General features: G+C 46.3%; 1 protein-coding gene across 1 annotated transcript; it reads right to left on the bottom strand.

The window, feature by feature from the left end:
• Nucleotides 1–27,526: 27,526 nt before the first annotated feature.
• On the bottom strand, nt 27,527–92,715 carry LOC139259506 (uncharacterized). The gene is made up of 2 exons (XM_070874983.1): nt 92,680–92,715; nt 27,527–30,815 (listed from the first exon to the last, which is right to left on the bottom strand). Exon 2 carries the CDS (start codon nt 29,254–29,256, stop codon nt 28,183–28,185), a length of 1,074 nt encoding a protein of 357 aa, XP_070731084.1. The 5' UTR covers nt 29,257–30,815; nt 92,680–92,715; the 3' UTR covers nt 27,527–28,182.
• Nucleotides 92,716–144,179: the final 51,464 nt, after the last annotated feature.

Below are 144,179 nucleotides of genomic sequence, written 5' to 3'. Positions count from 1 at the left end.
CAAAGACTATGCATGCAAAGAGAAAAGGCATCTTCAAAGGATGTGCAAAAAAAGCTGTACTCACTGCGTCTCTGATGAGTTGGCTGATCACCGGGGCTCCGACACAGATGAAGGTGAAGTTGCTCAACCCCTGGAAGAAGAGTATGGAACTCATACTTGCTCCACCGAAAGTTCTCCGTGGACGATGAAAGTAGACGTCGATGGGGTCCCAGTTTCTATGGAGAACGACACAGGGACGAGCCAGTCTGCAATGAGCCAAGAGACCTTTGAAGAGCTTTGGATGAATCATCCAATCGACCACAACAGCATCCTGTCCAAGCGAAGCTGCTCCCAGGCCTCCGGGCTCCAGCAATCGACCTCGAACATGGATCCTTCACTGCATCCGGAGGTTCCACTATCCAACTCGGCTGCGCGGCAGCAACTCCACAGCACTATGGTGAAATCTCCAGGACCGAGGATCCAAGCTTCACTTTCCGGGCTGAGGCAGGACTCCAAGAGGTGAACACTGATGAAAGAAATGGATTCCCAACATCCAGGATCGAACTTGTGGAAGAAAAATACCACCACAGCCTACATGCAGCAGGGCCAGAAAATGGCTGCCGCACCACAAGCAGCAGAACCTAAAATCAAAATGGCCTTGGCCATACCACGAGGAGCAGTGGAGGAGTATCATGTGACACCAAGCAGCCAATCGGGTTTGAAGGCTCCCTTAAAGGAGATTGGTAACCAAAAAAATGTTAAGTTTCAACGATTTGAGTACACGGACTTTATAGTTAAATATACAATTAAAGGGTGCAAGTCTGAAAATGTATGTAATGCAACCATGAATTGTGATGCTGGTTTAACTAATATGACTAATGAGATGAATGCAGGTGTCAGTAAGGTCAAGATCAAGTTTATTATGCTTAACAATAATGATAGAGAATGTGAACTGTCTAATGTAACCATGTCTGCTGAAACCAGGACACCCAAAGTGATGCAAATGCTAGAATGTATAATGCAGGCTCGACTATGTGTGATCAGAGCCAAGGTGTCAAGTATACCGGTAAGACACTGCCAAAAGACATTGGATCCTACAGTGACCATGCCAATGGAATCCCCCTGTGGGAGACCCCCCCCCAGGTCCAGCAGGCTACCTGACCATGTAACCTGGACCTTTGGACACACACACAGCCAGTGGGTGCACACCCACTAAAGGGACAGTGGTCAATGGGCAGCCCAGCCACCACCAATGGCAACCTGCACCAGACCAGCCTTACAACCCCTGGCCACCAGGGCCATCACCAGGAGCATGAGGCCAATACCCTCCAGCTTCCCTGGCAAACCCTGGGATGACCTGACCCTCATCCCAATTGGTGGACAAGGAGCCGACCCAGTCTTGTGGCCCTGCCCACAACTACCCACATCACAATATATACACACCACCCACTGCTGCCGTGGCTACCCCCCCCCGAGGGATCCTACAACAGTGATACCCACTTGGTCTGTGTGTGAGGGAAGGGAAACATACAAGGCCAGCCTCAAGCACAGGGGTCACACCTGGCAACCACACAACCCTCACCACAACCTCCCATAGCCCACCACTGATCACCTCCCCTGGTCATGACAACTAGGATATGAAAAATGCTTAGCGGGGAGTGTTGTTGTGTATGCACACCTGTTTACTGTGTGGTGTCTGTAACACTGTTATGCAACACTGAATGTACCCTTACACTGTACACACCTTACCTGTACACCAGAGGGTGCTGCTGCTGGCGATCTAAGCATTACCTGCACACCGCAGGTAACCCAGTATAAAAAGGAACTCACAGCTTGTTGTCCTCACTCGAGGAGCTGCAAATAAAGGACTACAGGTCTACACAGTTTAAGTGTCATACCCTGCCTCGTGGAGTCATTACTAAAGGTGCCTACATACACTACAGCTTTGATGAGGTGTTCGCTGAAATCACACGGTGCCGCCAGCCTCCTGAGGTCTGCAGCATATTTCGTGATTTCCTGGCCTTCGGCCATCGGTGGGTATAAAACCGGTGTCTGGATGTGAGGATGCTCTATTTGGGCTTGAGTTTTTCTTGGATCAGCGTTACAAGCTCCTCGTACGTCTTCGTTGTTGTCTTCGCTGGTGGCAGCAAGTTCCTGACGAGGCCATAGACGGTGGGCCCACAACTGGTTAGCAGGATAGTTCTGCGCTTATCAGCCAGTGTGGCCAGATTATCGCCTGCCAGGTCGTTTGCTGTGAAAAAATGGTCGAGCCTCTCCACAAAGGCGTCCCAATCATTACCATCGGCGAACTGCTGCAATGTACCAAGGTTAGCCATTTTCGCGTGAAAGTTCATAACCTCGTCGCCAATTGTTATGTCTTTAGATGCTCTGATAATGACTCCATGAGGCAATGTATTGCACTTGAACTGTAGTGACCTTAGTCCATTTAATATAACTCCAGAGTGATGATCACACATGGTGGCCTGCCTTTTATACTAGGCCTGGCACACCTGTACAGGTAACCTACAAGTCTCCCACTGCAGTGCCCTCTGGTGGCACAGCTTAGTGACCATACAGCTGGCGTACAAGTTTCCCATCGTAGTGCCCTCTGATGGCACATCGTATGTAATAGTACAAGCAGTAAACATGTCTGGATACATGAGACTATTCTTCCTACCAAAATGTAATACCTATCTGTGTTGAACTTCATTTGCCAATTATTTATCGATTCTGCAAGTTTATTAATGTCCTCCTGTAATTTGTTGCATTCCTCCTCAGTATTGACTATCGCCCCGACTCTCCCAGTTTCCACTTGCGGGGAAAGACCAGAATTAGGGGTTCTCAATATAAATAGTCACTAATAGGGAATTCAGGAGAAACATCTTTACCCAGAGAGTGGTTAGAATGTAGAACTCTTTAACACAAGGAGCAGTTGAAGTGAATAGCATAGATGCATTTAAGGGGAAGCTAGATAAAAGCATGAGGGAGAAAGGAATAGAAGGAAATGTTGATGGGGTTAGATGAAGTACAGTAGGAGGAGGCTCATATGGAGCACAGACCTGTTGGGCTGAATGGCCTGTTTTTGTACTGTAAATACTATGTAATACCTGATATATGCTCCTGTCTCTATAATTTCTGAACCAAATCTTCAGAAGTTGTGAGTATACCTGATGACCTCACAATTCATAATTCTTGGGACATAGCTCTGAATGTGTTCAAAGAAAGTCACATTTTAATGTTTATTTATTACATAGAATTACATAGAATGTTACAGCACAGAAACAGACCATTCGGCCCAACAGATCTATGCCGATGTTTATACTCCACTCAAGTCTCCTTCCATCTTACATCATCTCATCTTATCAACATATCCTTCTATTCCTTTCTCCCTCATGTACTTATCAAACTTCCCTTTAATGTTTATGTTAATGAGACAGTGTAATGCTAGGCTTGTGACAAATTGTCCATTGAAACCACAGTTAATGAAAATTGCTTTTTGCCTAAAGATATCTACTAATGACCTCCACAGCACTCCATGCTTTTTTCTTATTAATTCATGGGATGTGGGCGTTGCTGACAAAGCCAGTTTTGATTGCTCATCTCTAATTGCCCTTGAGAAGATGGTGATGAGCTGCTTCCGTGATTCACTTCAGTCCGTGAGGTGGAGGTACTCCCACAGTGCTGCTAGGGAGGGAGTTCAAGGATTTTGGACTGAGTGACGCTGAAGGAATGGTGATATATTTCCAAGTCAGGGTGGTGTGTGAAAGGGAGAAGAAAATGTGCATTATATTTTACCTGATACCTTCACTTATAAAAGTGAAGCATTGGACAACTGACAATATATTATAAAAGTTCCAAAACTAGGTAAGTTTACTAAAGTAAGGAAAATGTATTATGTAAGGGTATTGTAGTATAGTGATTGTGTTACTGGATAATAATATCAAGGCTTTAATTAATAAATCTAGTGTATATGAGTTCAAATCCAACAATGGCAGTTTGGGAATTTAAATTCAGTTTAATAATCCGGTATCAGTAAAAGCTATTGGATTTTTGCAAAAACACAACTGGTTCACTAAGGTCTTTTCGGGACGGAAACTAGCTATCTTTACCTCGATTGACCTATATATGATTACACTCCCATACCAATGTGATGGACTTTTAACTGTCCTCTTAATTTGTCTAGCAAGTCACTCAGTTAGAAGGTCCACCCCACTTGCTACTACGGATGGGCGATAAATGCTGGCCTCAATCCTGAGAATTAATTTTTTTAAAGTTCAAATTTCCAGGTGTTCCTTAACATAATCATACTCAAAAAATCCAAGAAAACAATAAAAATGTATGTATAGACACTGTACAATTTTGTCACATGGGCCCATAATTTGCTGGCCTCAAAGAAAACAGCCCACAGAGATCTCACAATCTCACGATCTCTGTGGCGAGAAGTTTGCTTTTTTTGACGTGCAATTGATTATAGCGCTCTGTGATGGGAATTCGCAGCAAAGAGCTGCAGTGACATCAACAAGCTTTCTAAGCAGCTAATCACATTGAAGAATTCTCACAGAGAGCAAACCTATAAATGAAAAGCAGTTTTTATCCGGACTTTTTAAAAAATGTTACAGAGGGCAAAATAAAGATTGGGATTTTCACATATGGATAATGTAGAAGCTGAAATATCATGAACAAACTTAAATTTTTTGTGAAAAAAATGTTGAAGTTTAAATCGTAATGGAGAAATTTGACACCCCACAGATATAAAAAATTGTTTTTCAGGGCCAGAACCTTTGTTTGGCAGTCAGTATGCTGTTAAAACTTCAGTTACACCTATTCCAATGAGGCTTAATATTTAATGGGGTATTAAACAGCGATATTAGTGCAGAAAAGCCCAAGTTGTCATCAGTTTCACTGATGTCACGGATGTCACTGAATGCCGGCTACGGGGAAGTGTCCAAAGCGCAGCCTTTGTCAGCTCAGTGAATGACTGACTGCAACTTCAGGATTTCCGTGTTTAGATGTGCCTGCACTAAATCCTGAAGTTGTGATCACTTTCAGAGGGGTAATGGTGGTGAACACTGACAGTTTGCCGTCATTACCCACCAGTGACACAGTGCTGGGAACAGTGTGCATCTTGGTGTTCAAGATAATTAGGCAAATGACTCCAGAGTTATCATTGGTCCTGTCTATGTATAAAGGGATCTTGCTGGGTTGGGTGATTGCCATATGTGAGCATTTAAAAGAGTTGTTCTTAATTCAGGGATCTGTTCTGAGTTAGTTCACTCTTATGTCATTGGGCAATGATCAAGCAATATCCAAGGGGATTGGATTGTATAAGCTATCAGGAATGGTCTTCAAACTCTGGATTGAGTCTACACATTATCCATTCTGCCTACCATTTGTTCCTTAGCAGTCTCACTGCAGGGTGTTCATTTTCCATTCTACTTTGATTCATAGACCCCGGGAATCATAGGAAGGATTCCACGTTTCACAAAGTTTAGGCTTAAACCCAATTGTTAGCTTATTACACAAAAAACAGCTAAAAATTACAAACAAGACTTCTTAGAGATTGATCGAAGACATACAATTACCCATCCAGCTAGTTGCTGCTGTTGTCGATTGTAGGCCAGTGGAGCTAGGAAAAATGGTGGGTTCTGACTCCTCTTCGAGCTTGCCTCTTGTTAGCTCCGTGCCTTCTGTGCTTGCCTGCCTTCTTGCTTCTGTTAGCTTCTTAATGTATATTCATTTGATTGTACAAGTCTCATGCTGGGCTGCTTCCAGTTAATGCATTTGGATGAATTTGATGACTATAATGATGGGTTTGAATGGCCACAATTCGCATCTCATTATCTGTTGCTTTCACCACTAATCTGTGCACCGAATCGGCAGGGCAAAAGATAACTCCTTATCTTTTGGTGCCTCGCTATCCAAAAATTCACATCTTATGGGATCCTTTGCGGTCCTGGGTTTTCACAGACTTGTAGTCTCCATGGGGAACTGGTTTTCCCCTCCAGCCAATTAGTCCATGGGCTTCCCTGCCTTATTGTATCAAAACCCTTTGTCTCGATGTTAATCGGGTCTCGCTCCCGACCCCAGAAATTGCATTAATCAGTTATAAGTCACCACCTGCCTCGGGCTGGCATCCTTTTTTCATCCACACAGTCCCAAAGGTTTTCTTTTAAAACATTTCAGTCTGTGGCATCTTACTGTGCCCTGATCACGAAACGTGTAAGCCCTTACATCACCCACATTTTTCTTGTTTGGTAGGTGGAAATATATCTATTTGCAGCAAGCAGTGGTGGTTGTGCCAGCCTGTGTTTTACAAGGGATTCACTCGCCAATTGATAAGGCAAGCAGGCCTAAGCCAGAATTCTGAGTCCCATTATGTTCTCTGTGGCCTCCTAAACTGCTACCCAAAATGGTTGCTATCTCAGATATTAGATAATTGGATAATGGAATATGCTGGTTATTTATGCGTCAGTGTGGCGAGGGGCAAAAATCAAGATGCTAGATCTGCAATGTAAATAGTCCAGCAGTCCAGTGTAAATAGTCCAGCAGTACATGGCCTTCTTCAACCTCAAAAAAGTCACTGTCAATCATGAGGGATTATGGAGCGTCCTCCTCAGATTCGGCTGCCCTCAAAAGTTTGGCACCATTCTCCGCCTGCTCCACGATGACATGCAAGCCATGATCCTGACCAACGGATCCACCACACAATCATTCCACATTCGAACCGGGGTCAAGCAAGGCTGTGTCATCGCACCAACGCTCTTCTCAATCTTCCTTGCTGCAATGCTCCATCTCACCCTCGGCAAGCTCCCTGCTGGAGTGGAATTAAATTACAGGACAAACGAGAATCTGTTCAACCTCCGTCACCTCCAGGCCAGATCCAAGGTTGTCCCATCGTCTGTCATTGAATTACAGTACGCATACTCGGAGGTCGAAGTCCAAGCCATTGTCAACACTTTCACCGAGGTGTGCGAGAGCACGGGCCTTACACTAAACATCTGTAAGAGAAAGGTCCTCTACCAACCTGCCCTTACCACACAGCACTGCCCCCCAGTTATCAAAATCCACGACGGGGCCTTGGACAATGTGGACCATTTTCCATACCTCAGGAGTCTACTGTCAACAAGGACAGACATCAATGATGAGGTCCAACACAGCCTTCAGTGTGCCAGTGCAACCTTTGGACACCTGAGGAAGAGAGTATTTGAAGACCGGGACCTCAAACCGGGCACCAAGCTCATGGTCTACAGGGCTATAGTGATACCCGCCCTCCTATATGGCTCAGAGACATGTACTATGTACAGCAGGCACCTCAAAACACTGGAGAAGTACCACCAATGCTGCCTTCGCAAGATCCTGCAAATCCGCTGGGAGGATAGACGCACCAACGTCAGTGTTCTCGCTCAGGCCAATATCCCCAGCATCAAAGCACTGACCAAGCTCGATCAGCTCCGCTGGGCAGGCCACATCACCCACATGCCCAATACAAGACTCCCAAAACAAGCGCTCTACTCGGAGCTTCGACGCGGCAAGCGAGCCCCAGGTAGGCAGAGGAAACGCTTCAAGGACACCCTCAAAGCCTCCTTGAAAAAATGTAACATCCCCACCTACACCAGGGAATCCCAGACCCAAGACCGCTCAAAGTGGAGGAAAAGCATCCGGGAAGCCGCTGAACACCTCAATTCTCTTCGCCGAGAGCAAGTTGAAGGCAAGCATCGAAGGAGCGCGTGGCAACAAAGGCACCCCACACACCTGTTCCTCCAAACAATGTTTGCCCCACCTGTGACAGAGACTGTACGTCCCGCAGTGGAATCTTCAGTCACCTGAGAACTTATTTCTAGAATGGAAGCAAGTCATCCTCAACTCTGAGGGACTGCCTATGATGATGATGAGTCTGGTAGGAAGAGGTGGTATGCTTTGATGCATTGAGCATTGGCTGGGAGACAACTGGGGGGCATGGGAGTTATTTTGCATTCCGTTTCCTTTCTGTCTCTGAGGATAGAAAGTGCTGTGTCTAGGGCATCATTTTAGCTCTTTTGCTCCTTGAGTCCAGGAGGGTGAAAGACATGGTCAGATTCCAGATGCTTCTATATAGTACCTGGTCAGCAGTTCAGTTTGGTGAAGAGTTGGTTGTAATATATTCCTTATGACATTAAAAACACATAAACTATAAGATGGCTCCAATACACAGGAACTTGTCAGGTGAACTTGTAATCTGATGTATTTATTGTATTTACATGAGCAGTTGCATTACCACAATAGTTCACTAGGTGGAGCAGTAGTCCACTAGGTAGAGCTCTATACATAGAAACATAGAAAATAAGTGCAGGAGTAGGCCATTCGGCCCTTTGAGCCTGCACCACCATTTAATAAGATCATGGCTGATCATTCACCTCAGTACCCCTTTCCTGCTTTCTCTCTATACCCCTTGATCTCTTTAGCCATAAGGGCCGTATCTAACTCCCTCTTGAATATATCCAATGAACTGGCATCAACAACTCTCTACGATAGAGAATTCCACAGGTTAACAACTCTCTGAATGAAGAAGTTTCTCCTCATCTCAGTCCTAAATGGCTTACCCCTTATCCTTAGACTGTGTCCCCTGGTTCTGGACTTCCTTAACATCGGGAACATTCTTCCTGCATCAAACCTGTCCAGTCCCGTCAGAATTTTATATGTTTCTATGAGATCCCATCTCATCCTTCTAAACTCCAGTGAATACAGGCCCAGTTTATCCATTCTCTCCTCATATGTCAGTCCTGCCATCCCAGGAAACAGCCTGGTGAACCTTTGATGCACTCCCTCAATAGCAAGAATTTCCTTCCTCGGATTGGGAGATCAAAACTGTACACAATATTCAAGGTGAGGCCTCACCAAGGCCCTGTACAACTGCAGTAAGATCTCTCTGCTCCTATTCTCAAATCCCCTAGCTATGAAGGCCAACATACCATTTGTCTTCTTCACCGCCTGCTATAACTGCACGCCAACTTTCAATGACTGATGGACCATAACACCCAGGTCTCGTTGCATCTCCCCTTTTCCTAATCTGCCGCCATTCAGATAATATTCTGCCTTCGTGTATTTGCCACCAAAGTGGATAACCTCACAGTTATCCACATTATACTGCATTTGCCATGCATTTGCCCATTCACCTAAGCTGTTCAAGGCACCCTGCAGCCTCTTAGCATCCTCCTCACAGCTCACACCACCACCCAGCTTAGTGTCATCTGCAAATTTAGAGATATTACACTCAATTCCTTCATCTAAATCATTAATGTATATTGTAAATAGCTGGGGTCCCAGCACTGAGCCCTGCGGCACCCCACTAGTCACTGCCTGTCATTCTGAAAAGGACCCGTTTATCCAGACTCTCTGCTTCCTGTCTGCCAACCAGTTCTCTATCAACGTCAGTACATTATCCCCAATACCATGTGCTTTGATTTTGCCTACCAATCTCTTGTGTGGGACCTTGTCAAAGCCTGTTGAAAGTCCAAATACACCACATCCACTGGTTCTCCCTTGTCCACTCTACTAGTTACATCTTCAAAAAATTCTAGAAGATTTGTCAAGCATGATTTCCCTTTCATAAATCCATGCTGACTCGGACCGATCCTGTCACTGCTTTGCAAATGCACTGCTATTTCATCTTTAATAATTGATTCCGACATTTTCCCCACAACTGATGTCAGGCTAAGCGGTCTATAATTACCTGTTTTCTCTCCCTCCTTTTTTAAAAAGTGGTGTTATATTAGCTATCCTCCAGTCCATAGGAACTGATCAAGAGTCGATAGACTGTTCGAAAACGATCACCAATGCATCCACTATTTCTAGGGCCACTTCCTTTAGTACTCTGGGATGCAGACTATCAGGCCCCGGGGATTTATCGGCTTTTAATCCCATCAATTTCCCTAACACAATTTCCCGCCTAATAAGGATTTCCTTCAATTCCTCTTTCTTGCTGTACCTTCGGTCCCCTAGTATTTCCGGAAGATTATTTGTGTCTTCCTTCGTGAAGACAGAACCAAAGTATTTGTTCAACTGGTCTGCCATTTCTTTGTTCCCCATTATAAATTCACCTGAATCTGACTATAAGGGACCTACGTTTTTCTTCACTAATCTTTTTCTCTTCAGAAATCTATAGAAGCTTTTGCAATCAATTTTTATGTTCCCAGCAAGTTTCCTCTCATACTCTATTTTCCTGCTGCTAATTAAACCCTATGTCCTCCTCTGCTTGATGGGACTGTTTGCAGCATCCGGCAATATGAATACATTTTAGAACAGACCATTTGAGCTGTAGAACTCATAAAGACTTGGAATAATATAGTCCTTTCTCAACCACTGGATGTCTCAAATCGCTTTACAGCCAATGGAGTACTTTTGCAGTGTAGTCACTGTCGTAATATAGGAAACGCGGTAGCCAATTTGTTACAGCAAACTTCCACAACAGCAATTTGATAATGACCAGATAATCTGTTTTTGTTATGTTGATTGAGGGATAAATATTGGCCAGGACACCGGGGATAACACCCCTGCTCTTCTTCGAAATAGTGCCTTGGGAATTTTTACATCCACTTGAGAGAGTTGGTTTAACATCTCATCCTAAAGACAATACCTCTGATGGTGTAGCACTCCCTCAGTACTGCACTGGAGTGTCAACCTAGATTTTTGTGCTCAAGTCCCTAGAGTGGGACTTGGACCCACAACCTTCTGACCTAGAGACAAGAGTGCTATCCACAGCTCACACAGCATAGGCTAGGCTAGCATAAAAAGGCATTATGGTGAGTGAGCAATAGGCAGTGTGGTCTCTTCAACAAGTGCTCCGATGTTTTGGATGGAAATCGCAGGACTGATTCAAGCACTTGAGTGGAATTCAGCAGGGATTTCACATTCAGCACTTCTCTTTGGCAATGCTGTTCAAGAAGGCTATAGCATGTTTCTTTATGTGGGCAGCTTGAGACCTTGTGATCTGTTATGTATGAATAAAGAGTCTGACTAGATACTGTGAGCTCAAAGTAAAGTGTGACTTTGTCTTTTATTGCACATCTCCAGAGTCCCTTTCCAGCATGTGAGGCCTCCTTATGTACCAGTGCTCCCAAGGGATTGTGGGATCCTTTGGGACTCCAGGGGATGAGCCCTCTGGTGGCTACACAAGGCATATACAAGTTTACACATATATAACATGATCAGCTTGTCCAGGAGTAGGCCTTTCATGCCGAGACATGGTGGTGGGGATACAATGGAACTAAAATTCCAGCCTCACCGGGTCTGGACGAAATGTGCACGGACCTGGCAAAGCCTCGCAAAAGCGGTTTTCAGGGCGCGATGCACATGTGTCGAAAACAAGCTTTCCCGATCTGTCAAGATTTCTCTTGACAGATCTTCCGAATTCCCGGGAGAAGGACATTCACGTGGGTGAGATTGGTCTATTTGCCCATCTCTTGCCCAGCAAATGTCCTTCAAACTCTAACGCCTGGTGAAAACAGGCGCAAAATCTACTTTTATCAACATAAGAGTTTTAAAACATATAAAAATTAAATTTAGAAACAAATTGCTATGTTAAAAACCCTGTTTATTAAGGTAAATTTATTTGAAACTATATTAAAACACATTAAAAAAAAATTAAAAATTATTTTTTTTCTCCAAACATTTAATTAACTTTAATTTACAAATGGAGTTCCCATTATTATCAATGAGAATATTGCATCGTGATTGGGGGTCCAGGCCCACGTGACTCCAGCTTTTTTGCACATACGGGGAGGCGCTACGCATCAAATGCAGGCCTCCGACCGGAATCGAAATCGCCTCTGGGACCACCAGGTACTTTCTCAAAAAAAGTTTTGGGTCGGAGGCGTTCGTCCAAAGGAAGCCTCCGACCGGAATTTTAGCCCCAGGCCCGGATTTTCCGGGGTCTATGAATATGTACGTGTGTACGCGGCCATAAGTACCCCGCACATTCCAGGCTTCTGCATGCACTGCACATGTGTGAAAACTTGCAATCTGTAAAGATTCAGCTTGATAGATCCACCATATACCTGAAAATGGAATGTTCACTGACAGAGATTTAGGCTATTTGCCTAACTACTGCCCAACGAATGCCCATGAAGCTCATACGCCTGTTAAAAGCAGGTGTAAGGCCTTCTTTTACCAGTGTAAGAGTTTAAATAAGAATTAAAATAATGTAGAATATGTGAGGTGTTTTATTTATTTATTGTTGCGTTTCTTGTCTTAGGGGTTTATTCTCATTGATAGTAATGGGAACTCATAGGACTCTGCAGGCTACAAAAAGCAGACGGGCCCAGAGAGTCAGCAGGCCCCGAAGATTCGGCGGGCCCTGAAGAGTCGGCGGGACCAGAAGAATCAGCAGGCCCTGGCGGGCCTTGAAGAGTTGGCAGGCCCCGGCATGCCCTGATGAGATGGCGGGCCTGAGGACAGTTGCTGCATGAGTTCCAGCAGGGCAACGAGGAGGAGACAGCCGATCGAGGAGAAAGATTATATTGGTGAGTCAGAGTTTGATGGTCGCGTTCTGCGCATGCATCACTCGCTGGCCGGGATTGGTCCCAGACGAGGAGTATTGCCGGATAAGGGAATCCCGGATAAGAGAGGTTCAACCTGTATGAACTTTTGAGATTACAGTTAAATATAAACATATTTCATTCTGGAAAAATAATTTAACTGCAAAAACCAGAACTTTTCAATATGCATTGCTTGGCAAGCGTAGTGAAGATTTATAGCACTAGGACTTCGTTTGTATGCATGTGAGCATAGGAACTTACACTGATGATAAATGACAGTGAGAGGAAAGGACTATTTTTCTTACTTTATTTGTGACATCATCAAGCGTTTCTAGATGTTATGGTGAATTGTAATACAGTGCTGTCAAACATTGTCTGCCAACCATGTTCTACTCTAGCCTCACAATAGGAGTCATCGGCATCAGTGTGGTATTTTCATTGATGATTTAGTGACAATAAATAATATATTTTACGGCAGTTTTGTGCGATTAAATTATGGTAAAATTGCCCCTTTTATCGATGGCAGCACCTCCGGCAGCCGCTAACAGGGCACAAGATAGAATTCGCCCGGGCAGGCGCAAAGATTGTCCCCACTGAATTACATGGAAACATAGAAAATAGGTGCAGGAGTAGGCCATTTGGCCCTTCGAGCCTGCACCGTCATTCAATGAGTTCATGGCTGAACATGCAACTTCAGTACCCCATTCCTGCTTTCTCACCATACCCCTTGATCCCCCTAGTAGTAAGGACTACATCTAACTCCTTTTTGAATATATTTAGTGAATTGGCCTCAATAACTTTCTGTGGTAGAGAATTCCACAGGTTCACCAATCTCTGGGTGAAGAAGTTTCTCTTCATCTCGGTCCGAAATAGCTTACCCCTTATCCTTAGACTGTGACCCCTGGTTCTGGACTTCCCCAACATTGGAACATTCTTCCTACATCTAACCTGTCTAAACCCATCAGAATTTTAAATATTTCTATGAGATCCCCTCTCAATCTTCTGAACTCCAGTGAATACAAGCAGCACTTGTGTGCTGAGAGATTTGCTTCGTATTGTCACTGGTGGCAATGAATGCCTGGGCTATCGCTAAGGCCTCATTCAAGGTTGGGGTCTCTACAGTCAAAAGTTTGCGAAGTATGGTTTCGGGGCCAATGCCAAGTACGAAAAAGTCTCTGAGCATTTGCTCCAAATGTCCTTCAAATTCGCAATGTCCTGCAAGGCGTCTTAGTTCAGCGACATAACTCGCCACTTTCTGGCTTTCAGACATTTTGTCGGTGTAGAACCGGTACCTCGCCATCAGAATGCTTTCCTTTGGGTTCAAATGCTCTCGGCCCAGTGTGCACAAATCGTCGTATGATTTCTCCGTGGGTTTCGCTGGAGTGAGCAGATTCTTCATGAGGCCATACGTTGGTGCCCCACAGACGGTGAGGAGGATCGCTCTACATTTTGCAGCGCTCTCTTCCCCATCCAGTACATGACAGCAAGCCAACTCCTCCCCAGTAGTGTGGGACCATCCCCTGGGACAATCCAGAGTGGCAACCTGTTCTCCAAATCTTTGTGGGTCACGACTACCGTGGCGCTGCCTAGCACCGGAATGATCTGCTTTGTGTAAGTCCGTAGCTGTGCGTCAATCGGCGATAATTTTGGCCTCCTGGCCTTGGATGCCCACAACTTTTCAAACTGTTTGATACCCATCAGGGACTGGCTGGCCCCCGTATCCAGCTCCATTGATACTGGGATGCCATTGAGGAGCACTTTCATCGTTATCGGTGGCGTCCTGGTGTATGAACTGTATATGTGCTCCACATGAACTCGCTGAACTTCAGCTTCCAGCGATTTCCCCCAGCGTTCATTTCTGCAATTTCTGCAGGTATTTTGCTCATCTCTGCAACCTGCGGCTGAGTGTGTTCCTCCATGCCTCCAACATGAGCTACTGTTGGTAACAAATGGTCCCTTGCCAGTCGATCGTCCCTGACTGTCCCTGTTACTGTCCTTGAGTGCGCCATTAACAGGTGTTGATGGCCCCATTACTGGCCGCATTGTCTCTTGCAATGGCGTGAATCACCGTTCAGCTTGCCATTGTCTCTGTCGAACTCCCCCTCTGGGTTCAACTACATGTTGGTGCATGCTCGACTGCCCTTGTCTGCCTGGAGAACTGTGTGCTGCTTTAACAATGTTGAATCTCTGTCCCAACCATTCCTTAACACAGTACCTCTCATCTGTTCTGCTAGTGGCCATGCTCGCATGGTTTAAATCCCAGTTTCTCGTCGCCATTGATACGTCCTTACTATACAGTATAAATGCACACGAGGCCCATGCTTGAGGGAAGGTCAGCCTGTGACCTGTCCTTTATTCCTTAGCACGCAAGTGATGAAGGTGGGTGGAGCTTCCCCTTTTATACCTGAAGGTCCAGGTTACGAGTGTCTCCCACCTAGTGGTCATTGTTCTCACAGTGTACAACTTATGTCAGATTATACATGGGTTACAATACTGGTTGAATAGATGACAGGTGCATTGCTCAACTGTGAGCAAGTGTTACATTGGTGTACGCATGACTCCAATTCCGAGTCAATGCCGAGCCACCAAATGTGAGATCTGGCGATAGCCTTCATCATGACTATGCCTGGGCGGGTACTGTGTAGGTTGCGTATTAACGTTTCCTTGCCTTTTTTTGGCAAAACTACATGATTCCGCCATAGGAGACAATCCGAATGGATGGACCTTTCATCCTTGCGTTGGTAAAATGGCTTAATTTCATCTTGCATTTCCCCGGGAACCGCCGACCAGCTACAATTAAGGACGGAGCTTTTTACTCGTGATAACACAGGGTTCTGGCTAGTCCAGGTCCTGATCTGGCGAGCCATGACGGGTGACCCCTCGCTCTCAAAAGCATCCTTTACAAGAAGCAAGTCTGCGGGTTGTGCCATTTCCACCCCGGTGGTGGGCAATGGCAGCCGACTGAAGGCATCAGCACAGTTCTCAGTGCCTGGTCTGTGGCGGATTACATAGTCATACGCAGATAACGTTAGTGTCCATCTTTGGATGCGGGACAAAGCATTGGTGTTAATACCTTTGCTTTCTGAGAACAGCGAAATGAGCGGCTTCTGGTCGGTTTCGAGTTCGAACCGGAGTCCAAATAGGTATTTGGTGCATTTTCTTAACCCCGTATACGCATACTAATGCTTCTTTCTCAGCCACACTGTAGGCTCTTTCGGCCTTAGATAAACTTTTGAACGCATATGCAACCGGTTGCAGTTTGCCTGACACATTGGCTTGCTGTAACAAATAACCAACCCCTGTGAAGATGCATCACAAGCTAGTACAAACCGTTTACACGGGTCATACAATACAAGTAACTTGTTAGAACATAGCAGGTTTTTGGCTCTTGAGATTTACCCCAAACCCAGTTGTCACCCTTGCGTAGCAATAAATGCAAAGTTTCCAGCAAAGTGCTCAACCCCGGTGGAAAATTACCAAAATAGTTGAGGAGTCCCAGAAACGACCGCAGCTCCATCACATTCTGTGGTCTGGGTGCATTCTTGATAGCCTCCATCTTGGAGTCCGTGGGTCTGATGCCGTCCGCTGCAATCTCTCTCCTCAGAAATGCGACCTCTGGTGCCAGGAAACCACACTTGGAGCGTTTCAGCCTGAGTCCCACTCTGTCCAGTCACTTTAGAACCTCTTCCAGGTTGTGCAAGTGTTCGGTGTTGTGACCAGTGATCAGGATGTCATCTTGAACCACCACGGTGCGAGGAACCGATTTCAGCAGACTCTCCATGTTTCTCTGGAAGATGGCCGCAGCCGAGCGAATCCCAAAAGGGCATCTGTGGTATATGAACAGTCCTTTGTGCGTGTTGATGCACGTCAATTTTTTCGAAGGTTCAACCAGCTCCTGTGTCATATAAGCAGAGGTTAGATCCAGCTTGGTGAACGACTTCCCCCCTGCCAACGTTGTGAACAGGTCATCCGATTTGGTTAGCGGGTACTGGTCCTGTTACAAGACTCAGTTGATCGTTACCTTGTAGTCCCCGCAGATTCTGACCATTCCATCGCTTTTCAACACCGGAACAATGGGACTGGCCAGCTTATTGAACTTGACTGGCGATATGATCCCCTCTCGTTGAAGTCTGTCCAGCTCAATATCGACCTTCTCTCGCATCATGTATGGAACTGCTCAGGCCTTGTGATGAACAGGTCATGCATCAGGGACTAGATGGCTCTGCACTTTGGCGCCTGTAAAGTTGCCGATGCCTGGCTCGAATAATGACGGGAATTTCGTTAGCACTTGGGCGCACGAGGCGTCATCCACCGAAGACAGTGCTTTAATGTCGTCCCAGTTCCATCGGATGTTTCCTAGCCAGCTTCTGCTGAACAGCTTTGGGCCATTGCCTGGTACAATCCATAGTGATAAATCATGCACAGTTCCATCGTGCGATACCTTCACTGCCACACTGCCAATGACTGGAATGAGCTCTTTGGTGTAAGTGCGCAGCTTGGTGTGATTCGGGCTTAGTTTTGGCCTTTGTGCCTTGTTGCCCCACAGTTTCTCAAAAGCCTTCTGACTCGTAATTGACTGACTCGTCCCATGTCCATTTCCATGGAAACTGGAATGCCGTTTAATTTGACATTTAACATTATCAGAGGGCTTTTGATGGTGAAGGTGTGTACCCCATACACTTCCTCTTCAGCCTCGGATTGAGTTGCCTCTCTTACTCGTTCAGCATGATCCGTGCCGGTTCCGTCATCTTCTGCCAACTCTGCCATGTGGTGAGTCGCAGCACGTCTGCACATTCGCTGGAGGTGCCCCATTGTTCCGTAGTGTTTGAATCAACATTGATGGGCCCGATGATTACCCCCGCAGCACCAACATGGTGTTAATCGATTCGCATTCACGCCCTACAACGGACTCTGAGCCATCCTAGGTCTGGCCTCTGCAGGCGTGTAGGCCCTGCCATGTACAGTTCTACCTGCTGAAGGAGTTATTTTATGCACAGTACTTGCTGGTGAGCTTCGATGCTGAGAAGATATCTGTGAACATGAAAGCCTGGGTTATTGTGATGGCCTTGCTCAGATCTAGGGATTTGGCAGACAGCAGTTTGCGAAGAATGACCTCGTTGCTGATTACAAGCACGAAAAATTCCCGCAATATTTCCTCCAAACATCCAGCAAATACGCACGGTCCCCAAGGCGACATAGCTCGCCACGTCCTGGCCCTCGGACGATGGTGCGTTAAAAAACGATACCTGGCCATTAAGATGCTCTCTTTCGGCTTGAGGTGTTCCTGAACCAGCGTGCACAACTCTGCATATGTCTTCTCCGTTGGTTTCGTCGGTGCTAGCAGATTTTTGATGAGGTCATATATCATGGACCCACAAACGGTGAGGAGAATCGCCCTGCGCTTGACCGCGGTCTCTTCCGTATCCAGCTTGTTGGCCACGAAGTACTGGTCAAGACGCTCAACGAAGGCTTCCCAATCATCACCCTCAACAAATCTTTCAAGAATACCAACGGCAGCCATAACCGCATGAAAGTTCGTGATCTGATACTTGCTGCCAATTGTTGTGTTCAGAATAACTCTACAAGACTGTATGTTGTAAGCTGAAACTGTTGTGACCTTGGTCTCTTTAATGTAACTCCAGAGTGAGGAAGCAGCATGGTCGACTGCCTTTTATACCTGCTTGCCCGAGGTGTGCAGGTGACCTTTGGGTGTCCCAAGGTTCACCCCCTGGTGGCAAGTCTTACATACTAATAAAGTTTACATACATAACACTTCCCAATATTCAATTGGAGAAAATTTGTGCTCATCCAAAAATGGATGTTGGGCAAGCAGTCTGACAATATAGATACCGTGGAGAGGTTGCGAGAAGCGGTAGTGAGGTAGAGCTGGATGTCATCAGCACATATGTGTTTTCGGATGATGTCGCCAAGATGCAACATGTAGACGATAAATAGGAGGGGCCATGGTTAGATCCTTGGGGGACACCAGAGGTAACAATGTCGGGGTGGGAATAGAAGCCGTTACAGGTGAGAGGTGTTGGAGGTGGATAGCGTGGTCAAATGTGCCAAAGGCTGCAAACAGGCCAAAAAGGATGAGGAGGGACAGTTTGCCTTTGTCACAGTCACAAAGGATGCCATTTGTGACTTTGATGAGAGCAGGTTTGGGACTGTGGCAGGCACGGAAACCAGATTGGAGGGATTCAAACATGGAATTATGGGGGACATGCGCACGGATTTGGGAGGCGACACCATGTTCAAGGACTTTGGAGAGGAAAGGGAGGTTGGAGATGGGGCGGTAGTTTGCAAGGACAGAGGGGTTGAGGATTGTTTTTTTGAGGAGAGGGATGATGACAGCAGATTTGACGGAGCTGGGGACAGTACCTGAGGAAAGAGAACCGTTAACAACGTCAGTGAACATGGGTGCCAGAAAAGGAAGTTAAGTGGTCAGCAGTTTGGTGGAAATATGATCAAGGGATTAGGAAGTGGGTCTCATGGACAGGATGAGCTCGAACATGTCATGAGGGGAGATCGGAGAGAAACTGGAGAAAGATGAGGTCAGGGCTAAGGCAGGAGGGATCCTTCGAAGAAATTTGGCCCGGTGGGCAAGTGGAAGGAAGGGAAGAGTCTCAATCTTAGAAACAAGTCCATGAGCTCCTCACACATATTGTCGGAGCTGAGGGCAGAGACTGGAGAGAGGGGTTTAAAAAGACGGTTAGCATTGGGGTAAAGAAGCCCGGGTTTATCTATACATTCCAGAATGATTCTGGAATAGTGAGTGATTTTGGCAGATGAGAGTATGACCCGATAGTGCTATATGTGGTTCAGCCAGATCTGGCAGTGAATAAGCTAACCCACATAATAATTGTCCTATTATCTCATATAATCTAATTTTTTTCTAATTACCACTAATTCCCCAGAATTCTCCTTTGACTCTAAGCAAACTAATGATAGAGGGGAGGATCTGCCACATTGTACTGTTTTAACAACCTTATGAAAGAGCATCACCTGAGACTGTTTTATTTATTTTCTAACTTGTTAGCCAGCTGCATATTTTGTAGGTCATGGCGTAGAATTTCCAGAGTTTCCCCAATCTCCAGTTGTAAGCTTGAAGATCGATCAGGGGAAGCCCTGGAGATACATGCATATACAGCTAGGAGTAGCCCGACAGACATTCTCGGCACATGCATTGAGTCCATCCGATCTCACTGATTTACCTATTGCTACTTATTTGCAGGCTATCTGAGATCAGCTGCAAGCACCAGTCTATCAAATGCCAACACATGTGTCACAAGGATTGAGAGAACAGGACTCAGTTCAAATGTTTGGTTGGATTCAGCAAGAAGCTTATATTTTCCTGTAGTGAGATAGACATAAATGAAAAAAGTAAAATTTAAACAAACTTCAACCACTCTTGCATTGGAATTTTTGCAGGCGCCATAGGAAAACAATAAAACTAACGCATATATTCCTTCCACAGATCATTCTGAATTTTTTGCACCATGAGCTCTACTAATAGAAGCTAGACTGTCAAAGCAAGTTGGAAATATTAGGTTCTGTCAGGTCTCGATGCCAAACTCTAACCTATTTAAGCAATTAAAATATAGCTCTGATTAGGAGGATAACCACAAGAAAGAATACTAATTAATTTTTAAAGTATGGTGGCGATTTGATGATACTTTTGAAGTAGTTTTTGATTTTCAGAAGTAAACTCCAGGACAAGGCCATGGGGAGAGCCTAATCATGGACTAATCCTTTAACCAAATCTGGTGCGGTTATTAATTTGGTGCAGTTGAATTGTACCACGCAAATTCAGATATGTTTGGATTTTTGGATCGGTTTAATGCTTGGTTATACCCCACTTTCCCATCTTTAATAGAGGTTATATGTGACATCTTTAAGTGTTCCAATCCTGTTAATATTTGGATGACTGAAAGGACTAAAGATTTAAAGCTGAAATATATTTAAACCAGTGTACATAAAGATTTTTTTTTTAGTTTGTTCATCACCTTTCATAAAAGAACATTCAAAAAACAATATAACAATGAATGGTAATTCTTAAGTTATCAATTATGTTTTCTAATTCATTAAAATAGTTGAGTTTAGCACAAAATGCTCCATTTCACCAATCACAACACTTTGGCAGCTTGTTAAAGACAAAATATATAGATGTCCTATGCTTCAGTTCAGGCACTAAATGCCAGTGTAGGTATTGTTAAAGTAAATGCCCAGCAATGTTTGTTTCCTCAAGTATTGTTCTTGTGGAAAATATTTGCAGCAAGTGTCTCAAATGGTAACGTAAATATATATTAAAACACATTTCCACTGAGTGTAATATGTCAAAGCTTTGAATTGAATTTAATAATTATTGTATATGCAAGCACTCTCTTAATGATTCCACAAGGCAGGGGTTTGGCACTTGAACTGTATTGACTGTAGTCCTTTATTGCAGCTCCTAAAGTGAGGACACCAAGAGGTGCACTCCCTTTTATACTTGGTTACCTGCAGTGTACAGGTGACCCTTAGGGATCCAGCAGCAGCACCCTCTGGTGTACAGGTATGGCATATACAGCGTGAGGGTACATTCAGGTCTAGCGTTACAGTACAACATTAACATGCATACATAACAACACTCCCCCCTAAGCCTTTCCCAAGTTCTAATTGCCATGACATGGGGAGGTGATCAATAGTGGGCTGTAGGAGGTTGTGGTGAGGGTTGTGTGGGTGCCAGGTGTGATCCCTGTGCTCGTGGCAGCACTCATCCATTTCCCCACCTCATACAAAGGCCATGTGGGTGTCACTGTTGGAGGATTCCGCAGTGGTGGAGCCAGTGCTATGGGTAAGGTACATACATTGTAGAAAGGATAGGTGGTGGTGTTTGGTGGTGGGCAGGGCCACAGGGCGGTGTGGGCTCCCTGTTCTCCAGTGGTGGTGGAAGTCTGGTCATTCCAGGTTCCACTGGGACAGCTGGAGGGTACTGGCCTCTCTCTCCCAGTGCTGGCCCTGGTGGCCAGGAGGGATAGGGACAATCTGGGGCAGGTTGCCATTGGTGGTGGTTGTGCTGCCCATTGACCGCTGTCCCTGCAATGGGTCTGCTCCCACTGAGTGTGTGTGAGCCCTTCCTGGGGCATCACATTGGTTCCGAAAGCACAGGCTACATGATCAGGTAGCCCGCTGGATCTGGGTGTCTCCCACGGGGGGGTTTCTTCTGGCATTGACATTATAGCTGTAGAACCCGGTATAATTCATCATTCTACCTTTAGCATACATGACACATTGGCTCCAATCGCAACTAGTCGACTCGACATTGTTATCTCTCTTTACACTTTCACATCTTGCACTTACAACGCTTTCTTGTGTTTCGGTATCTCTGTACAGGGTTTCATTTATCACATTAGCATTACGGGCTTCACTGTTCAACGGTACAAACTTGTTATTTACATCACTTTTTGAAGCATTCGTTACATTTATCCCATTAGCATTGCCGGCATCACCATTTAACATAACATTTGTATAGCTGCATTCATTTACTACACTTTTATCTTTAATATCTGGCATCGCTGTGCCTAGAGTGGAACTGTCCCTTTAATTGTTTTGGGTTGCTGGTCTCCTTTAAGAGAGCATTGCAATCTTTACCCCAATTCGGTTTGCTGCTCGGTAACATGTGTTGCTCCCTCAATGCTGCCCCTCGTGGTCTGGTCGCGGCCATCTTGATTCCAGGTTCTTCGCCTCATGGTGCGGGTGCCAACTTCTCTCTCTCTGCGAGGTAGGCTGTGGTGATCCTTTACTCCCCAGGTTCTGCCACGGATGCCGGGAATCTACCTTCTGCGCTGATCTTCTTCCCTCGGAGTCCTGCCACGGCCCGGAAGATGAGGTCTGGTCGTTCAGGTAGGATCATCTCGCTGCAGTGCTGTGCAGTCTGTGTCGTCGCCACACAATCGAGCTGGATGGTGAGATTTCCAGGTGCTGCGATGGATCCACTTAGGGTGTCGATCGCCGGGGCCCGGAGACCTTCGTCACTCCGACCAATTTGGACTTGCTTCATCCATCTTCTGCCCAGCAGCGTTGGACCATCACCGGCAAGGATCCACAGGGGAAGCTTGTGCATCGCGCCGCCATGGGACACCTGGATGTCCACGCTGCCAACGATTGAGATGGTGCCTTTTATGTAGGTGAGCAGCTTTTGCCTGGATTGGGGACATTTTTGGTCGGTCGGCGGGATTGTCCCAGAGTTTCTCAAAGGCCGTCTGATTCATCAACGACTGGCTTGCCCCTGTGTTGATCTCCATCGAGACTGGAACCCCAATGATTTCCACTTCCATTTTCCATGCGGAACTCTCAGTGGAGCAGGTAAATATTCCGTACTCTTCTTCCAGGGGCTGAGCAGCTTCACCTTCATCAGTGTCGGAGCCCAGGTAATCGGCTAAATCTTTGGCGACTCAGTGAGTAAAATTTTTTCTACACATTTGCTGAAGGTGAACTTTATTGTTGCAGCTTTGCAGGTATAGTCTTTATATCGGCACTGGTGGGCCCTGTGGTTTCCTCCACAGCGCCAGTCCCATGTAGCGGACTCAGGGTTGCGGGACTCGGGGCAGCATTCTTGCCTCTGAAAGTCGCCATTCTGTTCACTGTGCTCGTTGGCTTCGAGTCCTGGGTGTGGGTCATCATCCGTTTGGAGTCCCAGACCAAAATCATGAGGGCCTGGTTCACTTTGATTGCCTTCTGCAGGGTGACCATAGTGTCCGCAGAGAGCAGTTTATGGAGAAGGCCCTCGTGGCCGATTCCAATAACAAAGTTGTCCCTTAGTGCTTCGGTCAGGTGGTCGCCAAAGTCACATAGTACAGCCAACCTTCTTACAGCTGCAGCATATTTAGCAATTTCTTGGCCATCGGGCCGACGTTGACTGCAAAACCAGTGCCTGGCTGTGAGGATGCTCTCTTTGGGTTTAAGTTGATCTTGTATTAAAGTTACGAGCTCCGCATAGGTCTTGGTAGTCATCTTTGCTGGGGCTAGCAGATCCCTGATGAGACCATGGATAGTGGGCCCACAACTGCTGAGCAGGATGGCCCCGCGCTTGTACGCCAGCGAGATCGGTGACTCTCCAGCCAGGTCGTTCGCGATGAAAAAGTGTTCTAGCCTTTCCAGAAAAGCATCCCAATCTTCCCAATCAGCGAATTGTTGGAAGTTGCTTAGATTAGACATGTTGTGCGTGGAAATTCGTAACATCGTCGCCAGTTATTGTATATGCAAGCACTTTTTTAATGATTCCACGAGGCAGGGGTATGGCACTTGAATTGTACAGACTGTAGTCCTTTATTGGAGCTCCTAGAGTGAGGACACCAAGTGGTGAGCTCCCTTTTATACTGGGTTATCTGCAGTGTACAGGTGACCCTTAGGTCTCCAGCAGCAGCACCCTCTGGTGTACAGGTATGGCATATACATGGTGAAGGTACATTCAGCTCCAGTGTTACAATACAACATTAACATGCAAACGGCTAAAGGCTAAGGTCCAACAAAAAACCCAGGACCTAAAGAACAGGTGGTGGATGGAGAAAGCACAGGAGATACAGCAGCTCGCCGACAGCCATGACGTGTGAGAATTCTTCACCGCCCTGGAAGAATAAAGCCATCAGCGAACAATTGAGAGTAAGGAAAAAGGCATACATTAATGATATAGACAGCAGGGGAGTGCATGATAAGGAAGAATACAACGAGATGAGAGAGAAGTCAAAAAAACAATTCGGAAGGCAAATACGAACTATCAAATTAAATTATTAAGGAACATAAAGCAAAATAGTAAATATTTTACAGGCACATCAATAAAAAAAGGAAGCTTGAGATGGGAATAGGACCATTAAAGGATAGACAGGATAATACCACAGGCAGCAATACAGAGATGGCAGAAATAAAAAATAATTATTTTGCTTCAGTATTTAAAAGGGAGCTCGAACAGGAGAACATGACATTGGATGATGAGATTTGTAATGTGCATTTAAAATAAAAAGAGGGGATGTATTAAATAAACTAATCAAATTCAAAGAGGATACAATCCTTGGTCTGGAAGGATTGCATCCAAAGAGGGCATCATAGGCAGACCTGATTGCATTTATATCGCACCCCTATCCCAAACTCAGGATGTCCCAAAGTGTTTCACAGCTAATTAAACACTTTTGAAGTGTAGTCACTGTTATAATGTAGGAAATGCCACAATTAATTTGCACACAACAAGGTCCCACAAACAGCAGTGATAATGACCAGATAATCTGTTTTAGTGATGTTGGTGCCAGGATGGTTCCTTCGAGATGCTTGTGACTCCATTCTGACTGCCAAACATACCAACAGAACATCATCAGAATAAGGTCCATACATCCACCAGAGTGGTCATTGAGAGGACTATAGAAGTTCTGAAGACAAGTTTTCACTGCCTTGATAGATCAGATGGGGCACAGCTGTTTGTTGCTGAAAAGCCGCTCGCACTGTGGTTGCTTGCTGTGCTTTTCATAAGGACAGGAGATACAATGGCAGGAAGAGATGAGATCAGATGCTAAGGAACCAGGAGGCTAACTTCGGGAGGATGAGTACTCACATGATTTTTCCATGCAATTGCCAGGGGTTTTCATAGGGATATCATCAGTAGAAAATTCTCTTTGGAGTTAAGTGATACTCTCAAGAACATTACTTAACAACATCTCTCCAGTATTCTTGCTAACTCCAACTATTTCATTAATTTTAATAGAATTCAGTGGAAATCATGGGCTAGGACCTCCACTTTTTTTCATGCTTAACGCCCACTTAATGCCCATTTTACCGCTGAAATGACGTATAATGCCCATATATCGCCCATTTTGGCACAAAATGGAAACTGACGGGTATTATTAGGAAACTTATGAACGAGCGTTACTTTCCCCGTGTGCTTAACGCCGGGAAAAAAAATTACCCCCCCGCCCACTTTTTTTGGGCGGAATCATCGGTAAATGGGCGAAATCAATGCCCATAATATCGCCCAGCGTTATTTTCCGCACGGAATTAATGCCGAGATTCAATAATACCGCCCGCCCACGTTTGTTTGTCGTAAAGAGCACATTTGGCGAAACTAACACCCAGGAGATCGCCCACCATCACTTTCACCACCTCACACAAATATCGCTCACGCAAGAAACTGCCCGGAAAAAGTGGAACTGTTCTGAATGAACGCCAGCAGTGTGGCTGGCATTTTTAAAATCGCAGGTCGCTTCATTCAAAAGGCTGCCTCAACTTCGGCGGCGTTAGCATTGACTCTGGAGTTCTTCTCAGGTGAAGTGACCCTCTCAACAGACATATTTTCAGATTCTGGACGATTGGGGCTTTACTCCAGGTGTATTTTAGTGAGGAAATCATTGCTTTTGATCAATCGCTACTATACTTTCAATGCAATGGGACCACCAAACAATAACTGTGCTTAAGCAGTGCTTCGGATGTCTTGACCATCATCATCATAGGCAATCCCTCGGAATCGAGGAGGACTTGCTTCCACTCCCAAAGTGAGTTCTTTGATGGCTGAACAGTTCAATATGAGAGCCACAGGGCCTGGTCTTCAAACACTCTTTTCCGTAGGTGGCCAAAGTCTGCGCTGGCGCACTGGAGGCAATGCTGAATCTCCTCATCAATGTCTGCCTTTGTTGATAAGAGGCTCCCGAGATATGGGAAATGGTCCACATTGTCCAGGGCTGTGCCATGGATCTTAATGATTGGAGGGCAGTGCTGTGCGGCGATGACAGGCTGGAGAAGGACCTTTGTCTTACGGATGTTAAGCGTAAGGCCCATACTTTCATATGCCTCAGTGAATACATTGACTATATCCTGGAGTTCAGCCTCTGAATGTGCACAGACACAGGCATCGTCCGCATACTGCAGCTCAATGGCAGAGGTTGGGGTGATCTTGGATCTGGCCTGGAGGTGGCGTAGGTTAAGCAGCTTCCCACTGGTTCTGTAGTTTAATTCCATTCCACTCAGGAGGGGAGCTACAATACAACCCTGAGCAAGTAGGTAAATTCATGGTCGTGTGCTCGATGCTGCACAACCTGGCTATCAGGAGGGGCCAAGAATTGCCAGAAGGCAGAGGAGGACGAGGGGCTGGACGCTGACCTAGGGCCAGACAATCAGGCTGGCTATGCAACCATGTCCACGACCCCCTCCAGACCACAGGAAAGGGCCCGTGGTGGCTACATAGCTGCAAGACTCTTACGTGAAGAGCTGATATCTGAACGATTTGCCTGAAAGAGCGTTGATGTGAGTGACATTGCTGACACGCTACTGTGTGTGTGCAGCTCAGACATCAATGGTGCCCATCACCTTGCTGCCAGCTAAAGTTTACGTTGATTGATGTTAAGTTGTATTTAACCCTTTCACGTGTAACGGTGCAGCTATCTGAGACAATGCACAACAAGATTTTGTTCAATAACAAAAATGTTATACCAACATTGGTCTGAAATCATAAGTATCAGAGGCAATAACACCCAACCCCTGCCCACACCCTACTTTTTCCACCATTGACATCAATCAAATGTTCAACATATCCAGCAACACAAAATACAAAGGTAATGCAGGAGGGTGGTCCCCTTCCCCCATACATTAAAACAAATTGCATACACCCAGATGGAGAGATAACACAGCCATCACCTTCGGACATGCACCTCACTTTCCTTCTCCCCTCACCTTCTTCTCCCCACATCTACCCCTTCCCTTCCTCAGGCATTGCCTCTTTGCGGGGGATGAAGGCAGATGTGGTCATTGCACGGGTACAGGAGCAGGGAGTGCCGAGGGACAACATTCTCTGATGCAGAAGCAGGATCTTGGTCCTTGCTCTCATCTGTCTTTCGCAGTGGTGGTGCAGAACCTAGGGGTGAAGTGCCGCGCTCTGGGAGGCCTGTGCCAGCAGTGTTCCTGGCTATCGCATCCAGGGCCTCCTCCATCCGTGGAATATACTCAGTCATGGTGGCCAGGTGTTGGGATATGCCCCCCCCCCCAAAGCTTCGATGAGCTGGTCACCAATGTCTACTTTAGTAATGACTCCACGAGGCAGGGTATGATACTTAAACTGTGCAGACCTGTAGTCCTTTATTTGCAGCTCCTGAGTCACAACAACAAGCTGTGAGTTCCCTTTTATACTGGGTCACCTGCCGTGTGCAGGCAACCCTTAGGTCTCCAGCAGCAGCACCCTCTTGTGTACAGACAAGGTGTGTACAGTGTAAGGGTACATTCAGTATTGCATAACAGTGTTACAGACATCACACAGTAAACAGGCATGCATGCACAGCAACACTTCCCCCCTAAGCATTTTTCATATCCTTATTTTCATGCCCAGGGGAGGTGATCAGCGGTGGGCTATGGGAGGTTGTGGTGAGGGTTGTGTGGTTGCCAGGTGTGACCCCTGTGCTTGAGGCTGGCCTCGTGTGTTTCCCCTCCCTTACACACAGACCATGTGGGTGTTAATGTTGTGGGATCCCTCGGGGAGTGGGGGTTAGCCCCGGCAGCAGTGGGTGATGTGTATACACTGTGATGTGGGTAGTTGTGGGCAGGGCCACAAGACTGGGTGGGCTCCTTGTCCATCAATTGGGATGAGGGTCAGGTCATCCCAGGGCTTGCCAGGGAAGCTGGAGGATATTGGCCTCATGCTTCTGGTGTTAGCCCTGGTGGCCAGCGGTTGTAGGGCTGATCAGGTGCAGGTTGCCATTGGTGGTGGCTGGGCTGCCCGTTGACCACTGTCCCTGTTGTGGGTCTGCTCCCACTGCCTGTGTGTGTGTCCAGCAAGGGGCATCACATTCGTTCCAAAGGTCCAGGCTACATGGTCAGATAGCCTGCTGGACCTGGGGGTCTCCCACAGGGGGATTCCATTGGCATCAGCATGGTCCCTGTATGACCCAATGTCCTTTTGCAGTGTCTTACCGGTATACATGACACCTTGGCTCTGATCACACATAGTCGAGCCTGCATTATACATTCTAGCATTTGCATCACTTTTGGGTGTCCTGGTTTCAATAGACATGGTTACATTAGGCATTTCACATTCTTTATCATTATTGTTAAGCATAATAAACTTGTTCTTAACCTTACTGACACCTGCATTCATCTCATTAGTCACATTAGTTAAACCAGCATCACAATTCATGGTTACATTGCATACATTTTCATACTTGCATCCTTTAATTGCATCTTTAGCTATAAAGTCCATGTACTCAAATAGTTGAAAGTTCCCCTTTAATTTTTTTTGGTTTAAGGCAGCCTTCAAATCCGATTGGCCGCTCGATGTCACATGATGCTCCTCCATGTTCACTCGTGGCATGGCAGAGGCCATTTTGATTACAGGTTCTGCTGCTTGTGGTGTTGCAGCCATTTTCTGGTCTTGCTGCAGGTAGGCTGTGGTGCTCTTTTCTTTCACAGGTTCGATCCTGGATGTTGGGAATCCATTTCTTTCATTGATGTTCACCTCTTGGAGTGCTGCCCCGGCCCGGAAAGTGGAGTTTGGAACCTCGGTCTCGGAGATTTTGCTGGAGTGCTGTGGGCAGTCGAGCTGGACAGTGGAACCTCCGGATGCTGCGATGGATCCATGCTCGAGGTCGATTGCTGGAGCCCGGAGGCCTTGGAGCAGCTTCGCTTGGACAGGCTGCAGTTGTGGTCGATTGGCGGGATTCATCCAAAGTTTGTCAAAGGTCGCTTGGCTCTTCACAGATTGGCTCGCCCCTGTGTCGCTCTCCATAGAAACTGGGACCCCGTCGATGTCTACTTTCATTGCCCACGGAGAACTTTCGTTGGAGTAGGTATGAGTTGCATACTCTTCTTCCAGGGGTTGAGCAACTTCACCTTCCCCCAGTCGGAGCCCCGGTGATCAGCCAACTCATCAGAGAAGCGGTGAGTGAAGCCTTTTCTGCACATTCTCTGAAGGTGCCCTTTCTCTTTGCAGCCTTTGCATGCATAGTCTTTGTCGCAGCACTGGTGGGCCCTGTGGTTTCCTCCACAGCACCAGCACGGGGCCATCCGGTTTGCCCCATGTAGCAGACTCAGGATTGCGGGACTCGGGGCAGCATTTCTGCCTTTAGAAGTATCCATGCGGTGCACTGCGCTCACCAGTTTAGAGTCCTGGGTCAGTATTCGCCTGGAGTCGCTGGCCAAAACCATGTAGGCCTTGCTCACTTGAATTGCTTTCTGCAGGGTGATGTCAGCCGAGAGCAATTTGTGTAGGAGGCCTTCGTGGCCAATTCCGTTGACAAATATGTCCCTTAGTACTTCATAAGTGTGCAGCATACTTGGCAATTTCTTGGCCCTCAGGTCGCCGGTAAGTATAGAACCAGTGCCTGGCTGTGAGGATGCTTTCTTTCGGTTTTAGTTGTTCCTGTATGATTGTTACAAGTTGCTCATAGCTCTTGGTGGTTGTCTTCTCCAGGGCTAGTAAGTCCCTGACAAGACCGTAGATGGTGGGCCCACAACTGCTAAGCAGGATGGCCCTGCGTTTGTTCGGTAGTGTGGCCGGTGTGTCCCCGTCCAGGTCGTTGGCTATAAAGAAGTGTTCCAATCTTTCCACAATAGCGCTCCAATCCTCCCCCTCTGTAAATTACTGAAAGTTGCTGAGGTTAGACATGTTGAGCGTGTAGTTTGTGACCTCGTATTCCCATCACCCGTTATTCTGTATGTAGGCACCTTTAGTAATGACTCCACGAGGCAGTGTATGATACTTAAACTGTGCAGACATGTAGTGCTTTATTTGCAGCTTCTGAGTCATGACAACAAGCTGTGAGTTCCCTTTTATACTGGGTTACCTGCAGTGTGCAGGTAACCCTTAGGTCTCCAGCAGCAGCACCCTCTGGTGTACAGGCAAGGTGTGTACAGTGTAAGGTACATTTAGTGTAGCATAACAGTGTTACAGACATCACACAGTAAACAGTCATGCATACACAACATCTACAGTCCTCCTGGACAACTGTACCATCTCTCCACTGTCATGTGGCGCCCGTGGAACAGACCTGCCGCATCCACGAGACCTCCGCCGGCTCGGCACCGTCCTGGGGACAAATGGGGTGCCCTGTGGCGAGTTGCTTGAGGCCGATACCTCCAGAATGGAGGCGGGAATTACCGGAGAACCACTAGATGGCCTTAGGGAGGAATGGCTTCTGGAGCATGGTGATGCAGGTTCCTCGAAGTCCGCTCTCTCATCCGTGGAGAACAGCCCCAGCAGATTGATGGGCGAGCATCAGATCTCCTCAGCACGAGATGTTGGATCGTCCGGAGAGTCGAGCCCTGCGCCTCTAACTTCTGGCCACTGTGGTCTGGCTTTGGTACGTGCTGCTGGCTAAGCTGCAAAACACAAATGAGGTTATAGAAACATAGAAACATAGAAAGTAGGTGCAGGAGTAGGCCATGTCATTGCATTAGATTATTATCAATCAATTTTCAAACTGTCAAATAAATAACACAAATTAAAAACTTGTAACACTAAATACATTTTAATTTAATTTAATAGGGGAGTCAAGGGTTATGGGGAACAGGCAGGAAAGTGGAGTGGAGGCCAGGATCAGATCAGCCATGATCTTATGAATGGTGAGCAGGCTTGAGGGGCTGTATGGCCTACGACTCCTCATAGAAACATAGATACACGGAAAATAGGTGTAGGAGTAGGCCATTCGGCCCTTCAAGCCTGCACCACCATTCAATATGAAATTGGCTGATCATGCAACTTCAGTATCCCTGCTTTCTCTCCATACCCCTTGATCCTTTTAGCCGTAAGGGCCACATCTGACTCCCTTTTGAATATATCTAACAAACTAGCCTCAACAACTTTCTGTGGTAGAGAATTCCATGGGTTCACAATTCTCTGACTGAAGAGGTTTCTCCTCATCTCGGTCCTAAATGTCTTACCCCTTATCCTTAGTCTGTGACCCCTGGCTCTGGACTTCCCCAACATCGGGAACATTATTCCTGCATCTAACCTGTCCAATCCCGTCAGAATTTTATATGTTTCTATGAGAGCCCCTCTCATTCTTCTAAATTCCTTGAATATAAGCCTAGTCGATCCAGTCTTTCTTCATATATCAGTCCTGCCATCCCAGGAATCAGTCTGGTGAACCTTTACTGCACTCCCTCAATAGCAAGAATGTCCTTCCTCAGATTTGGAGACCAAAACTGTACACAATATTCAAGGTGTGGCCTCACCAAGGCCCTGTACAACTGCAGTAAGACCTCCCTGCTCCTATAATCAAAATCCCCTAGCTATGAAGGCCAACATGCCATTTGCCTTCTTCACCACCTGCTGTACCTGCATGCCAACTTTCAATGACTGATATAGCATGACACCCAGGTCTCGTTGCACCTCCACTTTTCCTCATCTGTCACCATTCAAATAATATTCTGCATTCCTGATTTTGCCACCAAAGTGGATAATCTCACATTTATCCACATTATACTGCATCTGCCATGCATTTGCCTTCTCACCTAACCTGTCCAAGTCACCCTGCAGCCTCTTAGCCTCCTCCTCACAGCTCACACTCCCACCCAGCTTAGTGTCATCTGCAAACTTGGAGACATTACATTCAATTCCTTCGTCTAAATCATTCATGTATATTGTAAGTAGCTGGGTACCCCACCAGTCACTGTCTGCCATTCTGAAAAGGACCCGTTTATTCCTACTCTTTGCTTCCTGTCTGCCAACTAGTTCTCTATCCATGTCAATACATTACCCTCAATAACATGTGCTTTAATTTTGCACAATAACCTCTTGTGTGGGACCTTGTCTAAAGCCTTTTGAAAGTCCAAATACACCACATCCACTGGTTCTCCCTTGTCTACTCTACTAATTACATCCTCAAAAAATTCGAGAAGATTTGCCAAGCATGATTTCCCTTTCATAAATCCATGCTGACTTGGACCGATCCTGTCACTACTTTTCAAATGCGCTGTTATTACATCTTTAATAATTGATTCCAACATTTTCCACACTAACGATGTTAGGCTAACCGATCAAAAATTCCCTGTTGTCTCTCTCCCTCCTTTTTTAAAAAGTGAGGTTACATTAGCTACTCTCCAATCCATAGGAACTGATCCAGAGCCTGTAGATTATTGGAAAATGACCACCAATCCATTCATTATTTCTGTGGCCACTTAGTCTGTATCCCAGAGTATTATCAGGCCCTGGGGATTTATCGGCCTTCAATCCCATCACTTTCCCGAACATAATTTCCTGACTAATAAGGATTTCCTTCAGTTTCTCCTTCTCGCTAGACTCTCAGTCCCCTAGTATTTCCGGAAGGTTATTTATTTCTTCCTTAGTGAAGACAGAACCAAAGTATTTGTTCAATTGGTCTGCCATTTCTTTGTTCCCCATTATAAATTCACTTGATTCTGACTGCAAGGGACCTACATTAATCTTCACTAATCTTTTTCTCTTCACATATTTATATAAGCTTTTGCAGTCAGTTTTTATGTTCCCTACAAACTTACTCTCATACTCTATTTTCTCCCTTCTAATTAAACCCTTTGTCCTCCTCTGCTGAATTCTAAATTTCTCCCAGTCCTCAGGTTTGCTGCTTTTTCTGGCCAATTTATATGCCTCTTTCTTGGATTTAAGACTATCCCTAATTTTCTTTGTTAGCCATGGTTGAGCCACCTTCCCCATTTTATTTTTAAGCCAGACAGGGATGTACAATTGTTGAAATTCATCCATGTGATCTTTAAATGTCTGCCATTGCCTCTCCACTGTCAACCCAAATTAAAAATTACAAATTAAATTATGTAAATACATAAGTACGTGTAAATGAATGTAATATTCTTGCGGATCCCACAAGATCGTTCCATTGTTTGCGGCATTGGTTGCCCTCACGAACCTCGTTGGTCACTGACGAGACCACCTCTGCTATCTCGGTCCATATCCTCTGGTAGGCCTTTGGGGTGGCTTCCCACACCCTCCGTTTGTCAAATCACCCCAGCGTAACTCGACCTCCTGCAGGAGGGAGGCATTTGCCCCGTCTGAGAACCTCCTGGCTCTTTTGCGGCCTCCAATGTGCTCCTCTCGCTCCTCACTGCTCTCTCCAGTGTCAGTCTCCACAGCATGCTGTGATGCCTCTTCCTCTCTCTCCATTATAGGCCAAATTTGGGCAAATATGTGGCTGGTAACAGCTAACTTTTGTTTGCCTACTTGCTGTGAAGCTCTAAAGTCTCCCTCCTTCCTCCCAAAGCAGCCACACCACATCCAGACACGCCTTCAGTCCCTCTGAGCTCCCTCTCTCTCTGTCACCTCTTCTGCGCATGTCATGGTGACCCTTGACCTCCAGAATCGCGGGAATCGAGCATTGTCATGCTGTTGCTAAGGACGGCCACACTTTACGGCAGAACGTCAAAAAAGTTTAACGTTACTGCCCATCTCATATCACTCGCGGTAATGCTCATATTCAAAAATGGAGATTGGTGCTTTGAGAATAGGCGAAAAGCCAGCTATCTGAAAACCCATTTTTATAACCCATGACGGAAAAAACGCTCATATTTAGGTGATAAGCACAAAAGTGGAGGTTCTAGCCCAAGAACTTGAAGGGAAACATCCCAGGTGGCAGCAAACAGATATAACTGTAAGGACAAAGCTATATGGTATAACATGAGAGGTTGGAGTTGTAAGGGATCGAATGCAAAAAGAGCTTATGAGGGGAGTTACAAACAATAATTCTAGCTGGATCAAGGACACCGAGGCATCAGGGCCTGCTGGAAGGAGCACTTCGAAGATCTCGTCAATCAAGCTGGAAGAACCAGAGATCCATTGAACTACAGGGCACTGTGAATGAAGACTTGGCTTTCCATTTAAGAATGAAGAATGATCAGTGGAAAGAAAGAAAGACTTGCATTTATATAGCGCCTTTCATGACCACCATATGTCCCAAAGCACTTTACAGCTAATAAAGTACTTTTTGAAGTGTGGTCACTGTTGTAACGTAGGAAACACAGCAGCCAATTTGCATACAGCAAGCTCTCACAAACAGCAATGTGATTAATGACCAGATAATCTGTTTTATTGATTGAGGGGTAAATATTAACCAGAACACAGGGGATAACTCCTGCTCTTCTTCAACATAGTGCCATTGGATCTTTTACATCCATCTGAGAGAGCAGGCAGGATCTCAGTTTAATGTCTCATCTGAAAGATGGAACCTCCAACAGTGCAGCACTCCCTTAGTATTGCACAGGAATGTCAGCCTTGATTTTTGTGCTCGAGTCTCTGGAGTGAGATTTGAACCCACAACCTTCAGACTCAGAGGTGAGAGTGCTACCAACTGAGCCATGGCTGACACAGTGGAAGGGGCCCCTTGGTGCTAAAATGAAAAGATGAAGGTCGCAGTTCTCCTATCTTAGCTGACCTTGTCACATCATCAAACTTTTGCAGTACTGTTCCTCTACCCTTGAACAGACAAAAGAAAGCAAGAATAAAAGGTCTGAAACAGCCTTAAAATGTTTAGGGAGATGTCTTGAAATCCACTTCTGTTTGTAGATTGTGCCTGGACAACCAGGTCCTATTTTTAAAAGGAGAAAACATGAGTCAGCGCTATGTGGGCAGGAATTATGGAAACACATCTAAAGGACACCACTGAGATTACATCATCATATTAAAACTAATAAAAAAATAAATTGTAAAGGATTTTATAAGCATATTATGTAAAGGAGTAATTAAAGAGAGAGTAGGACCACTCAAGGATGAAGGGGAATTTAATTGTGGCAGATAAAGGTAGAGGTATTAAATTAATATTTTTCATCAGTTACAAATGATGGCAAAATTTAGAATATAGGTGTGCTAGAACAGTGTTTTTTACTTTTGAGGCCCCCCTCCCATAACATAAAAATTCCATGGATCCCCTGTAACACACCTCAAGTACTTTTTTCTATAAAAATTCTCTTAGCACCGCTCCCACTCAACATGTTACTACAGCTGCTGCTATCACGGCACTATAGAGAATACTGGTCCCCTCACCCATCCCAATCCCTCGTTCCCTCCCCCTGGTATCTTCATCCCCTCTCCTTCTCTCATCCCCTTCACACCACAAGCCTTTCTCACTTTCCAGCTCCTGATATTGCCTGAATTCCTTGCTCCATTCGTACTCCCCTACCCTCACCTTTACATGAGCCTTGTGTCATTATGCTTTCAGATAATCAGCAACCAGATGACAAGCCTGTCCCTGAGCCTCCCACTGAAAGTGAGGAAGGTGAAGAGGAGAAGGAGCAAAGTACCTCATTACTGCATCTCTCACCTGCAGGCACCACCATAAATACTGGCACTATGCGATTTTTAGTGGTAAGTTTAGTCAAGCGGTCTGCATTGGGTGATTCACCTTGGACAAGCGGTATGCAGCAAGGCCAGGGGGAAAGGATAGCTTGAGAGCCAGCTCCCCGGAGGGCGAGTTTGCACGTGAGCTCTACTGCACAGGACTCAGATGAGGACCGCGATGAGGAGGCATTCATAAGAAGGGTGATGGGCATGCGCTCCAAGATGATAAATGCAATGGCAAGGGTGCCCGAGAGCCTTTCGGCAATCGTAAGGAACATGGAAGAGTCCGCCTCCAAAATTGCATAGATCTCTGCACACAGCATGGAGCCTATTAGATCCACTTTGCAAAGGATGATGGGCTCCCAGAGAGACTGTGCGGCTGTGCCTGGTGGCAATGGTTGTACCTTCATAATGGCCAAGTTGTGCAGCATGCAGCAGACGATGATGAAAAGCAACACCTGCTCAGCCAAGTACTGGAGGACTACTCCTGAGCAGTCAAGGCAGTGGAATCATTGCTTGAGCACTTCGATGGTCGACTCAATGCTGTTCCTAGTGGCAGCACTGCAGTCACTAAATGAGTGCTGGACAGGAGTGTTGGGGTTGCGAAGGGGAATCATGAGCCAGGTGGAGAGTGGATAGCCTTTGTCTCCCAGCATGTGGTGGCTGGAACAGAGCTGGCACACCAGACTGGCGCAGGATGAAAGCAATGTGGCTGCTGCCAGGATAGCATGCATTGACTGTGAGAATTTGCTGTATGTGGTTGCAGAACAACTGGACATTAAGTGAATGGTAGCCATTGTGGTTACGGAATACCTCAGGATTGTTAAGTGGTGTCCGCAAAGCGACGTGGTGCCCTGCACCATGGGAAGCCTGCTATCCTGGCAAAGTCACATGTGCACTCGTGCTGCTTCTCTCTGATGATGGGAAAGGAACTGTACACCCTTCTCCTTCTGTAGAGAGCATTTGGACCTCACGGATGTAGCAATGCATGGCGAACTGCGATATGTTAGATATGTCTCCTGTTGCATAATGGAAGGATCTGCATGCATAGAAATTGAGGGCGACGGTGTCCTTGGCTGCCACTGAGAGAGCTGTGGTGACACTGGTCTGAGGCTGGAGGTCTGGTTGCAGAAGGTGGCAGAGCTCTGTGATCACGTCCTTGGTGAAGTGGAGCCTTTTAAGACACTGTTCCTCAGTGAAATTGATGTAGGAGAACTGCTGCTGGAATACCTTGGGAGGGTAAGGCCTCGTGTTGAGAGCCCTGTTGGCTCTCCTCCCTCTGGCCACATTTAGCTGTCTTTCTCTCTGCCTCCACTGCCTCCGACATTGATGCTGGAGGGCGAGGTCCACTGCCAGTACAGCCCCCATTAACGTATGGAAATGTTGCACTTTTAAATCTTACAGAAATGAAAGTGAATAATTTTTTTGAGGCAGAAGACTCCCGAAAGAGAAAAATGCTGAAATTGCTCAAAACGCCTGTTTGCCTGTGTCAAACTCACAAGACAGCATTCTTTGCCGACTACAAATAATCCAGATGTTGATGCCTTTAATTACCACTCCTCCAGGGGCCATTCGACCACAAACTCTGCCTCCTCTTCCTGTAGTTGTTGACGACAGGCAGGCAAGAGATGAGAGTGAATTTCTGATCAAAAGCGGTAACGGAAAGCTGCGCATCAGATGACATCACGATCAACAGGTTGCTAGGGATAGAGGCGGTAAGTCTTAGCACCACGCAAAACCGGTAGGGTAGTTCGCGGGCGCTGTTGAATTCACTGTGCCTGGTTGGAAACTCAGTTGCGCCCCATTATCACCCCACCGAAGGCACTAACGGGAGGCGCAAAGGAGGCCAATTTCTCCCCCATAATCTTCACATAATCCACTCTTCTTGCTCCACAGACAGCAACTCACTGCTTGACCCCAGGAGCCCCTTGAAGCTGCCATCTATTTCCTTGCTCATTTTCCATTTAATTGACAATCGCGACAGTGTGAATATCAAAAATAAGACAAATCTAAAACGGAACCAATCATTGGCTGAACTGAATGAGTTACAGTTCCACTGGTGAAGTATGACAGTGAGAGTATTCAGGGAGTGAGGGGTGAAAGTAGAGAAGCTAGTCCAGGGGAGGGGAAACAACAACCCATGCAGTGTGGCGTAAAGACAAGTCTGTGTGTGTGGAGGGGGTGGGGAGGCGGTGAACGTAATGCAGAGTGGGACCTGGCGAGAGGAGAGCAGAGGATGGAGAGCTCGAGCCAGGAATCTGCGCTCAGCGACCAATGACTGCCGTCTCGCTCCCTTCTCAGCAAGCCAGGGCCAGGGCTCAGCAGCAGCTGCCGTCGTCTTTGTACAAATGTTTGGGAGGTGGGAAACAGAGTTCCAAGTCTAGGCCGGAGCCACCAGTTTGCTCAGCTCAATCCCACCCTTACGCAATGGTATATTTTTCTTTTTTTTTCGTGTTTTTTTTTTAAATCCTGGAGTTTATTTATGGTGAACCTTTTGAAACCTTCTCGCAGATCCACAGTTGAGAATCACTTTTCCCGAGGATAATATGCAAGAATTGTTAAAGTTAATTGCAGGAAAGGAATTGGCACTCAAAATTTTGGCAGAATTCAACATGGATAAGTCACTGACCAGATAACTCTAATAGCATGCACTCTGGGCAGTTGAAGGAAATCAGAGAAGAGAAAGCAGAGGTTGTGATCATGATTTTTCAGTCCCTCTTATATATGCAAATTCAGCCAGAGTACTGGGAGTTAATCAATGAAACATCTTTTCAGGAAGTGAAACAAATGGCCAGTCAGCCGGCAGATGTACTTAATGTGGATAAATGTAAGGTATTACACCTGAAAGCTAGGTGAAATTTGCAATTCGCATCCATTTTAATTCACTACTTTAATCACAAGGCTCTTTTTTCAGTAACTTATGTTGGTTCTTGACTTTCAATTGCCTTTTCTTTTTCATGGCTTGTCTTGTAGCTTTCCCACCTGTTGTAGGTTTAAGACCCACTCTAGGTCTTGAGCACGTGGGCATTAAAAGAAAAGCAAAGGGGGTCCCCTCCTTCAGTGAATTTCACGAAACAGATTAACTGGTCATTCACTTTGTTGTTTTTTTTAGGATCTTAAATGCACAAAATGATTGCTGCATTTTCCTGGGTAATGATCTGTTTACTCCAAAAAAAATTCATTTTATTTTGCATTCAGAAATGTGATAAGGCACTGTAAAAATGTGTTTATTCTTTCTTTCGCAGCACTTCTGACACGGAGCATTCTTGAATTGTCAGGTACTCCATGTTGAACACCACTTGGAAGAAGCACTGAGGGGAGCAAAGGCACAGAATGTACTCTGGCTGGGGGATTTCAATGTCTATCACCAAGAGTGGCTCGGTAGTACCAACACTGACTGAGCTGACTGAGTCCTGAAGGAAATAGATGCCAGACTGGAACTGCGACAAGTGGTGAGAGAACCAACACAAGGGAAAAATATACTTATATAGAAACATAGAAAATAGGTGCAGCAGTAGGCCATTCGGCCCTTCGAGCCTGCACCACCATTCAATAAGATCATGGCTGATCATTCACCTCAGTACCCCTTTCCTGCTTTCTCTCCATACCCCTTGATACCTTTAGCCGTAAGGGCCATATCAAACTCCCTCTTGAATATATCCAATGAACTGGCATCAACAACTCTCTGCGGTCGAGAATTCCACAGAAAAACAACTCTCTGAGTGAAGAAGTTCTTCTCATCTCAGTCCTAAATGGCCTATCCCTTATCCTAAGACTGTGTCCCCAGGCTCTGGACTTCCCCAACATCGGGAACATTCTTTCCGCATCTAACCTGTCCAGTCCCGTCAGAACCTTATATGCTTCTATGAGATCCCCTCTCATCCTTCTAAACTCCAGTGTATAAAGGCCCAGTTGATCCAGTCTCTCCTCATATGTCAGTCCAGCCATCCCGGGAATCAGTCTGGTGAACCTTTGCTGCACTCCCTCAATAGCAAGATCGTCCTTCCTCAGATTAGGAGACCAAAACTGAACACAATATTCCAGGTGAGGCCTCACCAAGGCCCTGTACAACTGCAGTAAGACCTCCCTGCTCCTATACTCAAATCCCCTAGCTATGAAGGCCAACATACCATTTGCCTTCTTCACTGCCTGCTGTACCTGCATGCCAACTTTCAAGGACTGATGAACCATGACACCCAGGTCTCGTTGCACCTTCCCTTTTCTTAATCTGCAGCCATTCAGATAATATTCTGCCTTTGTGTTTTTGCCACCAAAGTGGATAGCCTCACATTTATCCACATTATACTGCATCTGCCATGCATTTGCCCACTCACCTAACCTGTCCAAATCACCCTGCAGCCTCTTAGCATCCTCCTCACAGCTCACACCACCACCCAGCTTAGTGTCATCTGCAAACTTAGAGATATTACACTCAATTCCTTCATCTAAATCATTAATGTATATTGTAAAGAGCTGGGGTTCCAGCACTGAGCCCTGCGGCATTCCACGAGTGATTGCCTGCCATTCTGAAAAGGACTCGTTTATCCCGACTGCTTCCTTTCTGCCAACTAGTTCTCTATCCACATCAGTACATTACCCCAATACCATGTGCTTTGATTTTGCACACCAATCTCTTGTGTGGGACCTTGTCAAAAGACTTTTGAACATCGAAATACACCACATCCTTGTCCACTCTACTAGTTACATCCTCAAAAAATTCCAGAAGATTAGTCAAGCATGATTTCCCTTTCACAAATCCATGCTGACTTGGACCGATCCTGTCACTGACTTGTTCTCACCAATCTACCTGTCGCAGATGCATCTGCCCATGACAGTATTGCTAGCAGTGACCACTGCACAGTCCTTGTGGAGACAAAGTCCTGTCTTCACACTGAGGACACCCTCCATCGTGTTGTGTGGCACTATCATTGTGCTAAATGGGGTGGATTCACAACAATTTAAAACTGGGCATCCATAAGGTGCTATGGGTCATAAGCACAATTATATTCCACCACAACATATAACCTCATGGGCCGGCATATCACTCACTCTACCATTATCATCAAGCCAGGGGACCAACTCTGGTTCAATGAGGAGCGCAGAAGAACATGCCAGGATCAGCACCAGGCGTACCTAAAAATGAGATGCCAACCTGGGAAAGCTGCAACACAGAACTACCTGCATGCTAAACAGCGGAAGCAGCATGCTATAGACAGAGCTAAGTGATTCCACAACCAACGGATTAGATCAAAGCTCTGCAGTCCTGCTACATCCAGTCATGAATGGCGATGGACAATTAAACAACTGATAAGAGGAAGAGGCTCCATGAATATCCCATCCTCAGTGATGGTGGAGCCTAGCATGTGAGTGCAAAAGACAAGGCTGAAGCATTTGCAACCATCTTCAGCCAGAAGTGCTGAGTGCATGATCTATATCGGCCTCCTCCCGAGTTTCCCACCATCAAAGAAGCCAGTGTTCAGCCAATTTGATTCACTTCACGTGTTATCAAGAAAGGGCTGAGTGCATTGGATACAGCAAAGGCTATGCGCCCCGGCAACATCCCGGCTATCGTGCTGAACACATGTGCTCCAGAACTAGCTGCGCCTCTAGCCAAGTTGTTCCAGTACAGTTACAACACTGGCATCTACCCAACAATGTGGAAAACTGCACAGGTATGTCCTGTTCACAAAAAGCAGGACAAATCCAATCCAGCCAATTATTGCCTCATCAGTCTAATCTCAATCATCAGCAAAGTGATGGAAGGTGTCATCGACTGTGCTATCAAATGGCGCTTACTCACCAAGAACCTTCTCACTGATGCTCAGTTTGGGTTCTGCCAGGAACACTTGGCTTTAGATCTCATTACAGCCTTGGTCCAAAATTGGAAAAAAAAGCAGAATTCCTGAGGTGAGGTGAAAGTGACTGCCCTTGACATCAATGTAACATTTGACAGTGTATGGCATCAAGAAGTCCTAGTAAAATTGAGATCAATGGCAATCACGGGGAAAACTCTCCACTGGCTGGAGTCATACCTAGCACAAATGAAGATGGTTGCGGTTGTTGGAGGTCAATCATCTCAGCCCCAGGACATCGCTGCAGGAATTCCTCAGGGTAGTGTCTTGAGCCCAACCATCTTCAGTTGCTTCATCGATGACTTTTCCTCCATCATAAGGTTAGAAATGGGAATGTTCGCTAATGATTGCACAGTGTTGTGTTCCATTCGCAACCCCTTAGATAATGAAGCAGTCTACGCTCACATGCAGCAAGACCTGGATGACATTCAGGCTTGGACTGATAAGTGACAAGTAACATTCACATGACAAAAGTGAGAATCTAATCACCACTGCTTGAAATTCAATGGCATTATCGTCATCCAATCCCCCACCATCAACATCCTGGGAATAGAATCTTAACTGGACCAGCCACATAAATACTGTGGCAACAAGAACAGTTCAGTGGCTGGGTATTTTGCTGTGAGTGTCTCACCTCCTTACTCCGCAAAGTCTTTCCACCATCTACAAGGCACAAGTCAGGAGTGTGATGGAATGCTCATCGCTTGCCTGGATGTGAGCAGCTCCAACAACACTCAAGATGCTCGACACCATCTAGCACAAAGCAGCCTGCTTGATTGGCACCTCATCCACCACCTTAAACATTCAATCCCTCCACCACTGGCACCCTGTGGCTGCAGTCTGTACCTTCTACAAGATGAACTGCAGCAACTCACCAAGGCACCTTCGGCAGCACCTCCCAAACCCGCGACCTTTAACCTAGAAGGACAAGGGCAGCAGGTGCATGGCAAGACTATAACCTCTAAGTTCCCATCCACATCAAAATTCTGGAACTCCCTCCCTACCAGCAATGTGTGAATACGTTCACCACATGGATAGCAACGGTTCAAGTACGCGATTCATCACCACCTTCTCGAGGACAATTAGGGATGGGCAATAAATGCTGGCCTTGCCAGCGACATCCACATCCCATGAATGAATAAAAAAAATCTTAAGAATCCAGCATGGAATATCAAAGCAAAATTATGAGATTTAATATGATCACAATCACTAAGGAGGTGGTACTCAGTAAGATAATGGGACTAAAGGCAGATAAATCCCCTGGACCTGATGGTTTGTATCCTTGGGTCTTAAGAGAATTAACAGCAGGGATTGTGGATGCATTGGTTGTAATTTACCAAAATTCCTTGGATTCTGGGGAGGTCCCAGCAGATTGGAAAACTGCAAAATACGTTCCTAATCAAAAAAGGAGGCAGACAAAAATCAGGAAACTAGAGACCAGTTAACCTAACATCTGTGGTTGGGAAAATGTTGGAGTCGATTATTAAAGAAGCTGTAATAGGACATTTGTAAAAGCAAAATTCGGTCAGGCAGAGTGAGCATGGATTTATGAAGGGGAAGTCATGTTTGACAAATTTGCTGGAATTCTTTGAGGATGTAACAAACAGGGTGGATAAAAGGGAACCAGTGGCTGTAGTGTATTTGGACTTCCAGAAGACATTTGACAAGGTGCCACACAAAAGGTTACTGCAGAAAATAAAAGTTCACGGTGTTGGGGGTAATATATCAGCATGGACAGAGGATAGGCTAAGTAACAGAAAACAATGAGTCAGGATAAATGGTTCATTCTCTGGTTGGCAATCAGTAACGAGTGGGGTGCCGCAGGGATCAGTGCTAGGACCCCAACTATTTACAATCTACATTAACAACTTGGAAGAAGGGACTGAGTGCAACATAGCCAAGTTTGCTGATGATACACAGATGGGAGGATAAGCCATGTGCGAGGAGGACATAAAAAATTTGCAAAAGGACATAAAAAGACTAAGTGAGTGGGCAAAAATTTGGCAGATGGAGTATAATGTTGGAAAGTGTGAGGTCATGCACTTTGGCAGAAAAAAAATCAAATAACAAATTATTATTTAAATGGAGAAAGATTGCAAAGTGCTGCAGTACAGCGGGACCTGGGGGTACTTGTGCATGAAACACAGAAAAATAGTATGCAGGTATATCAAGTGATCAGGAAGGCCAATGGAATCATGGTCTTTATTGCAAAGGAGTTGGAGTATAAAAGTAGGGAAGTCTTGTTACAGCTGTACAGAGTATTGCTGAGGCCACGCCTGGAATACTGCGTGAAGTTTTGCTTTCCATATTTACAAAAGGATATACTTGCTTTGGAGGCAGTTTAGAGAAGGTTCACAAGGTTGATTCCGGGGATGAGGGAGTTGACTTATGAGGAAAGGTTGAGTAGGTTGGGCCTCCACTCATTGGAATTCAGAAGAATGAGAAGTGATCTTATCGAAACGTAAAAGATTATGAGGGAACTTGACAAGGTGGTTGCAGAGAGGCTGTCCACTGGTGAGGGAAACTCGAACTAGAAGGCATGATCTTGGTATAAGGGGCCGCCCATATAGAACTGAGATGAGGAGAAATTTCTTCTCTCAGAGGGTTGTGAATCTGGAATTCACTGCCTCAGAGAGCTGTGGAAGCTGGGACATTGATTAAATTTAAGACAGAAATAGACAGTTTCTTAAATGATAAGGGGATAAGGGGGTTATGGGGTGTGGGCAGCGAAGTGGAGTTGAGTCCATGATCAGATCAGCCATGATCTTATTGAATGGCGGAGCAGGCTCAAGGGCCCGTAAGGCCTACTCCTGCTCCTATTTCTTACATTCTTATGTAAGATAATTTTACATTCATCACCAAACTATTAGGTTAAAAACGCTGTCATGCAGATTGGCCCATGTCTCTAATTCTAGCCAGTTACTTGATTGCAGCATTGATACAATGGGAGCGAAAATGCGTATCGCTTGTTTGGGGAGTGGTAACATAAGAACATAAGAATTAGGAACAGGAGTCGGCCATCTAGCCCCTTGAGCCTGCTCCGCCATTCAAAGATCATGGCTGATCTGGCCGTGGACTCAGCTCCACTTACCCGCCCGCTCCCCATAACCCTTAATTCCCTTATTGGTTAAAAATCTATCTATCTGTGATTTGAATACATTCAATGAGCTAGCCTCAACTGCTTCCCTGGGCAGAGAATTCCAGAGATTCACAACCCTCTGGGAGAATAAATTCCTTCTCAACTCGGTTTTAAATTGGCTCCCCTGTATTTTGAGGCTGTGCCCCCTAGTTCTAGTCTCCCCGACCAGTGGAAACAACCTCTCTGCCTCTATCTTGTCTATCCCTTTCATTATTTTAAATGTTTCTATAAGATCACCCCTCATCCTTCTGAACTCCAACGAGTAAAGACCCAGTCTACTCAATCTATCATCATAAGGTAAACCCTTATCTCCGGAATCAGCCGAGTGAATCGTCTCTGTACTCCCTCCAAAGCTAGTATATCCTTCCTCAAGTAAGGTGACCAAAACTGCACGCAGTACTCCAGGTGCGGCCTCACCAATACCCTGTCCAGTTGCAGCAGGACCTCCCTGCTTTTGTACTCCATCCCTCTCGCAACATTCCATTCGCCTTCCTGATTACCTGCTGCACCTGCAAACTAACTTTTTGGGATTCCTGCACAAGGATCCCGAGGTCCCTCTGCACCGCAGCATGTTGTAATATCTCCCAATTCAAATAATATTCCCTTTTACTGTTTTTTTTTCCAAGGTGGATGACCTCACATTTTCCAACATTGTATTCCATCTGCCAAACCTTAGCCTGTTCGCTTAACCTATCTAAATCTCTTTGCAGCCTCTCTGTGTCCTCTACACAACCCTCTTTCCCACTAATCTTTGTGTCATCTGCAAATTTTGTTACACTACACTCTGTCCACTCTTCCAGGTCATCTATGTATATTGTAAACAGTTGTGGTCCCAGCACCGATCCCTGTGGCACACCACTAACCATCGATTTCCAACCCGAAAAGGACCCATTTATCCCGACTCTCTGCTTTCTGTTAGCCAGCCAATTCTCTATCCATGTTAATACATTTCTTCTGACTCCACGTACCTTTATCTTCTGCAGTAACCTTTTGTGTGGCACCTTATCAAATGCCTTTTGGAAATCTAAATACACCACATCCATCGGTACACCTCTATCGACCATGCTCGTTATATCCTCAAAGAATTCCAGTAAATTAGTTAAACATGATTTCCCCTTCATCAATCCATGTTGCGTCTGCTTGATTGCACTATTCCTATCTAGATGTCCTGCTATTTCTTCCTTAATGATAGCTTCAAGCATTTTCCCCACTACAGATGTTAAACTAACCGGCCTATATTTACCTGCCTTTTGTCTGCCCCCTTTTTTAAACAGAGGCGTTACATTAGCTGCTTTCCAATCTGCTGGTACCTCCCCAGAGTCCAGAGAATTTTGGTAGATTATAACGGATGCATCTGCTATAACTTCTGCCATCTCTTTTAATACCCTGGGATGCATTTCATCAGGATCAGAGGACTTGTCTACCTTAAGTCCCATTAGCCTGTCAGCACTACCCCCCTAGTGATAGTGATTAACTCAAAGTCCTCCCTTCCCACATTCCTGTGACCAGCAATTTTTGGCATGGTTTTTGTGTCTTCCACTGTGAAGACCGAAGCAAAATAATTGTTTAAAGTCTCAGCCATTTCCACATTTCCCATTATTAAATCCCCCTTCTCATCTTCTAAGGGACCAACATTTACTTTAGTCACTCTTTTCCGTTTTATATATCGGTAAAAGCTTTTACTATCTGTTTTTATGTTTTGCGCAAGTTTACTTTCGTAATCTATATTTCCTTTCTTTATTGCTTTCTTTGTCATTCTTTGCTGTCGTTTAAAATTTTCCCACTAACCTTGACCACCTTATACGCATTGGTTTTTAATTTGATACTCTCCTTTATTTCCTTGGTTATCCACGGCTGGTTATCCCTTCTCTTTCCGCCCTTCTTTTTCACTGGAATATATTTTTGTTGAGCACTATGAAAGAGCTCCTTAAAAGTCCTCCACTGTTCCTCAATTGTGCCACGGTTTAGTCTGTGTTCCCAGTCTACTTTAGCCAACTCTGCCCTCATCCCACTGTCGTCCCCTTTGTTTAAGCATAGTACACTCGTTTGAGACATTACTTCCTCACCCACAATCTGTATTACAAATTCAACCATACTGTGATCACTCATTCCGAGAGGATCTTTTACTTGGAAATCGTTTATTATTCCTGTCTCATTACACTGGACCAGATCTAAGATAGCTTGCTCCCTTGTAGGTTCTGTAACATACTGTTCTAAGAAACAATCCCGTATGCATTCTATGAATTCCTCCTCAAGGCTACCCCGTGCGATTTGATTTGACCAATCGATATGTAGGTTAAAATCCCCCATGATTGCTGCCGTTCCTTTTTCACATGCCTCCATTATTCCCTTGATTATTGTCTGCCCCACCGTGAAGTTATTATTTGGGAGCCTATAAACTATGCCCACCAGTGACTTTTTCCCCTTACTATCTCTAATCACCACCCACAATGATTAAACATTTTGTACATTAGAGCCAATATCATCTCTCACAACTGCCCTGATATCATCCCTTATTAACAGAGCTACCCCACTTTCTTTCCCTTCTTGTCTACCTTTCCGAATTGTCAGATACCCCTGTATGTTTAATTCCCAGTGTTGGCCACCTTGGCAAGGCAGCGAAATTGGGATTACCGCCCCCTAGATGAAGTGAAGCGCAATGTCGGGCGCTCCATTTCATCTCAGGGGCAGTACTGGGCGTTAAGCACATGAATGTTGCAGCACTGCAGAGCCTCCCCGCTTGGCGCTGACATGAATACAGGGCCCTCCCCTTCCGGTAAATGGAAGGGCATGCTGTGAGCTCTGCAGTGGGGTGTGGGGCCTCCACTCGGCAACCGGGAATGCGAGGTGCAGTGGCTGCAGCCCGGCACAGAAGCGGAGTGCTGGGCTGCACCATTGCATCCAGACTGATAATTTGGCCCAGAGGACAAAATGGCACTGCACACATCCCCTTTAAATTTCGCGGAGTGCGGCCTGGTTCGCGACGCGCGAGGCTGGCGCTGACATCACCCCCGATGGTCTCACGGGACATGTCACCATGTCTCTCCCCTTCTCTTAAAGGGGAGAGCCGCTGCAGAGTGAAAACGTGCCTCGTGGTGTGAAAACGGTGTGCGATTACATCATCGTCAGAGGCATAGCGGCCTGGAGCGCTACCAGTGGGAGCACGGCTCTACTACTTGCTCCCGGTTCAACTCCCCCTTGCACCCCGGCCGGGCGAGAAATCGTTTGTGCTCCATTAGCGCCCCCTTGTGAATTTCCCCAATATTTGCTGGTATTAAAGAAACATCTCTAAATTCTGATATACAACCTAATATATCAGGACACTACGAAGAAGGATCTGATTTGGTCCAATGAGGCAGGAAATCCATTTTAAAGGACAAGCTAACCCAGAACAATCTTGCTTGCCTACATCAGCTAATTATCTGTAGATTAATATTGTCAGAGCTTGACATAGTCTATGACTGTGCATGTGTCGGGATTGGAGTCTAAAAAGGGAGAAGAAAATAACAATACAATGAGGGAAAAATAGATCATTGTATTTTGCTGGCCCTACACCCTTGACAATTTATGTATAATTTCTAATGTAAGGTAATAGCAGCAATATAATGGCCCTGAAATTCTAATGTTCCCGGGCCCGTACGAAGTTTGTATGGACCCGAGAAGGCATCGGAAAAGCCGATTGTTGGCGCACAATGCGCATGCGCTGACAACCGGCTTTTCCGATCTGTCAAGTTTCTGGCTTGACAGATCATCCATAGATCGGGAGCGAGGACATTTGTAAATGCAAATTTCCTATATTTACGCATACAAATGTCCTCAAAAATCTGGCGCCAGAGTTTTACAATTTACTGTATATAAGTATGTGTACAGTTATACCAGCATCAATACAGGAACCAATTTTCAGAAAACAACTTGTATACATTGTGTAAGTTGATTCAACGTGCTGTCATTTTACAATTCAGAATTGGCTTCAGAGAACAAAAAATTCAGACAGTGAAAGCCAAATTTGAGGCCTGAACGAAACCTCAATATTTCTTGTACCGTTCGAATGAAATACTGAATGTGATTGTCTAAACAGTAGTCATATGCAGAAAATAGGCTTCAGAATTGACAATCACGTGATGTCAGCAGGCAATAATCTTTAATGATTCACAACACTAGCCAATTGAACAAACTGCTGACAGCACAAAGCACTGCCTACGGCTCTCCCAAAACAGTTGAAATGTAATTTTTCTTTATAAATGTAGCCCATGGGTATAATACAACAAATAAAGACAGTAGTTTTGGCTATAAACTATTATCTCGTTACAGAAGTAACCTTGAGTGTGCAGTCAAGTCAACCAGAGCTGTAGTGAAAATGGAATAAACTAACAACCGTCCTGTTGTCTTTTAATTAAATGAGAATAAAACTGGAGATGGTCAGCCAAAAGCTTCTCCAAATCAAGTTAGTGGGGAGTTCAGAAAAAACTTTTATGTTTAGCATATTCCTTTTTCATGTAATATATTAAAAGTGTCATAACAAGAGGGTGCATCAGAATACAATTCTTTCAAGCACAAAAGTCCCACAAAATTAACCTGGTGATTGCTGGAATCACGAATAAATTGGGCAAATTGTATTGGGGTTTCAATGGGCAAGTTACCAACATCCTATAGACTAATGCTTGCTCCAGTAACTCTTGCTTAGCACAATGTTCATCCCTTTGGATTATTATTAAAAATAAAAAGTTAGAATGTCACAGAGCTATTTTCAATTGATCTTGCAACATAATTAATCTAACGACTATTTGAAAGCCAGAGTTGGATGGTTGCAAGAAGTTTACAGCATTTATTCATGTAACTGCAGGGATGGCGCTCACCCTGTTCTTTCCATCACCCATGTGACCTATTCCACAAGATAGCACATGGCATGAATCTTACTATGAAATTATTTTTATTTATTGATCTTTTATTTTTGTATTTCCCCCAATTCCCTGGGGCTGGCTCAAAGGTAGTGAATTTCAGCCTTTGTCGAGGTTGCAAAGTTGCGACTTTCTGATGTAGCATAACATTTTCTCATATTCCTGTAGTGGAATTCAGAGCTGATGTGAGGCTGCTTGTTGGTAGATTGACATACTTACATTTGATTTAAATAATAATAACGTTTCAGATTTTCCAATAGAATAAAAATTGTGCTAAGCAGGGTTGCTGGAGCACACATTAAGTCGATGGGAAAACAGTGATTTGCAAAGTACAATTTGTTCAAATTTTTTGTGTGATATGAGAAATATGCTTTAAAAAGGTGCTTTTCTGACTGCAGAAAAATGGTATCAAAACTGTTCTCTTGATCCTGTTTAAGAAGATATCAATAACAGGTATAACAATTATTTTTTGAAAAAATGCCTCATCATTTATACTTGGCCAATTACTACAATTCTACCAATCATTTCAGCCCCAAGACATCGTTGCAGAAGTTCCTCAGGGCAGTGTTCCAGGTTGCTTCGTCAATTAGTATAATTATTAGTCATCATCATCATAGGCAGTCCCTCGAAATGGAGGAAGACTTGCTTCCACTATTAAAGTGAGTTCTCAGGTGACTGTACAGTCCAACACGGGAATTACAGTCTCTGTCACAGATGGGACAGACAGTCATTGAAGGAAAGGGTGGGTCGGGAGTCTGGTTTGCCGCTTGCTCCTTCCGTTGCCTATGCTTGTTTTCTGCGTGCTCATGGTGACGAGACTCGAGGTGTTCAGCACCCTCCTGGATGCTGTTCCTCCACTTAGGGTGGTCTTGTGCCAGGGATTCCCCGGTGCTGGTGGAAATGTTGCACTTTATCAAGGAGGCTTTGAGGGTGTTCCTCTGCCCACCTGGAGCTCGCTTGCCGTATCGGAGTTCCGAATAAAGCGCTTGCTTTGGGAGTCTCGTGTCGGGCATGCGGATGATGTGGCCTGCCCAATGGAGCTGGTCGAGTGTGGTCAGTGCTTTGATGTTGGCGATGTTGGCCTAATCAAAAACATTGACGTTGGTGCATCTCTCTTCCCAGTGGATTTGCAGGATCTTGCGATGGTAGCATTTGTGGTATTTCTCCAGCGCTTTGAGATGTCTACTGTAAATGGTCCACATCTGTGAGCCATATAGGAGGGCGGGTATCACTACAGCCCTGTAGACCTTAAGTTTGGTCCCAGATTTGAGATCCTGGTCTTCGAACACTCTCTTCCTCAGGCGAACAAAGGCTGCACTGGCGCACTGGAGGCGGTGTTGGACCTCATTGTCGATGTCTGCCCTTGCTGATAATAGGCTCCCAAGGTATGGAAAATGGTTCACATTGTCCAAGGCCACAGTGTGCATTTTGATGACTGGGGTGCAGCGCTGTGTGGCAGGGTCAGGTTGGTGGAAGACCTTTGTCTTACAGATGTTTAGTGTAAAGCCCATGCTTTCGTACTAATTATTAGTATAGATATAAAAGAGGCATAAGTCAACATCAAGGCTGAGTGTGATACCATTAGGACCTTACTAAGGACCCCTAGTTAAATTAAAGTTAATGGGAATCAGGGGGAAACTCCACTGATGGAATTCTTAACTAGCACAAAGGAAGATGGTTGTGTTTTTTGGCGACCAATCATTTCAGCCCTAGAGGAGTGGTGCAAAAGGGAGGGATTCAAATTCCTGGGACATTGGAATCAGATCTGGGGGAGGTGGGACCAGTACAAACCAGACGGTCTGCACCTGGGCAGGACCGGTACCAATGTCCTAGGGGAAGTGTTTGCTAGTGCTGTTGGGAAGGAGTTAAACTAACATGGCAGGGTGATGGGAACCTATGCAGGGAGACAGAGGGATATAAATGGAGTCAGAAGCAAAAGATAGAAAGGAGGATAGTAAAAGTGGAGGGCAGTGAAACCCAAGGCAAAAAACAAAAAGGGCCACATTACAGCAAAATTCTAAAGGGGCAAAGTATGTTAAAAAGACATGCCTGAAGGCTCTGTGCCTCAATGCGAGGAGTATTCGGAATAAGGTGGACGAATTAACTGCGCAGACAGCAGTTAACGGATATGATATAATTGGCATCACGGAGACATGGTTCCAGGGTGACCAAGGCTTGAAATTCAACATCCAGGGGTATTCAACATTTAGGAAGGATAGGCAGAGAGGAAAAGGTGGCGGGGTTGTGTTGCTGGTTAAAGAGGAAATTAATGCAATAGTAAGGAGGGACATTAGCCTGGATGATGTGGAATCAGTATGGGTGGAGCTGCGGAATACCAAAGAGCAGAAAACGCTAGTGGGAGTTGTGTGCAGACTATCAAAAGTAGCAGTGAGGTTGGGGACAGCATCAAACAAGAAATAAGGGATGTGTGCAATAAAGGTACAGCAGTTATCATGGGCGAGTTTAATCTACATATTGATTGAGCTAACCAAACTGGTAGCAATGCGGTGGAGGAGGATTTCCTGGAGTATATTACGGATGGTTTTCTAGACCAATATGTCGAGGAACCAACTCGAGAGCTGGCCATCCTAGACTGGTGATGTGTAATGAGAAAGGACTAATTAGCAATCTTGTTGTGCGAGGCCCCTTGGGGAAGAGAGACCATAATATGATAGAATTCTTTATTAAGATGGAGAGTGACATAGTTAATTTGGAAACTAGAGTCCTGAAATTAAGGAAAGGTAATTTCGATGGTATGAAGCGTGAATTGGCTAGAATAAACTGGCAAAGGATACTTAAAGGGTTGACAGTGGATAAGCAATGGCAAACATTTAAAGATCACATGGATGAACTTCAGCAATTGTACATCTCTGTATGGAGTAAAAATAAAATGGGGAAGGTGGCTCAACCGTGGCTAACAAGGGAAATTAAGGCTAGTGTTAAAACCAAGGAAGAGGCATTTAAATTGGCTAAAAAAAGTAACAAACCTGAGGACTGGGAGAAATTTAGAATTCAACAGAGAGAGGACTAAGGGTTTAATTAAGAGGGGGAAAATAGAGTACGAGAGGAAGCTTGCAGGGAACATAAAAACTGACTGCAAAAGCTTCTATAAATATGTGAAGAGAAAAAGATTAGTGAAGACAAACGTAGGTCCCTTACAGTCAGATTCAGATGAATTTATAATGGGGAACAAAGAAATGGCAGACCAATTGAACAAATACTTCGGTTCTGTCTTCACGAAGGAAGACACAAATAACCTTCAGAATGTACTAGGGGACAGTGGGTCTAGTGAGAAAGAGGAACTGAAGGATATCCTTATTAGGCTTGAAATTGTGTTAGAGAAATTGATGGGATTGAAAGCCGATAAATCCCCGGGGCCTGATAGTCTGCATCCCAGAGTACTTAAGGAAGTGGCCCTAGAAATAGTAGATGCATTGGTGATCATTTTCCAACAGTCTATCGACACTGGATCAGTTCCTATGGACCGGAGGGTTGCTAATGTAACACCACTTTTTAAAAAAGAAGGGAGAGAGAAAACTGGTAATTGTAGACCGGTTAGCCTGACATTAGTAGTGGGGAAAATGTTGGAATCAATCATTAAGGATGAAATAGCAGTGCATTTGGAAAACAGTGAAAGGATTGGTCCCAGTCAGCATGGATTTATGAAAGGGAAATCATGCTTGACGAATCTTCTGGAATTTTTTGAGGATGTAACTAGCAGTGTGGACAAAGGAGAACCAGTGGATGTGGTGTATTTGGACTTTCAAAAGGCTTTTTACAAGGTCCCGCACAAGAGATTAGTGTGCAAAATCAAAGTGCATGTTATTGGGGGTAATGTACTGACATGGATAGAGAACTGGTTGGCAGACAGGAAGCAGAAAGTCGGGATAAACGAGTCCTTTTCAGAATGACAGGCAGTGACTAGTGGAGTGCCGCAGGGCTCAGTGCTGGGACCCCAGCTCTTTACAATATACATTAATAATTTGGATGAAGGAATTGAGTGTAATATATCCAAGTTTGCAGATGACACTAAACTTGGTGGTGGTGTGAGCTGTGAGGGGGACGCTAAGAGGCTGCAGGGTGACTTGGACAGGTTACGTGAGTGGGCAAATGCATGGCAGATGTAGTATAATGTGGATAAATGTGAGGTTATCCATTTTGGGGGCAAAAACAGGAAGGCAGAATATTATCTGAATGACAGCAGATTAGAAAACGGAGAGGTTCAACGAGACCTGGGTGTCATGGTTCATCAGTCATTGAAAGTTGGCATGCAGGTACAGCAGGCGGTGAAGAAGGCAAATGTATGTTGGCTTTCATAGCTAGGGGATTTGAATATAGAAGCAGGGAGGTCTTACTGCAGTTGTACAGGGCCTTAGTGAGGCCTCACCTGGAATAGTGTGTTCAGTTGTGGTCTCCTAATCTGAGGAAGGACATTCTTGCTATTGAGGGAGTGCAGCGAAGGTTCACCAGACTAATTTCAGGGATGGCTGGACTTTCACATGAGGAGAGATTGGAGTTTAGAAGGATGAGAGGGGATCTCATAGAAACATACAAGATTCTGACGGGACTGGACAAGTTAGATGCGGGAAGAATGTTCCCAATGTTCGGGAAGTCAAGAACCAGGAGACATAGTCTTAGGATAAGGGGTAGGCCATTTAGGACTGGGATGAGGAGAAACCTCTTTACTCAGAGAGTTGTTAACCTGTGGAATTCCCTGCCGCAGAGAGTTGTTGATGCCAATTAATTGGATTTATTCAAGAGGGAGTTAGATATGGCCCTTACGGCTAAAGAATCAAGGGGTATATCGAGAAAGCAGGAAAGGGGTACTGAGGGAATGATCAGCCATGATCTTATTGAATGACGGTGCAGGCTCGAGGGGCCGAATGGCCTACTCCTGCACCTATTTTCTATGTTTCTCTATGTTTCAGCCCCAAGCCATCGCTGCAGGATTTCCTCAGGGCAGTGTTCCAGGCTGCTTGGTCAATGAAGATGCCTCCATCTCAAGGTTAGAAGTGAGAATTTTCGATGATGATTGCACAGTTCAATTCCATTCCAACTCCTCAGATAATGAAGCATTCCATGCCCATATGAAGAAAGACCTGGACAACATCCAGGCTTGGGCTGATAAGTGGAAATTAACATCCATGCTACATAGGTACCAGGCAATGGCCATCTCAAACAAGGGTGAGTCTAACCAATGCCCCATGACATTCAATGGCATTACCATCATCACATCCCCCAATATCAACATCTTGGAGGTCACCATTGACTGAAAACTTAACTAGACCAGGCACATAAATGCTGTGGCTACAAGAGCTGGTCAGAGGCTGGGTATTCTGCAGTGACTCACCTCCTGACTCCCCAAAGCCTTTCTACCATCTATGAGGCACATGTCAGGAATGTGATGAAATGCTCACTTGCCTGGATGAGTGGAACTTAAAAAACACACAAGTAGCTCGACACCATCCAGGACAAAACAGCCTGCTTGATTGGCACCCCATCTACCACTTTAAACATTCAATCCCTGCACCAGGAAGAAACCCTGGTTCACAAAACTCATCCCAGAAGTGTACCCCTGGGCAGTGAGTGTACCCCCATAAGCTGTCAGTTAGTGACTCTAAAGCTAAATTAAACAACAACTTGTACAATGGCCTGGGTGTCTCACTATGCATGCGGAACTGGCCGGTCTTTCTGTGCACGTGCCGGTTGTCATTTCTGAGTTTCCGACAAGGCTCGTGCTGCTTGATTGAAGGCACCAGAAATGTCTGGGAGCACGGCAACCGGAGCGGGTGAGGGAGACGCTGCAGGAGCGGGCCCAGGCACGGTGACAGGGGGAAGAAGGGTGGGCTAATCCTAGACACTGCGGGGGGGAGGGTCAGATGCGATGTTAGTCACTGGTGGGAGGGATCAGATGTGACCTCACTCCCTGAAGTGGTTCAGTTGTGATCTCAGTCACGGGGCCGGGGTGGGAGTGGGGGGGGGGAGGGTCAGGTGTGACCTCAGTCACTGGTGGGAGGGATCAGATGTGACCTCACTCCCTGAAGTGGTTCAGTTGTGATCTCAGTCACGGGGCCGGGGCGGGGGTGGGGGGGGGAGGGTCAGGTGTGACCTCAGTCACTGGTGGGAGGGATCAGATGTGACCTCACTCCCTGAAGTGGTTCAGTTGTGATCTCAGTCACGGGGCCGGGGCAGGGGGGTGAGGGGGAGGGTCAGGTGTGACTTCAGTCACGGGGGACGGGGGGTATGGAGGGGTAAGGTGTGGCCTCAGTCAAGGGGGGGTGGGGAGGGGTCAGGTGTGACCTCAGTCACTGGGGGGAGGGATCAGATGTGACCTCAGTCATTGAGGAGGGGGGTCAGGTGTCTGAATACCCTTCAATAGTGTGACGTCACATCTGCGGTAATTACATGCACGTGTTTTGCATTTGTAGTGCATAAATGCAACTGTTAAAATATAAGCTGCTAAAAGAATTTGCCTCGCTCGGCTGAGCAACCTACATTTTCCGTTCTGGCTACTTTGCCATGCTCCCAGCCTGAGTGTCCCCAGATTCGGTTTAGAAAACATGTACCTAACTCAAACACAGATTAACTGGCCATTATCACATTGCTGTTAGTGGGAACTTGCAGTGCAAACATTGGCTACTGCATTTCTTACATTACAACTGTAGTTACGCTTAAAAAAGAACTTAATTGGCTGTAAAGCACTTTGCAACGTCCTGAGGTTGTGAAAGGTGCTTATAAATGCAAGTCTTTCATTTTTTTTCTTTTGTTATTTCATCTGTTGAGGAAAAATTCAGAAAAGTTGCTTTCTGCCCCATAATGGTACATTTTTGGAATGACTTACCAAGTAAGGTAATAGAGTGAAAAATATTGGCTTTATTCAAAATACAATGAAATGCCACTGCAGCAAACTTAATGACCTTCAATGGGCTGTATGGCCTTTTCTCATTCCTGTCTATTCTTATTTTCTAAATTGAATAAAACTCCGGAATATTTATCAAGCCTTTTATTCCTGAATTATTCATCAATATAGAAAGTCAATGTAGTTAAATTGACAAAAATCATTGATGTTGAATCTAGATTTCAACACTATTCTTCAGCATTTATTCTAAATGGGAAACCTTGTACACTGAATTGATTTATAAAAGCCAACCTGCTTCTGCATTCAAGACAGGCAGCCTCCAGTGTCTGGCAATAGTTGATGCTCATAGGAGTTAACATGCACTGATAGTCTCTAATTGGTGTCTTCCTAAGTATGCAGCTTCCATTGTGCATCAACTCTCTATAGTACTTCTAGAAAAACCTGAAGTCTGAGGAAGGATATTCTTGCTATTGAGGGAGTGCAACGAAGATTCACCAGACTGATTTCCAGGATGGCAGAACTGACATATGAAGAAAGACCGAATTGACTAGGCTTATATTCACTGGAATTTAGAAGAATGAGAGGGGATCTCATAGAAACATATAACATTCTGACGGGATTAGACAGATTCAATGCAGGAAGAATGTTCCCGATGTTGGGGAAGTCCAGAACCAGGGGTCACAGTCTAAGGATTAGGGGTAAGCCATTTAGGAATGAGATGAGGAGAAACTTCTTCACTCAGAGAATTGTGAACCTGTGGAATTCTCTACCACAGAACGTTGTTGAGGCCAGTTCGTCAGATGTATTCAAAAGGGAGTTGATGTGGCTCTTACTGCTAAAGGGATCAAGGGGTATGGAAAGAAAGCAGGAATGGGATACTGAAGTTGCATGATCAGCCATGATCATATTGAATGGTGGTGCAGGCTCGAAGGGTCGAATTGCCTACCCCTGCACCTATTTTCTATGTTTCTATATTTCTACGACATACCTTCAACACAATTATTATAAGTGTGTCCACCAGAAATGTATGAGCAATCAGTTTTATTCAAAGAAGCGTAATACGAACATAAGACCACAAGAATTAGGAGCAGGTGTAGGCCTTACGACCCCTCGAGCCTGCTCCGCCATTGAATAAGATCACGACTGATCTTCGGCCTCAACTCCACTTTTCCACCTGATCTCCATATCCCTTGGTTCACCTCGTGTTCAAAAATCTATCTATCTCAGCCTTGAATATACTCAATGATTAGGCATCCACAGCCCCTTGGAGAAGAGAATTCCAAGGATTTACAATCTTTTGGGTGAAGAAATTCCTTCTCATCTCAGTCTTAAACTGCCGACTATCCTGAGACTTTTTTTTATTCATTCCTTTGATGTGGGCATCGCTGGCAAGGCCAGCATTCATTGCCCATCCCTAAAAGCCCTTGAGAAGGTGGTGGTGAGCCACCTTCTTGAACCGCTGCCCTCCTTATGGTGAAGGTACTCCCACAGTGCTGGTAGGGAAGGAGTTCCAGGATTTTGACCCAGCGACGATGAAGGAATGGTGATATATTTCTAAGTCAGGTAGGTGTGTGACTTGGAGGTGATGGTTTCCCATGTGCCTAATCCCCTTGTCTTTCTAGATGTTAGAGGTTTGGGAGGTGCTGTCAAAGAAGCCTTGGTGAGCTGCTACACTGCATCTTGTACATGGTACACACTGCAGCCACAGTGCACCAGTGGTGGAGGAAATAAATGTTATAGGTGGTGGATGGGGTGCCAGTCAAGTGGGCTACTTTGTCATGGAACGTGTTGAGCTTCTTGAGTGTTGTTGGAGCTGCATTCATCCAGACAAGTGGAGAGTATTCCATCGCAATCCCAACATGTCCCTTGTAGACGGTGAAAAGGCTTTGGGGAGTCAGGAGGTGAGACACTCGCCACCAAATACTCAGCCTCTGACCTGCTCTTGTTGCCACAGTATTTATGTGGCTGGTCCAGTTAAGTTTATGGTCAATGGTAACCTCCAAGAATGTTGGTGGCAGGGGATTCGGCGATGGTAATGCCATTGAATGTCGAAGAGCACTAGTCTCAATCTCATTGTTGGAAATAGTAATTGCCTGGCACTTATGTAGTGTGAACGTTACTTACTACATATCAGCCCATGCCTGGATGTTGTCCAGGTCTTTCTGCTTGCGGGCAGGAACTGCTTCATTATCTGAGAATTTGTGAATGGACCTGTATTCTGCAATCATCAGTGAATATCCCCCTTCTGACCTTATGATGGAGGGAAGGTCATTGATGAAGCAGCTGAAGATGGTTGAGCCCAGGACACTGCCCTGAGGAACTCCTGCAAAGAAGTTGTGGGGCTGAGATGATGTTCTCCAACAAGCACAATCATCTTCCTTTGTGCTAAGTATGACTCCAGCCAGTGGAGAGTATTTCCCCTGATTCATATTGATATATACCCCTAGTTCTAGACTCTTCATCCAGGGGAAACAATCTCTCAGTACCTATCCTGTCAATCCAGCTCAGAATCTTATATATTTAAATGAGATCACCTCTCATTCTTCCAATCTCCAGAGAGTATAGGTCCAATCTACTCAATCTCTCCTCATAGGACACCCTCTCATCCCACGCTTCAATCTAGTGAACCTTTGTTGCACCTCCTCTGAGGTAAGTATGTGCTTCCTCAGAAAAGGAGACCAACACAGTACATAGTACGCCATGTGTGGTCTTACCAAAGCCCTGTACAATTGTAGTTAGACTTCATTACTCTTGTACACCAAACCCCTGCTAATAAAGGCCAACATGCGATTTGCCTTCCTAATTGCTAGCTGCACCTGCATGCTAACGTTCTGTGTTTCCTGTACAACGAAGGGGGTCGTTCAACCTGACTGCCTGCCTCTCTTCCGCTCTTACATTCGGTCCAGGGTGTCCTTGGAGATGGAGCACGCGGTGTCCACCGGTACTCTCGCGGCCTTCCGCGAGAGGTCGGCACCGGAGGGACTGGAGTGCATCATCACACCCGGCAACCAAATTTTAATTTGATTTTATGTTTTAAAGTTTAATTTGTTTTAATTGCCGGTGCTTTTAGTGTCCCCCTTCCCTTTTATAGGGGGCACTGGAAAAATTTGATTTTAGCGCCCCAAAAAAAAAACAAAAAAAAGAAAAAAAAAAGGGGCTTGAAAATGTCTGCTGTGTCACCCAGGCGGGTGGCATGGTTTTAATGTTTATGTTTATTTTCAGGTAAACTCAAAAGAGTTTCCTGTACAACGACACCTAAATCTCTCTGAACACAAACAATTAATAGTTTCTCACCATTTAAAACATATTCTCTGTTTCTAGTCTTCCTACCAAAGTGAATAACCTCACATTTCCCACATGATACTCCACCTGCCAACTTAGTGCTCACACATTAAACCTGTCTATGTCCCTTTGCAGGCTCTTTGTGTCCTCCTCACAGCTTACTTTCCCACCTAGCTTTGTATCATCAACACACTTGGATACATTACACTTGGATGCTTCATTTAAGTCATTAATATCAGTTGTAAATAGTTGAGGCCCAAGCATTGATCCTTGCGGCACCACACTAGTTCCAGCCTGCCAATCAGAAAATGACCCATTATCCCTACTCTCTGTTTTTTTGTCTATTTACCAATCCTCTGTCCATGCTAATATATGACCCCCCCACCTCATAAGCCCTTATCTTGTGTAATAATCTTTTATGTGTCACCTTATTGAATGCCTTTTGAAAATACAAATATACGATATCCATTGGTATCCCTTTATCTACCCTGCTTGTAATCAGTTTGTTAAACACAATTTCCCTTTCATAAGGCCATGCTGACTCTGCCTAATCATATTATGAATTTCTTAGCGCCCTGTTAGCACTTGCTTAATAATAGATTCCAGCATTTCCCAATGAGTGATGTCAGGCTAACTGGCCTGTATGTAATATATATATAGCTCCACCGAGTGGACTACTGTGGTAATGCAGCCATTGCTGTTTACAACAATAAAGAGGGAACAGGTCACCTGACAGGTTTCTGAAGTTATCAGCCATCTTAGAGCCTGTGTTTTTATAAGGTCGTACAGAAGATATCACATTGGCGATGAAGGATGGGATTTCTGGATAATATAGCTGAAATTTTTGTTCGTGGATGATTCAGCCAACTGACTTCGAGGGCTTTTTTGTTTTGATTAACAGCTAAAAATCTAAGGTAAATTATAAGCACACTTGGCTGAACTACCAGACTCCAGATGGCCGCGCCTATGTGAATAATAGGGCGCTTGGGTGAGTTTTAATGTCACCGTGAAACTTTCGGAGCATATGTGGAGCTGCTAGAAATGTTTTTCACCATGAATAGTATCAGCAAAGTCCCCAATGATGAAAACCGCGGTGTTGGAAAGAAAACTGGCTATTTTCTTAACTGAGGCAGGCCCCGAGGTGTATGAAACCCTGAAAAAATTGCTTGTGTCTGTCAAGCCAAAGAACACATCACTTAAGCATTTTCCAGCACTGCAGTTAAGAGCCCCTGGAAATTGCTGAAAGTTATAATTTCAGAATATGAGATCAGTTAACTGACAAAAGTATCAGTGAGTAGCATTAAAAAAGCTAACTATTCACTTTCATTTCAGAAACTTTCAGGTCCGAACATTGCGAGACTGCTTTGTTTGTGGGATGGAAAATGAAGCGATCAGAAGAAAGTTGTTGACAACTCCTAACTTGACTTTTGATTTAGCTTGTCAGACAGCTATGTCAATGGATATGGCCGACCAATATTCCCGAGAATTTCGTACCATTTCCAGTCATCAGACAACTGAGGTCAAACGCCTGCAGTTTAAAAGTAAAAGGCAGTTGGACCCCAAGGCCTGAGAAACTGGCTAAGGTAAAATATATTAAAGTCATGCTTTCGGTGTCTGGGACAACACATTGCTCAAAGTTGTCCATATGTGAAGGCAGAGTGTTTCTTCTGCAGGAAAACTGGACATCTTGCAAAGGCATGCCGTCTGAAGAGTAAACCAACTTTCAAGGCTATAAGTAGAAATCCCCAGAGACTACATAGCATGGAACAAAAGCAACAGGATGAAGAAATACACATAATCAGGAGCACAAGGGTATCTAACAGTGATTCGAAAAGTATCATCATCCAAGTAGATGATGCAGGAACCAAGATGCCCATGGAAATCAACACTGGTGCATCATGAATGTAGTACCGAAATTGCTGTATCTCGACAAATTATGTGATTTTCCATCGGAGAAATCCAAGATAGAGCTGCGAGGCAACTCAGGAGAGAATATTCCTGTGGTAGGTCATATCACCATACCGGTGAAATACAAGGATCAATTTCAGAGCTTGCCTCTCTTAGTAATGGCAGGAGACAAGCCTGCCTTACTAGGAAGAAATTGGTTGGGATCACTGAAGCTGGATTGGAGTGAGATTTTTTTGCCTTGAAATGAGATTTGCATCAAAGAATGTTGTCATCAAGAAATATCCAAAGGTGTTCTGTTAAACAGGCAGTTCGATCCAAGGCTTCAAGGCGAGTGTCAGGGTACAGAGGATGCTGTGCCAGTTTACTGTAAGCCATGTCCCGTACCATATGCACCCAAGGAGAAAGTTGAGCAAGAACTCAAAAGACTAGAGACTGAGATCTATAGAATTGGGCTACACCCATTGTGTTGTACCTAAGTGCGATGGTAAGGTAAGGTTGTGTGGTGATTATAAAATAACAGTAAACCTGGTTCTAGAGGATAATCTCCCCAAAACATTACCAAATGTAGACGATTTGTTCACAGCACTGACAGGTGGCCAGACCTTCTCAAAGTTAGATCTTACAAATGCCTAGTTACAACTTGAACTTGATGATGAGTCCAAGAAATGCTAGACTATAAATACTCATCTAGAACTATATCAATTTAATAGGCTACCATTTGGAGTGTCTTCTGCCCTCGCCATATTCCAAGGGGTGATGAACCAGATTTTGCAAGGTATTGAAGGGGTAGTATGTTATTTGGATGACAGACTAATTTCAGCACCAAACAGGCAAATCCATAATAACATATTGAATGAAGTACTCAAACAGCTAGAGAAGCACAGAGTACAAGTGATTGCTCACAAGTGTGGGTTATTTCAAAACTCAGTGGAGTACTTAGGGTACAGAGTAGACAAAGATGGTTTACATCCAACCAAGGGGAAGCTGGATGCAATCAGAAACTCACCCATTCCCAAGAATGGCACTGAACTTCGATCATTTTGGGTCTTTTAAATATTATGGGAAGTTCCTACCAAATGTGGGGACAGTGTTACAACCACTGAATAAATTGTTGCAAAAACATGTCCATTGGAAGTGGTCAGAAGATTGCGACGCAGCATTCAAGGAATGTAAAAGCTAGTTGGTAGAGAGCACCATGTTAGTTCACTATGACATATCGAAGGAGATCAAGCTAGCACGTGACGCCTCTCCATATAGAGTTGGGCAATGATTTCTCATGTACTACATAGTGCAGAGGAGAGACCAATTGCTTTTGCTTTGCGCACTCTCAGTGAGCATAATTATGCACAAATTGAAAGGGAAGCTTTGGCATTAATTTTTGGGGTCAAGAAGTTCCACAAATACTTGTATGGTCATAAGATGACCATCTTTATGGGCCATTAGCCCCTTACAGCAATCCTCCATCCAATGTCCCCAATTCCAACATTAGCTGCAGCCCGAATACAGAGATGGGCTTTGATTTTGTCAGCATATACATATGATATTGAATACTGATGATCAGCTGATCACAATAATGCTGATGCTATGTCTAGATTGCCTTCCCCATCACAAGTTACACCCAATATTGAAGAAGTGTTCTATTTTTTCATACATTGATGAACTGCCCGTCACAGCTGAAGAGATTGGTAGAGAAACCAAATGTGACACAGTTGTGTCAAAGGTGTATGATTATATTGCAAATGGCTGGCCAAACCAGATATCAGAGAAAGATATTCATACATTCTTCATTCGTAGGAATGAATTATCAGTTGATAAAGATTGTATCATATGAGATGCAAGATTGGTTACAACAAATAAATTCAGGTCCAAATTATTAGGAGATCTTCATGACCAGCACCTGCGAATGTTCTTGACCAAGAGTTTTGCATGCAGTTACTTATGGTGGCCAGGTCGAGATAAAGATATAGCGTACATCGTTAGCCAGTGAACTACATGTCAATCGGTAAGCAAGAAACCACTATCAGTAGCATTACAGCCATGGAAATGGCCTTCCAGGGTGCAGCAAAGGATACATATCTATTTTGCTGAGCTAGAAGGACAGCAATTGTGCATTGTGATTGATAGCCTTTCGAAGTTGGTCGAGGTGTTTCCAATGGGGAAAATAATAACAAGTAAAATATTAGACATTATTTTCTTTATACGGCCTCCCAGAAAAAATTCCGTCGAATAATGGACCACAATTTTGTTCAGAAGAATTTGCACAGTTCACGAGCAAAAATGGTGTGAAACATACCAAGGTTCCACCGTACCATCCTGCTTCAAATGGTGCAGCAGAGCGCACTGTACAAATTGTAAAATGTGCTCTCATCAAACAATTGTTGGATCCAAATCCAAAGAAATGACAGTTGTCATTGGACCACAAATTGGCTAATTTTCTAATTACGTATCATAATAATCCTCGTACAACTACTGGTAGAACACCAGCAGAGTTGTTTCTCAAAGGACAGCCATGAAACAGATTCTCTTTGTTAAAACCAAACTTGGCACAGTCCGCAGAAGAGAAACAATTAAGACAGAAAGAGAATCATGATTCAGGTAGAGTAAGAGAGAGAAAGGTGAAATTAAATCAGAAGGTGAGAGTGAAGAGCCATCACCATAAATGGTTAAAGTGGTTAGCCGGAAGAGTGGTGAAGATATGTGGTTCTCGCACATATTTGATCAAGATGTTTGATCATGGACAGGTTAGGTTTGTTTACATTGAATATATTTTACCTACAGATGTGGAAGGAGTTGAAAGTTGGAATGATTTCATTATTTCTGACTCATCAGATAGTCTTATATACAACAACAGTACCAGTAGCATATCCTACGTCAAATGTACTGGAAACAAGTCCAAGAGAAAGTCAGAATTTACGTCTGAGTCCAAGTCAGACAGTCTGAAGTCGTAAAGAGTTCAAATGTAAATCAAGGGCATCCCTTGGAGGAAAACTTTCCTCAGGTTAAGCCTTGAATGAGTCTAAGTTCGACACCATGGGCTAGAACCTCCACTTTTGTGCCTATCACACAAAAATGGGTGTTATTTCCAAAGTGGGCATGAAAAAATGGTTTTCAGATCGCCGGCTTCTCGCCCATTCTTAAAACATCTAGTTTACATTTTTGAAATGGCCGTTACTGCGAGCGATACCAAATGGGCAGTGGTACATGCATAATAAAGGATGAAGCTGAGTACTGTGTATAATGAGCAAGTGTGACCTTAGCTCCTTTAATAAGACTCCAGAGTGCAGGTACCTCGTGGGTGGCCTGCTTATATACCATGCTCCCAAGGGATGCTGGGATCCCTTGGGACTCCAACACGTAGGCCCTCTGGTGGTAGTGTAATACAGGTTACAAAGGGTTAAATACATAACATCGCACCCTCGTGAAGTCAACAGTACACTTATTTACTAGGTGAGACGAACTGGGGCTTTTCGCTCCCTTGTCGATCGTCTCGGTACAAATGTGGGTGCGGGTGAGTTGGTTAATTCTTCACTGGGCTATTGGGCAGCCGATCTTGCCGGGCTGCTGCAGATGGTGAGTTCGTCTTCATGGTCAACCATGATGTCAGTTGCCACTTGTGTGTGTGTTGGAGGGTCAAAGTTGGTGGTGCCTTCTTCCGGTTGTTCGTAGTTTGTTGGTGAACCTCAATTTGATTTGCTCCAACTGTTTTCTGTGCGTTTGTCCATTGGCCAATTTGACCTGAAACACCCTATCCCCCTCTTTGGCTGTGGCTGGGACCATGTCCATAATTGAGCACAAACACAGGATCATTGATCTTAATATCGCGTGACAAATTTGTGCGGTCATGGTACACACTTTGTTTATGCCGCCTGCCCTCCACGTGATCATGGAGATCAGGGTGGACAAGGCAGAACCTTGTCTTTAGCGCCCTTTTCATGAGCAGCTCGGTTGGGGAAACCCCGGTGAGTGAGTGGGGTTTGGTGCGGTAGCTGAGCAGCACTCCGGACAGTCGGGTCTGTAGGGAGCCTTCCGACACTCGCTTCAAGCTTTGCTTGATGGTCAGAACTACCCGTTCTGCCTGGCCGTTGGTTGCAGGCTTGTTCGGGGCAGATGTGATGTGTTTGATCCCGTTGCGGATCATGAATTTCTTGAATTCAGCACTAGTGAAGCACGGCCCATTGTCGCTGAATAGGACATCAGACAAGCCATGCATGGCAAATATGGCTCATAGGCTTTCAATATTGGCTGTGGACATCGTTACAGACCATTCAATCCATTTTGAGTAAGCATCCACAACAACCAAAAACATTATAGTCCCCACAAATTCTGATCGTGCCATCTTCTTTGAGTACCGGGACAATCGGACTAGCCCTCTCGTTGAAATCCACGCGATGATGCCTTCTCGCTGCAGCCTGCCCAGCTCAATGTTCACTTTTTCACACATGTACAGTACCGCTCGTGCCTTGTGGTGGATGGGTCGCATACCGGGAACCAACTGGATCTGCACTTTCACCCCCGAGAAGCTTCCAATGCCTGGCTCGAACAACGATGGGAACTTGCTCAGAACCTGGGCACATGAGGCATCGTCAACAGACAAAAGTGCTCGGATGTCATTCCAGTTCCAGCGGATTTTTCCTAACCAGCTTCTGCCAAACAATGTGGGGCCATTTCCTGGCACAATCCACAGCGGAAGTTCATGTACTGCTCCGTCATAGGAGACTTTGATTTCTGCGCTGCCAATTACAGGGATTAGTTCCTTGGTGTAAGTCCTTAGTTTGGTGTGAATGGGGCTGAGCTTGGGTCTGTGTGCCTTTTTGCCCCACAGCCTGTCGAAGGCCTTTTTACTCATTATGGACTGACTTGCTCCCGTGTCCAGTTCCATAGATAGTGGAATACCGTTCAGTTCAACTTGCAACATTATTGGTGGACATTTCGTAGTGAATGTGTGTATCCGTACACTTCTGCCTCTCTGAACTAATCTCCAATTCAGCCTGATCAATCTTCCTCTGCAACATGGTGGTTTGCAAGGTTTGCAGGGTTTACAGCTTGCCTGCACCTTCGCTGGAGGTGTCCCATTGTTCTGCAACCGTTGCATGCATAGTGCTAGAAGCGGCTTTGATGGGGCCGATGATCACCTCCACAACGCCAACAAGGTGTTAACTGCCTCGCATTAATGATTGATGGCATGTACGTTCTGCCATGTACATTTCTGCTTGAAACCGACGTTACTTTAGACACAGTACTGGCCGAAAGTTCTTTACTCTGCAAAATCTGTTTGGTGTTGTCGCTGATGGACATAAATGCCTGGGCTATCGTTATGGCTTTATTTAGATTCGGAGTTTCTGCAGTCAACAGTTTGTGAAGGATTGTCTCATGGCCAATGCCCAATACAAAAAAGTCTCTGAGCATTTGTTCTAGGAATCTCTCAAATTCGCAATGTCCTGTGAGGCGCCTTAGTTCGGCGAAATAGCTCGCCACTTCCTGGCCCTCCGATCGTTGACAGGTGTAGAACCAATATCTCGCCATCAAAACACTTTCCTTGGGATTTTGGTGCTCCTGGACCAACGTACACAATTCTTCAAAGGATTTCTGTTGGTTTTGCCGGAGCTAGAAGATTCTTCATGAGGCCATATGATGTTGCCCCACAGACAGTTAGGAGGATCGCCCTTCGTTTAGTAGTGTTCTCGTCCCCTTCTAGCTCGTTGGCCACGAAGTATTGGTCGAGTCTCTCCACGAAGGCCTCCCAATCATCCCCTTCTGTGAACTACTCCAGGATACCAAATGGTCTTTGCATTTTCGTGCGGTTGTTCATTATCTCATCGCTAATTGGTACACTCATAATAAAGGATGAAACTGAGTACTGTGAATAATGAGCAAATGTGACCTTAGCTCCTTTAATAAGACTCCAGAGTTCAGGTACCTCATGGGTGGCCTGCTGAGATACCATGCTCCCAAGGGATGCTGGGATCCCTTGGGACTCCAAAAGATGCGCCCTCTGGTGGTCAGGTGTCATAGAGGTTACAAGGGGTTAAATACATAACAGGCGGTAGCTTTACATTTTTCTGACCTTCTGCCGTAAAGTTTAGTCGTCCTTAGCAACGGCATGGCAACGCTCGATTCCCATGATTCAGGAGGTCAAAGTTCATCATGACATGCGCAGAAGAGGAGACAGAGAGAGAGGGAGCTCAGAGGGACTGAAAGCGTGTGTGGCTGTGGTGTGTGCTTGTCTGGCTGTTGTGGGAGGCACGAGGGAGATTCACCAGTAGCAAAAAGCCTACTAAGCAACAAAAACATAGTTGGCACCGAGTTTTTGTCCAACAAATAAGATATAGCATGGAAGGGATGGAGCTGGTAGCCAGGTGCACTGGTGGCAGAGGGCTCCCAGTGGTTCCGAAGCGCCGCACTGCACTCCAAGGTGATGTACCCCCATTGCCAACCACACATGAGAGCCGGCAGCAACATCTTGCTTATGGCTCGGAGCACACTCCCACCTCGGGACTGTCCTCTCCCATATCCGTACAAGCAGTGCTTTGGACATCATCCCCTCTCCCCCACAATGAAACATCGCCTGAGGACTTCCTCAGCTAGGCGGCTTGGAGACAGGAGGGGAAGGGGAAGGGGTAGAGGTGGGGAGGAGAAGCGGTGCGGAGGCGGGGGTTGCGGTGAAGGGGGCGCGGGTAGAATGGGTTGGTTTGTACAGAAATACTGATGATTTCAGACTAATGTTCAGTTTAAATTTTTTTTTTAACAGAACCTTGCAGCACATTGGCTCAGATAGCTGCACCATTACACGCTGGCGATTCCTTAACATCAAAAGGTATAATCACACTTAACTTCAATCAATTTGAATTTTAACTTTCACCAAGGTGATGTATTGATGGATGACTCTGCACACCCAGCAGTGTGTCAGATTTGTAAATAAAAACAATGTTCTTTCAGGCAAAGCGATCATTAATGAGCTCCTGACATAAGGCTCTTGCAGCTTTCATGTGGTCTACAGGGGGGTGGGGGAATTGCTTCAGCATCATCCTGATTGTCTGGCCCTATGTCAGTGTCCGTCTCCTTGTCCTCCTCTTCCTCTCTCTGGTGAGGTGGACTGTCAGACTCATCAGGCAATTCTTGTCCCCACCTGATCGCCAAGTTGTGCAGCATGGAGAACACCACCACGAATTGAGCTACCTGCTCAGGGTGGCATTGGAGCTCACCTCCTGAGTGGTCCAGGCATCTAAAGCGCTGCTTAAGCACTCCAATGGTTTTCTTCATGATATTGCGAGTTGCTCTGTGGCTCTTGTTTTATCGCTTCTCAGCTTCGGTGTGGGTGTCACGCTGGGCGGTCATCAGCCAGGTGGCGAGGCCATATCCTTTGTCCCCAAGCATCCAGCATTGACCTTGTAGCTCATTGTTAAACAAATCAGATACAGTGCTCTCACGCAGGATGTGATCATCATGGATGCTACCCGGAAATTGAGCATTCACTGACAGTATAATTTGCTGGTGGTCGACAATCAGCTGGACATTCAGGGAGTGGAAGCCCTTGTGGTTCCTGAAAACCTCAGCAGCCTGTAAAAGTGCCCGCATCGCGATGTGCGTACAGTCTGTTGCTCCCTGCACCTTGGGGAAGTTTGCAATTCTGGTGAATCCTAGAGTCCTCTCACTCTGTGCCTCCCTGATCATAGGGAAGCAGATCAAGTCCCTCCTGTGTGCGTATAGGGCTTCAGTGACCTATCTAATGCAGCGATGTGTGGCATACCGAGAAAGTCTGCAAGTGTCACCAGCTGTGGCCTAAAAAGAACCCGAGGGGTAGAACGACAGTGCGGGCGTTAATATTGAATCTCGTCGTTAAGCACATGGGGAAAGTAACGCTCAGCGATAAGTTTCTGAAAAATGCCAGCCAGTTTCCATTTTGTGCCAAAATGGGCGATATATTGGCGTTATACTTCATTTCAGCGGTAAAATGGGTGTTAAGTGGGCGTTAAGCTGGCAAAAAAAATTGGACGTTCTAGCCCCATGTTTGGAAGGTTCTATTCGAAAGCAAAGGTATTCTCTTCGAAACAGAAAACAAGTGGTTAACATCGAAACAAAGAAACATAGAAAATAGGTGCAGGAGTAGGCCAGTAGGCCCTTCGAACCTGCACCACCATTCATTATGATCATGGCTGATCATGCAACTTCAGTACCCCATTCATGATTTCTCTCCCAACCCCTTGATCCCTTTAGCCATAAGGATCACATCTAACTCCCTTTTGAATATATCTAACAAACTGGCCTCAATAACTTTCTGTGGTAGAGAATTCCATAGGTTCACAATTCTCTGAGTGAAGAAGTTTCTCCTCATCTCGGTCGTAAATGGCTACCCATTACCCTTAGACTGGAACCCCTGGTTCTGGACTTCCCCAACATCAGGAACATTCTTCTGCATCTAACTTGTCTAATCCCGTCAGAATTTCATACGTTTTTATGAGATCCCCTCTCATTGTTCTAAATTCCAGTGAATTTATGCCTAGTCGATCCAGTCTTTCTTCATATGTCAGTCCTGCCATCCCGGGAATCAGTCTGGTGAACCTTCACTGCACTCCTTCAATAGTAAGAATGTCCTTCCTCAGATTAGGAGACTAAAACTGAACACAATATTCAAGGTGAGACCTCACCAAGGCCCTGTACAACTGCAGTAACACCTCCCTGCCCCTGTACTCAAATCCTCCCGCTATGAAGGCCAACATGCCATTTGCCTTCTTCACCGCCTGCTGTACCTGCATGCCAACTTTCAATGACTGATGTACTATGACACCCAGGTTTCATTGCACCTCCCCTTTTCCTAATCTGTCACCATTCAGATAATAATCTGCCTTCCTGTTTTTGGCACCAAAGTGGATAACCTCACATGTATCCACATTATACTGCATCTGCCATGCATTTGTCCACTCACCTAACCTGTCCAAGTCACCCTGCAGCCTCTTAGCATACTCCTCAGTGCTCACACTGCCACCCAACTTAGTGTCATCTGCAAACTTGGAAATATTACATTCAATTCCTTCATCTAAATCATTAATGTATATTGTAAATAGCTGGGGTCCCAGCACTGAATCTTGTAATACCCCACTAGTCACTGCCTGCCATTCTGAAAAGTATTGGTTTATTCCTGCTCTCTACTTGCTGTCTGCCAACCAGTTCTCTATCCACGTCAAGACATTGCCCCCAATACCATGTGCTTTAATTTTGCACACTAATCTCTTGTGTGGAACCTTGTCAAAAGCCTTTTGAAAGTCTAAATACACCTCATCCACTGGTTTTTCCTTGTCCACACTACTAGTTACATCCTCAAAAAATTCCAGAAGATTTGTCAAGCATGATTTCCCTTTCATAAATCCATGCTGACTTGGACTGATCCTGTCACCGCTTTCCAATTGCACTGCTATTACATCTTTAATAATTGATTCCAATGTTTTCCCAACAACTGATATCAGGCTAACTGGGCTATAATTCCCTGTTTTCTCTCTCCCTCCTTTTTTAAAAAGTGGATTTACATTAACTACCCTCCAATCCATAGGAACTGATCCAGAGTCTATAGAATGTTGGGAAATGACCACGAATGCATCCACTATTTTTAGGGCCACTTCTTTAAGTACTCTGGGATGCAGACTATCTGGCCCTGGGGATTTATCGGCCTTCAATTTCCCTAACACCATTTCCTGACTATGAAGAATTTCCTTCAGTTCGTCCTTCTCGCTAGACCTTCGGTCCCCGAGTATTTCCGGAAGGTTATTTGTGTCTTCCTTACTGAAGACAGAACCAAACTACTTGTTCAATTGGTCTGCCATTTCTTTGTTCCCCATTATAAATTCACCTGATTCTGACTGCAAGGGACCTACATTTGTCTTCACCATTCTTTGTCTCTTCACACATCTATAAAAGCTTTTGCAGTCAGTTTTTATGTTCCCTGCAAGTTTACTCTCATATTCTATTTTCCCCCTCCTAATTAAACCCTTTGTCTTCCTGTGCTGAATTCTAAATTTCTCCCAGTCCTCAGGTTTGCTGCTTTTTCTGGCCAATTTATATGTCTCTTCCTTGGATTTAACACTATCCCTAATTTCACTTGTTAGCCACGGTTGAGCCACCTTCTCCGTTTTATTTTTACGCCAGACATGGATACACAATTGTTGAAGTTCATCCATGTGATCTTTAAATGTCAGCCATTGCCTATCCACATCAAGCCTTTAAGTATCATTCACCAGTCTATCCCAGCCAATTCACATCTCATACCATCGAAGTTACCTTTCTTTAAGTTCAGGTTAAGCCTGATTTGTAAATATGGCAAAATAAGTCCATATCCTTTGTTATGTATAACCATGCAAGTTATGTATGATAATTGTTTTTTAGAATTATCCTTCGTTAAGCAGGTTGATGTGTAATATATATTTCTCCATCCAGCGGACTACTGTGGTAATGCAGCCATTGCTGTTTACATCAATAAAGAGGGAACAGGTCACCTGACATGTTCCTGAAGTTATAAGAATTTAACAACATACGAAATAGGAGCAGGAGTAGGCCATATGGCCACTCGAGCCTGCTCCGCCATTTAATACGACCATGGCTGATCCGATCATGGATTCAGATCCACTTTCCTGCCCACTCTCCATAACCCCTTATTGCCTTATCATTTAAGAAACTGTCTATTTCTGTCTTAAATTTATTCAATGTCCCAGCTTCCACAGCTTTCTGAGGCAGCGAATTCCATAGAACCACAACCCTCTGTGAGAAGAAATGTCTCCTCATCTCAGTTTTAAATGGGCGGCCCCTTATTCTAAGATTATGCCCCCTAGTTTTAGTCTCCCCTATCAGTGGAAACATCCTCTTTGCATCCTTGTCAAGCCCCTTCATAATCTTATACGTTTCAATAAGATCACCTCTCATTCTTCTGAATTCCAATGAGTAGAGGCCCAACCTACTCAACCTTTCCTCAAAATTCAATCCCCTCATCTCTGGAATCAACCTTGTCAACCTTCTCTGAACTGCCTCCAAAGCAAGTATATCCTTTCGTAAATATGGAAAGCAAAACTGCATGCAGTATTCCAAGTATGGCCTCACTAATACCCTGTACAACTGTAGCAAGACTTCCCTGGTGTTATATTCTATCCCCTTTGCAATTAAGGCCAAGATACCATTTGCCTTCCTGATCACTTGCTTTATCTGCACACTATCCTTTTGTGTTTCATGCACAAGAACCCCCATGTCCTGCTGTACTGCAGCACTTTTCAATCTTTCTCCATTTAAATAATAACTTGCTCTTTGATTTTTTCTGCCAAAGTGCATGACCTCACATTTTCCAAAATTATACTCCATCTGCCAAATTTTTGCCCACTCACTTAGCCTCTCGATGTCCTTTTGCAGATTTGTTGTGTTCTCCACACACATTGCTTTTCCTCCGATCTTTCAATTCGTTAATATAGATTGTAAATAGTTGAGGTCACAGCACTGATCCCTGCGGCACCCCACTGGTTACTGATTGCCAACCCGAGAATGAACCATTTATCCCTACTCTCTGTTTTCTGTTTGTTAGCCAATCCTCTATCCGTGCTAATATATTACCCGCAACACTGTGAATTTTTATCTTGTGCAGTAATCTTTTATGTGGCAACTTGTCAAATGCCTTCTGGAAGTCCAAATACACACATCCACTGGTTCCCCTTTATCCACCCTGTTCATTACATCCTCAAAGAATTCCATCAAATTTGTCAAACATGACTTCCTCTTCATAAATCCATTCTGACTCTGCCTGACTGAATTTTGCTTTTCCAAATGTCCGACTACTGCTTCTTTAATAATGGACTCCAACATCTTCCCAACCACAGAGGTTAGGCTAACTGGTCTATAGTTTTCTGCTTTTTGTCTGCCTCCTTTTAAACAGGGGCGTTACATTTGCAGTTTTCCAATCTACTGGGACCTTCTCAGAATCTAGGGAATTTTGGTAAATTACATCCAATGCATCCACTATCCCTGCTGTTACTTCTCTTAAGACCCGAGGATGAAACATAGAAACATAGAAAATAGGTGCAGGAGTAGGCCATTCAGCTCTTTGAGCCTGCATCACCATTCAACAAGATCATGGCTGATCATTCACCTCAATACCCTTTTCCCGCTTTCTCTCCAACCCCTTGATCCCTTTAGCCGTAAGGGCCATATCTAATTCCACCTTGAACATATCCAATGAACTGGCATCAACAACTCTCTGCGGTAGGGAATTCCTTCCGTTAACTACTCTCTGAGTGAAGAAGTTTCTCCTCATCTCAGTCCTAAATGGCTTACCCCTTATCCTTAGACTATGTCCCCTGGTTTATGGACTTCCCCAACATCGGGAACATTCTTCCTGCATCTAACCTGTCCAGTCCCGGCAGAATTTTATATGTTTCTATGAGATACCCTCTCATCCTCAAGGCCGTGAGAGGCGTCGGGAGGTGCGTGGAGAGACGTGAGTCCGGGGTCGGTGAGAGGCCTACAAAAGGCCGCGAGAGGCGTCGGGAGGTGCGTGGAGAGACGTGAGTCCGGAGTCGGCGAGAGGCCTGCAAAAGGCCGTGAGAGGCGTCGGGAGGTGCGTTGAGAGACGTGAGTCCGGGGTCAGCGAGAGGCCTACAAAAGGCCGTGAGAGGCATCGGGAGGTGCGTTGAGAGACGCGAGTCCGGGGTCAGCGAGAGGCCTACAAAAGGCCGGGAGAGGTGTCGGGAGGTGCGTGGAGAGACGTGAGTCCGGGGTCGGCGAGAGGCCTATAAAAGGCGTACTTGTGCAGCTACAGGGAGAGGGCAAAAAAGAAGTAGAAAGAAACAGAAAGGTGACATCACAGCCAAGGGGGTAAGTGATTGGCTAGTGATTGGTGAGTAGCTTTACTTTTTCTTTTTTATATCAGTCAGTAACTTTTAACATTGTTGTTGCCAATTTAAGGGTATCTAAGGGTTAAGTCATGGCAGGAGAGCTCGATCACGTGATATGCTCCTCCTGTACGATGTGGGAACTCAGGGACACTTCCGGTGTCCCTGACAACTACGTGTGCAGGAAGTGTATCCGCCTCCAGCTCTTGAGTGACCGCGTTGCGGAATTGGAGCTGAGGGTGGATTCACTCTGGAGCATCCACGATGCTGAGAACGACGTGAGTAGCACGTGTAGCGAGTTGGTCTTACCGCAGGAGAAGGATCCACAGCCAGCTAGGGAATGGAAGACCAGCAGGAAGAGTAGTGCAAGGATAATAGTGCAGGGGTCCCCTGTGGTCATCCCCCTGCAAAACAGATACACTGCTTTAAGTGCTGTTGAGGGAGATGACTCATCAGGGGAGGGCAGCAGCAGCCAAGTTCATGGCACCGCGGCTGGCTCTGTTGCACAGGAGGGCAGGAAAAAGAGTGGGAGAGCAATAGTGATAGGGGATTCAATTGTGAGGGGAATAGATAGGCGTTTCTGCAGCCGCAACCGAGACTCCAGGATGGTATGTTGCCTCCCTGGTGCAAGGGTCAAGGATGTCTCGGAGCAGGTGCAGGACATTCTAAAAAGGGAGGGAGAACAGCCAGTTGTCGTGGTGCACATTGGTACCAACGACATAGGTAAAAAAAGGGATGAGGTCCTACGAAACGAATTTAAGGAGCTAGGAGCTAAATTAAAAAGTAGGACCTCAAAATAGTAATCTTGGGATTGCTACCAGTGCCACGTGCTAGTCAGAGTAGGAATCGCAGGATAGCGCAGATGAATACGTGGCTTGAGCAGTGGTGCAGCAGGGAGGGATTCAAATTCCTGGGGCATTGGAACCGGTTCTGGGGGAGGTGGGACCAGTACAAACCGGATGGTCTGCACCTGGGCAGGACCGGAACCAATGTCCTAGGGGGAGTGTTTGCTAGTGCTGTTGGGGAGGAGTTAAACTAATATGGCAGGGGGATTGGAACCAATGCATGGAGACAGAGGGAAACAAAAAGGAGACAAAAGCAAAAGACAGAAAGGAGATGAGGAAAAGTGGAGGGCAGAGAAACCCAAGAAAAAGAACAAAAATGGCCACTGTACAGCAAAATTCTAAAAGGACAAATGGTGTTAAAAAAACAAATCTGAAGGCTTTGTGTCTTAATGCAAGGAGTATCCGTAATAAGGTGGATGAATTAACTGTGCAAATAGATGTTAACAAATATGATGTGATTGGGATTACGGAGACGTGGCTCCAGGATGATCAAGGCTGGGAACTCAACATCCAGGGGTATTCAACATTCAGGAAGGAGAGAACAAAAGGAAAAGGAGGTGGGTAGCATTACTGGTTAATGAGGCGATTAATGCAATAGTTAGGAAAGACATTAACTTGGATGATGTGGAATCTATATGGGTAGAGCTGCAGAACACCAAAGGGCAAAAAACGTTAGTGGGAGTTGTGTACAGACCTCCAAACAGTAATAGTGATGTTGGGGAGGGCATCAAACAGGAAATTAGGGGTGCATGCAATAAAGGTGCAGCAGTTATAATGGATGACTTTAATATGCACATAGATTGGACTAACCAAACTAGAAGCAATACGGTGGAGGAGGATTTCCAAGAGTGCATAACGGATGGTTTTCGAGACCAATATGTCGAGGAACCAACTAGGGGGAGGCCATCTTAGACTGGGTGTTGTGTAATGAGAGAGGATTAATTAGCAATCTCATTGTGCGAGGCCCCTTGGGGAAGAGTGACCATAATATGGTGGAATTCTGCTTTTGGATGGAGAATGAAAGAGTTAATTCAGAGACCATGGTCCAGAACTTAAAGAAGGGTAAATTTGAAGGTATGAGGCATGAATTGGCTAGGATAGATTGGCGAATGATACTTAAGGGGTTGACTGTGGATGGGCAATGGCAGACATTTAGAGACCGCATGGATGAACTACAACAATTGTATATTCCTGTCTGGCGTAAAAATAAAAAAGGGAATGTGGCATACAAATTGGCCAGAAAAAGCAGTGAACCCGGGGACTGGGAGAAATTTAGAACTCAGCAGAGGAGGACAAAGGGTTTGATTAGGGCAGGGAAAATGGAGTACGAGAAGAAGCTTGCAGGGAACATTAAGACGGATTGCAAAAGTTTCTATCGATATGTAAAGAGAAAAAGGTTAGTAAAGGCAAACGTAGGTCCCCTGCAGTCAGAATCAGGGGAAGTCATAACGGGGAACAAAGAAATGGCTGACCAATTGAACAAGTACTTTGGTTCGGTATTCACTAAGGAGGACACAAACAACCTTCCAGATATAAAAGGGGTCAGAGGGTCTAGTAAGAAGGAGGAACTGAGGGAAATCTTTATTAGTCGGGATATTGTGTTGGGGAAATTGATGGGATTGAAGGCCGATAAATCCCCAGGGCCTGATGGACTGCATCCCAGAGTACTTAAGGAGGTGGCCTTGGAAAAATCGGATGCATTGACCGTCATTTTTCAACATTCCATTGACTCTGGATCAGTTCTTATGGAGTGGAGGGTAGCCAATGTAACCCCACTTTTTAAAAAAGGAGGGAGAGAGAAAACAGGGAATTATAGACCGGTCAGCCTGACATCGTTAGTGGGTAAAATGATGGAATCAATTATTAAGGATGTCATAACAGCACATTTGGAAAGAGGTGACATGATAGGTCCAAGTCAGCATGGATTTGTGAAAGGGAAATCATGCTTGACAAATCTTCTGGATGTTTCCAGTAGAGTGGACAAGGGAGAACCAGCTGATGTGGTATATTTGGACTTTCAGAAGACTTTCGACAAGGTCCCACACAAGAGATTAATGTGCAAAGTAAAGCACATGGGATTGGGGGTAGTGTGCTGATGTGGATTGAGAACTGGTTGTCAGACAGGAAGCAAAGAGTAGGAATAAATGGGTACTTTTCAGAATGGCAGGCAGTATCTAGTGGGGTACCGCAAGGTTCTGTGCTGGGGCCCCAGCTGTTTACACTGTACATTAATGATTTAGACGAGGGAAATAAATGTAGTATCTCCAAATTTGCGGATGACACTAAGTTGGGTGGCAGTGTGAGCTGCGAGGAGGATGCTATTAGGCTGCAGAGTGACTTGGATAGGTTAGGTGAGTGGGCAAATGCATGGCAGATGAAGTATAATGTGAATAAATGTGAGGTTATCCACTTTGGTGGTAAAAACAGAGAGACAGACTATTATCTGAATGGTGACAGATTAGGAAAAGGGGAGGTGCAACGAGACCTGGGTGTCATGGTACATCAGTCATTGAAGGTTGGCATGCAGGTACAGCAGGCGGTTAAGAAAGCAAATGGCATGTTGGCCTTCATAGCGAGGGGATTTGAGTACAGGGGCAGGGAGGTGTTGCTACGGTTGTACAGGGCCTTGTTGAGGCCACACCTGGAGTATTGTGTACAGTTTTGGTCTCCTAACTTGAGGAAGGACATTCTTTCTATTGAGGGAGTGCAGCGAAGGTTCACCAGACTGATTCCCGGGATGTTGGGACTGACCTATCAAAAAAGGCTGGATCAACTGGGCTTGTATTCACTGGAGTTCAGAAGAATGAGAGGGGACCTCACAGAAAATTCTGATGGGTTTAGACAGGTTAGATGCAGGAAGAATGTTCCCAATGTTGGGGAAGTCCAGAACCAGGGGTCATAGTCTAAGGATAAGGGGTAAGCCATTTAGGACCGAGATGAGGAGAAACTTCTTTACCCAGAGAGTGGTGAACCTGTGGAATTCTCTACCACAGAAAGTTGTTGAGGCCAATTCACTGAATATATTCAAAAGGGAGTTAGATGAAGTTCTTACTACTAGGCGGATCAAGGGGTATGGCGAGAAAGCGGGAAGGGTTTACTGAGGTTGCATGTTCAGCCATGAACTCATTGAATGGCGGTGCAGGCTAGAAGGGCTGAATGGCCTACTCCTGCACCTATTTTTTATGTTTCTATGTTTCTATGTTTTTATCCTTTTACAGGCCCAGTCCATCCAGTTTCTCCTTATATGTCAGTCCTGCCATCCCTGGAATCAGTCTGGTGAACCTTCGCTGCATTCCCTCAAAAGCAAGAACGTCCTTCCTCAGATTAGGAGAGCAAAACTGAACACATTATTCCAGGTGAGGCCTCACCAAGGCCCTGTATAACTGCAGTAAGACCTCCCTGCTCCTACAATCAAATCCCCTAGCTATGAAGGCCAACATACCATTTGCCTTCTTCACCGCCTGCTGAATCTGCATGACAACTTTCAATGACTGATGTACCATGACACGCAGGTCTCGCTGCACCTCCCCTTTTCCTAATCTGCCACCATTCATATAATATTCTATCTTCGTGTTTTTGCCACCAAAGTGGTTAACCTCACATTTATCCACATTATACTGCATCTGCCATGCATTTGCCCACTTAACTAACCTGTCTAAGTCACCCTGCAGCCTTTTAGCGTCCTCCTTACAGCTCACACTGCCACTCATCTTAGTGTCATCTGCAAACTTGGAGATATGACACTCAATTCCCTCATCCAAATCATTAGTGTATATTGTAAATAGCTGGGGTCCCAGCACTGAGCCCTGCGGTACCCCACTCGTCACTGCCTGCCATTCTGAAAAGGATCCATTTATCCCGACTCTCTGCTTCCTGTCTGTCAACCAGTTCTCTATCCACATCAGTACATTACCTCCAATACCATGTGCTTTAATTTTGCACACCAATCTCTAGTGTGGGAACATGTCAAAAGCCTTTTGAAAGTCCAAATACACCACATCCACTGGTTCTCCCTTGTCCACTGTACCAGTTACATCCTCAAAAAATTCTAGAAGATTTGTCAAGCAGGATTTCCTTTTCATAAATCCATGCTGACTTGGGCCGATCCCGTCACTGCTTTCTAAATGTGCTGCTATTTCATCTTTAATAATTGATTCCAACAGTTTCCCCACTGATGTCAGGCTAACTTGTCTATAATTAGCCATTTTCTCTCTCCCTCCTTTCTTAAAAAGTGGTGTTACAATAGCTACCCTCCAGTCCATAGGAACTGATCCAGATTCGATAGACTGTTGGAAAATGATCATCAATGCATCCACTATTTCAAGGGCTACTTCCTTAAGTATTCTGGGATGCAGACTATCAGGCCCTGGGGATTTATCGGCCTTCAATCACATCAATTTCCCTAACACTATTTCCTGCCTAATAAGGATTTCCTTCAGTTCCTCCTTCTAACCAGACTCTCGATCCCCTAGTATTTCTGAAAGGTTACTTGTGTCTTCCTTCGTGAAGACAGAACCAAAGTACTTGTTTAACTGGTCCGCCCTTTCTTTGTTACCCATTATAAATTCACCTGATTCTGACTGCATTTGTTTGTTTTCACTAATCTTTTTATTTTCACATATCTATAGAAGCTTTTGCAGTCAGTTTTTATGTTCCCAGCAAGATTCCTCTCATACTCTGTTTTCCCTCTCCTAATTAAACTCTTGGTCCTCCTCTGCTGTGTTACAAAATTCTGCCAGTCCTCAGGTTTGCTTCTTTTCCTGGTCACCTTATATGCCTCTTCCTTGGATTTAACATGATCCTTAATTTCCCTTGTTAGCCATGGTTGAGCCACCTACCCCGTTTTATTTTTACTCCAGACAGGGATGTACAATTGTTGAAGTTCATCCATGTGATCTTTAAATGTTTGCCATTGCTTATCCACCGTCAACCCTTTAAGTATTACTCGCCAGTCTATTCTCGCCAATTCACATCTCATACCATCAAAGTTACCTTTCCTTAATTTCAGGACCCTCGTCTCTGAATTAACTGTGTCACTCTCCATCTTAATAAAGAATTCTACCATATTATTGTCACTCTTCCTGAAGGGGTCTCACACAACAAGATTGCTAATTAGTCCTTTCTCATTACACATCACCCAGTGTTGGATGGCCAGCCCTCTAGTTGGTTCCTCGATGTATTGGTCTAGAAAACCATCCTTAATACACTCCAGGAAATCCTCCTCCACTGCATTGCTACCAGTTTGGTTAGCCCAATCAATATGTAGATTAAAGTCGCCCCTGATAACTGCTGTACCTTTATTGCACGCATCCTTAATTTCTTGTTTGATACTGTCCCCAACCTCACTACTAATGTTTGGTGGTCTGTACACAACTCCCACTAGCGTTTTCTGCCCTTTGGTATTCCGTAGCTCCACTCATACCGATTCCACATCATCCAAGCTAATGTCCTTCCTTACTATTGCATTAATTTCCTCTTTAACCATCAATGCCACCCCACCTCCTTTTCCTTTCTGTCTATCCTTCCTGAATGTTAAATACACCTGGATGTTGAGTTCCCAGCCTTGGTTACCCTGGAGCCATGTCTCCATGATGCCAATTACATTATATACGTTAACTGCTATCTGCGCAGTTAATTCGTCCACCTTATTCCGAATACTCCTCGCATTGAGGCACAGAATTTTCAGGCTTGTCTTTTTAACACAGTTTGTGCCTTTAGAATTTTGCTGTAATTTGGTCCTTTTTGCTTTTTGCCTTTGGTTTCTCTGCCCTCCACTTTTACTTTTCTTCTTTCTATCTTTTGCTTCTGTCCCCATTCTTCTTCCCTTTGTCTCCCTACATAAGTTCCCATCACCCTGCCATATTAGTTTAACTCCTCCCCAACAGCACTAGCAAACACTCCCCCTATGACATTGGTTCCTGTCCTGCCCAGGTACAGACCGTCCAGTTTGTACTGGCCCCACCTCTCCCAAAACCGGTTCCAATGTCCCAGGAATTTGAATCCCTCCCTTCTGCACCACTCCTCAAGCCACGTATTCATCTGAGCTATCCTGCGATTTCTACTCTGACTAGCACATGGCACTGGTAGCAATCCTGAGATTACTATTTTTGAGGTCCTACTTTCTACTTTAGTTCCTAGCTCCCTAATTTCATCTTGTAGGACCTCATCCTGTTTTTTTCCTATATCGTTGGTACCTATATGCACCACGACAACTGGCTGTTCACCCTCCCTCTTCAAAATATCCTGCACCCGCTCTAAGACATCCTTGACCCTTGCACCAGGGAGGCATCATACCATCCTGGAGTCTCGGTTGCAGCCGCAGAAACGTCTATCCATTCCCCTTACAATAGAATCCCCTACCACTATAGCTCTCCCACTCTTTTTCCTGCCCTCCTGTGCAGCAGAGTCACCCATGGTGCCATGAACTTGGCTGCTGCTGCTCTCCCCTGATGAGTCATCCCCCTCAACAGTATCCAAAGCGGTGTATCTGTTTTGCAAGCCATCAGGTCCAGGGGATTTATCTGCCTTTAGTCCGATTATCTTACTGAGTGTCACCTCCTTAATGATTGTGATTTTGTTAAGTTCCTCCTCCCCTAAAGCCCCTTGACTATCCACTGTTGGGATATTATTAGTGTCTTCTACCGCAAAGACTGATATAAATTATTTGTTCAGAGTTTCTGCCATCTCCATGTTCTCCATTACTAATTTCCCGGTCTCGTCCTCTAAGGGACCAACATTTACTCTTGCAACCCTTTTCCTTTTTATATACCTATAGAAACTCTTGCTATCTGTTTTTATATTTCGTGCTTGTTTACTTTCATAGTCTATGTTCCTTTCTTAATCAATTTTTTCGTTATTCTTTGTTGGCTTTTAAACTCTTCCCAATCTTCTGTCCTTCCACTTGTTTTCCCACATTGTATGCCCTTGTTTTTAGTTGGATACCGTCCTTTATTTCTTTAGTTAGGCACGGATGGTTATCTTTTCTCTTACGCCCTTTCCTCCTCACTGGAATATATTTTTCTTGAGAGTTGTGAAATATCTCCTTAAATGTACCTCACTGTTCATCAACTGTCCTACCCTTTAATCTATTTTTCCAGTCCACTTTAGCTAACTCAGCCATCTTCGAGCCTGTGTGTTTGTGAGGTTGTGCAGAAGATATAACACTTTAGTCCCCTGTTTTCTCTTTCCATCCTTTCTTGAATAGCGAGGTTACATTTGCTACCTTCCAATCTGCTGGGACCATTGCATAATCTAGTTGATTTTAGAAGATAACAACCAATGCATCTATTATCTCTGCTTGCCACCTCTTTTATAACCCTAGGATGTAGGGCATCAGGTCCAGGGATTTTGACACCTTTTAGTCCCATTAGTTTCCTAAGTACTTTTTCTCCACTGACATTAATTACTTTAAGTTTCTCACTCTTATTAGCCCCTTGGTTCCTACTATTTTTGGTATGCTGTTTGTGTCTTCTATGGTGAAGACAAATACAAAAATATTTGTTTAAATTTGCTGCCATTTCCTTATTCCCTATTATAATTTCGCCTGTCTCAGCCATTAAGGGACCATCACTTACTTTTGCTATTCTCTTCCTTTTTATATACATTGAGGCTCTTACAATCTGCTTTTATATGTCTTGCTAGTTTACTCTCAAATTCTATTTTCTCCCTTTTTATCAATTTTTGATTATCCTTTGCTGATTTCTAAAGCTCTTCCAATCCTCAGGCTTACTATTAATCTTCCCAACATTTTAAGCCTTTTATTTTAATCTTATCGTACCCTTAACTTCTTTAGTTAGCCACGGATGAATCACTTTTCCAGTTTTTATTTCTGTATGGAATGTATATTTGTTGAAAAATAGCTTATCTACCATCAAACACTTTTATCTAATTCCCAATCTATTTTCGCCAACTCTGCCCTCATACCTATGTAATTGGCTTTATTTAACTTAAATTCTTACATTTTGGACTTGCATATTTTGCTCTCACACTCAATATGAAATTCTATCATATTATGATCACTGTTCCCTAGAGGATCCTTTCCCATGAGATTATTAATTAGTCCTGTCTCAAAATAGCTTGATTGGTTTTGCTTTGTTCCAGGAAACTGTCTCAAATGCATTCCATAAACTCATCCTCCAAACTAACTTTGCCAATTTGATTTGTCCAGTCTATATGATAACTAAAGTCTACTACAATTATTTTATTACCTTTGTTCCAATCTCCTATTATTTGTTGATTAATACTCTGTTAGATGGTTTAACTACTGGTTGGGGGCCCATAAATCACTCCCACCAGTGTTTTCTGTTATTTCTTATCTCCACCCGTACTGATTCTGCTTCCTGACCATAAGAGCCAAGATCCTTTCTCACTACTGACCTTAAGTCATCTTTTATAATCAGGGCTACCTCTCTTCCTTTTCCATTCTGCCTGTCTTTTTCAAATGTCAAATACCCTGGAATATTTAATTCACAACTTTGGTCATCTTGCAAACACATCTCTGTAATGGCTATTACATCAAAGCCATTTGTACCACCAACTCTATCTTATTATGAATGCTTCATGCATTCAGATAAAAAGCCTTTAATTTTAACTTTTTACCATTATTCCCTGTTTTCACCTTATTGACTGATGCAGTATTATCGTTAAACTCGCTGTCCCTTCCTGTCACACTCTGCTTATCTTAACCAAATTGCTACACTGCTCCATTGCCTTGAATTTTTTATTTAGATTTCTAAATTTTCCCTCACCTGACCCCTCCCACCCATTTTAGTTTAAAGCCCTATCTACTGCCCTCATTACCCAAATCGGCAGGTCACTGGTCCTAGTCTGGTTTAAGTGGACCCCATCCAAACGGAACAGCTCCCTCTTTCCCCAGTACTTGTACCAGTGTCCCATTAATCAAAACCCCTTCCTCCCACACCACTCTTTGAGCCACGCATTTAAATTTCTGATCTACTTGTCCCTATGCTAATTTGTGCGTCGCTCAGGTAACAATCCAGAAATTATTAACATTGAGGTTTTGCCTTTAAATTTGGACCCTAGATCCTCAAACTCTCTCAGAAGAACCTTAATCCTAGTTCTACTATGTTGTTGGTTCCTACGTGGACCAAACCACCGATGCTTCCCCTTCCACTCCAAAGTATTCTCCAGCCATGAGGAGATATCCTTAATCCTGGCACTGGGCGGGCAACACAGCCTTCGGAACTTGAATGGCCTCCTGTACTATGGTGCCTTGGATAGTTTGCTCATCCACGCTACAGACATTGCCTTCATGCACAAAGCGGCAAGAATCACATGCCTTTTGGATGAGGACAAAGGCCAAGGCTCCTCCAGCACTGCATCTGGGATCCCCTTACCTGGATGAGTTGCAGTCACACCCTCCTGTTCCGGACCACTAACCAGACATGTACCATTACTTAACCTAAGGGGTGTGACTATCGCCTGGATCAAAGTGTCCTTGTAACTCTCTCCCTCCCTGATGCCCTACAATGTATGCATCTCGGACTTCAGCTCAACAACTTTGAGCTGAAGTTCGTCGAGATATAGACACTCGCTGCAGACATGGTAGTCTGGGATCGCAATGCTCTCCACGAACTCCCACGTGGCTGCAGTTGCGGCACACCACCTGCATTGCCATCTAGTTTAACTTATAGGCAAATGAAATTAAATATTTAGCTATAACACAAAGCCCTACAAGTACTGGAGGCAAAAAACAACACCTCCTCCCCCTCTGCACTGAATTCCCATACTCTCCAAATTCCTAACTTCAACACTCTGTTTAAAAGCACTCCATTTAGGATCACTCTGTGCAGACCACTTTATAATCTATATGCTGACCTTCCTCTACCCCCACCCCCCATGACTTACTTGAGGGCCACTGCTGGTGAGGCAAAACATTGGATTCTTTAGTCAGGCAAGCTGCCTGCAGAGGTGTGACATGCACAGACACTCATTACCATATTGTAGATAAGGCCTGAGGATCAATTTGTCACGATCTTCAGGGTTTCATCTTAGGAGGTAGGGATTATTCCCTGCACCCATTTTTCCCATCAAAACTGGTCTGCAATAATTTCTTCGCCATGATGTTGGAATGTCTACACTACAATTCAGCTGATAGAATTTTCTCTCATGTGCTCATTACTGTTCTCAGAGGCAGTGCAATTTGTCTGGGGTGGCAGTGCAAAATAGGCGATAATGAATTGCAACCCATATTTTCTTTGCATGGAACTCCGTCTGAAACCCTCGATCCTGCCTTTTTCACCTTCAATCTATTGAAGTAGTAGGTATGTCACCACGGACAAGGAACACTGAAAATTTACCCTTATCTTCTGAAAGTTAACTAGTTACTAAATCTAATTAATATGGTTGATGATGAAATGGCACAAATAGGATCAATTACTGATGAACTGCAACATATTTGAAGCCTTTGGAAGGCCCTGTCCGGAAGCTGTACCGGAGCACAGCAGGGCTTTGCCTTCCACTGGACCTTCATGACCTCACCCCTCCCTATCTTTATAACCTCCTCTCGTCTGACAACCCACGCCCACTGAACTTTCTATTTCTCTGACCTGGACTTTTGTAAATAGCCCCTCCCATCATTGGTGGCGATGCATCAATGGAAGCCATGCCTAAACTCAGCAGTAGCATGGATTCCATTGGACCTAAGGACAGCATTCCTGGGGTATTCTGGGAACACCCTCACCCAGACATGCCTCCAAAGCAGAAGATGCAGATATTTAGGCTGAAAACTCGCCTGTCCCCTCACCGATCAGAATTTGGGATATAGAATTTTTGGGGGTAAACCTGGAAGATCAATGTTCTGTCCAAAATTCCGAGGCCCCCATGGACAATCTGTCTGAATTGTGCCCTTCCCCATGCCGAGAATTTCAGCCCCATTGAATATGTAACTGGGACTCCTGGTATTCTGCTCTGTCATCCCTGTTGAAGCTGCTAGTACCAGCTAGGGAAGGATTTGAAACACATGGGGCTAGAACCTCCACTTTTGTGGTTATCACCCAAAAATGGGCGATATTTCCGCCGTGGGCAGTATAAAAGGTTTTCCAGATCACCGGCTTCTCGCCCATTCTCAAACCACCTAGTATCCACTTTTGAAAATGGCCGTTACCACGAGTGATATAAAATGGGCGGCAGCGTTAAAATTTTTGACCTTTTGCCATACAGTGTGGCCGTCCTTAGCAAAGGCATGACAAAGCGCGATTCTCGTGATTCTGGAGTTCAAGAGACTGAAGAGATCACGAAGTCTCTGTTTAAAGAATGGACTCAGTCGAGAATATTTCAGGGACTTTATGGGTTTTTCTGAGGGCATTTTCCCTGTGATGGGATCACCCTGTGCAGATAAGTGAGAAAACTGGTTTTGTTAAAACTCCAGAGACAACATGGCAGTTAGCTATGACAAAAGAACTGTCAGTCATCCAGAACGGGTTTGCCCACCAGTCCCAGCTAAAGGAAGGGGGCCATGAATATTGACAAAAGAGCTGTCGGCCAGGAAGGGGGGGGCGGGGGGGGTGGCACTGACAAAGCCACTCTAATATGCAAAAGCACTTCTCACCTCCATCTCAGAAGGAAAAACAGAACAATGAACCCACTAGCCTGGCCAGCCAAAGAGGAGCCAGGTCTTTCCCAACACAAAGACTGAGAGAGATGCCCAGATTAAGGGCCATCAGCCCAATACACATAGTTTGGATGGCCCATCACTGACTAAATACCCGTGCTTAGAAACAAAAGGATTTTAAAGATTGGCGGGAAAGATAGGGGGTAGCACGACTCCCATAAAGACAACCTCTTTCCACTTTATTTTTAGCTTGTGGTGAAGCTTGGAGCTTGTAGAGTGAAGCTTGTAGGTTCGAGCTTGCAGCTTGCAGCTTGTATCGAGAGAGAGCTCTCTCCCCCTCTCACTGTCGTTCCACCAAGATGGATGTACCAGAGGAAGAAGCAGCAGTTCTGCAGACGAAGCCACCGAGACTGAAAACAAGCAGACAGTGGCAGTAACTTCCCACATTTGAGCTGAGCAAGGAACCCAACTGTGGGTGTAGTGGTGAGCATAATCGTGTGTCCCCCAAGCCGGTAACCAGAGAGCCAGGCGAGCTGTGTGGGGTGTAAAGGGCTCAGAGTTTTCTCAGAAGTGAAGCTGTTCAGAGCTATTCTGAGGAGGAAGTTTCAACTGGGTAATTAGTTAGTAGGGGTGGAGTTATAATCCACCAGGGAATTACTGCATGTTACTTGGTCTCATTTCTGTACTGTATGTATGCTGTTTGTAACCTGGATTTTATTCTCCACAGAGACAGTGATTTTGTTTAGTAGTGCATGTTTTAGCCAGTGTATGTTAGACCAAATAAATATAAGTACGATTTTTCACCAAAGCATTCCTGTCCGTGACTCATTTCATTTACACTCTGAATAATAATTCCCAGGTCTAGAACCTTTGTAATGTGGGGGCGATTCGAACCGTCCGTCTAGCAATTAGACTAGGATCAAAGCTGCTTACAGGTCATCATGACATGCGCAGAAGAGGAGACAGAGAGAGAGGGAGCTCAGAGGTGTCATGTATTCAACTATCATTGTAACCCATGTATAAGCTGACCTAAGTTGTACACCTTGAGAACATTGACCACAAGGGAGTGAGCTTGTGGGAGACACTCCTAACCTGGACTTTCAGGTATAAAAGGGGAAGCTCCACCCACCTTCATCACTTGAGATCTTGGTAATAAAGATAACTGGTCACAGAGTGACCTTCTCTCAAGTATGGGCCTCATGTGCATTCATACTGTATATTAAGGACATATCAAGAGGGACTGAAGGCGTGGCTGGGTGTGGTGTGGCTGCTTTGGAGGAAGGAAGGAGACTTTAGAGCTTCACAGCAAGAAGGCAAACCAAAGTAGGTGTTACCAGCCACATATTTAACCAAATTTGGCCTATAATGGAGAGAGGAGGAGGAGGCATTACAGCACGCTGTGGAGATTGATGCTGGAGAGAGCAGTGACATGGGAGAGGAGCACATCGGAGGCCGCAAAAGAGCCAGGAGATTCTCGGACGAGACAAATGCCTCCCTCCTGCAGGAGGTTGAGTTACACTGGGGTGATTTAACACTGGGAGGGCATGGGACGCTCACTCCAAAGGACTACCAGAAGATATGGACCGAGATAGCAGAGGTGGTCTTGTCGGTGAGCAATGAGGTGTGTGAGGGCAACCAATGCCGCAAACGATAGAATGACCTTGTGGGATCCGCAAGAGTAAATATTACATTGAGTTACATGTACTTATGTATTCATATACTTTGATTTATAACAGTCATGAGTGACTATCAGCAGATGTGAGGTCTTGCACTTTTATCGGGAATGTTTTACTCAAAGCCTGTGGTCACCGTGTACGTCTTTAGGAAAAGAATGATAATAATCATAATAATCATGATTACATCTGTCGGTTATGTGTTATATCACGCAATAATCACATGCCATTTCGTCCTGTCACCTTTTACAGAAGAAGCTATCGACGATGAGGTCCGTGCAGAGGCGAATGGGTGGGGGGTCACCAGTGCCCAGCAACATCACAGAGATGGAGGAGCGAGTGCTCGCACTCGTGGGGAAACACACCCGGACAGCCACAGACACATCTGAAATGATGCCACGTGAGTAAAGTTTACACCATTGCGTCGTGTAAAATCTATAGATGCCACACCCACTCATATCTGAACAATCATATATGATAGATGATTTTTAAAACTGTCATAGAAATAACGCTGGCCTAATGAAAATCATTGCAATGCAAAATGTGTTGATGATGATGAAATGTGATGTCTGTGAAGATTTTGAGAGCGGTGGTGCTTTTGTCGTGCATAGGCTGTGTGTAGCACTGGACTCACCTTGTGACCTTAGTACCCCTTTCTCCTCTAATAACCTCATTTGTGTTTTCTTATAAAACCGATACTGTGTTGCCACTGGCCGAAAGGGCTCCGCACCGGCCCGCTGCAGTCCCGGGCCGAAAGGACTCTGCACCGGCCCGCTGCAGTCCCGGGCCGAAGGGACCGGCCCGCTGCAATCCTGGGCCGAAGGGACCGGCCCGCTGCAATCCCGGGCCGAAGGGACCGGCCTGCTGCAATCCCGGGCCGAAGGGACCGGCCCGCTGCAATCCCGGGCCGAAGGGACCGGCCCGCTGCAATCCCGGGCCGAAGGGACCGGCCCGCTGCAATCCCGGGCTGAAAGAACTCCGCACTGGCCCGCTGCAGTCCTGGGCCGAAGCGACCGGCCGCACTCATCCCAGGCCGAAAGGACTCTGTACCGGCCTGCTGTAATCCCGGGCCAAAGGGACCGGCCAGCACTCATCCCGGGCCGAAAGGACTCCACACCTGTCCACACCTATCCCTGTGGTCGCACACCAGCTGTTCATTGTGCTGGCAGACTTGGGGCGGACATCGAACCGGCTGAAGGGATTCAGGGACCGGCATTGGACCGACCAGGGGACTCTGGGGCCGACGCTGGATCAGCCGGGGGACTCCGGGGCTGGCGCTGAACCGGCTGCCGGCATTCAACCCAACATCTTAAACTTCAATCCAACTTTTGATCAATTTTTACACTTTTAATCAAATTTTAAACTTTTTAAACAATTTGGGAGAACTTTTAAAACTTACATTTTAGACTTTTGATCGAAATACTTTTAAACACCTATTATTGATCTACATCTTTGACTTTTTAACAACCTTTAGAAACTTTTAAAATAAATAGTGAATTTTTATCAAAGGGACCCCTGCACCGGTCCATTTCTACCTCGGCATAGAGGGACCTCTGCACCTTAAGCTTTTTAATCGACTTTTAATTCTTCTTCGAAAAAAAACTTTTAATCAATCTTAACTTTTAAACATTGGGGAAACTTTTATAACCTATTGCTGATCTACATCTTAGACTTTTAAACAACTCTTAGAAACTTTGTAAACAAATTGGGAGTTTTCATCAAATTTTAGCTTTTAAAATAACTTTGGAAGTGACCTTCCCAATGCCTGCCCCCCAACCAAGCTTCGGGCCATCTATCACCAATGGCGCTACTCGGTGCCGAGCTTGCGGCCAACACTTCGCTGTAGGCAATTAGGCTTATACAGCTGTGCCTGGTCTCCAGTTGTGTTGGACTGGACCAAGACCTTGCTCAGCTAAGCCCGTGTGGTTGCCGGTGTGCAGCAGCCACTCCACGTTAAAAGAACTCACGCACAGGCATCTTCCATTTCGTCAGTATGAAGTTCGGGACCTGGAACGTCATGACCTTCATGGACAATTCTAACAGCAATAGACCGGAACGCCGCACCACCACAGTTGCCCGGGAACTAAAACGTTTTGACATTGACATCGCCGCCCTAAGCGAGACCCGGCGGGCAGGAGAAGGCCAGTTGAAGGAAACCTTCTTCTGGAAAGGGAAATCAGAGGCAGAATGCCGCCTTCATGGAGTCGGCTTTGCCGTCAAGAATGAGCTGGTCGACCGCCTCAAAGACTCCCCCTGTGGGGTTAATGAACGCCTCATGACTCTTCGTATTACCCTATCCCGGAATCAATGCGCCACAGTCATCAGTGTGTATGCCCCTACACTCAATGCAACGGATGAGTCTAAAGAGGGTTTTTATTCCAGCCTCGAGACAGCCTTGTCCCCACGGGCGACAAATTGATCCTCCTAGGTGATTTTAATGCCGGGGTCGGCAAAGACACAGCCCTCTAGGGGGGCATGATTGGCAGAGAGGGCAGGGAAAGCCAACTCCAGTGGTACCCTACACCTGACAAAATGTCTAGAACATGAACTCCTCATCACCAACACCCTGTTCCGCCAGAGGGACAAATACAAGGCATCATGGCAACACCCTCTCTACAAACACTGGCACCTGCTTGACTATGTCATCGTCCGAGCCAGGGATCGCAAGGATGTGCGCATCGCCCATGCCATGACAGGAGCTGACGACTTCTGGACGGACCACCGCCTAATCCAATCCATCATCAACATTAACATTGCCCCAAAGCAGAGGGGACAGCAGAAGCAGTTCCGCAAAAAAGTTAATGCCGGGGCACTTTGAGACCCAGCTAAGAGAGCCCTATATAGCTAGCGCCTCACAGCCAATCTGGCGTGCCTTGATGACCCTAGATGCACAAGGGCATACACACGGGTGTATGAAAAAATATGAATGTTAAGTTTCAGATCTATTTATAATGCACAGAAATGTATTTCTTTGCACTACTTTCCCCGTCTTGTCCATTTTTGTCCGCTACCTGGGAAGTGGCTTTGTCACTTGGAGTGAATGGTGAGACATGACTTAACCTCGAGTAATGGAGGTTTGGGTGACAGGAATGGCTTGGTCATTATCGGGGTGCTTTATCATGTTGAGGTGGGGGAACAACAACACCTCCTCCTCCTCCTCCTCCTCGCATTATATCTGTCAAGGCATCTGAAGTGCATTTTCAGCATGCCTATTACTTGCTCTATCTGGTGGACATGTGGCTCTCATTGTAATGCTCCTGAGCCTTACTACTTGGCCTCATCAGTCACGTATTCAGTGGATAGCTCTTGTCTCCAAGCAGTAAGTCTGTTCTAAGTTGCAAAGAGCTGAGGGAGGGTGGACTGGCGCAGGATGAAAGAGTCATGACAGCTGCCAGGGAATCTGGTGCATACATCCATGATAAACTTTTTATGGTTGCAAACGAGCTGCACATTGAAGGAAAATATTCATTTTATTCCTTCTACTCCCAATGGAACAAGTGGGACTCTTATGGAATGTAAGCGATCCCTTCTCGGATCTTCATAAGGCCTTAACCTGGAATCATGGCAGCTTTCAGTTAGCGAGAGTACCCCTTAAGCCATTATAAGGGCAGAATAAATAGAATTTCAGGTTTACCCCAGGAACCCCCCAGATATATCCCCTTGAGATGGAGGGTGAGTTAGTGGATGATCCTGCAGATTTAAAAAAACAACTCCTAAATGTTGAGTGTATGGGAGCCAAGAGAAAGAGCAAATCTAGTCGGAGATCTTCTCAATGTGTAGAAAAATATTCTTTATAAGCAGTGGTAACATTTGTCCTTTTGTAAAGAGGAACTATTCCCTGATGGTGATTCAAAGTTTTAAAGTCAATAGTACAGTGCACTCTTGTTTATCCGGATACGAATCTAACAGAAAACCCGCTGTAACGGAATTTAAATTCTGTTGCAAAATCGCTAACAATTGCACAACATGACACTCACTATGAGCATGGACTCAGAAAATGTACCGTAAAAATCTAAAAACTGAATACACAAGTTCACCTTCCTCTGCCCTTGCTTTGCTGGTGTGAGTGCATGCGCTGCTGCAGCCGCTGTCTCTCGCGGCCGCCGCTGATGTTGGGAACGGGAGCAGTGCTGGCACTGGGTTCCAGGCACAGAACGCAGCCCGGAGAGTGCGCTCCAGAACCCCGGAGCTAGACAATCCCCTCCTCGAGGCCACCTGCAGCCACTCCCAGTGCAGCATTCGTCCCTCCCCGATTACAGTCCGGCGGAAGTACATGCATGCTGGTAATGTCCATCTTTTATATACTTAACTGCCTTGTTACTGTTTGTAGCTGATTGTATTCATTCATTAAAGTTTTAACTTTAAAATGTAAACTCGCCCTAACGGAAATTTCATTTACCCGGAATTGCCGAATCCCCGAGCGATCCGGATAAACGAGAGTTGCCTGTATTAGAAAAGAAAAGATTGATTTGATTGGCTTGGAGGAAAAATCCTCCAGGAGTGAAAGGATTAAAGACAAAATGAAAGATTGAAATAAGAACCGCATTTAAGCTAAGATTCCATTAGCTCAATAATACGGGAACAGGTTAAGCAGACGCTCCTTGTTTCTTTTGATTGAATGAATCTGTCAGCCATTTTCATGAGTTAATATCCACTGGTTACCTCTTCTCAGCTGAATTAGATTCATTTGATTGTGGATTGTCTATCACACAACATGCTGAATGGCCTTGTCTTCTTCCATTTTTTAATGTTTTTCTTCTGATGACCCCAATTTCACTTTTCAATTTGCTTTAAGGTAACTGGAAAGGTTTCACAACCATATAGGATTTCTAATGTTAGCAGAACTCCCTTTCAAGAAAACCTTTGCTGGTAAGTCTCGAGTAAGCTAAAATTATTTCCACTGCTGTACATTTAATTCTTTTGGACGAGAATTATTTGCGAAATTGAAAAAGCATGGTAGAGGGCTAAGGCTCATAGCACTGCTAAGTGTCAACAGATACAAGAGCAGTTAAAGCAGAAATTAAGGATTAAATTACACTAAGGGGGAGAAATTGGGGTCATTTGCGCCTCTGGTTTGCATCACCATCTTCATAGGCGGTCCCTCGAACGAGGATGACTTGCTTCCACATGGGTTCACAGATGTTTCAATGAAGGACCCAATATTCCAGTCCTGAACTCCAATTGAAGAGGTGGAAGATGCCTGTGCGTGGATTTTTTTTAATGTGTGGTGACCATTGCACATCAGCCACCACACGGACTTGACAGAGCTAGGCCTTTATCCAGTGGCAAGGATTAACCAGGACGACTGGAGACCTGCTCTGCTGCATGGACCGAGTGTGCACACATATCACATTGTGGGCTGGCCCGTGCTGCCCCTGGGCTCTTGGCTTTTCTGGCCCCATACCCTCATTTGCCCGCACCTCCGCCACAATCTTTCACCGCTCCTCCGTTACGATCTCGCGCCGCTCTCCTGCCACAAACATTCGCCGCACCTCCACCATGCACCCCCGTGGGCACTAACATGGGCAAATGACTTTTTGCCCGGGCGTGGCACCGCTAACGACACCCGCTAAATTCCATGGGCGTTCAGAGGTGGCAGTAACCGGTAGCACCATGCTCCACTGCACCAGCAATGACGGCGTCATCACCATGTGCAGTGACCCATTTTCGCAATGGAGTAAAAATTCAGTATTGTCCCCCAAAGCTGCGCCAGGCAATGCCAGTGACAAGTTCAGGGGGCACATAGTTAAAGGGGAGGTGGCGTGCGCGTAAATAAAAAAATTCAGCCGACTTACCTGTCGTGGCATGTTGCCTGCTTGAACACAATCTTGTAGCCTAGCACTCTGCCTGATGGCACGGCATCCTGGTCCCCAGTGCTCCCATTTAATGAAGGGGAGCATTCCTTCTATGCGGCAGCGCTATGTTCCCTGCGCATAGCGCTGCGCCTCACTCCCTGTACTTCCGCCCCCTTCGTGCCCCAGAGAGGAAGTGGAGCGTGTTTTTTTGCGCTCCTCTTGCTTTCAGGGGTGGTAACCCCAATTTCGCGAGCAGGGCGGGACTTGCACACCTGGCGCAGGAACTCCCACCTTATGGATGTTACTGGACCCAAACGGGGTGCTACACAATTGTCCTGCCTAAAATTCAGTTTTAAAACCTATGGGGGCTAAATTGGGCCATCTAGCACTCGATTTTTACATGCTACAGACACACATAAGGCTCCAAAAAGGGGTTCAAGATGGGAGCCCACACTTCCAATGGGAACTGCGTAAGATGCCATCTTGGTAAAGGAATTTCTGTGCGCACTCCAAATAACCGCCGACAACATGCAGAAAAGTGAGATGACAACGTGAACCAGTGTGTATTGCAGATTTGAAGCCACCACTGCAATTTTCTAACATCACACTCCACCCTGCTTGAATCTTGCACAGCTGAACGTGATGTTAAACGGCATGATGGACTTCCGATGAGCGCTATTTAAAGGGATCATGGAGTACTTACAGGTTGGTTGCTGAATTATTTCTTCTGGCAGTTGGTGCAATTGTATGCATTTTTGGAGCTTTCCTATACTTGTGTGGTTATGGGTTTAAGTCCCACTCCAGGGATATGAGCACAAAAAAATCAAGGCTGACACTCCAGTGCAGTATTGAGGGAGCACTGCACTGTCAGAGGTGCTGTCTTTCGGATGAGACATTATACCGAGGCCCCGTCTGCTCTCTCAAGCGGACGTAACAGATCTCATGGCACTATTTTGAAGATGAGCAGGAGAGTTATTCATGGTGTCCTGGCCAATATTTATCCCTCAATCAATATTACAAAAAAAACGGATATCTGGTCATTATCACATTGCTGTTCGTGGGAGCTTGCTGTGTGCAAATTGGCTGCCGCGTTTCCTACATTACAACAGTGACTACCCTCCAAGGGGCCGAAATGGCCCCCCGACTAATAGTAGGTGCACCTACCGTTATTTAAGTTTTTTCTCCGCCCCAATCCATCAGATCCCGGGAAAAGCCATATCTTAAAGGCGCAGCATGGTAATGCGCACATTAAAGTTTCATAAGAGCATAAGAACATAAGAATTACAAACAGGAGTAGGCAATCTAGCCCCTCGAGCCTGCTCCGCCATTCAACAAGATCATGGCTGATCTGGCTGTGGACTCAGCTCCACTTACCTGCCCGCTCCCCATAACCCTTAATTCCCTTATTGGTTAAAAATCTATCTATCTGTGATTTGAATACATTCAATGAACTAGCTTCAACTGCTTCCTTGGGCAGAGAATTCCACAGATTCACAACTCTCTGGGAGAAGAAATTCCTTCTCAACTAGGTTTTAAATTGGCTCTCCTGTATTTTGAGGCTGTGCCCCCTAGTTCTAGTCTCCCCGACCAGTGGAAACATCCTCTCTGTCTCTATCTTGTCTATTCCTTTCATTATTTTAAATGTTTCGATAAGATCACCCCTCATCCTTCTGAACTCCAACGAGTAAAGACCCAGTCTGCTCAATCTATCATCACAAGGTAAACCTCTCATCTCCGGAATCAGCCGAGTGAATCGACTCTGTACCCCCTCCAAAGCTAATATATCCTTCCTTAAGTAAGGTGAACAAAACTGCACGCAGTACTCCAGGTGCGGCCTCACTAATACCCTGTACAGTTGCAGCAGGACCTCCCTGCTTTTGTACTCCATCCCTCTCGCAATGAAGGCCAACATTCCATTCGCCTTCCTGATTACCTGCTGCACCTGCAAACTAACTTTTTGGGATTCATGCACAAGGACCCCCAGGTCCCTCTGCACTGCAGCATGTTGTAATTTCTCCCCATTCAAATAATATTCCCTTTTATTGTTTTTTTTCCAAGGTGAATGACCTCACATTTTCCAACATTGTATTCCATCTGCCAAACCTGAGCCCATTCGCTTAACCTATCTCAATCTCTTTGCAGCCTCTCTGTGCCCTCTACACAACCCGCTTTCCCACTAATCTTTGTGTCATCTGCAAATTTGTTATACTACACTCTGTCCCATCTTTCAGGTCATCTATGTATATTGTAAACAGTTGTGGTCCCAGCACCGATTCCTGTGGCACACCACTAACCACCGATTTCCAACCCGAAAAGGACCCATTTATCCCGACTCTCTGCTTTCTGTTAGTTAGGCAATTCTCGATCCATGCTAATACATTTCTTGTGACTCCGCGTACCTTTATCTTTTTGTGTGGCACTTTATCGAATGCCTTTTGGAAATCTACATACACCACATCCATCGGTACACCTCTATCCGCCATACTCGTTATATCCTCAAAGAATTCCAGTAAATTAGTTAAACATGATTTCCCCTTCATGAATCCATGTTGCGTCTGCTTGATTGCACTATTCCTATCTCGATGTCCCACTATTTCTTCCTTAATGATAGCTTCAAGCATTTTCCCCACTACAGATGTTAAACTAACCGGCCTATAGTTACCTGCCTTTTGCCTGCCCCCTTTTTTAAGCAGAGGCGTTACATTAGCTGCTTTCCAATCCTCTGGTACCTCCCCAGAGTCCAGAGAATTTTGGTAGATTATAACGAATGCATCTGCTATGACTTCTGCCATCTCTTTTAATACCCTGGGATGCATTTCATCAGGACCAGGGGACTTGCCTACCTTGAGTCCCATTAGCCTATCCAGCACTACCCTCCTAGTGATAGTGATTGTCTCAAGGTCCTCCCTTCCCACATTCCCGTGACCAGAATTTTTGGCATGGTTCTTGTGTCTTCCACTGAGAAGACCGAAGCAAAATAATTGTTTAAGGTCTCAGCCATTTCCCATTTCCCATTATTAAATTCCCCTTCTCATCTTCTAAGGGACCAACATTTACTTTAGTCACTCTTTTCCGTTTTATATATCGGTAAAAGCTTTTACTATCTGTTTTTATGTTTTGCGCAAGTTTACTTTCGTAATCTATCTTTCCTTTCTTTCTTGCTTTCTTAGTCATTCTTTGCTGTCATTTAAAATGTTCCCAATCTTCCAGTTTACCACTAACCTTGGCCACCTTATACGCATTGGTTTTTAATTTGATACTCTCCCTTATTTCCTTGGTTATCCACGGCTGGTTATCCCTTCTCTTACCACCCTTCTTTTTCACTGGAATATATTTTTGTTGAGCACTATGAAAGAGCTCCTTAAAAGTCCTCCACTGTTCCTCAATTGTGCCACCGTTTAGTCTGTGTTTCCAATCTACTTTAGCCAACTCTGCCCTCATCCCACTGTAGTCCCCTTTGTTTAAGCATAGTACGTTCGTTTGAGACACTACTTCCTCACCCTCAATCTGTATTACAAATTCAACCATACTGTGATCACTCATTCCGAGAGGATCTTTTACTCGGAGATCATTTATTATTCCTGTCTCATTACACAGGACCAGATCTAAGATAGCTTGCTCCCTTGTAGATTCTCTAACATACTGTTCTAAGAAACAATCCCGTATGCATTCTATAAATTCTTCCTCAAGGCTACCCCATGCGATTTGATTTGACCAATCAATATGTAGGTTAAGATCCCCCATGATTACTGCCATTCCTTTTTCATATGCCTCCATTATTCCCTTGATTATTGCCCGCCCCACCGTGAAGTTATTATTTGTGGGCCTATAAACTACGCCCACCAGTGACTTTTTCCCCTTACTATCTCTAATCTCCACCCACAATGATTCAACATTTTGTTCATTGGAGCCAATATCGTCTCTCACAACTGCCCTGATATCATCCTTTATTAACAGATCTACCCCTCTTCTCTTCTTGTCTATCTTTCTGAATTGTCAGATACCCCTGTATGTTTAATTCCCAGTCTTGGCACCCCTGCAACCACGTTTCTGTAATGGCCACCAAATCATACCCATGTGTAATGATTTGTGCCTTCAACTCATTTACTTTATTTTGAGTGCTGTGTGCGTTTAGGTAGAGTGTTTTAATACTAGTTTTTAAACCATGATTTTTAGTTTTGACCCCTCCTGCAGCCTCTTTATATTCATACATATTGTCCCTTCCTGTCACCTTGTGATTTACACTTACCCCAGTGCTACTCTGCTCTGTTGCCTCCTGCCTTTTGCATTCTTTCTTGGGGTCCTGTTCATCTGAGTTCTCACCCACTCTAACTAGCTCAGAGCCTTCTCCTGGGTTCTGAATACTCCTTGCATTGAGGCACCGAGCTTTCATGCTTACCTTTTTATTACACTTTGACCCTTTAGAATTTTGCTGTACCGTGGCCCTTTTTGTTTTTTGCCTTGGGTTTCTCTGCCCTCCACTTTTACTCATCTCCTTTCTGTCTTTTGCTTTTGTCTCCATTTTGTTTCCCTCTGTCTCCCTGCATTGGTTCCCATCCCCCTGCCATATTAGTTTAACTCCTCCCTCACAGCTCTAGCAAACACTCCCCCTATGACATTGGTTCCGGTCCTGCCCAGGTGCAGACCATCTGGTTTGTACTGGTCCCACCTCCCCCAGAACCGGTTCCAATGCCCCAGGAATTTGAATCCCTCCGTGCTGCACCACTCCTCAAGCCACGTGTTCATCTGAGCTATCCTGCGATTCCTACTCTGACTAGCACGTGGCACTGGTAGCAATCCTGAGATTATTACTTTTGAGGTCCTACATTTTAATTTATCTGCAAGCTCGTTAAATTCGTCTCGTAGGGCCTCATCCCTTTTTTTACCTATGTCGTTGGTACCAATGTGCACCACGACAACTGGCTGTTCACCCTCCCTTTTCAGAATGTCCTGCACCTGCACCGAGACTTCCTTGACCCTTGCACCATGAAGGCAACATTCCATCCTGGAGTCTCGGTTGCGGCCGCAGAAACGCCTATCTATTCCCCTTACGATTGAATCCCCTATTACTATCGCTCTCCCACTCTTTTTCCTGCCCTCCTGTTCCTGCCACGGTGTCATGAACTTGGTTGCTGCTGCCCTCCCCTGATGAGTCAGCCCCCTCAACAGTACTTAAAGCGGTGTATCTGTTTTGCAGGGAGATGACCACAGGGGACCCCTGCACTACCTTCCTTGCACTACTCTTCCTGCTGGTCTTCCATTCCCTAGCTGGCTGTGGACCCTTCACTTGCGGTAAGACCAACTCGCTACACGTGCTACTCACGTCATTGTCAGCATCGTGGATGCTGAAAATCACTTATTTTCAACCTGTACTGTTATGTCTGTCTGCAAACTCAGAGGCTCACGCACCGTGTTCTGTGTAAATGTTGCACTAACTATAACCTTCAAGGGAACCACTTCCTCATCCCTTTAAGTAGCCACCATTTAACGACTCTGCAAGCCTGTACCGACTGCTTTTCCAGCCGTTGTTCTTGGCTAGATGATGCGGCCGCACCTAATTTACTGACCAGGGTGTAAGCGTGGGCGTTGCACTTGGGCTGACGGCATGATCGTACTGATCGTCAACAGCCAGGCGCTCCTGCTTTGCACCCCGGGTGACCCTCTGATGAATTTTCATTCGGGGTGCAAAGCTGTGTTCCCAGTCGTTAACCTCTTACACTCCCATTAATGCCCCTGTCAGCTCTTTGACCAATTCTGACGAATTTCTGGGCGTGAGGCACAACTTTTTAAAGCGGTTAAAAGTACTGCTCTGCCTGGATTAACGCCGCAAAGAGGCATGACCGAATTTCTCCCCCCAAGTCTTTCTTTTACTTGATTAAAGTTTGAATGCACTGTGGCTCTTGCAGTACTATTTTGCCATTTCAAAGATTGTGCTGAAAGAAGTTGCTCCCAGGCATGATTGGCCTGGTAGGACTTCCTCTGGGAATTAAACATAACTGGGAAAATGAAGAGAGGCCATGCAGAGCAGCACAAGCTTCTTGAAGAGGGAGGAGGGGGAGAAAGGCTCTCAGCAGGAGGCCATGTCTGCAGAGGGTCTTTAGGGAGCAATCCTCTTACCCTCAACTTCAGCGAGGACTGTAAGATTTGGATCACAGGTCACACAAAGATTACCCAAAGGGCCCTTATGGATCATAGGTTGGTTTATTAAGGAGCAGCAGTTTAAGTTAAGTACAACATACAATCATGATAGACATAGTAGACATACAACCTATTACAGATGAGGGGGCCGAAATTGCCCACCGCCAGAAAAGAGGCTCACCTACCGCTTTTTGCCATTCATTACCACTGCAATGGATGCAATAAAATGAAAATTCAGCATTTTTGCTTGAAAAAAGGAGCATAGCGGTATTCGTGGCGGGAATGGGCTGTTTAAGTGGTGTGGGTGTGGAGTGGCCAATTGGGCCACGAAATTCAGCTGGTGCCAATTTACTGCTAACGAGCCAGCTGCTCGGCAGTTAGACCCTGAGCAGGCAATCAGTTTCTTGTGATTCGCTAGGAGTTGCTAGGAGGGCCATCAGATTTTCTGATGCATAACTTGGGACCCTGGTCGAGGGTGTGGAGGGAAGGAGACACGTTCTTTACCTCGACACAGGCAGACCGACTGTGCTTGTAAATGCCTGGAGAGAGATCGCTGTGGAGGTCTCGGGGACCTCCATTCATGCCCGCACCCCCACCCAATGCCGCAAAAGGCTCAATGACATTATTCGACTGATGAAAGTAAGTACATGTTCCCCCAACCCCTCACCTTCCATCTGCGAGCCTCTCCTTCACCTTCTCTTATTTCCTAGCTTCATTATATAGTCACTGAAGCAACATTTGATTGCTGAGGCCTGTATTGCGCGTTCTCGCAATGGAGGCTCCCTTTCATTCAGATCCACACTTGCGCTCATTGCCGAGACTTCATGACTTCCTGCTCCTATTTCTTGTGAGTCAGATATTCAGCAGCTCACTCATCTGGAAGAAAGTTGCAGAGGCTAGTGGGCCCACATGTTGACTTCCCTGTCGCCGCCGGTCGTGTGGATCCCGCTGGGGGCAGCATTGGTAAGTGAAGATCTTCCTTTAATGCCATCTCTCCCTGAAAGTGCCAGCGCCTACCAAGCATTTGCTTATGGTTGTGTGCAAGCTGCAGGCTGCATGGTGCAATGCCCTACCTCACCCTCACAGGAGCACTTGTGCCATTTATGATTGCAGATGAAACCCCGAGTGTGAGCCAAATCCAGGACGACGGCCTTGAGAGCACTGTGAGCCAAAGCCAGGGAGAGACTGTTTAGGCCACAGGCAGCCAAAGCCAGAACGACAGCATTGAGGCCATTCCCATCTATTGGCGCCATGTCCGGTGAGGCGGAGGAAGAGGGGCACACTGCTGGCAGCCCCATGTCACTGCTTCCTACACTCGCACGCACCAGCTCAGACACTGGGAGAATGTGGTCAGGAATGTTAGATTTAGCAGAGGGGTCTGCACTGGGTGATGCACCGGGGCCTAGCAGGCTGCAGCATGTTCAAGGGAAAAGGCAACCTCTCCAGGGGAGCGAATTCACACGCGGGTTCTGCTGCAGAGGACTTAGACAAGCCCATTGATGTTGGGGCTTGTGAAAGAAGGGTGGAGGCGATGCAATCCCAGATGTTGGGGGCAATGGCAAGAGGGCCTGAGAGGCAGTCGCAAGTTGTGAGGAGCATGGAGGAATCTGCCTCCCACATTGTGGACAGCTCTGCGCATACCATGGAGCCCATCATTGCCAGTGTGCAGATGATGGTGGACTCCCAGAATGACCGTGCAGATCCAGCTGTGACGCCACGTCTCGTTGGCGATACGGCAGCTGCTAGTACAGCACAGGCTCCTTGTACCAGGATCCTGATGTGCTCTTTCAGGATCACAGCAGTCCTGAGCCCAGACCTGTCACTCCGCCATTGCTGCCAAGCATGGAATCGCCCCAACCAATCCCGACTGAACACACGGAGGAGGATGCTGCACAGTCTGCAGCTGACCCTTCCAGGTCCACAGCTGGTTGAGGGCATCCGTGAAGGATAACTGTAGCTTCTACACCTGAAACACAGCAGACTTCCCAGATCAATGATGCAGCCACAGGGGAGACACTGTGGCATAGTTCGAGAATAGGTTATAAGGAAATGCACAAAGGTGATAAATTATTATCTGTTTGTTTTTTTGCACCTTACTTTTTTGAGTAATAAATCTTTATTTTGTGTTTAAATATCTGTACAGGTTTCTCTGCACAAGATAAAAGTTCACGGGGTTGGGGGTAATATATTAGCATGGATAGAGGATTGGCTAACTAACAGAGAATAGAGGGTCGGGATAAATGGTTCATTCTCTGGTTGGCAACCAATAACTAGTGGGGTGTCGCAGGGATCAGTGCTGGGACCCAACTATTTACAATCTATATTAACGATTTGGAAGAAAGAACTGAGTGTAATGTAGCTAAGTTTGCTGATGATACAAAGATGGGAGGAAAAGCAATGTGTGAGGAGGTAACAAAAAATCTGAAAAAGGTCATAGACAGGCTAAGTGAGTGGGCAAAAATTTGGCAGATGAAGTGTGAGGTAATGCTTTTGGCAGAAAAAAAATCAAAGAGCAAGTTATTATTTAAATGGAGAAAGATTGCAAAGTGCCACAGTACAGAGGGACCTGGGGGTATTTGTGCATGAAACACAAAAGGTTAGTATGCAGGTACAGCAAGTGATCAGGAAGGCCAATGGTATCTTGGCCTTTATTGCAAAGGGGATAGAGTATAAAAGCAGGTAAGTCTTGCTACATCTATATAAGGTATTGGTGAGGTCACGCCTGGAAGACTGCGTGCAGTTTTGGTTTCCATATTTATGAAAGGATATACTTGCTTTGGAGGCAGATCAGAGAAGGTTCATAGGTTGATTCCGGAGATGAGGGGGTTGACTTATGAAGAAAGATTGAGTAGGTTGGGCCTTTACTCATTGGAATTCAGAAGAATGAGAGGTGATCTTATCGAAACGTATACGATAATGAGGAGGCTTGACAAGGTGGATGCAGAGAGGATGTTTCCACTGATAGGGGAGACTAGAATTAGAGTGCATGATCTTAGAATAAGGGGCTGCCCATTTAAAACAGCGATGAGGAGAAATGTCTTCTCTCAGAGGGTTGTAAATCTGTGGAATTTGCTGCCTCAGAGAGCTGTGGAAGCTGGGACATTGAATAAATTTAAGACCGAAATAGACAGTTTCTTAACCGATAAGGGGATAAGGGGTTATGGGGAGTGGGCAGGGAAGTGGAGCTGAGTCCATGATCAGATCAGCCATGATCTTATTAAATGGCGGAGCAGGCGATGCTGCCTCATGTGTGGCCGCTGACCAGCATCCTGGTCCTCCTCCTCCTCCTGCACGTCGTGCTCCTGCGCCTCCTCCTCCTGGTCCTCCTCCTTAAAGGGTACTGCTCGCTCGTCCTCCAATAATTGTGCCCTCATGATTGCCAGGTTGTGAAGCATGAAGTGGGCGACCATGAATAGGGAGACCTACTCAGGTGAGTACTGCAACTCTCCACCAGAGCGATCCAGGCAATGGAACCTCTGCTTAAGGATCCCAATGCACTGCTCAATGATGCACCTGGTGACTGAATGAGTGTCATTGTAGGCTTGCTGCACAGCAGTCCTGGGGTTGCGAAGGGGAGTCAGCAGCCAAGTGCACAGCGGGTAGCCCTTGTCTCCAAGGAGCCAGCCACAATCTTAGTTTGTGCCAGGAAACACGCCGGACACACCGGTCTGGAGGAGGATGAAAGCATCGTGGCTGCTGCCAGGATACCGGGCATCAACAACCATAATTTTCCAGAGGTGGTCGCACACCAGCTGGACATTGAGGGAGTGGAATCCCTTGCGGTTTCTGAGGATCTCGGCATTGTTCTGTGGCACCCTCAATGGGTGCAGTCTATGATGCCCTGAACCCTGGGAAGCCCGCAATTAACATGAATCCGGCCTGGCACTCCAACTGCTTCTCCCTGCTCATCGGGAATGATATTCCGTCCCTCCTTCTCTTATGGAGAGCATCTGTCACTTGACGGATGGAGCTATGCATGGTGAACTGCAAAATGTTCAATATGTCTGCTGTAGCAGCTTGTAAAGATCCAGTGACATAGAAATTGAGTGCTATGGTCACTTTGGATGCAACGGTCAGAGCTGTCCTCAACCTTGTTTGATGCTGCAGGTCTGGCTGCAGAAGACTGCATAGCTCCCTCATGACATCCTTCAGGAATTGCAGTCTCTGGAGACATTGGTCATCCATCAGGTCCATGTACCAAAACTGTTGCCTGTAGATCCTTGCACGATAGGGCCTTCTCCCCCATGTCTATGCTTGCATCTTCCTACGGCAGCCTCCTCATTGCCTTCTCTCTCATGCTCTTGCTGCTCCTCACACTCTGCAGGCTGCTGCTGGCAAGCATCTGCCTCCTGTGCATCCTGCCTTCTCTCGATTTCACCCACTATCTGTTGCGGGGAATTTGTGTACCTGATCCTCCTCCTGGGCAGGTCCTTCCTGGGCTATTTCTCTGGGTTGAGGTCTGTCGCCATCTCCATGGCCTTCTGCATGTTCGGCAACCATTTGTGCTTGCCCCTACATCTGGAGCCATTGGAGGTAGCACCGCCTTCCCCTGCATGCCTCCCTGCCACGCACAATGCGCAGGAGGTGTTCTGCTGCCAGCACTGAGCCCATTGTCTCCAGAAGCATAACCTCCACAATGTCGGCTCTCTGTTGTCAAGATTGAAGAAGCTAATCCACAAGCACTCAATCCTGCTCTGAACAAGTCAACTGTGAAAATTGTGAAAAGTCAGAAAAAATCCTCTTTGTTGTTGAGATTGAAGAGCCTGGCACACTTTAACTCAATCCCGCTCTGAACAAGGCAACTGGCAAAGTTGTGAAAAGTCTGCTAAAATCTCGTTAAAAGAGAATGCTGCTACACTGGAATTCTTTGAGGATATAATGAGCATGGTGGTTAGAGGTGAACCGATGGATGTGGTGTATTTAGATTTCCAAAAGGCATTCGATAAGGTGCCACACAAAAGTTTACTGCAGAAGATAAAGGTACGCGGAGTCAGAGGAAATGTATTAGCATGGATAGAGAATTCGCTAGCTAACAGAAAGCAGAGAGTCGGGATAAATGGGTCCTTTTCGGGTTGGAAATCAGTGGTTAGTGGTGTGCCACAGGGATCGGTGCTGGGACCACAACTGTTTACAATATACATAGATGACCTGGAAGAGGGGATAGAGTATAGTGTAACAAAATTTTCAGATGACACAAAGATTAGTGGGAAAGCGGGTTGTGTAGAGGACACAGAGAGACTGCAAAGAGATTGAGATAAGTTAAGTGAATGGGCTAAGGTTTGGCAGATGGAATAAAATGTCAGAAAATGTGAGGTCATCCACCTTGGAAAAAAAAACAGTAAAAGGGAATATTATTTGAATGGCGAGAAATCACAACATGCTGCGGTGCAGAGGGACCTGGGGGTCCTTGTGCATGAATCCCAAAAAGTTATTTGCAGGTGCAGCAGGTAATCAGGAAGGCAAATGGAATTTTGGCCTTCATTGCGAGAGGGATGGAGTACAAAAGCAGGGAGGTCCTGCTGCAACTGTACAGGGTATTGGTGAGGCCGCACCTGGAGTACTGTGTGCAGTTTTGGTCACCTTACTTAAGGAAGGATATACTAGCTTTGGAGGGGGTACAGAGACGATTCACTAGGCTGATTCCGGAGATGAGGGGGTTACCTTATGATGATAGATTGAGTAGACTGGGTCTTTACTCATTGGAGTTCAGAAGGATGAGGGGTGATCTTATAGAAACATTTAAAATAATGAAAGGGATAGACAAGATAGAGGCAGAAAGGTTGTTTCCACTGGTCGGGGAGACTAGAACTAGGGGGCACAGCCTCAAAATACGGGGGAGCCAATTTAAAACCTAGTTGAGAAGGAATTTCTTCTTCCAGAGGGTTGTGAATCTGTGGAATTCTCTGCCCAAGGAAACAGTTGAGGCTAGCTCATTGAATGTATTCAAATCACAGATCGATAGATTTTTAACCAATAAGGGAATTAAGGGTTATGGGGAGTGGGCGGGTATGTGGAGCTGAGTCCATGGCCAGATCAGCCATGATCTTGTTGAATGGCGGAGCAGGCTCGAGGGGCTAGATGGCTTACTCCTGTTCCTAATTCTAATGTTCTTATGTACACACAACATGCCTTTAAACACCACTGGCGGTCTTGAGCTAGCACTGTGTACCGACCCAAAAACCTGTCATTGGCACCGACAAGCAGTTGGAAGATTTTTGAAGTGAATTTACCTTCCGGAGTGAAGCCGCTGCGGTGCGTGCCCTTAAGACGTCATTAACGACGCATCTGCAGGAGCAGGACAGAAGTGGGGGGAGCGGGGCGGATCTTCACATCATAGCAAAAACCCATGAGGGCAATGCCACGAACGTCGGCCTGTCTGCCGCAAGTCAGCGGCCATTCCGCGCCACCCCATGGTCACTGCTTTCAGGCGGCCAGAGGCCTTATGGGAAAGGAAACTTTTGGCCCCCAGAATGGTTTACCAGCCCTGGTACAGGCGGAGGTTGAGGCAGAATGGTGGTCTTGGATCTCTGCAGCCGACGTCAGCAGCCTCTTCCTCTTTGGTTGTCTCCTGAGCTGTCGGCGGTGTTAGGCCAAAGCCAGCATGAAATCCACCCTAGAAGTTGAGTTTAAACAAGGTATTAGGCCGAAGCCATCATGAGATTCACCTCAGAAGAAGCTCTCCCCGCTCTCTGCCTGTATTTCCCCTTTTGGCTGTCCATTTATATACCTTATTTCGGGTGGGGCCAGTGGATACCTCGCATCAATCACTTGTTACTCGTTCAATTGTCCAATTATAGGGTAATAGGTACATATGACAAACCTCTCCTGTCCCCATGAGATCATCCCTCCACTTATCTCTTGTTTGGACTTCTGGGTACCTTCTCTTGGACAATTTGTTGATAAGGCTCCTCGCTTACCATCGTATCAGGCCTACTTATGCCTACATGATGGCCTGCTCATGCGTTATGTCCTTGTGACAACCTTAGCTCTTTGTACAACTCCTTATTTGATATGACTAGAATTCACCTGTTTCATCAGCTCATCCTGGCTTCCTGAGCTAGGTAACCCATTCCATTTAATAAAACAACTATTTCTTTTACAATTCACAATTTCTTTCAATTCATGATTTCTTACAGGACCATTGCTTGAGACGTCTTTGGTTCACAAAAGAGGAAATGAGTGAAATCTGACAACTGCTGCAGCCACAACTGCAACCTCAAAACAGGGCAAGGACAGCATTGCTTGTGGTTGTCAAGGTGACCATGGCTCATAACTTCTATGCATCTGGCTCCTTCCAGGCTGCTGCTGGAGATACAAACAACATCTCAAAGTCTGCAGCACACTGCTGTATAAGAGACGTCACTGAGGCTCTCTATACTAAGAGAAATGTATTCATCCTATTCCCTCTTGCCAGACACAAGCAGAGAGAGCGAGCATGAGGGTTTGCTTGGATTGTAGGCTTCCCCATGGTACAGGATGCCATTGATTGCACGCACATTGCCTTGTGTATACCTTATGTAAACTCTGCCATTTTCATGAAACAAAAGGGATTTCACTCCCTCAATGTGCAGCTGGTGTGTGACCACAGGCAGCGCATCATGCAGGCAAATGCTCATTAGCAGCCATCATTTCTTCATTCTGTCCTCTGTTCCACCTGTATTTGACCTACCACGGCAAGTAAAAGACAAAGGTTATTTTCTCATAACATGGTTCATGACTCCAGTCCGGAACCCATGCACACATACAAAGCAGGCCTACAATAAAAGCCTTGCTGTCACAAAGAACAATATAGAGCACACCATTGGCATCTCTTCCACTGCCTGGACCATTCTGGAAGATACCCTGCAGTACTTGTCTGTGCGGGTATCAAGATTTATGGATATATGATGTATGCTGCAGAATCTTGTCATTATGAGGTAACAGTCCTTGCCACCAACTATCAGGTAAGAAGCTGAGGAGGAGGAGGAGGAAGTGGAGGAACAGGAAGAGGAAGGGAGGTTACAATGTAGACAGCACCTTTCTGCCCAAGCTCTATGTGATCACATTATTCATGAGCGACACCAATAACCTCACACACCTCCCCATTCATCAATTGTCCCATACTTTTCCTCTGTCACTGACTATTGTTATATATGTAAACCTGTATATACTTTGTGTAGCCACCAGAGGGCTCATCCCCTGGAGTCCCAAGGGATCCCACAATCCCTTGGGAGCACAGGTACTTAAGGAGGCCTCACAGGCTGGAGAGGCACTCTGGAGACCTGCAATAAAAGACGAAGGTCACACTTTGCTTTGAGCTCACAGTATCCAGTCAGACTCTTTATTCAAATACAACAACTGGCGACGAGATGCAAATGATGAACCCAACAATGCAGAGAACAGTGGGCATCCTGGAAAAATTCTCGGAGGGAGATGATTGGGAAACCTTCGTGGAGCGACTCGACCAATACTTCGTGGCCAATGAACTGGAAGGAGAAGCGAATGCTGCCAAACGAAGGGCGATTCTCCTCACCGTCTGCGGGGCACCAACTTATGGCCTCATGAAAAGTCTGCTTGCCCCAACGAAACCCACAAAGAAATCGTACTATGATTGTGCACACTGGCCCAGGAGCATCTGAACCCAAAGGAAAGTGTTCTGATGGCGAGGTACCGGATCTACACCTAAAAAAGGTTTGAAGGCCAGGAAGTGGCGAGTTATGTCGCCGAGCTAAGACGCCTTGCAGGACATTGCGAATTTGAAGGATATTTGGTGAACATACTCAGAGATCTTTTCATACTTGGCATTGGCCATGAAGTGATACTTTGCAAACTTTTGACTGTAGAGACCCCAACCTTGAGTAAAGCCATAGCGATAGCCCAGGCGTTCATTTCCACCAGTGACAATACTAAGCAAATCTCTCAGCATACGAGTGCTGCTACAAGTACTGTGAACAAAGTGATGTTGTTTTCAAATCACAACATAGAGGGAAGGCCCCACATGCCTGCAGCTGCACATCTGCAGATGACTCAGAGTCCACCATCAAGGGTGATGAATGCAAGGCCATTAACACCTTGTTGGCGCTGCGGGGGTGATCATCAATTCCATTCATGCCGCTTCAAAGGGTACGATTGCAAAGGCTGTGGAACAATGGGACACCTCCAACGCATGTGCAGGCGAGCTGCAAACCCTGTTAATCCTGCAAACCACCTTGTTGCAGGGGAGGACAGATCCACGGCGGATCGCGACGAACCAGAGCCTCAGACCGAGAGGCAGAGATATATGAGGTGCACACATTTACCATAAAGCGTCCCCCAATAATGCTGAAGGTTGAATTAAATGGACTCCCGGTGTCAATGGAGCTGGACACGGGCATGAACCAGCCCATTATGAGCAAAAAAACTTTCGATAAATTGTGGTACAGCAAAGCCTCAAGGCCAGTCTTGACTCCCATTCGCAGGAAACTGAGAATTTACACAAAGGAACTGATTCCCGTAATTGGCAGGGCTTCTGTAAAGGTCTACTACAATGCAGCAGTGCACAAGTTACCACTCTGGGTGGTACGGGGCGATGGTCCCACGCTGCTTGGCAGGAGCTGGCTGGGAAAGATACGCTGGAACTGGGACGACGTCCGAGCGCTCCGTCCGCTGATGACACTTCGTTTGCCCAGGTTTTAAACAAGTTCCCTTCGCTGTTCGAACCTGGTATCGAGAAGTTCCAAGCAGCAAAAGTGCAGATCCACCTAATTACAGGGGCGCGACCCATCCATCACAAGGCGAGAGCAGTACCGCTCATGATGAGAGAAAGGGTAGAGATCGAGCTAGACCAACTGCAACGAGAGGGCATCATTTTGCCGATCGAATTCAATGAGTGGGCCAGTCCGATTGTTAAAGTCCTCAAGGGAGATAGCAACGTCAGAATCTGTGGTGATTACAAAGTAACTATCAATCTTTTCTCCCTGCAGGATCAGTACCCATTACCAAAGGCTGATGGCCTCTTTGCTACACTGGCAGGAGGAAAGATGTTCACGAAGCTGGACTTGACCTCGGCTTACAGGATGCAGGAACTGGAGGAATCATCGAAGGGCTTCACCTGCATCAACACGCACAAAGGTCTCTTCATCGACAACAGATGCCCATTTGGAATTCGATCAGCCGTGGCGATATTGCAGAGAAACATGGAAAGCTTACTGAAGTAGGTCCCGCACACAGTCGTCTTCCAGGACAAAAATTTGCTTACAGGTCGGGATGCAGTTGAGCATCTGCAGAACCTGGAGGAGGTTCTTGGTCGACTCAACTGCGTGGGGCTCAGGTTAAAACACTCGAAGTGTGTTTTCCTGGCATCTGAAGGGGAGAAGAATCGTGGCTGACAGCCTCAGGCCCACCGATTCGAAGAGGGAGGCAATGGAGAACGCACTGAGGCTACAGAACATGATGGAGCTGCGGTCGTTTCTAGAACTCCTGAAATAATTTGGTAACTTCTTACCGGGTCTCAGCACACTGTTAGAACCACTGGACACCTTACTGCATAAAGGAGATGAATGGGTATGGGGCAAAAGCCAAGAAAATGCCTTTATAAAAGCTAGAAAATTGTTATGCTCAAACAAATTGCTTGTGATGTATGATCCATGTAACCGTTTGGTACTAGCATGTGATGCGTGGTTGTATGGCGTCCGGTGTGTATTGCAACAAGCTAATGAATCTGGGAAATTTCAACCAGTTGCGTATGCATCCAGCAGTCTGACTAAGGCTGAGAAAGCCTTCAGCATGATTGTAAAAGAAGCGTTAGCGTGTGTTTATGGGGTAAAGAAAATGCATCATTATCTGTTTGGGGTCAAATTTGAATTGGAAACTGACCATAAGCCACTGATATCCCTTTTTTCAGAAAGTAAGAGGATAAATATAAATGCATCGGCCCGCATCCAGAGATGGGGGCTCACGTTGTCGGCATACAACTACGCCATCCACCACAGGCTAGGCACAGAAAACTGTGCCGATGCTCTCAGTAGGCTGCCATCGCAGACCACTGGGGTGGAAATGGCACAGCCCGCAGAATTAGTTATGGTTATGGAAGCATTCAAGAGTGAGCAATCACCCGTCACAGCCTGACAGATTAGAACCTGGACAAGCCAGGACCCTTTAAAATCCCTGGTAAAAAATCGTGCGCTTCACGGGAGCTGGTCCAGTGTCCCAGTGAAAATGCAGGAAGAGATAAAGCCATTCAAGGGGCGCAGAGATGAAATGTCTTTTCATGCAGACTGTCTTCTGTGCGGTAATTGGGTAGTGATCCCCAAGAAGGGCAGGGACACTTTGATCAGTGACCTCCACAGTTCTCACCCAGGCATCGTAATGATGAAAGCTATGGCCAGATCCCACGTGTCGTGGTCCGGTATCGATGTGGACTTAGAGTCCTGTGTGCACAAATGTAACACATGCTCGCAGCTAATCAATGCACCCAGGGAGGCGCCACTAAGTTTATTGTCTTGGCCCTCCAAACCATGGTCCAGGATCCATGTTGACTATGCAGGCCCATTTTTGGGTAAAATGTTCCTAGTGGTTGTAGACGCGGACTCCAAATAGGTTGAATGTGAGATAATGTCGGCATGCACGTCCGCTGTCACCACTGAAAGCCTGCGGGCCATGTTTGCCACGCACGGACTGCCTGATTCCTTGTGAGCGACAATGAGCCATGTTTCACCAGTTCCGAGTTCAAAGAGTTCATGACCCGTAATGGGATCAAACATGTTACATCTGCCCTGTTTAAGCCAGCGTCCGGCAGAACGAGCAGTTCAAACAATCAAGCAGGGCTTGAAGAGGGTGATAGAGAATTCAAACAGGCTGCATTTAGACAGGCTGTGAAAATTCACAGACAACAAGTCAGAGATGCTACGTGAGTGGTAGCATGTTGCATTAAGCCATCAATCAACTTGACATTTTAGGACCCTTGGGTAGTGAGCCAATAAGGTCAAAGAAGGTGAGTTCTTTTCTGTAAATTGATCCAGGCATAAATACAGCCATTTTGACCATGTGGTTTCAGTAAGACAAAGGAACTAGCAATCAGCCAGCAGTTTGTTGCTCTCTGCCAAGATTAAAAAGTTAAAACTACTATCGGAGTTCGTATTTCATTGGAAATTAAGAGATCGAACAATTTTGGCGCTGCGAACAGGATTGCTGAGGAAAGAAACTGAATTTTGGACATCGGACCTCCATATTGAGGTAAGGACTCCTCTTTTTAAAAATGTCCCCGGTCAAAAGTCTAAATTCGCCTCTCCTTCTAAGCGATTCCGAAAGCCTTCAGTTTGCGAACCCTCCGGTTGGTAGTCGGCTCGAGGTCCCATAGACGTCTAATCTTCGGCGGTGTGTTAGTTAATTAATCACCGACCTATTGATCGGCTAGCAAGCCTACGACTCGAGACCCCAGTAAAGAACTCAGTATAATGGCAGCAGGAGACAAGAGCAAAGAATTGCCTACAACTGTTAAAGGTGGGCATGCACCACCTGAAGTTTCGCTAGATTTAATTCTCGAACAGTTGAAAGAATACATAGAGCAACAATTCAACTTATCTAAAACCTGTATTAAGATCGAACAAAAGTACGGAACCTCCAAAGGACAATGGTCCTTGGACGAGATTAAAAGGGTCTGGGGAAAAACGACCCGTATGAAAAATAAAGAGCGAACTAGATGGGCCCGAGCGGTTATGGGACAGATCCGAACCCGGAATGAAATTATAATGCGTTCCCAACATGATCGAGAACTGACCAGTACAAAGGATCAATTGCAAGCTGTTTGTGCGCAGCTGCGACAGAAAAAGCTTGAACTTGAAAAGCTGGAAGCGGAAGTTGAAGATCTTAAAGGTAAAATTAAAGAATGGAAAAAATCATTATGTCAAGAGACAGTAATAGGAAAAGGAAAATGTATTGGTCAATTCCCAGGGTACCCATGTTTGGATAAATTAAAAGCGCAAACCCGAAAACACGACCGAGGAATAGATACGGATTCTGAATCCTCCGACAATACAGTGTCGGAGGATGATGAAGAATCAGGAGTGCGCTTTGCCCCGTTTAAAAAAAGACGAGTTGTAGTCAAATCAGAAGAGACTGCGGATGAGGGCGGAACCAAAAAAACAAAGAGAAGGGTGTATGCAGAATACTTAGTTCATGCTCCGGCAGACCCAGAGAAAATTGATAAATGGTCCAAGGAATTGCCCAATCCAAAGAAAGGGGGAGTAAAAACGTGGGACCAATTGGACCGCTTAAGAAATATATCAACTTCATCCCTGGGACTGAGTGCAAATTTTGACCATAATGGTGCCAAAAACACAGGGAAGAAAATTGCACGACAAGGTAGATGAAGCTTTGGGCAGAATGAGCAAGAATTAGACGCAGGATGGGAGGCGATTAAACACTGGCTGCAAGCCTTCAGTCCAGCTAAGACAGACTGGGGAAAAATTGCAGCTTGCCAACAGAAAGGAACAGAGGAGGTCCTGGAGTATGACGAGCGGTTTAGATGCACGTGGCTAGAACATTCGGGTATGAATAATACGGATGAGGAAATGGATGAACAAGTGTTTGGACTCCTGAAAGCAGCTTTCGTGGCAGGTCTAAAGCCAGAACTGTCCAAAATGCTTAAGGTAGTGTTACCGGACTGGGAAGGTAGAGGAACTACCTTTGCAGCATTGGTGGATCGATGTAACCAATTAGATCGGGATATGGGGGCTAAAATCTGAGCTGTACAGGCTATGGGATGGAAATCCCAGGATTCTGATAAACAGTTATTAGGAAAATTACCCGGAAAATGTCATTATTGTGGGAAAGAAGGTCACTGGGCCAAGGCGTGCAGGGCAAAACAGAAAGGTCGTGGCTGGGGAAGAGAACGCAGCCAGGGATACAATTCAGCCAATAAGCCAGGCTTGTCACAAGATAACGACCTCATAGAAGCATTTAAGCGACTGACAATACAACAACAGAAGGAGTTACTTGGGATAGCAAAAAATTATTAGAGCCCACCCTGGCCCACCTCCTCGCACTAATACAACAAAGGGGAGATGGGCTATATATAACTGTGAGGGTGGGCGATAAGGATGTGGACTGTCTTTTAGACACAGGGGCAAAATTAACATGCTTACCCCTACAATATGGAGACTTTTTGCCGTTGGATAGTAGGGCATGTACAGCCTATGGAGTTGGAGGCCATAAAATGGAAATTAAAAGGACAACACCGGTACTTATAGGGCTGGGTCCACATGAACTAACCACGCTGGTCTGGATAGGCCCAGTCGATCAACCCCTTTTGGGAATGGACGTTCTAATCCAAGTAGATTCATCGTTGCATTTCGAGGATGGTCGGGTGACATGGTCAATTAGAACTTTGAAGAAAGAAGAATTGAAGGAACACCCGATATAGGCTAAAGATAAGAACGATTGTGGCCTACTTCAGATGGAACCTGCGTCATTTACATTATGTGGGATTTACACTGTCCTTATCATCCACAATCATCAGAACAAGTAGAGCGAATGAATCGAACTCTGAAACAACGGCTTGCCAAATATCACCAAGAAGGAACACCATGACCCCAGGCACTACCAATAGGGCTATGCAGCATTAGGGCAACCCTGAACAGAACTACAGGTCTAAGCCCATTTGAAATTATAACAGGAAGACCCATGTCGCTGCCAGGAACTATCGATTTACGGAAAGCTGATGTTCACTTAATGGGCCCAAGTTTCCACATGATTCGCGCCTGATTTTTAGGAGCAACTGGTGGAGAACGGACTATTTTAGAAATCGCAATTCTCCACATTTTTTTTTCTGCAGTTCTAGTCAGGTAGAACAGTTCTAGTTTAGAACAGAATTTTTTCTTCAAAAGGGGCCGTGTCCGGCCACTGACGCCTGATTTGAAAGTTTCCACAGTGAAAATGTACTCCAAACTAAAGTAGAATGGCGCCAGTGAAGATTTTTGTAGAACTGAAAAAACCTGTTCTACACATTCAAAAATCAGGCGCAGGTTACAAATTAGGTGCCCAGAACGAGGTGGGGGGGAAGGGAACTCATTAAATTCGACAATAAATCCTTATTTATACTTCTACAAATATTATACAAATAAATCCAACCTGAATAAACATTTATAAGCCAAGAAAAGATTAAATAAACCATCTTCCTACCTGTGTGAAAGTGCTTCAGCCAGGGAGAATTCTGCAGCTGTTCATGCCGCTGAGCAAGAGAGGGAGGGAGAGAGAGAGAGGGAGGGAGAGAGGGGAGGGAGGGAGAGAGGGGAGAGAGGGAGGGAGAGAGAGAGGGAGAGAGAGAGAGAGGGAGAGAGGGAGGGGAGGGGAGAGGAGAGAGGGAGGGAGGGGAGGGGAGAGAGGGAGGGGAGGGGAGAGAGGGAGGGGAGGGGAGAGAGGGAGGGAGGGGAGGGGAGAGAGGCAGGGAGGGGAGGGGAGAGAGGGAGGGAGGGGAGTGGAGAGAGAGAGGGAGGGAGGGGAGAGGAGAGAGGGAGGGGAGGGGAGAGAGGGAGGGAGGGGAGAGAGGGAGGGGAGGGGAGAGAGGGAGGGAGGGGAGGGGAGAGAGGGAGGGAGGGGAGTGGAGAGAGAGAGGGAGGGGAGGGGAGGGGAGGGAGGGAGGGGAGGGGAGAGAGGGAGGGAGGGGAGGGGAGAGAGGGAGGGAGGGGAGAGAAGGAGGGGAGGGAGGGGAGAGAGGGAGGGAGGGGAGGGGAGAGAGAGAGGGGGGAGAGAGGGAGGGAGGGGAGAGAGGGAGGGAGGGGAGGGGAGAGAGGGAGGGAGGGGAGGGAGGGGAGGGAAGAGAGGGGGGTGGTCGGGGAACAGGAGCGGGTGTCGGGTCGGGGGAGCGGGTGTCGGGTCGGCGGGGGGGAGCGGGTGTCGGGTCACGGGGGGGGGGAGCGGGTGTCAGGTCGGGGGGGTGGGGGGAGCGGGCCTCGGGTCGGGGCGGGGAGCGGGACTCGGGTCGGGGCGGTGGGGGGGAGAGCGGGTCTCGGTCAGGGCGGGGGGGAGCGGGTCTCGGGTGTCGGGTCGGGGCGGGGGGGGGAGAGCGGGTGTCGGGTCGGGGCGGTGGGGGGGGGAGCGGGTCTCGGGTGTCGGGGGGGGGAGCGGGTATCGGGTCGGGTCTGGTCGGTGGGTGGGGGGGGGGAGCGAGTGTCGGGTCTGGTCGGGCGGGGAGCAGGAGCTGGCCGTGGGAGGAGCCTCATTCACGCAGCCCCAGTGAGGCCATTGGGCCAGGGCTAGGGGCTGCGTGCTTCGGGCCCCTCCCACACAGTTCGGCGCCTGGAGCTACTGCACTTGCGTGCCGACTGTAGCGCGCATGTGCAGAGGTCCCGGCACTGTTTTCAGCGCAGGGACCTGGCTCCACCCCCCCCACAACTCGTGCTGGCTGCGCCGAGGGCCAGAGGACCTGTAAGTCGGTGGAGAATATCGAGGATTTTTTTAGGCGCCGTTTTAGGCGTGAAAAACGGGCGCCCAGCTCGGAGGGGCGCCCGTTTTTTTTCTTGTGGAAACTTGGGCCCAATGAGTGACACTTTGTTATCATACTGTCAGAACTTAACCAGTGCTATTAGTTCTGTTTCCCGACAGGTATCGGCAGCTTGGGGTAATCCACCCGCAGGAGGACACGACATCATCCCGGGAGTCTGGGTGTATGTGAAAAAGTTGCATAAAGAACCTTTGGGTGCCAAGTGGGAGGGACCTTATCAAGTGTTATTGACCACCCAGGCAGCTGTTAAAGTCCAAGGAAAGTAAGCCTGGATCCACGCTTCACACGTTAAACGAGCACCCGTAACTGAAGCTGAAATCTAATAAGGACAATTACTTTTTGCGAAAATGTATAAATTTACTGTATTATTGATTGTAGGTATTCTAGGCATAGGCCTACTTCTTACTAGCCGACCCTCTGCACCAAAGGGAAATAGTAGGGTAGCAAGGGAATTACATGTAAATACTTTTTTATATATGTCATACATTTATGCAAAACAAGGTAACATTTCTAGTTGTTGGGTGTGTGCGCATATTCCTATTCACTCAAAGGGAGGGATTCCCTTGAGGCCAGTTCCCTTGAATATCTCGGAAATGCCTGAGTGGATAATTAATCAAAATAAAGCAGGCAATGCGTTTCAGGATACGGAAAACTGGGCACATAAATGGAAGTCAGCAGGTTACAATCTGACTACCTTTGAAGGGGGTTACCAACCGTGCTACAATAATTCCAAACGGCCCTCATTTTTTGTTATCACTAATACAACGGGAATAGGAAGACCGGGGGAATCGGTCTGTCTGATTAGAAACATCAAAGGAGGCCAAAATATGGGGTATAGTAACTGCTCCCGGAATTATAATATAATCAAGCCACATAATCCCATCCAAACTGGGCCGATGTGGGAATTTTTAACGTAACGGGGATTCTGAATAAAACAGATGGAAAAGCCTGGACAGGCCCCGGAGTGTTGCTGACAAAGAAACAGCTAACATTCATTGCATATAATGGCACCTATTAGGTGTGTGGCCACAAGGCCTACCCTTGGCTGCCCCAGAATTGGATGGGATCTTGCTATTTAGCCTACATTGTGCCTTATATGTATCGTATAAAGTCACTGTCAGAACATTTACACCGTCCTAAGAGAGCTATCACAGAAACAGAGAGGTTCTTAGCCATTCTGACCCCTGGGTATGGGACCGCCAAACTGGCAAGGGAATCCATTAACATGGCATCCGTTGTGGAACGGGTAGCCAATGATACCTCAGAGGCCCTAGTTAAAATCAATGCAGAAATGGAAGCAATCCGCACAGTAGCCCTACAGAATAGACTGGCCCTTGATTACATCCTGGCTGAAAAGGGAGGTACTTGCGCCCTACTCGAAACTCAGTGTTGCACGTATATCCCAGATAGCTCCGAAGAAATTACCCACTTAGCGGAGCATATCCAAAAGGAGGTAGAAAAACTTAAGCAACCCCCAATATTCACCTTGTGGAGTGGAGCCACTGAATGGCTAGGTTCAATAGGAACTTCATTGGTGGAAGGTTTAATTCTATTTGTTGTAATTGTTTTACGTTTATATTGTTTGTTTATGTTGATTAAATGTTGTTGCGACCAGGCGGCTGTAGCTGCTGTCCCGCAGGTGAGACACCTTGCAGATCCCAGCAGACCGTCTGTACATGGCACAGGAGTATGTTATGCTTAAGGAAAGATAGTTTACTGGTTGAATTAAGATATTGATTTGGATTAAATTGGAATAAGGTTAATTAACCTACTAAAACCAGACTTCCATTGTGGCCACGATGGAACTCGGGTTGGTGTAAATTTGTGTGGAAGCTACTGGTCCGGACATGTGGCGAAACACATCAACAAATTTTAGAAGGAAACTCTATTAACATGTTTGAAATTATTTTGTAGAATGTTTAACCAATGATACCTGAAGTTTTATGATTCAGTTTGTGAAAGAATCAAAGGGGGGATTGATAGAGAATTCAAACAGGCTGCATTTAGACACGCTGTGAAAATTCACAGACAACAAGTCAGAGATGCTACGTGAGTGGTAGCATGTTGCATTAAGCCATCAATCAACTTGACATTTTAGGACCCTTGGGTAGTGAGCCAATAAGGTCAAAGAAGGCGAGTTCTTTTCTGTAAATTGATCCAGGCATAAATACAGCCATTTTGACCATGTGATTTCAGTAAGACAAAGGAACTGGCAATCAGCCAGCAGTTTTTTGCTCTCTGCCAAGATTAAAAAGTTAAAACTACCATCGGAGTTCGTATTTCATTGGAAATTAAGAGATCTAACAGAGGGTAACTGAAGGCTCACTGCAGACTCGCCTATCCCGAATCCTGACTAGCTACCGCACGAGACCCCACTCTCTCAATAGGATTCCTGCTGCTGATCTGCACATGAAAAGGACACTTAAGACAATGCTCTCGTTAGTTCACCCTGATCTACATGAATAGGTAGAGAGCAGGCGGCTTCAACAAAGTACATATCATGATAGCGCAAATGTGTCACGTCAAATTGAAATCAATGATCCTGTATTTGTGTTGAACTATTTACAAAGTCCCAAGTGGCTTCCCGGCCAAAGAGGGGAGCAGGGTGTTTCAGGTCAAACTTTCAAATGGACTCATTCACCGGAAACACTTGGACCAAATCAAACTCAGATTCACGGACTATCCTGTGCAACCCACTTTGGACCCTACCTTCTTTGACACCCCAACATACACACCAGTGGTAACCGACACCGTGGTTGGCCACGAAGCAGAATCCATCACCCGCAGCAGCCCAGCAGGACTCACCACACCAGGCAGCCCAGCAAGGCCAGTTGCACAGCAGCCCAGCGAGGGCCCAACAAATGACTCACCAAAACCAGCATTTGCACCGAGACGATCAACCATGGAAAGAAAGGCTCCAGATCGACTCACCTTGTAAATAGTTACACGATTGACTTTGCGGGGGGAGTGTTGTTATATATGTAAACTTGTATTTACTCTGTACCACCACCAGAGGGCTCATCCCCTGGTGTCCCAAGGGATCCCACACTCCCTTGGGAGCACCTGTACTTAAGGAGGCCTCACAGGTTGGAGAACCACTCTGGAGATCTGCAATAAAAGACTCAGGTCACACTTTACTTTGAGCTCACAGTATCCAGTCAGACTCTTTATTCATACTTCACAACTATCACAGCCTCCTCTTTCTGACAGCACAAAAATAAAAACCATCATAAAATGGACATTCATCCAATTTTATAAATTCACACAGTAAATAAAGCATACAAAATTAAATAAATCACTCTTTTGCATACCCTTACTGCTTGTCACATAATGGCGACCCAGATGGGACACTGGTGCAAGGGACGTGATAAGAGAGAGACTGGTTTCAGGAAACGAAGCAAAATGGAAGAGGGGATTTCCTCGTATGTGTTTAAGAGGGTAAATGTGGCTAACGAGTGGGTACTCGATCTATTGTATGCTGAGCGTCCAGAAGATGCTGCAGCTCAATGGACCGAGAGCAAGGACCATAAAAAGTCGATAGAGGAGGCCATTTGGCTAATTTGCCTTCAGCAACAGATCCGGCTTCTAGATGAGGAGAATGAGAAATTAAAGGGAGTATTGAGACAGGCAGAAGGGAGGTCCAGCGCAAGGGCCACAGTCGGGGAAAGGCTGTGGACAGAGGTGGGACAGTTAAAGGAAAGTAGAGAGCTCACTAAAGAAAGGCACAAAACCCAACTGGACCTTTTACAGTGTCAGATTATTGAAGCCAAGAATAGCGAACGGGCGTTGCGGGAAGAGAATTCCTGCCTCGCCAAGCAAGTTAAAGAGTATGGGGAGAGGGTGAGAGACATTCAGGTAGCCGATAAGTAGCCAGTACCAGGGAATTTGAGGCAGGAGACCACAGCCCCTGCCAGCAGCAGATCCAAAGCTTGAACCTTGCTCTATCCCGGGCTAAAGGCATGGTGTGCCTGATAAACCCGGGTTTAGCCCAGGAACACCTGGTTGGGCAAGGAGAAACCCCTCAGTCACGGCTTGTAGCTCCCAGGAATGGCCCGGGGCAGCAGGGGTGTCAGCTAGAGTGCAGGGCAGGCAAGGATTGCGAACTACCAACACCGGCAGCCTTGAGTTTTAACTCGGCTTGGCAGCAGGGGGAAGAGGGCGAGCCAATACAAGAAGTGCTGGAACCAGGGCCAATGCACCCGGTCCGGCAGCAGAAGTTTGGCCCGCCTGATGCCAATGGGGCAGCAGGACCCCTAGAAAGCAACTTCGTAGTCCCCCACGACACCCAAAAACTGAGGGCTATGATAGGCCACCAAAGTAAGCTCACCCAACAGGGGGATCCCTCGGTACACTTCCTGGAAGTGGAACACACTGGGGATATTAACGGGTGCGATGATTCGGAGCAGGCTAAGCTGTTGCTCTTCTCGCTAGACACCAAGCTGTGCCATTCCCTCTCTACAGACAGCAGAAAGGGGTGAAACACGTACGTTATGGTTAAGCAGGAGGTTCTAGAGGCCATGGGTATGAACGACGGGAGTCCTTTCTCCCGAGTGGAGAAAACAGTGCAGCTCTATGGGGAGACTCCACAGGCTTTCGCCGACAGGTTGTGGCCGGTCTACGAAAGGGCCTGTAGTGGGGTTCTTGACCGCGCCCACCTGAACCCTAACGAGCTGGCTCACTGGCTCCGCAGCCTGGTGGCAAACAGCTTACCTGGAGTAAAGGCAACAGCCGAGGTCTGATTCGATCCAAGATATCCCAGAACCACCGAGGAGACTGTGGTCAGACAGTTGACACTGGCTTACCGGAACGGTAGAGGGACAGAGGAGCCCTCCTCTAAAGGGAGGATCCATGAGATTAAACCCAGCCAAGGCAAGAGAGAGTGGCATCAGGCAGGTGGGAACCCTCCCCACAAAGGGGGCAAATGTTTTGGGTGTGGGAAAAGTGGGCACTGGAGGAAGGATTGTAGGAACCCGTGGAAAGAGACTAAAGGAAAGGCCACTCCAGCCCCAGCCCGTAAGGCCGGGGCAGGAACACATGACTCATATGAGACACTCGTAGCCGCCCTACAGACACTCATAAACGGACAGGGAGCAGTAGCCATCGCAAACAGTCCAGTAGCCGGTACGGTAAAACCCTCTGCTCCAACCTACCCAAATGCATGACTAGAGCCAGCGCAGCCTGTGTACCTGTGTTCCCTAGAGTACGATGCCTGGAAGAGACCGTGCATTACTATGGAGGTAGAGAAAGTGAAAGGGACCTACCTGCTAGATACTGGTGCTTCCAGCACCCTTGTATATGCAGATAACCCAGCTACCTCACCTCTATCGAACGGGGTCCCGTACAGTCTAGTGGGGTTCACAGGCAATGAGCAAACTGGTTAGTTTTCCATCCTGTTCACCATTCAATTAGGGACACTCAAAACCAAATGGAAGTGTGTCCTGATGAAATGGGAGCAGAAGGGAAAAGGGATCCTGGGGGCTGATTTTATCATTGGCCACCAGATCCTAGTGGATCTCAGGAACCACTGTCTATGGGGAGCCATAGTGACTGACAGGGAAGGTGAGGTGGCGGTGATCCCAGAAAAAGGGGCCAAGGGAACATTATGTACCGTGAAGCCAAAGGAGGGTTATGATTTGGAATTACTGGTCAGTAACACTCCAGTGGAGTACCAGGCATATGTACGGGCACACCTTGCAGCATTTGCCACCCACAAACATGACTGTGGCAGGGTAACGGGGGTGGAAGTTAGTATAGTAGGGGACCCCATGACCCGACCACAAAAGCAATATAACTTCCCCAGGGAGGCAGAGGCAGACCTGACAACGGCGTTGGGATCACTGGTAGAGCAAGGGGTGTTAAGACCGATAGCAACCCATGTGAACTCTCCACTGTGGCCGGTTAAGAAACCGGACAACTCATGGAGGGCCACCGTGGACTATCGAGGACTAAATAAGAATATCCCTGCCTGTGCACCCACTGCAGCAGCTGTAGCGGATCTCATAGGGAGTATTCCAGCATCTGCGACCACTTTCATGGTGCTGGACATTTCAAATGGGTTCTGCTCCATTCCTTTAAAACGGGAGGACCAGTACAAGTTCGCCTTTACCTTTAAGGGCCAACAATACACGTGGAACTGTCTTCCCCAAGGCTTCCACAATAGTCCCAGCATTTTTCACCAATGTATGGCGAACTGTTTAAAGGGCTTTAGCAGACCCCAGCAGTTGGTGCAGTATGTGGATGACCTGCTCCTGTTCACCGATCAGGGGGAGGAGCATGGCCCACTGCTGGCTGAGCTGCTGGAGCTGCTAAAAGAAGAAGGGTTTAAAGTAAACCCCAAGAAGGCACAGATCGGCCAGAAGGAAGTCAAATTCCTGGGGCTGACTGTGCGCGCTGGGGAAAGGGCCATAGACAAGGCTAGAAGGGAGGCAGTACAGGAGTTACCAGCCCCCAACACAGTGACAGGGGTAAGATCCTTTCTAGGACTCACCGGGTACTGCAGAGACTTTATTGAGGATTATGCAGCCACCGCAGCCCCTCTGCTCAGGCTCTTACACAAGAGTGTAGAGTGGGACTGGGATGAGGGTTGCGAGGCAGCATTTAATCAGCTCAAGAAGGACTTGCAGACCGCGCCAGCCTTAGGAGCGATAGATGTAGGAAAGGAGCTTTTCCTGGAGGTGGCAGCCAGTGGGGACAGTTTGAGCTCAGTGCTGCTTCAAGAGCGGCACGGCCAGCTGAGGCCGGTGGTTTACTCCTCCAGGATCCTCACAGATGTGGAGAAGGGGTACTCCAACTGTGAGAGACACCTCCTAGCTACACATTGGGCAGTGAAAAGGTCCTTGATCTTCACAGGAGGGTCTCCTCTAACACTCCTAACCCACCACACACCTACTAAAATGCTCCGAGATGGGAGGATTAAGGACGGGATGGTGAGCAGTGCCCGCATTGCTCGCTGGACCCTGCTCCTCTCCCAGATGGCCCTCAGAGTAGAAGGCCCCCGAGAGCCAAGGCTCGCAGCCAACCTAATCTATCCAGGGAAAGCCCACAGGTGCTCCATAGAAGGGGTATGGGAGGTGAACATTGGCCTTCGGGCTGAGTTACACCCTACAGGCCGGGACATCTACGTGGACGGGTCCAGCACGGTATCTGCTGGCGAGTGACTCACTGGGTGCGGAGTCTATGACCCAAGGGCAGGTATTGCCCTGGCAATCAAGCTCCCCAGCACCATGAGCGCCCAGCATGCTGAACTGTCCGCCGTAATGTACGTGGTGACCCACCCCGAGGAATTCCCCACCCCGTACACGATTTGCTCGGACAGTATGTTCACCTGCAATTCATGTACGGAGTACCTGGCTATCTGGTCCCGTCGCGGATACACGTCCGCTGACGGGAGACCCCTGGCAATCAAGCCCCTGCTGAAGAAAATCATGACAGCGGTGGGGGAAGAAGGAAAGGTCGACATACATAAGTTGAAGGCCCATTCAAAAACCGAACCCCGTGCAGAGGGAAACGAACAGGCTGACAAACTGGCCAAAGAAGGTGCCCGCACGGGAACGTTTTGGGACCCCTATGACACCGGCCGCATAGCAGCGGTCAAGAATAAGAACAGGGCAGTAGGGAGTACAGGGATAGCCTTGGCCCCGGACTTAAAAACAGTTCAGGCACAGGACCCAGTCCTGAAAGCTGTCCTGAATGCGCTAGCTAGAGGAGAGAGAGTAGAAGGTCCGTTCGGCACAGCAGCCATTACCGTTAAGGAAGGCATGCTGTTTAAAGAGGGACAATGGGTCATGCTGCAGCAGCACCAGAGGGAATTCCTAAAACTGGCCCATGAGGTTCCAGGAGCGGGACACCCCGGGCCTGAGACCAAATGGCAATGGGTGGAACAGGCAGGATGGTGGCCGGGACTCAGGGAGGACGTCCACGAGTTCTGTGCGAATTGCTTGGTGTGTGCTGCGAACAACCCTGACCTCCAGAAAAGGAAGGTATCCCTAGGAGACGTCAGGAGGGTATAGGGACCATGGCGGTCAATCCAAATTGACTACATCGGGCCCCTACCCACCGCCCAGGGAGGCTACAAATACTGCCTAGTCCTGGTGGACGTGTTCTCAAAATGGGTTGAAGCCTTCCCCTGCCGAACAGCCACCGCACTAGGGACAGCTAAGATTCTTGTGAGGGAAGTGTTCTCCCGGTGGGGACTCCCACAGTATGTGGAGTCAGACCAGGGGAGCCATTTCACCAGGCAGGTAATGCAGGCAACCCTTAAGGTGCTCGGCATTGAGGGGAAATGGCACGTTGCCCACAATCCACAGTCATCGGGTATTGTGGAGCGTTTAAATCGCACCATTAAAGAAAGGCTGCGGAAGGAAATGGGAGACTCACCCCAAAATTGGGTGGAGGTCTTACCGTTGGTCCTAATGGGGATCCGAGCCAGCCAGTCAAAGAGCGCAGGGTATTCCCCATACGAGCTCATGACTGGCCGGATCAAGCGGACCCCCACCCATGTCCTAGCCCCGGTGCTCACAGAAGGTCAGCTCAGAGAGGTGAACTGGGACCGGTTTGTCAGGAACCTGTTTGAACACCTCAAACAGATTCACTGGCAGGCTGCTAGTAACATGGGCAGACAGCATCAGGGGAACCGATTGCTGCTAGAACCCAGCAAACACCACGAATGGGAGATAGGGGACCAAGTCATGGTGAGGAACTGTGCTCGGGTCGGGGTTTTTGAAGCATTATATATGGGGCCATACAGCATTGTGGACAAGCAAGCCCGATGGTCTATGCCGTACTAAGTGGTTCCACATCAACCAGTGCAAGCTGTACAACCCAGGGTCAGCCAAGCACAGAGGGCAGCTGGGAGGGGTGAACCGTCCTCAGGACAGGGACCCTCCGTTGGCCGACCCCGACCGTGGAGGGCCCACAGGGAATGTGGCAGGCTCAGAAACTGTGCCTATAGGGACGGTGAATTGCAGTACTGGAGGGGCTATCCCACCCATCGTTTGAGATTCGGACACACCCCCAGTAACCCAAGCCCTGAGAAGGACCCTCCGTACACCACCAAAGATACCGTGGTCACCGGCATCTGAGCCTCAGCGATTCTACCCTAGGAGAAGGGCAGCCCGACAGGAAAGGCCGAAGGTCAGAAGTACAGAGGCCGCTGAGAGTAGGGACCACCAGCCAGCCGTCTCCAGCGGTGAGGGTCTCACAGGAGCAGTAGCAACGAGCTGTCCCAGAGACAAGGGTCTCCAGCTCACTGGCTGCGGGGAAACCCTAGCATCCAGGCGGCTATCAAGCCGCACAAGGCATGGGCCTGGCAGGGACTAACCAGGCCACCCGGAGACGGGTGTCGGTTGTACATAGCTCTAATTTTAGTTTAAGGCAGCACTGCACCATTTTACATTTTAAGGTTTAGTTTAGAATTGAGAGTAATGTTGCAGTAATGTTTAGGTGATTATTTTGAGTTTGTCTTGTGTGTCAGCCAGCCTGAGAGCAGTTCTCAAGGGCAGGATCCAGACATTACTGGGTAATGGACAAACCTCAGGAGACCAATTTATGTTGTTTAATTTTTTTTCCTTCTGTAATGTGGTTGTACGTTGCCTATATGCTGGTGAATATAATGTAACTGAAATGAAGTGTAACTGTGCTGAAATGCAATTGTAGTGATTGAACCCCCTCCAAACTGGGAGGGTGTAAATGTAAAAAGTTTGTACTTGTAAAGGGAAAAGTGTGCATCTATGGTGATGTTGTATAAGTGTAATGCATTTTGGGTATTAGTTTAGCTAATTTACGGGGAAGGTTATCTCTTGGGAGTCAGGAACTTTGCTCACCTCGAAGATGATATCATAAGTGATATGGTATCACAGGGGGGAATGTAGAATTTACCAATATCTCGCAAAGATTCCAGGTACCTTTCCCCTGCAGAGGAGAAGAATCCCTTTCTGGGCTTTTAAAATGAGTTTAAAGGGGCAGACGAAGCCTGCAGGGGTATAAAAGGGGATGCATTTATTGAGACCCCCCCCCCCCCCCAGTGTTTGGACTCATAGGAAAGGGAATTCAAAATGGACCTAAATTACAGAAGCTTGAGATTCCCTAAACATCTATGGGAAGGAGCATATCAATTTTAAGATTCTACAACATTTTGGCTGCGAAAAAGAGTTACCAAATACAGGAGGTGGGGCCAACGTTTGAAACAAATTCGTGTATTAAGGACCCCAGGCTATTCACCCCCTAAGAGATAATCGAATTACCCAATCAAGCACAATGGAAATCATGGTCAGAAAAACTAGACAATCCTAAAACAATGCAAAACCATTGATAGCACATTCTCACACCCTAATCGAGTTACTGCTGACAAAGGAGACATTTAAAAATCAATGGACAGAACAGTTTAAACAGAGCCCAAGAGATTTGATGGGAGATAACGGAGCCTTTTTTTTGGGATATATCTATCCCCCAGTTTTTACAAGGAAACGGTAGCAGAACACAGACTGGAACTCGCACAAACTGGAACAGAACACAGACTAGCAGAACACAGACTGGAATTCGCACAGACTCTAGCAGAACACAGACTGTAACTCGCACAGACTCTAGCAGAACACAGACTGTAACTCGCACAGACTCGAACAGAACACAGACTCGAAAGGAACACAGACAGACACAAGCAGCCGGAGTGAAGAAATGGAGTCGTGAAGGAACTTACAAGAAATAGTCAAGGACCAACTGAGCACAAGCCCACGAAATGGAAAGTTGTCAGTAACCAAATTGACAAACCCGGGCTACCACAACCAGCGAAACGACCAACCAAAAACAACTCAGCAAAAACCGAAGAATCGACATTTATTTCCACTCTACAATCTACTTCTGAACGGCCAACGGGTGAGAAATTACCTAAAAGGACTAACTAAAACCAAAGAAAGTGGGTACTTATCCCATACATCCAAAAGGCAACTTAGCGCATCAACGGACGCACCCCAACCGAAGATTACTCAGTCCGAAGTCTTCTCCTCCGTCCGGGGTGTGGCTCGCCTAGAAGGCCAAGTGCAGCGAACCCCGAAACTGTGATTCACCGGCAATTGTCTAAAGGGATTGGTGAGCATAGCCCCTGAATCCCCAGAGCTATAACTTAGTTAGTTAGGGGAATTGGGAGGGGGGAGGCTGGGATAACGTGTGTAAATGTATCTGCATTCTCCTCTTTACCCCATTTAGAGTTTAAGCTGTATTCTTTTCCCCACAGGTTGTAATTTGACATGTTATTCAATGTGTTGTACCCTTCAGTGTGTATTGGTCTGTGTGTGTTATTAAAGGTGTGCCCTTTTACTTCTTTTTAAACACAATAAAGCCATACCTGCTTCCTACCTTGAAACTGATTGTCTGTCCAAGTCTGTCACAGTCCCTTCATAATTCCAGTGTCTAGAACCAAGGGTGTGGGAGCGATTCGGAACCGCTCATATAAGGTCAGAAGGGAAAGCTGACCCCCTGCAAACCACCCCTTACACTGCTTGTCTTCCATGTGCCTTTGCCTATTCTAGTGCTCCTATGAGGTGCTTCCCCAATGGCTGCAGCATGGATGATGGATGGCTGCTGACCTTCAATGCGGAGACTGCAGATGGCCTTGGAGGATGACCTTAAGCAGCTCTGGGCCTAGAAGGCCCTCCTTTAGACTGCACCATTTCAACCTGAGCTGCAACTGTCTGTGCCGACTGGCTGAAAGACAACAGCAAGGGCATTGATGAAGTGGCAGGGTGGGACCAAGGAATGCTGTCATTCTGAGAGAGGACGGCAGGTTCGTGCTCCAAAGAGCCACTGTCACTTACCCGGGCAGCACCACCTCAGCAATCCTACTGATCTGTTGAAGAACAGATTGATAGTCTGCTGTGATGCCCTGGAAGCCCCTTTCAACAGTGGTATCCAAAGCCATGATGGCAGCAGTCTGAGCTTCGGCTAAAGCACTCAGACTTTTGGTGGAAGCTGTTAATGCTGCAATGAAAGCTGTGATATTTCAAGAAGGGGAAGCACACAACACACAACCTGAAGATATCACAATATTGATCATCAGATGCTACATCACGGTGATGCTGGTGGAAGTGACCACCTGTTCCAATGTGGAAAGGATGGGCTCCAACCTCTGCGGAAAGCCCCATGTCAAGTTTGTGCTGGACTCTTTCATGGTGCTTAACATTAAATGTAGGCTATCTGGCAGGTTTCCAGTGCATCAAGCATTTGTTTGTGTGAACTTCTTCCATCAGCCTTCTTCTGTAGCGTTGCCTTTCAAAGTCCTCATCTGACTCCTCTGCAATAGAACTAGTATGCAACCTCACCCCCCACCTATCCCCCCCTCCCCCCGGGCGAGCCGGCACCTGCTCTATCCTTTCCCCTCACCCTGCCTTCTGCGTACTTGCGCCCAGTGTTTCCCCACATGTAAATCTCTCCTCTATCCCAGCCTCTAAAATACGGGCAGTGTCAGTGTCTGAGTTCGTGGCGATGAGTATAAGATCGAGTGACAGTGTCTCTTCATCTTCGCTGCCTTTTTCCTCTTCCTCCTTTGACAGGGAAGATTCCAGTTCTTGGGTACCTAAAATGAAAAAGGGACAATGATTGGCATGTAGTGAGGGGAAATGGGAAAGTAAGAAATGCATGCTTACACCATCTGTAACTTGTGAGTCAGAAGAGATTGTAGGATGAGGGAGAAGTGGGAAGAGAGAAGAAGGATTAGGTATGCAGATACCCTCATCATTGATCCCTACAGCCTCATCAGTGGCCACAGCCTCAGCAACGCCCCTTCCCATGAAGGCCAGCACTGTCTCCTCCATGGGGATTAAACATGCAGGCGTGTTTTTTCTCCTCCAGTTCTTTCCTGCTGCCTGATGTGGCTGTCATGGTTGAATAGCTACCAGTGTGTGAGCTGTGTTGTGTGTGCGAGGCTTACAACAGTGCTAAGTGTGTGAGGCTGATGTAAAGCCTATGAATTGAAGGGTTGAGTACTAATTGATAGAGATTTTTGGTTTGGGTGATGGGCTGTAGTGAATTGAGCAGTGGATGAGGTTACTTCTTCCCACTGCCTCCTGAGCATATGTCTGGAGGGCATCTTGCCTCCCTACAGATTTAGAATGTCTCTCCTTCACTCCATGTCTTGCACCACACCTTCAGGACACTGTCAGAAATCTTGGTGCATGCTCTCTTGCATGCTGAGCCATTCCTAAATGTATCACAGCGCAGATTCAGTTTTCAAAGGACTCCCACCATTTCTTGTAAACACAATGCACTTCCCCTTTAAGAGGTGCAGGCTGCCTTTAGGTAGTGCTAGCCACTCAGTCCCCCTGCTGATGTGTGCAGGCAATGAACAGTGTGGGCCATGCTCATTGCACGCAGCAGTCATATAAAGCAGCAGGTAGCATGAATTTCTTCTGCTTAGGTGATCCCTCGTATCGATGATGTCGAGCTTACACCGAAAAGGGATGAGTTCACAGGTGTTTCAATGAAGCACCAAGTATTCCAGGTCCCGAAATTGCATATTGAAGCATGGAAGATGCCTGTGCGTGGATTTTTTTTAATGTGTGGTGGCCGTTGCACACCACACAGGCTTGATAGAGCTAGTCTTGGTCCAGTGGCAAGGATTAACCAAGACAATGGTTCGCATTAATTTAACAAACGGCTCGCTACGCAATAAACAGGCACGGGTTAATTGCGCACCACGATCCACGAAAGAGGAATACATTGGAGGTGAGCCATATTAATTCTGTCCTTTGCTAAAGCTCTTTGCTGGTGGCTGAATTTCCACAGGCACTTCTGCCAGGATCACACCTATTTGTGGAAGTATGCTGGGTCAGGAATAAGGCATCTACTGTAATTTGTAGGTGACCGGAGGTTGCCCATCCCACTAGGAATAAAGGTCAGGCACACATTTTCTCCAAGCTGTTGAAAAATCTGGCCTGTCTGCCTGGTCCAGAGGAGTGGGTGTTAGCACCTCCCATAAACAGAACTAATTGCTCCCAAATGCCCCCCTACCAAAATGTTTTTCAATTGTTTTAGGCATCCAGGTCAGTCTCACGACTGCTACCGTGGAAGCCAGTACACCTCTTCACTCTCAGTTTACCAACCTTCAAACATATGCCAGATTATTGTAAATGGTACAGTCCTCCTCCCTTTAAATACATGCCATCATCACACCTCGTCAAAAACCCCAGCCTCGACCCTTCTGTCATTGCAAACTATCACCTTTTTCCTCCAACCTCCCTTTCTCTCCAAAGTCCTTGAACATGTTGCCACAGCTCCCTTAATCCCTCCGCTTCTCTGTTGTCAGACTGCTTGTCCAATATCCAGTTTTGGATGAGTTGCAATTTCCACCAGTTAAATATTGGGAAGACAAAAGCCATTGTTTTTGGCACCATCCACAAACTTCATTCCCCTCCCCAACCAATGTCTAAGGTTGAACTAGATTATTTGCAATTTTGGCATTCTGTACCATCCTGAGCTGAGTTTCCAACAACATGTTCTCTCCATCACAAACACTACTTGGGGCCAAAATTGTCCACCGCTGGAAACGGGGTGCACCTACCCTGTCTCTGTTGTTTTTACTGGCGCGGTGGATGTGGTGCTCTCTTGAACGAAAGTCCGCTCTTTGACTTTTTTTTCCAGCGGCCCGGAAGTCGGTCATATTGGGGACAGCCTTTCACTTGAAGGGGAGAACATGTGCAATTCTTTAAGTTAGGTCCACTGGGCCACCAGGGAGGGTTTCGGTCGGACCAGCGGCCTGGCACCCAAGAGGAGGTGCCAGGCTGCCTGTTGGCAGCCTGGTCGAACCCGGGGGCATAATGGTCGGCCCAAAATGGCAGTCAGTCGACAAAAAAAAACATGGCAGCAGTAGCAGTGGGTTCGCCCCATTAATGGGAGCTGTACCGCCATTTTAGAAGGACTCCAAGCTTAGTGCACAAGCAGAAAAAGCTGCCCTTGGCACTGCACAGCGGGAGCAAGATTTTCTCAGCGGAATTTCACTACTGGGGGGGGAGGGGGAACATCGGCGGTGCGTGCTCTGTTAATGCACTTAGGACAGATTGGCAGCAGCGGAGTGGTAGTGAGGGAAGCGGGTCACTGCCGGGATACCGCAGGTATGGAATTTTCAAAATGGCGGCCATTACACGAAAAATCGGCGGCCATTGCACTCTGCAGCATTTTCGCCAATTTCCAACAGTAACAGGCCTTAAGGGAAGGGGCAATTTCAGCCCCCTTATTTCTACCTGTCTCCACCCCTCCCTCATCCTATCTGCTATTGAAATGCTCATGCCTTTGTTACCTCCGTATTCAACTATTCTAATGCTCTCCTGGCCAGTCTTCCATCCTCCACATTCTGTAAACTTTAGCTCTGCAAAACTCTACTGCACACGTCCCACTAACCCATCACTTCTGTCCTTACTGACAATGGCTCCCGGTCCTCCAATGCCTCCAAATTAAAAATCTTCTACTTGTGTTTCATAGCCTCACTCCTCCCTATCTCTGTAACCTCTTCCAGCTCTACACATTACCAGAACTTTCCATTTCTCCAATACTTGCCTCTTGTGCATCACTTACCCGCTACCCCCCACCATTGATGACCATGCCTAAGCCGAATGTTCTGCAATTCTCTCCCCAAGCCCCTACGCCTCTCATGCTCAAATGGTTTGGACTTGTTTGGAGCTGTTAGAAGGATGGAAGTTAGATTGAAGGCATTCAGACAGAGAGGAAAGGGAGATTGGAAATAAGGCACAGTTAGCAAAGAGAGAGAGGTCAAGGGTAGGTTTTTTGAGAAGGAGTGATGACAGTAGTTTTGAAATGGGGAAGAACAGTGCCTGAGGACAGGCAACCATTTGCAATATTATCTAGCATGGGAAATATCAGAAGAATGATTGCGGATAAATTTTACACATTATAATCTTGATCTTTCATCATTGTAAAATTCCAATTAATTAAATAACAACTCCATGAGTCAGATTTCAGAGATCCATAGATTATAAACAAAGCCAAAGGCTATTTTCATTGCACATATAATCTATTATCTGAGATAATTATATAACTAACGAAGGAACTTGATGAAGGATAACTGAAGTGTTTCACCACAACATTTTTAAAATTAAATTCAGTTTTCTCGGGCCCGAACTTGGTGACAGCCAATGCCCGCCCAAGTGCCGCCCAAAGGACCGCCAAGATACCGGGTGGTATTTTGCCAGGGAGATTCCTCTAAAAAATATGGCAGTACCACCCGACAGCAAAATAACAACTTACGCTATCAATCTGGGTGGCAGCGGGCAGGAGCTCCTAATCTTGGCCTGCAAAAGCGATCCTCGCCAAAGTGCCACTGTGAATTGAGTTGGGCCCAGGGAGTGGAGAACACATAAAAATAAATTTTTTTAGAAAGAGTACAAAAAACCTCTGGAACACCTTCAGGGGACCCCATATTCATAAATCACTGAAAAAAAAAACATTAAAAAAAGTTCACTAACCTTTTTTTGCAGGTCTTCTTATTTACCATTGAGGTACGACCTGCCTGCACGCAACGTTCCTTCCCCCTGCTGCCACCAACTCCCGCCCGCACCGATATGGCAGCTCGGCAGGTGGGAGGTCACTTACGCGACTTGCTCGTCATCAGGTGGTTCCCAGCGGTATTCCCCTCCCGTCGGCAGGAGACCTCCATGAAAATGGCACCGAGGAGAGACCGCCCAGAAAACTCAGCGGCAGCCGGCGGCAGTGGGCGGTACGGCCATCAAGTCTGGGCCCATAATATTTACACGATCACTATCTCTCATGCCATGTTACCTAAGTGAAAGCTTTGTTTTTACATCCATGCATAGACCAGCCGCATCAAAGAGAGTGTTGTGTCCTTGGATGCTCTAATAATGACTCCACGAGGCAATGTGTTGTACTTGAACTGTCGTGACCTTAGTCCTTCATTTGATAACTCCAGAGTGAGGATCACACCTGGTGGCCTGCCTTTTATACTAGGCCAGGCACACCTGTACAGGTAACCTACATGTCTCCCACTGCTGTGCCCTCTGGTGGCACACCTTGTGATACTAACAGTAGCCATGTAGGTTACATGACATCACTCTCCCCTGAGCCTTTAGTGCAAATCGCCTCTGCATTGACTGTGCTCTGGGCTTAGCTCTATGTGGGCTCTATCTGGTTGACCTTTGGCAGGTCGTTTCGATCTTGGGTGAGTAATTGGTGCAGTAGCGTGCTGGTGGTTGCTGTTTGTGTGTGTCCCTGACCACTCCATTCTCCCTTCCCCCACATATAGATTATGCCGGAGGCTCATTGCATTGATATACATTCAAGTTCAGAAAAACAAGTTTGAATTACATTTGTGGTTCTATTGTGAGACAAGTACGTTAGACTGGTAAGATACATTATCGATACAGTGACTGGTGCATAAGGACAAACTAGTTCCAGAACTGCTGGATGGTGCCCCTGCAGTCTGGTAGTAGCGCGATGCCCAGTGCTGGCAGTGGAAATCCAGTTGGCTCAAGTTGCCTGCTCTTGGGGCTGCCGTGATACCTAGCGTCGGGCAGGTTCACAGATGCCTGTGACCTCCCTGTCCTTCCTTTGCATCCTGGGTCGCTGCTGCTCCCTGAGGAGCTGTCGTCCAGCAGTGCACATGGAACTGCTGACTCGCTTGCCTGGGCGTTGTTTAGTTTGGGATCCTGGCTGGTCCCGGTCCCCTTTGGGGGGACTGTAGCGGGTGACCCTTTGTTTCCGGGTATGGCCTTGGTGGCGAAGGGGTCTGGGGGCTGCGTCTTAGCATAGTTTGCTCTTTCAGGCTCATGGCGGTTGGAGCCATCGTGTGCCTGAGAGGTGGAGCCGATCAGGGGCAGGGTATCGATACTGGTGCCTTTGCTTGCTCTGCAGCTCATGTGTATTAGCTGCTTGTGGACACACTCCCTGGTGCATAACTCTGGTCCCCACAGGCTACAGCATTGGGTAGCTGGACCTGTGTGCTCCCGATGGGTGTCTACACGCTGCATTGGCTGCGTGCAGTTGAAATCCTACACTGCATAACTTTTCATTACTTATTGTGGATACTCTGTAACTCCGATAGTGATCGCGTGACTTTTCCTCGCTGGTTGCATGTACACAATTCTGATCATCAATTTAAACATTTTACATGATCGCGCAACTTTTCCTTGCTTATTGAATATACACAACTCTGATCATCAGTTACATATTTTATCTCTAACTTACAGTTGCTATTACATTGCTTGAGTGTATGGAACTGTCCCTTTAATTGTAGTGGGTTGCAGGCCTCCTTTAAGATAGCCTTGCTTTCTTTTCCCCAATCCTCTTCTCCGTTTGGCACCACGTGTTGCTCCATCAGTGCTGCACCTTGTGGTCTGGCCGTGGCCATCTTTTTCTTCAGCGCATCACCTCGTGGTTTAGGCGCCATCTTTCCTCCATCCATGATGTCCACTGCGGTGATTCTCTTCTCCCCCGGTTCTGCCACCGAAGCTGGGAAGTCGCCTTTGGATCTGAGTTTCTTCCTCCGGAGTCCTGCCACTGGAGCCTGGAAGGTGTGTTCGGGTTGTCTCAGCTGGATCATCTCCATGCAGTCATGCTGGGCGGTCTGTGCCTCAGGTGCTGTGCTGGTCTGCTCTCCGGTGCCGGGTCCACTCTCAAGTGAGGGCTTGCTGTCCTTCCGAACGCGGAGGATGTCGATTGCTGGAGCGGTGAAGTCCTCCACCTCCAATGGATATTCTCCATCCACCTTCTTCCGAGTAGCGTTGGTCCATCACCTGCAACAATCCACAGAGATAACTTGTGTACTGCGCCATCATGGAGTACATTCACGTTCGCACCACCAATAACTTGGACAAGTTCATCGAAGTAGGTGCGCAGCCATGCCTGAACCGGGTCACTCAGCTTGACTGTCCCATAGCCTCCCAAAGGCTTCTTGATTCATTACTGACTAGTTCGCTCCCGTGTCCACTTCCATGAAGACTGGAATGCCATCTATCTCGACTTCGATTCCCAACGGAGAACACTCGGTGGTGCAGGTAAACATGCTATATAGTTCATCGTGGGGCTGAGCTGCCTCTCTGCCTATCATTTCATAATCCGCGCTGGATTCATGGCCATCTGAAGGCTTTTCATTGACACAGTGAGTCATATTTCTCTTACACATTCGCTGGAGGTGAATGTTTGTGCTGCAACCCGTGCATATATAGTCTTTAAAGCAGCACTAGTGAGCCCTGTGATTCCCTCCACAACGCTAGCATGGAGCTACTCGATTAGCCCCCCTCGGCGGACTCTGAGTTAAGGGACTCAGGGGCCTGTTCTCTCTCTCCTGAGGAGGTTCGCGTTCTACAGTCCAGCCTGTAAAAGGCGTCACTCGGTGCACAGTATCTGCTGGGTTTGAGTCCTGAGGGTGAGTCATCCTGCTAGAACCGCAGGTCGAGGTCATGAATGCCTGGCTCACAGAGATGGCCTTCTGCAGTGTGACTGTGGTATCCGCTGACAGTGGCTTATGAAGAAGGCCTTCATGGCCGATTCCAATGACAAAAATGTCCCACAGCGCTTCGTTGATGTGGTTGCCGAAATCGCACGCTGCAGCCAGCCTCCTGAGGTCTGCGGCGTATTTTGCGATTTCCTGGCCTTTGGGCCATCGGTGCGTGTAGAATGGGTGTCTGGCTGTGAGGATGCTCTCCTTGGGCTTGAGTTGTTCATGGATCAGGGTTACGAGCTCCTTGTACATCTTGGTCGTTGTCTTTGCTGGTACCAGCAAGTCCCTGATGAGGCCATAGATTGTGGGCCCACAACTAGCAGGATAGCTCTGCGCTTATCAGCCAATGTGACCGGGTCATCTTCTGCCAGGTCGTTCGCTGTGAAGAAATATTCGAGCCTCTCCACAAAGACGTCCCAATCATCATCATCAGCGAACTGCTGCAACGTACCAAGGTAGCCATTTTCGCGTGAAAGTTCGTAATTTTGTCGCTAATTGTTGTGTTCTTGGATGCTCTAATAATGGCTCCACGAGGCAATGTGTTGTACTTGAACTGTAGTGACCTTCATCCTTTATTTGTTAACTCCAGAGTGAGGATCACACATAGAAACATAGAAACATAGAAAATAGGTGCAGGAGCAAACCATTCGGCCCTTCAAGCCTGCACCGCCATTCAATATGATCATGGCTGATCATGCAACCTCAGTACCACATGTTATGTCTTGAATAAAGAGTCAGACTAGATACTGCAAGCTCAAATTAAGGTGTGACCGTAGTCCTTTATTACAGATCTCAGAAAGCTTCTCCAGACTGTGAGGCCTCCTTATATACAGGTGCTCCCAAGGGATTGTGGGATCCCCTGAGACTCCAGGGGATAAGCCTTCTGGTGGTTAGGCATGATATTTACAGGTTTACATATATAACAACACCCCCCCTCAACGTCAATAGTGTAACTATTTACATTGTAAGTCGATCTGGGGCCTTCCTTTCCCTGGTTGATCGTCTCTGTGCAAATGCTGGTTTTGGTGAGTCATTTGTTTGGTCCTCGTTGGGCTGCTGCGCAGCTAGTCTTGCTGGGCTGCTGGGGGTGGTGAGTCCTGCTGGGCTGCTGCGGGTGATGGGTTCTGCTTCATGGTCAACTGCTGGGTCGGTTGCTGGTTGCCACTTGTGTGTGTGTTGGAGGGTCGAAAAAGTTGGAGTCTATTGTGGGTTGTTCTGGATAGTCCGTAAATCTGAGTTTGGTTTGGTTCAAGTGTTTCCTGCAGGTGAGTCCATTTGAGAGTTTGACCACAAACACCCTACTCCCCTCTTAAGCCAAAACAGTGCCAGGAAGCCACTTGGGACCTTGTCCATAGTTCAACACAAATACAGGACCATTTATCTCAATTTCGCGTGACACATTTGCACGATCATGATATGTATTCTGTTGAAGCCGTCTGCTCTCTACCTGTTCGTGTAGATCAGGGTGTACTAACGAGAGCCTTGTCTTACGTACCCTTTTCATGAGCAGTTCAGTGGGAGGAACCCCAGTGAGCAAGTGAGATCTTGTGAGGTAACTAATCAGGACTCGGGATAAGCACGTCTGCAGTGAGCCTTCAGTTACCCTTTTCAAGCTCTGCTTGGTTGTTTGAACTGATCGCTCTGCCTGAACGTTGGACGCTGGTTTATACGAGGCAGATGTGATATGTTTGATCCCATTGCGGGTCATGAACTCCTTGAACTCAACACTGGTAAAGCACGGCCCATTGTCACTTACAAGGACATCAGGCAGGCCGTGCATGGCAAACATGGCCCGTAGGCTTTCAATGGTGGCAGCGGACATGCTTGCCGACATTATCACACATTCAATCCATTTGGATTATGCATCTACAACCACTAAGAACATTTTTCCCAAAAATGGGCCTGCATAGTCAACATGGACCCTGGACCACGATTTGGAGGGCCAGGACCATAAACTTAGTGGCGCCTCCCTCAGTGCATTGCTTAACTGTGAACATGTATTACATATGTGCATGCAGGACTCTTAAGTCTGCCTCGTCACCGGGCCACCACACATGGGATCTGCCTATCGCTTTCATCATTATGATGCCTGGGTGGGTGCTGTGGAGATCACTGATGAAAGTGTCCCTGCCCTTTTTTGGCACCACTACCCGATCACCCCATAGGAGGCAGTCTGCCTGTATAGACATTTCATCTTTGCGCCGCTGGTACGGCTTTATTTCTTCCTGCATCTCTAACAGGACACTAGACCAACTCCTGTGGAGCACACAGTTTTTTACTAAGGATAGTAAGGGGTCCTGGCTCATCCAGGTTCTAATCTGTTGGGCGGTAACAGGTGATTGTTCACTCTCGAATGCTTCCATAACCATGACCAAATCTGCAGGCTGTGCCATCTCCACCCCTGTGATGGGCAAAGGCAGTCTAGTGAGAGCATCGGCATAGTTTTCTGTGCCTGGCCTGTGGCGGATGGCGTAGATATATACGGACAACGTGAGTGCCCATCTCTCGATTTCGTATTTATCCCCTTGCTTTCAGAAAAGAGGGATATGAGCGACTTATGGTCAGTTTCCAATTCAAATTTAAGCCTGAACAGATATTGATGCATTTTCTTTACCCCGTAAACACACGCTAATGCTTCATTTTCGATCATACTGTAGGCCCTCTCGGCCTTAGACAGACTTCTGGATGCATAAGCAACCAGTTGCAATTTCCCAAATTCATTAGCTTGTTGCAATGCACAACCGACCCCGTTCGACGACGCATCACATGCTGGTACCAAACGCTTACATGGATCGTACAACATAAGCAATTTGTTTGAACATACCAGCTTCCTAGCTTTCTCAAAGGCATTTTCTTGGCTTTTACTCCATACCCATTCATCTCCTTTATGCAGTTCTAACAATGTGCTAAGAGCCGGTAAGATGTTACCAAAATAGTTCAAGAGTCCTAGAAACGACCGCAGCTCCATCACGTTCTGTGGTCTTCGTGCGTTCTTGATTGCCTCCATCTTCGAATCAGTGGGCCTGATGCCATCCGCCGCAATTCTTCTCCCCAGGAACTCCACTTCAGGTGCCAGGAAATGCACTTCGAGCGTTTTAGCCTGAGCCCCACACAATTAAGCTGACTAAGAAACTCCTCCAGGTTCTGCAGGTGCTCGACAGTGTCCCGACCTCTAACCAAGATGTTGTCCTGGAAGACCACGGTGCACGGGATCGACTTCAGCAAGCTTTCCATGTTCCTCTGGAATATCGCCGCTGATCGAATCTTAAACGGGCATCTATTGTAAATGAGGAGACCTTTGTGCGTGTTGATGCAGATGAGGCCTTTTGATGATTCCTCCAGCTCCTGCATCATGTAGGCCAAGGTCAAGTCCAGCTTCGTTAACGTTTTCCCTCCTGCCAGCATCGCAAATAGGTCGTCTTCCTTCGGTAGTGAGTATTGATCCTGCAGTGAGAAACAATTGATAGTTACTTTGTAATCACCACAGATTCTGACGGTGCTGTCTCCCTTGAGGACTGGAACAATCGGACTGGCCCACTCATTGAATTCGATTGGCGAAATGATGCCCTCTCGTTGCAGCCTGTCCATTTTGGTCTCCACCCTCTCTCTCATCCTGTAACTTACCGCTCTCGCCTTGTGGTGGATGGGTCGCGTCCCCGGAATCAAATGAATCTGCATTTTTGCTCCTTGGAACTTCCTGATGCCTGGTCCGAACAGCGAGGGGACCTTGTTCAGGACGTGGGTACATGTGGTGTCATCAACGGATGAGAGCTCTCGGACTTCGTGCCAGTTCCAGCTCCTACCGAACAGCGTGGGGCCATCGCCCAGTACCATCCAGAGTGTTAACTCGTGCACCGCTCCATCGTAGGAGACATTTACGGTAGCACTGCCGATTATGGAAATCAGTTCCTTTGTGTACTTTCTCAGTTTAGTACGAAATGGATTCAGGACTGGCCTTGAGGCCTTGCTGCACCACAATTTATCAAAAGTCTTTTTGCTCATTATGGACTGGCTTGCGCCCGTGTCCAGCTGCATAGACAGGGTAGTCCATTTAATTCAATCTTCAGCATTATCGGAGGAAACTTTGTGGTAAATGTGTGCACCCCATATACCTCTGACTCCTTGGTCTGAGGCTCTGGTTTGTTATGATCCACCGTGGATCTGTCCTCCTCAGCAACATGGTGGTTAATAGGATTAGCAGTATTTGCAGCTCATCTGCGCATGCTTTGGAGGTGTCCCATTGTTCCACAGCCCTTGCTGTATCCTTTGAATGGAAATGATGATCACCCCCACAACGCCAACAATGTGTTAATAGCCTTGTATTCACTACCCTTGATGGTGGACGATGAGTCATCTGCGGACGTGCAGCTGCAGGCGTGTAAGTACTGCCCTGTACATTTCGATTGGAAAAGAACATTACTTTATTCACAGTACTTGCAGCAGCACTCGTGTGCTGAGAAATTTGATTGGTATTGTCACTGGTGGCGATAAACGCCTGGACTATCGCTATGGCTTTACACAAGATTGGGGTCTCGACAGTCAAATGTTTGCTAAGTATTACTTCATGGCCAATGTCAAGTACAAAGAAGCCCTTGAGCTTGTGCTCCAAGTGCCCTTCAAATTCGCAATGTCATGCATGGCGCCTTAGCTCGGCAATGTAACTCGCCATTTCCTGGCCTTCAGACCTCTTGTACGTGTAGAACCGGTACTGCGCCATCAGAACGCTTTCCTTCACGGTTAGATGCTCCCGGACCAGTGTGCACAACTCATCGTTCGACTTGTCTGTGGGTTTCGCTGGAGCGAGCAGATTTTTCATGAGGCCATATGTTGGTGCCCCGCAAACGGTGAGACGGATCGCCCTTCGTTTGGCAGCGTTCATTTCTCCTTCCAGCTCGTTGGCCAAGAAGTATTGGTCGAGTCGCTTCACGAAGGTTTCCCAATCATCTCCCTCCGAAAATTTCTCCAGGATGCCCACAGTTCTCTGCATCGTTGCACTGGGGTTCATCATATGCATCTCGTCACCAGTTGTTATGTCTTGAATAAAGAATCAGACTAGATACTGTAAGCTCAAAGTAACGTGTGACTGTAGTCCTTTATTACAGGTCTCAGAGTGCCTCTCCAGCCTGTGAGGCCTCCTTATATACAGGTGCTCCCAAGGGATTGCGGGATCTCTTGGGATTCCAGGGGATAAGCCCTCTGGTGGTTAGGCATGGTATTTACAGGTTTACATACATAACAACCCACCCCTGCCTTCTCTCCATACCCGCTGATCTCTTCAGCCATAAGGGCCTCATCTAATTCAATTTTGAATATGTCCAACGAACTGGACTCAACAACTTTCTGTGGCCGAGAATTCCACAGATTCACAACTCTCTGGGTGAAAAAGTTCCTCCTCATCTCGGTGCTATATGGCTTACCCCTTATCTTTAGACTGTGACCCCTGGTTCTGGACTTCCCCAACATCAGGAACATTCTTCCTCCATCTAACCTGTCCAGTCCTGTCAGAATGTTATAAGTTTCGAGGAGATCCCCTCTCATTCTTCTAAATTCCAGTCAGTATAAGTCTAGCTGATCCAGTCTTTCCTCATATGTCAGTCCTGCCTTTCCGGGAATCAGTCTGGTGAAGCTTCGCTGCATTCGCTCAATAGCAAGCACGTCCTTCCTCAGACTAGGAGACCAAAACTGAACACAATATTCCAGGTGAGGCCTCACTAAGGCCCTGTACAACTGCAGTAAGACCTCCCTGCTTCTATATTCAAATCCCCTAGCTATGAAGGCCAACATACCATTTGCCTTCTTCACCGCCTGCTGTACTATCGTGCCCACTTTCAGTGACTGATGAACCATGACACCCAGGTCTCGTTGCACCTCGCCTTTTCCTAGTCTGCTGCCATTCAGATAATATTCTGCCTTCGTGTTTTTGCCCCCAAAATGGATAACCTCACATTTATCCACATTGTACTGCATCTGCCATGCATTTGCCCACTCACCTAACCTGTCCAAGCCATCCTGCAGCCTCTTAGCACCTCCTCAAAGCTCACACCGCCACCCAGTTTAGTGTCATCAACAAATTTGGAGATATTACACTCTATTCCTTCATCCAAATCGTTAATATATATTGTAAACATAGAAACATAGAAAATAGGTGCAGGAGTAGGCCATTCTGCCCTTCGAGACTGCACCACCATTCAATGAGTTCATGGCCGAACATGCAACTTCAGTACCCCATTCCGGCTTTCACGCCATACCACAGAAAGTTGTTGAGGCCAATTCACTAAATATATTCAAAAATAAGGACTACATCTAACTCCTTTTTGAATATATTTAGTGAATTGGCCTCAACAACTTTCTGTGGTAGAGAATTCCACAGGTTCACCACTCTCTGGGTGAAGAAGTTTCTCCTCAACTCGGTCATAACTGGTTACCCCTTATCCTTAGACTGTGACCCCTGGTTCTGGACTTCCCCAACATTGGGAACATTCTTCCTGCATTTAACCTGTCTAAACCCGTCAGAATTTTAAACTTTTGTATGAGATCCCCTCTCATTCTTCTGAACTCCAGTGAATACAATCCCAGTTGATCCAGTCTTTCTTGATATGTCAGTCCCGCCATCCCGGGAATCAGTCTGGTGAACCTTCGCTGCACTCCCTCAATAACAAGAATGTCCTTCCTCAAGTTAGGAGACCAAAACTGTACACAATACTCCAGATGTGGCCTCACCAAGGCCCTGTACAACTGTAGTAACACCTCCCTGCCCCTGTACTCAAATCCCCTCGCTATGAAGGCCAACATGTCATTTGCTTTCTTAACTGCCTGCTGTACCTGCATGCCAATCTTCCATAAATGATGTACCATGACACCCAGGTCTCGTTGCACCTCCCCTTTTCCGAATCTGTCAACATTCAGATAATATTCTGTCTCTCTGTTTTTACCACCAAAGTGGATAACCTCACATTTATCCACATTATACTTCATCTGCCATGCATTTGCCCACTCACCTAACCTATCCAAGTCACTCTGCAGCCTCATAGCATCCTCCTCGCAGCTCACACTGCTACCCAACTTAGTGTCATCAGCAAATTTGGAGATACTACATTTAATCCCCTCGTCTAAATCATTAATGTACACGTAAAAAGCTGGGGACACAACACAGAACCTTGCGGTACCCCACTAATCACTGCCTGCCATTCTGAAAAGTACCCATTTACTCCTACTCTTTGCTTCCTGTCTGCCAACCAGTTCTCAATCCACGTCAGCACACTACCCGCAATCCCATGTGCTTTAACTTTGCACATTAATCTCTTGTGTGGGACCTTGTTGAAAGTCTTCTGAAAGTCCAAATACACCGCATCAACTGGTTCTCCCTTGTCCACTCTACTGGAAACATCCTCAAAAAATTCCAAAAGTTTTGTCAAGCATGATTTCCCTTTCACAAATCCATGCTGACTTGGACCTATCATGTCACCTCTTTTTAAATGCGCTGCTATGACATTCTTAATAATTGATTCCATCATTTTACCCACTACCGATGTCAGGCTGACCGGTCTATAATTCCCTGTTTTCTCTCTTCCTCCTTTTTTAAAAAGTGGGGTTGCATTGGCTACCCTCCACTCCATCGGAACTGATCCAGAGTCTATGAAATGTTGGAAAATGACTGTCAATGCATCCGTTATTTCCAAGGCCACCTCC

The sequence above is a fragment of the Pristiophorus japonicus genome, chromosome 1 (assembly GCF_044704955.1).
Source record: "Pristiophorus japonicus isolate sPriJap1 chromosome 1, sPriJap1.hap1, whole genome shotgun sequence".
NCBI lineage: Eukaryota > Metazoa > Chordata > Chondrichthyes > Pristiophoridae > Pristiophorus > Pristiophorus japonicus.
Note: the sequence above shows the minus strand (reverse complement) of the source record. Positions and strands in the feature narration are given on the sequence as shown.

What these genes read in the sequence shown, in the direction of transcription:
- LOC139259506 (XM_070874983.1), bottom strand. Translation starts at nt 29,256, where the DNA reads ATGAAAGTAGACATCGACGGGGTCCCAGTTTCTATGGAGAGCGACACA.